This window comes from Telmatherina bonti (assembly GCF_933228915.1).
Source record: "Telmatherina bonti genome assembly, chromosome: 7".
NCBI classification, from domain to species: Eukaryota; Metazoa; Chordata; class Actinopteri; order Atheriniformes; family Telmatherinidae; genus Telmatherina; species Telmatherina bonti.
The window spans coordinates 19,583,526-19,689,285 of record NC_136625.1 but is presented as its reverse complement, the minus strand read 5'-3'; the positions used below and the strand labels follow the sequence as shown (position 1 = coordinate 19,689,285).

At 38.0% G+C, this 105,760-nt stretch overlaps 5 protein-coding genes across 23 annotated transcripts in view; 3 read left to right on the top strand and 2 right to left on the bottom strand.

The window, feature by feature from the left end:
- atg9b (autophagy related 9B) overlaps positions 1-6,742 on the top strand; it is a 13,283-nt gene extending 6,541 nt beyond the window's left edge. The window contains exons 6-14 of one of the 2 annotated variants that reach the window (XM_079243437.1): positions 1-52; positions 341-494; positions 657-836; positions 928-1,173; positions 1,426-1,664; positions 1,742-1,835; positions 2,069-2,147; positions 2,803-2,962; positions 3,140-6,742. The exon at positions 1-52 is cut by the window's left edge and continues 697 nt beyond it. In XM_079243437.1, coding sequence (XP_079099563.1) covers positions 1-52; positions 341-494; positions 657-836; positions 928-1,173; positions 1,426-1,664; positions 1,742-1,835; positions 2,069-2,147; positions 2,803-2,945 — 1,187 coding nt within the window. In that variant the 3' untranslated portion in view covers positions 2,946-2,962; positions 3,140-6,742. Of the gene's footprint in view, positions 53-340; positions 495-656; positions 837-927; positions 1,174-1,425; positions 1,665-1,741; positions 1,836-2,068; positions 2,148-2,802; positions 2,963-3,116 lie in introns of both variants that reach the window. The other variant, XM_079243436.1, reaches the window with a different exon arrangement.
- A 2,381-nt stretch (positions 6,743-9,123) lies between these two features.
- On the top strand, positions 9,124-69,843 carry obscnb (obscurin, cytoskeletal calmodulin and titin-interacting RhoGEF b). Of its 18 annotated transcripts, XM_079244029.1 has the most exons (85): positions 9,124-9,318; positions 11,321-12,416; positions 15,316-15,585; positions 15,823-15,933; positions 16,006-16,083; positions 16,584-16,889; positions 16,993-17,259; positions 17,365-17,471; positions 18,431-18,599; positions 18,770-19,045; positions 19,145-19,417; positions 21,012-21,287; positions 21,365-21,640; positions 21,775-22,056; positions 22,773-23,054; positions 23,210-23,485; positions 23,566-23,838; positions 23,934-24,200; positions 24,278-24,547; positions 24,635-24,901; positions 25,091-25,357; positions 25,436-25,548; positions 25,647-25,800; positions 25,895-26,056; positions 26,192-26,296; positions 27,068-27,334; positions 28,866-29,135; positions 29,300-29,566; positions 29,692-29,958; positions 30,153-30,419; positions 30,502-30,771; positions 30,856-31,125; positions 31,360-31,626; positions 32,507-32,773; positions 32,968-33,234; positions 33,429-33,695; positions 33,942-34,208; positions 34,404-34,670; positions 34,918-35,184; positions 35,380-35,646; positions 35,893-36,159; positions 36,355-36,621; positions 36,869-37,135; positions 37,490-37,756; positions 38,563-38,634; positions 40,305-40,352; positions 41,077-41,145; positions 44,261-44,530; positions 45,815-46,081; positions 46,549-46,827; positions 47,398-47,655; positions 47,923-48,189; positions 48,347-48,619; positions 52,125-52,391; positions 52,613-52,888; positions 53,022-53,294; positions 53,453-53,743; positions 55,030-56,358; positions 56,495-56,776; positions 56,914-56,995; positions 57,092-57,216; positions 57,299-57,496; positions 57,642-57,674; positions 57,782-57,880; positions 58,024-58,242; positions 58,383-58,416; positions 58,533-58,585; positions 58,732-58,830; positions 59,893-59,949; positions 60,751-60,890; positions 61,315-61,515; positions 61,606-61,682; positions 61,768-61,938; positions 62,580-62,739; positions 62,941-63,057; positions 63,194-63,358; positions 63,439-63,597; positions 63,696-63,873; positions 63,955-64,068; positions 64,181-64,348; positions 64,635-64,737; positions 64,830-64,959; positions 66,338-66,431; positions 66,624-66,666; positions 67,509-69,843. In XM_079244029.1, the coding sequence occupies exons 2-85, from the start codon at positions 11,330-11,332 to the stop codon at positions 68,623-68,625; spliced, it is 19,953 nt and encodes a 6,650-aa protein (XP_079100155.1). In that variant the 5' UTR covers positions 9,124-9,318; positions 11,321-11,329; the 3' UTR covers positions 68,626-69,843. The 18 variants fall into 18 exon arrangements, with proteins under 18 accessions (XP_079100155.1, XP_079100153.1, XP_079100143.1 ...); XM_079244027.1 differs by having other exon boundaries at positions 15,823-16,083; positions 57,095-57,216; XM_079244017.1 differs by having other exon boundaries at positions 15,823-16,083.
- Positions 69,844-70,021: 178 nt separating this feature from the next.
- On the bottom strand, positions 70,022-78,640 carry guk1a (guanylate kinase 1a). The gene is made up of 7 exons (XM_079244015.1): positions 78,548-78,640; positions 75,038-75,151; positions 73,089-73,130; positions 72,757-72,992; positions 72,557-72,641; positions 72,382-72,467; positions 70,022-71,195 (listed from the first exon to the last, which is right to left on the bottom strand). Exons 1-7 carry the CDS (start codon positions 78,567-78,569, stop codon positions 71,157-71,159), a joined length of 624 nt encoding a protein of 207 aa, XP_079100141.1. The 5' UTR covers positions 78,570-78,640; the 3' UTR covers positions 70,022-71,156.
- Positions 77,873-82,781, top strand: cUnh1orf35 (chromosome Un C1orf35 homolog). The gene is made up of 8 exons (XM_079244014.1): positions 77,873-78,427; positions 79,938-80,088; positions 80,179-80,224; positions 80,311-80,393; positions 80,914-80,986; positions 81,226-81,305; positions 81,428-81,550; positions 82,374-82,781. The coding sequence occupies exons 1-8, from the start codon at positions 78,331-78,333 to the stop codon at positions 82,627-82,629; spliced, it is 909 nt and encodes a 302-aa protein (XP_079100140.1). The 5' UTR covers positions 77,873-78,330; the 3' UTR covers positions 82,630-82,781.
- Positions 82,782-83,928: 1,147 nt separating this feature from the next.
- On the bottom strand, positions 83,929-87,528 carry arf1 (ADP-ribosylation factor 1). The gene is made up of 5 exons (XM_079243589.1): positions 87,480-87,528; positions 85,852-86,043; positions 85,663-85,773; positions 85,430-85,554; positions 83,929-85,285 (listed from the first exon to the last, which is right to left on the bottom strand). The coding sequence occupies exons 2-5, from the start codon at positions 85,994-85,996 to the stop codon at positions 85,127-85,129; spliced, it is 540 nt and encodes a 179-aa protein (XP_079099715.1). The 5' UTR covers positions 85,997-86,043; positions 87,480-87,528; the 3' UTR covers positions 83,929-85,126.
- Positions 87,529-105,760: the final 18,232 nt, after the last annotated feature.

Sequence of the window (105,760 nt, the reverse complement as noted above, 5' to 3'; positions counted from 1 at the left end):
AGCACATTCTGACCGCTATCACTGTGCTGGGGGTGGTTATAACTATTGCCAGGTGAGTCATAGCAGGCAATTTCTCTTTCTTTGTCTGTTTTCATGCTCCAGGCTTACTGTGATTAGGAATAAAACCTCTGTAATACTTGTAATTGGATATATGTGAAAGCAGGGGGTCCAGAGGTTGTACACTCCTACCTATTCATTTAGAAAATAAATGTGTTTTTATTTTAATATATAGACAAATTTTTTCATTCGGACATATTAGTTGTACAAGCAGCTGGTTTATCTCATATGTTCCGATGATGCATTGCAGTAATTCTGACATTTTATCTCTGTCTCGTGCCAGGTCTTTCATTCCAGACGAGCATATGGTGTGGTGTCCAGAGCAGCTGCTGCAGTGTGTGCTGGCACATATTCACTACATGCCGGACCACTGGAGGGGCAACGCTAATAAGAGTGAGACCAGGGATGAGGTGGCACAGCTGTTCCAGTACAAAGCGGTGAGGGAAACAGAAATTCAGTAGGAGGGAGAAAATTAGTCACATTTAAATGAAAATGATGGATATTATTCATTTATTTCTTTATTTTAGAAATGCAACTAAACATATATTTTTAAAAAAAAGTGAAAATATTATACTAAATGTTGTTTGTGCTGCATCCAGGTATTTATCCTGGAGGAGTTGCTTAGTCCTATCGTCACACCCTTCATTCTCATCTTCCTCTTGAGGAACAAGTCTCTGGAAATCATTGACTTCTTCAGGAACTTCACAGTGGAAGTGGTTGGAGTTGGGGATATCTGTTCTTTTGCACAGATGGACATCAGACGCCATGGAAACCCAACTGTAAGACTTCAGTTGTGTAACAGGATCCATAATATATATATATTTTTTTTTTGTTCATATAACAATACATATATTTTGGATGCGTTTGCAGTGGATGTCCGCAGGACAGACGGAGGCATCCATATACCAGCAGGCTGAGAATGGAAAGACGGAGCTGTCCCTCATGCATTTTACTATAAAGAACCCTCGCTGGCAGCCACCTCAGGAGAGCTCAGTGTTCATCAGCCACTTAAAGGAGAAGGTGCAGCATGATGCTCAGGGTGGTCCCTCCACACAACTGCTGCTCTCAGAGGCTCCTCTCTGCACTTCGCTGCAGTCCAACGAGTCTGGCACAGGGGTAAGGACACCATAACTCTGCAGGATCACACATAAACTAGACCTAAGTCCTTTATGTTAGTTCCTCTATAATTATTGCTCTTATTTAGAATAGTTCCTCATGTAAAGAATCTTTTAACAAATTTAACAATTGGTAGTAGTGATTATTTTCTGCTATTTTTAAATTGAAATATGCCCTGAATGTGTTTTTTCCATAAGCTATTAACATTTAAAGAGTAAATGTATTCACACCCTGGTGTTTTTCTTTTTCCAGCCTGAAAATCTTTTAGCTAGTGTCTTGGCCCACCCCATCCTAACCTCATCTGGACTACAGGGGAGAGACCATCGATTTATCCCACCAAGCACCGCTGCCTCTGCCGCAGCCAGCGTCCTAGCCTCCTTATCCTCCTCCCAGGTTGCACATACCAGTCGAGGCCGCTCGCACGGCCTCCTGCCCTCCTCCATCCTTCCTGAAACCACCATGTACCGCAGCGATCGCACTGTTATTGACAGGTATTTTGAGACATGTTGCATTGATTTCCTGTAGCGAGAAGAGATCATTGAAACTGATTGATAAATTTGTTTTCCAGCATGTCTAACAGTGATTCTCGCCTCCGGAGAAATACGCTGCAGTCAGAGTTTGCCTCAGCAGAGATGAGTCTCCATGCAATCTACATGCATGAGGTAGTTGCCTGACCACCAGCTGTATTATTTTCTTTATTTCTAAATGCGCCGCATAAGCTTTAAAGGTTTGTAACGCGGCTCCTCAGCTAACACAGCAGCTGCGGTACATGTTACAAATGTTCTTATCTTTTTTTCATGACTGTTTTTTTTACATTTTCTAATACTGGAAAGAGCAAAATCTGTCAGTGCATCCGTTTTTAGCATTTGTTATAATTCACTGTGTGTTTTCCCAGCTCCACCAGCAGAACTCCCACCCACAGCGGACATCAGGGCAATGGCAGAACCCTGTTCCAATGAGGGATCTGCACATGGGTAAATGGACATATTTCTCTCATGCATTTTACATTTTTACTGCATTTTAAAATGAGCAAATCTATGTGTTCTGCTCTATATGAGCATTTAACCATTAGATCCTCCATCTTGGTCCTTGTTGCAACACACCTGGTTCAGATCAGTGTGTATTTAGCAGCCGTGTGCAGAGCTTGTCTGAGTGTGAGTAAGGTCTGTTCCAGCGGGGAAACCTGGAAAACCTGCAGGACACTGCCTCTCAAGGACCAGGATTAAGGATTTAATTGATAGTTTATAGGGTCAATCTTTTTGCTGTTTAATACTGAATCAAATTATGAAAGAGTTGCAAGTTAATTACTTTTTTATATGTATATAAATATGTTTTGCTTTAATATTAGCAAGATTATTTTTTTTTTGTCCAAATATTTTCTGAATTTGAGCTCTTCTACATGTGGTCAGGAGAAGGAGCTCATGACACATTCAGCACACATCAGCAGGACCTAGAGAAGGCAGGACATGATGTAAAAGTTATGTTGCAGAGTCAGGATTTTGTTTACAACAGCGACGATGCGAAGGATTTCCAGATTAGACAGACCATTTATTTGTTATGATGATTGCTTTTGAACCATTCCTCTTTCATTATCCAATTGACTTAGAGCTTTCTCATTTATTTTTACAGGTTTGCAGGCTCATAGCAGCCATGGTTCCAGCATTTCCATGCCCACTCCCGTCCACCTTGGGGGCTGGAAAGAGGAAGAAGAGGAGGATGTGGATGATCAGGAGATTAACAGTGGATTGCAGGGCACTGGGAATAGATGCTGAAGTGCCTTTGTCATAAGGTATATATGCTATGTAAAAGCTCTGTAATTTGAACGATGTCCTTGCTGTGGTTCTTCACTCAATAACAATTTTTTTTAAACCTGAAAATAGCTTTTTACCCAACAGACGCATTGCTATGATCATTTCTCCTCTTTTTTTAAATTTTTTTTATAGTGTTTACATTTTCCTTTCGTCAGCGAACATTGTGGCCTTAGATGATCATCGTGGAAAGTTTAAGATGGACCTTTGAAGCAACATTCAGCATTTGTTGTAGGAGTGGCTCGTTGATGAATAACCACTGTCTCTGCACCTCTACGCCTCATCCTGTCATATCAGGCAGACTATGGCATCAGGGAAACCATAAGTCTTCCGTCCGTTTTCTCACAGTTCTGTCACTACCTTGTACAAGCTGCATATAAAGCATGAGGGACGGATAGCTTTGTGGCGTGTTCACAAGATCGCTGTGTGATGGGGAGTGTGGGCAGTTTTATTGTAGGATATAAAAGCTCATCACAACTGCTGCTTGTGCGTCTGTGTGCATCACCAGGTTCTTCAGTATGTTTTCCACTGAATGTTGTCGTGATCTGTGCTCCAACTAAAACACTGCACATTGTGTCTGAGCTGCCTGAACAGATTAGATCACATGAAAAGAAAACAAGAAAGAAAAAAAAACCCAATTTCCTCACATGTTGCTTGACCCATGTGATATGTAAATACACGTCTTGCATCTTATTGTCCTTTCAAAGGTCAGTTTTTCACTATGAGATCTAATCCTTGAAGAAGATACCAAGTATTGATATGATGAAAAGCTGAGTGTACAGTAGCCATAGTACTACAACGTCGTGGGTATGTGAACAAAGCCCTATTGGGGGGTGATAATAGGATGTTAAGATGTCTTTTTAACCAGACATACACATGCTCTGATGCTGCTATCTATGTGTAGTGCTCCTAAATATAGATTTTGTTCAGTGTTACCATTTTTACAGGTGTTTTATCAGACATTTGTTTTTGTTAACAAACATGATTAATATGAGCACCATGTTCTATACCTTCAAAATCCCCATGCAGACAGGAGATACCAGTTAAGTCAATTTAAGATTACTGCAAATTCAGTTTTATGCCTTAACACAGTTAAAAAAAAAAAAAAAAAAAAAAAAAAAAAAAAAAAAAAAAAAAAAAAAAGACATTTATTTAAATGTTAACAACTATTTAAATCCCAGTTCCACATTTTACCTCATTAGGGATGAAGAGCATCTAATACTCCAGGCAATACCTCTGCGTTGTAAATGTGTATGTGTGTGGATTATTTTTGCAGAGACCACATACATCTTTTAACTGCATTCTGACTTCATATGCAGCAGATAAATTGAATATTGACATGGTAGTTATTTTTATTCATTTTTGAAAAACAAAGAAGTGTTATTGCTTCATAGAAACTTTTTTTAAGTAACCCCCCCAGTCCCCAAAGATTCTGCAGAAAAATATAATTTTATTACAAGGGTTGAGTTCAGTGTGTTAATTGTTGCACCTTCAGACTGAAAGACTCCAAAGCCTTTTAGTTTAGGGGATATTTATTACTTGTTTTTCCCAACATATTTAACTGATAAAGAATATATCTATTTATTTGAAAGAAAAATTTTTTTTAGTTTTTGGACCAAATTATTTGATTTTAAACAAACTTATCTAATCAGCTGAACAAATCACATTCCCCAACTCTAAAAGAAGAGAAATTAAGTCGAGCAGCACGATACTAAATGCAATTCATACTTAGGCCAGAAGTAAATCGGCTTATGTCAGTATGCAAAATGTCATTCAACCCGATTTCTGTCGCATTCTGCAAACACTCAGTTTCAAATTTCAAATCCCATCCATGACTGCAAGACCTCATAGGCTGTGCATGGATCCTCACCTGTTTGTGTTTGGAAGCTGAGCATGCACGCGTCTGTGGATGATATGACTATGCTAAGATGAACTCAGACTGTTTGCACTGACAGTAAACTTTTTTTTTCCCCTAATGTGTGTGTGAGTGTGTTTACACAATTTGTGTTCTTTAGTAGACAGAGGTCGCACTGTCAATTTGCATCCTCGTTTTATTAATTGTATAGAAGCATCAACGTGTACCGTTGTCCACATCAGACCACAAGAAAAACTGATATTAAAACATGAAGTCCTTCTTACCTGTGGTCAGTCAAACTTCACCCTCCACAGGATAATTTGTGTTGCCAGCACACTCTTCAATGTACTTTTATTGGTTTTGTGGTCACATTGTATTTGTGCGTTATACATATGGTGATTTTTTTATGTTTCTATTAGAGACACTGCAGCTCTGCTTTGTGCTTAGAGTTTTGACAGTCTCCACATTTACATCCCATTGAAGTGTTAAATGTTAGAAATTTGACTATAAGCAGTGCCTTAGTGTCAAGGATTAGTATTTTCTCTTTTAGGAGCCATCTCATATAAACCACCAAATCTACTCTTGTAGATTTAGCAGCACATATACGATGTACAGTATTTCTGATCAGAGAGTCACTGTGTATACAGCATCAGTACATTGTGGATCATGGATGTGGCTTGTAAGATGAGTCGCTAACTGATGTTGAGAACTCGTCAGTCTTTTGTATCTGGCAATACATTGCTTTTTGTTGTGGTGCCTGGGATTGCACTATCATCTATGACTTAAAGAAGCCGGATTTTGCCTTGTAATTGGCAGCATCATCATGGCCAAACCTCTCATCATCCTATAGTTTTGTTTTTATCCACAACTAACCAGTCAGAGCAACACAGTGACTGGAACAAGGTGCTAAGTTTTCATCCTGAGATGGTCTACGTGTTTTTTGTTTGTTTTGTTTTTTTTTTCTGTGTATGTGTGTGTGTGTGTGTGTGTGTGTGTGTGTGTTTCTTTACAGTTTTGTTTGTGTAAAATATCGGGGGAAATGAGAAATGCCAAAAGAACTTGTTTTCAGCACAGCTTTATAATACATGTTCTTTTCCGCAAGTGAGTAGAGACACAAATAAATCTCATTTTGAGTGTATTTAATCAGTTTATGAGTGGTTGAGTATGTAATGTTTATTTGAAATAAAAAAAAAAAAAAAAAATATATATAAATTTTCCGTGTTTTGATTTGTTGTGGCCAATCAACAGTGTCAACTTGTAAAAGAAACATTTTCTCTTGGCAATGCTGCTCTTAGAAATGTTTAAACTTTCAAGGCAATAAATGTTTGGCATATTTTAATCCCAGCCTGTCCATTATCCTGACTCAAGGATATGGATAGCCTTGAACGGATCACACGCGATTTCCTGCTAATAATTATTGTCTCCAGAGTTAGAAATTTGAGTTGCTTGCTCAGCTAATAACTGTTTATTCAACCCTACTACCAACACAATATTTAAAACTGCATTTAAACTATTACTGTATTAATGGACACAGCTGACAAGTATAAAGTAGATTATCATTTATATTCCCAACAATGGAAATGTAAAACTGTGCCAAACATTTGTCGAAGGTCCCTTCTCAATATTGAAATTCTTACTGACAATCAGTAATTTCACATCACGTCAAGTCGTCAGTGTTTACATGGATAAGTTGCCAGTTTGTGTTTGTCATGATCATAAACATGATCCTTCACAAATTTCTGGTTTGTCACATGCAGATGAGAGATCTATTCTGCTGAGGTAAACATTTACCTTTTTACTCTGTCAGAATATTAAAATACCATTAGCTCAGGTGAGCTGATTCTTCTAACGGTTTTGTATGTCAATTCCTGGTTTAACACACTTAAAATGGACACTAAGACTGATTTTCAAAACTGGTCTTTTGGTTCTCTGTTGCAGCACCAAATGACTGTTTTTCTCTGTTATAATTGTCTGTATAATACTGTAAATTATGCACATATTGTAAATAAACTTGCTTTTTTGTCTCATCCGTCTTTGTTATCAGCTGGTCCCCTATATTCCCTGCACTTGTTTTTAAAGGCACGAGTGCCATCTGCTGTTCAGTCTTTGTACTCTGCCTTTGGTCTTTCTAACATTTGTCTTGCTTGTCGTCTGCTATGTAAATGTTCTTGAGGTGACACCCCTGTGTTTGGTGCTATGAACATGATACAACCATGACCTTCCTCTTGAAATGGCTTGGAGATCAGGTGGAAGGCAGTGAAGTTCAGTAGAGTATACATTGCATCCATTTTGTGAAAACGGTCTCATCACAAACAAATGTTTAATGTTGTGTTGTGCTCCAAGGGCCAGTAACTAAGACACAGCTTTGGTCTTTGAAAAAAAGATGATTTAGACATTTTGAAACTGATTGGACAAAAATAAATGCAGCCTAGTGGTAAAAAAAAACAACAAAAAACTATAAGAAACATTTTGAAGGAAATGTCAAATTTAAATAAGATCAACAAATCCCATCAAGATTTTACACATGAGTGCAAGAAAGTTTTGGGTGAGCATTACACAGCAAGAGAAGGTAGTTATATATTATTTCCTGCTGTTTTTCTGTATACTTTGAGCAGTATAGAAACCAAACACAGTAGCCAGGACAGGATGAAGCAGAGACAAGCAGTAATGGTGGATTACTGTCTGCTAGAGTTTCGGGGGAGTTTAAATCAGGGTCCAGGCGACCTGCTGCTGTCAGTCATTGGCACTGGGGGAATGCCCACACGGGAAGACTAAGAAAATACCACACAAGCCAGAGAATAAGAATGAAAGGAGGGTAATTCATTCAAACATTTCTTGTAATCATTACAAAGTGAATGACAAAAAATGTACACATTTTTAATCTGTCATGCAGAAAGACATAACAGGTAAAAAATTATGTAACAAACTTAAGTTTGGCAGATTATGCTTTATCAGTTTGCCAACATGTAGAAGATGTCACAGAGGATACATTAAAAAGTGATATTTGAATTTCAGGCATTTGTACGGTATGAAGTCATAACTTAAATATGTGCTTGACGCACAAAGTAAAGCAGCTGTCACAATGGCGGCTGCAAGATAGCATGCCACAACCTCCAGTGCAACTTCAGTCACTCTTTTAGCTCAATGAGAAGGTCTACAACTGTGTGACATTAACAAAACAGCACTTAAAAGTTGACGTGTCTAATTGATAGCTGGATGAAGAAACATTTGCTTTCTTCATGATTTATTGCACGTTCAGCACGTGCAATAAATCATAGCTTTTTCTTTTGCAGCTTCAAAGAAATGCCTACAATGCTTATGACCATGTTTTGTCCAAAATTACAGCCATTGTAAGTTTGTATTCATGCTTAGAACTGCATTTGGCCTTTGTGTCCAAGTATTGCTGGTCAAGAAGTCCTGGCTGCAAATTACCTTCACATTTAACCTTCTGAATTTTAGTCCCCCACCCCACACGCTGTGGTAAACTGAGACAAAATATCACTGGATACAACTAAAGGTGGCAAGAGATTGATTTGTAGGTCTGAATTGTGCACTTGCAATCCTGGACACAATGTAATGAGTATTTATTTTATTTGTTTATTTATTTGTAGCTTTGTCTCAAGTTGCCAATATTAGAATTAGACATGTTTACCTTTGAAAATATACGTTAAGTTTATACTTACTCCAGTTCAAATCATGAGATTTACTAGATTCATAAATATACTGTTGATATAATTAATATAACTGCATCAGTAAATAGGGCAATATATTCTGATAATTAATTTGTTTGATAATTTATTAGTAGTGGCTTTTCTAAAAGAAAAAAAAAAAGCCAAAACATTAAGTTGCAGGTTTAAGTGTTTAAAATGAAAGTGTTTTGCAGTGGGGGGAAAATAAGTTAAACATGTTTTTGGTTGCTGGAAGCTGTTATTATTGTCAAACTCAACCAAAATGGGGTCATATATTTAATTACTTTAGGATTTATCACACCATTAAATTTTATCTGAACATTATGAGAGGTTATGGAATTTCACTTAAAAGAAATCTCACTCGTAATATTCATTATGGAGTGATTTGTTTACTGTGCAGTTAATAAGTTGAAGCAGTGAGAAGCCCAGCAGAGGCCAGGCCTGTCTGCACTCTTACCTCTCCAACAGGCTATCTTCTATCTCCACTGCCAATGACAGGTCTATTTTGGAAAGGAGACTGCGCAAAAGCAGGCACGTCAGCTATTTGGCATCATGAGCCACCAAAGAAGAAAGGAAAAATAAGTCTAGTCAGCCGCCCACCACAGGAGACTGGGGGATGTTCCATCATCCTGGATTTACTGTCATTTTACGGATATTTGAGGACAAACGAGGCATTTTTGGTTGGATTTCTTTGCACTGATAGTGGACTGGTTCTGTCGTCTGGAAATCTTAAGGACCAAGTTACTGTCACGTGATTCAGAAGCCGTCATACCTGAGTGGCTGAAGAGTCAAGGTGGGTAAAGTGGTAGAAAAACCTGGGCTGAAAGTTTCAAACTTTACAGATATTTCTCTATAAAAATGTAAGCTATGGCGGTAGTTCACAGTCAAATTCGACCAAAAAAATTACCTTCGTAATTAGTCGCCTCACTTTTGACATATGTGACATTTATTAGTTAAAATAGCTTCTTTAAACAGCAGCTTGTCACAACGCTGTTATTTTTAGACTAATGTTATGTAAATTAACCGTCATTACAAACTTATTACCTGAATTTCTCTGGACTTTAGCAACGACTATCTGTTAACAAAATCCTATAATAATTTTCTACGAGTTTCTCTTGCATATGAAGTGGACAGTACCACAAATAATGTACGTTTCCGAAGAGGGAGCTTTATCAAAGGAGTCTTTGCTTCTACAAATGGCAATGGACAGAGATGAGGTCTGACAGCTGAGGTTATTTTTGGGACAGGCAGTTTGAGCGACAGAGGTGACAAAGCTGGCAAATGTCATCCTTTGAAAGGCACATATCTACTCTAAATGACCTTGTTCCAGGGGAATTCACTTGTTGTGCTATTAAACTCCCTTCCCATTGAACAGACCGCGTGGCATTATGTGCTTGACGTGGTGGACGTTTGCAGAGCCAACATGGGGGTGTGTGTGCTGCTGTTGCTCACTGCTAGCTATAAATATGCCAACCTGTACTCTTCTTTTCAGCCTGTTTTCATCGCATAACATATTTGTAAAGTACACACAACATACAGCCGAAAATGTATATTATTTGTGCACTTGACAAGGTTTAATTTAATGCCTTGAATGACTGTAATATGCAGAACATTTGCAGGTTATTTGTACGCAGACAAAAAGGCAATTTATGTTAGTTTGTTATTAAGGCCCTATTGTTTTTGTTATTGTTTTTATTATTATTATTATTATTATAAATATTATTATTATTGATAATAATAAATTAGTCTACAGCTTCTACAAGAACTATACCAAACTACTTTCTTTAAGTAGTGTAGATGTTTAAGACGAAGACAATCATTTATATATTTTATTATTATGATTAAAGAGAAAACATCACTTTTTCCCACTGCATGCATGTGCAATCCCCTGAAAAAAAAAAAGCATTATTGTAATAATACAAATAACACAAGAAAAAATAAAATAACCTATACCAGTGGTTCCCAAACCATCATATTAAGAAATGTGTCATGGGAAAGTCATTGTGCAGTGTAGTTCACTTTTGTTAAAACGGTGTCAGTGTCAGTATGATTCTATTTTTTTTTTTCTTCTATTTTGTGAAACGTTTTAATTCAGGAGTCTCTGCAAACTATTTCAGAAGCTGAGTTTTCAATCACATGGTGCTGCTTTAGTAAAAATAACTGCTATATATGATTGTTTTATTGATAAAGTAACTAACAGGCTTTTCTTGGTGTTCAGGATGAAAAGTCACTAAGTGGTGTAGTAACTTGTTTGGCTTCATACTAGCTAATATCAGAGGAAAAGGTTTTGATAAATACAGCACCCTGTGGTCTCTTCATTACCCACTGATTATTACTATAACTTGCCCGTTACCTGGTCAGGCAGGGGCAGATGTGCTCCATTTTTTCTTCTCTTGTTTTAGTACTTGAAGTCTCCTCTGGTACATTCTCAAACGTTATAGTGCTCACAATTTCTTTGTTACTTTCATCAGCCATCCAAGTTTTTAAAACCTTCCTTACCCATGTACTTTACTCCATGCCATCTTTCCCCATGCAGGGTCTAAAGTTTCCGCCATGCTCTCTCTCACCTCTTGAACTTTACAACAAGACTTTCAAAACATTTACTATATGTCTAACATCGGGAACTCCCTCCCATAGTTTAATCCAAGCTTTTGATTTCTATTCACAGGTCAAGTTTTCTTTAGCTTATTATATGAAATTCTTTACATGTCTGTTTTTTAGGTTTGCTTGAGTGTCTTGAATGATTTTTAAAAATGTATAATTTCTTTTATTATTTGCAATATCTTTGATCACAGGAACAAAAAATGGATCAAAACTTGTTTGGAGGAGCCCCCAGGTTTCTCACACGCCCAAAGGCCTTCTCAGTGTGTGTCAGCAAAGATGCCACACTCAGCTGCACCATTGTGGGCAATCCCACCCCACTGATCGCTTGGGAAAAAGACAAGCTCAAGCTGACATCCGGGGGCCGCTTCAAGACCGTGGAGGATGGAGATGTGTACCGCCTGACCATCTATGATTTAACGCTGGAGGACAGTGGACAGTACATGTGCCGAGCCAAAAACAGTGTTGGGGAAGCTTATGCTGCTGTTACCCTGAAAGTGGCCCTGCCAGCAGAGATGTCTCAGAGAGCCCCTGTTTTCATGGTGAAACCTACTTCCACACGTGTGGATTTGGGAGGGGATGTTATCTTCCAGTGCCGGGTTGCAGCTCACCCTGAGGCCAACTTTGAGTGGGAGAAGGATGGACGCTATCTGGGGGAGACTAACCGCATCAAGATTGTTTCTGACAGTGATAGCAGCACCTTAAAGATCCAAAGCGTGCGCAATTTGGACAGCGGCACCTACACCTGCAGGGCCCAGAACTCTGTAGGCCGTTCCCATGCTGCAGTGGCTCTTGTTGTAGATGCTCAGGATGCTCGCCACCAGAATAAAGACAAGAATACCTCTCTCCTCTCTCACCTGCAAAAGCGCAAAGAGGAAATGAAGAAAGACATCTCCATCTATCGCACTGAAGAAAGCAGTACCTCAGTTTCTTCTTCCTCCACTGTCAACATGACGGATACTTTGAGCTCCTATAGTCTGGAGCACCAGCTGAGAGCCTCTGCACTGGCGAAGCTTCCTAAAGGCGTATTTACCCGTACCTGCACTGTGACTGAAGGCAAACATGCAAAACTCAGTTGCTTTGTGACAGGTCACCCCAAGCCACACATTATCTGGAGGAAGGATGGGACAAACATCAGTGAGGGCCGCAGGCATGTAATATATGAGGACCAAGCTGAGAATTTCATCCTCAAGATCCTGTATTGCAAGCAGAGTGATAACGGTCTCTATACCTGCAATGCAACCAATATGGCTGGGCAGACCTACAGTGCTGTGTTGGTAACCGTCAAAGGTATGTTTTTTAAATTAGCACATTTATAACTGCTAAAAAGAGTTTTGTTGAGGATATATTAAATGCATCCTCAAGCATAAATGACTTCTTTTCCGGTGACAAACTAAACTGTTTCATATCCTCTATTCACAACATATTACTGTTACTGTCATGAAATCCCCTAAAATGTCCCATAAATGTAACTCTCTCACAAACTAATTTAATCTTATTATAGATATTTTAAAATGAAAATCATATATACACAATCTCAACATTTCCAGTGCCTTGATAATTTATTTATCTTAATTTACCTTAATCAAATGTTTATAATTTGGTAAACAAACTGCACTATTTATGTTTATTGCACTGATGGATCATTTTCCAGTACTGCAGCATGGTTTATGGATGCTATGTTAATAGTGCTTGGTGACAGCAGTACAGTAAGAATAACTATAATTATTATTATTATTAGTCTAATTTAAATCTCTCAAAATTTCTCAAAATATGTGTGTCTATTCATGACAAGGTTAAATTCAGGCTTACCCTCTGCAGGAAGGTGTTATGTTGCGTCTATTTTCTGCTGGTGATGAGTAGTTCACACTTGGCCAAGAAGGACGCTCACCTGCTGGACTATGTTGCCACAGTGCTAATGTGACTTCCCTGGAGAACAAGTTGGCTCAGAGCAGGATGCTGTAAAGTTCTACAGTTGTGTTGCTTATTAACCTTCATTCAGACTGATGAATGAGGGAAGAGCCACTATTCAGCAGTTCATTGTATAGACAGGGAGTGTGATTCTTTTGCTGCTTGCCTTGAGATTTTTTACAACTAGATAACTAGTTAACTAGATAAAAGTGTGTAATAGTCTGTTTGTAGTATATAAACTGAAATTAAAAAAGTACGTAGACTATCCTAGTGTTTCCTAGTAAGGTCACTTCCTTGTTATGAAATGTCAAAGAGCAGGATCCACATCAAAAGATAGTTAGTTTTTTTCTTCTTTCTCATTTGTCTTATTGAAAGACAGCAGACAAATATTTAGAAAAAAATGTACCTCTATCAATGCAAATAAAGATGGAATAGATTATATTACAGGACTCAAAACAGCAAAGGGAACGCTTAAAGAAAACGTCTAATATGGATGAGTGAAATATTCCAGTTAAAAATCTTTACATATTAAACAGTGGAGTGTGTTGAGAACAAATAACATAAGAAGGTGCAATGGAAATAAAAAAAAGTGGAAAGATCAGACTACAGGCTGAGCCAAATTCTGTGAAAGTTCTTCAAAACAATCAAAATGAGTCTCAGTTGGGTGCATGGCCTCCACATGCATGCTCCTGATGAGATGATGGCTGTTCCCCAGAGGGATCTCCTCTCACACCTGGATCAGGGCATTAGTCAACCCCTGGACAGTCTGTGCTTTGACTGAATGAGATGCAATGTCCCAGAGGTGCTGGATTGGATTCAGGTCTACTGAACAGGCAGTCCAGTCCATAACGTCAATGTCATCATTATGCATGAATTGCTGCAACACTGCAGCCAATACGGTTAAGCATTATCATGAATCAAAAGGAACCCAGGTCCCACTGCAGCAGCATGTGGTCTTAAAATGGGTCTGACTTTTCTGGTTCTTACTGGCAGTCTGGGTACTTCTGGCTTACACATGTGGATTTTTGCAGCCCTCAATGTTTATGCTTCCCTACACTGTCACTGACCCAATGCCAAATCAGTAATGCCAGAGGATGTTGCAGACAGCAGAACATTCTTCACTGAATCTCCAGACTCTCTCATGTCTGTCACATGTGCTCAATGTAAACTTCCTCTCATATGTGAAGACCACAAGGTGCCAATGGCCAATCTGCCAATCTTGGTGTTCTCTGGCAAATGCCAGTGGGGCTGCATGGTGTCAGGCTGTGAGCACAGGCCCCACTTGTGGACATTGCTCCCTACTTCCTCCCTCATAGAGTTTGCTTTTGACACTTTTAGCAAAAACAAAACATGTACATTAGTGGCCTGGCCTGCTGTAGGTCATTTTTTAGGACTCAAGCAGTGTCCCTCCGTTGTCTCGAGTGGTGACAAAAAACTGGTAAAATACAAACATGAACAAAAGTCAACCAGAAAGAATGAAGACAGAGTAATATTCTGTGGTCACCGTCTGAGGGCAGGACCTTTCCTTTCTAGAGGTCTTGCTAGTTGCATCTCATTTCCACTTGTTGTCTGGTCTACTTGTACAACAGCAGGTAAAATTCTTTCACAGTCACAATCCATCCACTCAGTTTTTCCATCTCTTCTGATGCTCTTGTACCAGTTTAAGAAACAATATCAAAAGAAATTGACAGAAGACTGGTTGTTCTTTAGTTTAATATCATTATGTTGTGTGGAGATAACATTCATTAGGATATAACTTATCATTATTAATATTATTTGAATACCAGCATGCAGGTCAGTGTTAGCAATTGTCTTGGCTAAATATGTTGACAATGAAGCCTAACTGTAACAGCCATGTTGTACATATACGCCCTCATATACTTGATTTGTAGCAACTGTTAATGCAACCTATATTAAAGTAATGGGTACAATATCCACAATGAAGATATGGGTTTGCATAAACCTTGGTTACATCAATGTAAACAATTATCAACATTATGTGGCATTTACTACTTTACATAGTTAATTTTCTACTTTTTGATTGGAAGAACTTCGAAAAATTGTTTAAACATAAAATCATTTAATATTTAACATTTCACTGATTAATATCCAAGTATTTTCATATCATGTTATATTTTTTGAATAGGTTTTATGACCAGGTGTTGCTATAATTTAGAACATATTAAAGTATTTCTGTCAGAACTCACTAATCTAAACTTTAGCAGCTTAATCCATAGTGTAACACATAATGACAATTCTTTTGGTTTTACCGTATCAGAGCCTAAGGTGCCATTCAAGAGAAAGCTGAGGGATGTGGAGGTGCAGGAGAAAACATCAGCCCTGCTCATGTGTGAGGTGCCCCTTATTGCCACACAAGCCAACTGGTTCATGGAGGAAACACAGCTGGAGCAAAGCACCAAATATCGCATGGAGGAAGAAGGCACCCTACGTCGTCTCACCATACATAACGTCACCACCAATGATGATGGTGTTTATATCTGTGAGATGCAAGAGGGAAGCCGGACTGTGGCTGAACTCACTGTACTGGGTATTTATATTTTTTCCTCCTTTCTATATAATTGCTTGAGAGTATCACAGAACTGTTATCGTGTAATGGTTACTGTTAATATGCAAATAGAATAATTTCTCAGTGATGTGACCGGTTAGTTATCTGCTGATTTTTTTTACTATATTTTGATTGAACAGCTACTGTTTTAGTGTGATGAATTTTGTTTTCATGGTTTAAAATATTCTTATGTGAATCGTCTTTACCCTTATATTTCAGGTAACATCACTAAAAAGCTTCCTCGAAGGACAATAGTTCCTGTCAGTGACACCGTCATCTTCTGTGTGGAGCTGGAGCATCCATGTCCAGATGCATACTGGACTCGCAATGGTGAGAAGTTGAAAGAAGATTCCCAGATTGCCATTGCCTGTGTGCTTAGACAATACACACTCACAATTAGAGACTGCCAGGCAGATGACTCAGGAGAGGTGGCCTTTGTGGCTGGAGACTGCAAGACTTCCACACGATTCTCTGTCACTGGTGAGTCAAGTGCCATTCTAAGTCATTTGTAAATGTATTTATTGTGTCATTTAATTTATTTTAACCATTAAATAACTGAACTGGAATATTGTTGAAGGCTTGCCAGCAGTGGAAGTTAAATCTATCATCTAAGTTGATTTGTTTAATTGATGATCACTTTATAATAGAGTGAAGACACTGATTTTTAAAAAATGATCTTGATTGATGATAATATATCAAAATGTATCATTTTGTGTAAAATGTGGAGAAATGAGAATCCTAATGTAGACATGATCAAACAGACAAGAACAGTTCAGTGCCCGTGAATGAATGAAACTGTAAAGCAGATGTAGATGATTGGTGAAGTAAGAAGACACCTAGTGGCAAGACACAATACAGGCGTGTGGCAGAGTATATCAGTAAAAAAAAAGTGAGGTCAAACAAAGCTAAGTGAAAATATTAACTGTGACCCAACATATTCCTCCTTTATTTATTTTTTTTAAATACTTTTCCAACTTAAGCTGCACGGAAGCATCCACCCGATCCCCCAGTTGATGCTGTGGTACAGAACAAGACCGACTCTTCCATCACCCTTCAATGGTCTCCTCCTGACAGTGATCGTCCAGTGCCTATCAAAGGTTACATTGTGGAAAGGAGGAAAGTTGGTACTTCTACATGGCAGAGGTGCAACGCTGGAGAAACTGTTCTTTCAACAGAGATCACCATCTCCAAATTTACTGAAGAAGCGAGCTACCAATTCCGCATCTCTGCTATGAATGACTTTGGACAGAGTCCTTATCTGGATGTACCTGGAAGCTTCTATCTGGGTGAGATTCTGATGGTTATTATTTTTGTTATTACTTTGTTGTTTTATTTATTGTATTTTAAATTGATATTATTATTCTTTGTGTTAAATATTTTTTTCTTCAGAACCCACTGCAGAAATCAGAAAAGGCCTGATGAGCACTACTGCCGTCTCTGGTGAGGAGTTCTCAATCTCTGTTGAGCTGTCTGCAGTTTGCTCAGGCTTTTGGTCCCTGAATGGGCGCCTCCTGCGCAGTGGCGCCGACTACCTCATCACCAGGTCCAAAAACGTGCATACACTACTCATCCGTGTTGTGACCATGGAAATGAATGGCGCTGAAGTGAAGTTTGTGGGTGGAGGCTCGGAGAGCAGTTGCATCCTGTCTGTGAAGGGTATACTTAAACTTAAACCTTTAAGTTATTTTAACTTACCAGAGTACATTTTGTGTGATCATTTTTTTTCTCAACATTATTTTAACCTTATAACTGCATTTTTAGCCCCTTGTGTTAGGTTCACTGGCAAGTCAGATCATCCAGAGATTGTGACCTGCAGTGTTGAAGAGACAGCTCATTTGACTGCTGAGGTCTCAGATTATGAAACAGAGGTTTGTGACAAAAGACTGTTTGTTTTGTGGCATGGAATTACTTTTTTTTTTTTTTTTTTTAACTTCGTGACTATGGACAAATTAGAGTGAGTATTTGTGACATTGACTGTGGAAAAAGCTTTTAAACATAATAATATATTTTTTTAAAGTTAATTCTACAGAAAGACATGATTCCAGTGTGGAAGTTCCTTAAAGTGCACTAAAGCTGACAACCATCTGGCACGAGCTCCAGAATACTTATGTCTCCAACATACTAATCTTAAAAAGTGTGAACTTCTGTTTTAAAATGCTCAGTTAGTTAATGTTTCCTATTAGTTATTATGGTCTCAATACGTGCGTTCTTTTTTTTTTTTTTTTTTTAGATCATAAATAATAAATGATAAATGATAATTCAAAGCTACTTTTTTTTTGTCCAATCAAATATAATAACATTTGGATCTTGTCCAGATATGGTTAAACAAGACCAAGATGGTGACAGCCAGATGTCAAATTCTAGATTTCAAAACTGGAGAAGCTGCTATCCCTATGATTTGAATTATATTTATTTACATGTTATGATTTGTGTAACAACCTTTGATCATACAGTTTATTAACTACTTGTTAAACAAGAGCAACCTTAGAATGTGTCTTAAGGCAGTCAGTATATTGAGCAAAAAGTAAGATAATAGAAAAGTTAAATTGGACTTTTCCCAAGTTAAGTTAAAATTCAGCTCAGTGGTCTCGCCGTGAGCTTGCTGAGAAACAAAAAAAAAAGGCAGCAATCACAATCCAGTACTTTGAATTTGGTCTTGGCAGAAGGATAACTATCACTTATTGTAAATTAATCTCACAGTGACATTCCATCTTACTAAACTATACTCCTTGGGTGTTTCTTATAAACAATATCTTAGTACTTGTTTACTTCTAACAATAACTATGTCGTGTCTACTTTGACAAACTGTTTTGTATTTGTTCTACAGGTGGTTTGGATGATGAATGGCCGTGAGATAAAAATGGGAAAGAAGTATGAATATGACATAAAAGGTCGCAAGAGGATCCTAATGGTGCACAATGTTACAGATGAAGATGTGGGCATTTATGAGTGTGTTTTGCCTGAAGACAGACTGCCCATTCAACTCACTCTTAAAGGTATATTCACTGAAACTGCAACTACTGAGTACAAGTTTCTACACTCGAATGTACAATGTTTTTCAAAGCAATAAATGTAAATATAAAAATGTATGACAAATGTTTTGGTACACAATGCATGATTTAAAATGGCAGCACTCAGTTTCCTATCTAATCTCGCTTTCTCCAAGATGAACCAGCTAAGTTTCTAAATAAAACAAGAGGTCCCATGGGATTGTCATCATCCCTAAAGGGAGATCTTGAGTTGAGCTGTGAGGTATCTCCTGCTAGCACCATTGTTGTGTGGAAAAAGGATCAAGTAGAGATCACTGAGGACCAAAGAACTACCCTCATCTCAAAAGGGACTCAAAGGAAACTCATCATTAAAAATGCCAAGAAAAGTGATGAAGGACATTACTCCTGTGAGACAGCAGCTGACAAAGTCACATTCCAAGTTAGGATTAAAGGTAAGACAGAATTATGCATTTGCAGGCTATATGATTTACCTTTGAGTTCTATTGTTGCAGAATCTTTGTAAATCTTGTTTTTTGTGTCTGAAACTTAAGCCCTAGCTACTTTCTCCAACAAGGAGTCAGTCCAGAAGGAGGTGAAAGCCACTCTCTCTCAGAAAGCAACTCTTAGCTGTGAGGTTTCTGACAGCAAGACAGAGGTGAAATGGTATAAAGATGGCAAGTTGTTGGTGTCCAGTGGGACGAAGTACTCAGAAGCAAAAGGCACCACCCGCTTACTGGTTATTGAAAAGGTGGAGAAAAGCGATGCTGGGGACTATACCTGTGAAGCTGGAGGAGATAAGCTGGTCTTCAGGATTCTGGTGTCAGGTAGGACTGCTTTATTGATTGGTTTATGTATGAAAGACTACTGTTTGAATTAGACTTTTAGTGAGAGTTTGGCGAACATAACATGCAAAACATTTGACCATGATTGGACAAAACATTTCTAAAACTGTTCATAAAAACAGATGTTACATTGTAAAATACAAATAAAAGCAGAATGTAGTGACGAGCAAATGATGAAAACTCTGTATTTGACAGAACATACAACTTTTTAAATATTAAAACCGTGTTTTTCTTGTTTGATGCATTTACATGTTTATATATAGGGTCTGATTTTTTTGTTGTCTTGTACTTTTGCTTTATTAGGTGCCAAATATGTACAACAACTACCACTGCTGGATTACAGGTGGTTCAGTTTAGTATCAAGACTTTATATAGCCAAATATGTGCTATTGTAATATGCACTGAAGCTGGTTCAGTGTTTTTTTTAATCTAAAATCATTATAGTTAATTATGAATTAGGGTTGTCCTGATTTTACATTTTCTTGGTATGAATATTATTGAAGAGATTATCACGGTTTTACAATTGTCCCACATGTTCTGTTAATTTCACAACACAATAAATGTGTAAATCACATGATTACTCCTTGTAGTGTAGGTCTTTATATTTTATTTATGTTTGTCTTTGATCACAACATAACAAAATAATATAGAAATAAAGTAAAGCAACCAGCAAGTCTCATTCCAACAGATCCCTTTTGTTATGTGAACAATAAATAAATACTACTGGTACTATCTAACGATTGATGTCATTCCAAAAAAACATTTGGAAAAGTCTACAGGACCTCTGCCTGGACTTGGAAGGGGTTTGTTAATAAAATACATAAAGATGTTTTTGGATAATTCTTTTGTAACTGAGTTGATCATTTAGAAACACAGGAAAAACATGTAACTAGCTTTTAACCTACATCTGGTCTGTAGCAGAATAGCTGCTGTTTGACACCCAACTAATCCTGGAACAGAAAAATAAACAAAAAGAGCCTTATATATTTAATTAAATCTTGTGTCTCCTTCAGCACAGCAGACTGACGCTGAAAGGCATTGACCTCACACTGAGTTGCTTATGTTTGAACAGCAAAACTATGTCAGAAAAGCCTGCAGCATAATGTAACATTTAGTGAATGCTGCTGAGCTCATTACATTGGACTATAGGTCCAGCCTCATGCATGTTTGTCTCTAAAATTCACAGTTTAAGAATAATTGTAAACTGTATTGCAAATTACACAAAAACCATTAAATTCTATTGTTACCTTTGATATTTCGCACCATTTAACCAAACTATGGAGCATTTACCTTTAGTTTAGCATGTAGAGCAGGTGGTGAAACATATTTAATGTAGTTCCTCCTTTCTTTGCAACTTTTTATGTCATTCTTTGCAAGCGGTGAGCTGTCCTTCACTGTGACACTATGGTCTTTATTGCTCTGTAACCAAAAAAATCTTATTGTGCCATAGTTAGCTAAGATGCCATTAAGATAGGAACATGTTTCTCCAAAACCAGTTTGTATCATTCTGTCAGTCACTGGTGGTCTTAATTGGTGCACATAAGAACTCATGGATGGTCATGGATTTTAATTTCAGAGCCTCAGTCAGCTTTCTGGAATAAGGAGTCGGTCCAGAAGGAGGTGAAAGCCACTTTGTCCCAAAAAGCCACCCTGAGCTGTGAGGTAGCTGAAGAAAAGACAGAGGTGAAATGGTACAAGGATGAAACCCTGCTGACTTCCAGTAAGACAATCCATACTGAATCAAAAGGAAAGAGTCGCTGCCTGGTGATTGACAGCGTGGAGAAGAAAGATGTTGGAGAGTACATCTGTGAAGCTGGAGCTGAAAAGATGGCCTTTAAAATCCATGTAGCAGGTAAGAGAATTGGATGCTCACCACTAATCTTTGAATAATCAGTGTCTGATATTTTCTGTTTGTGACTTCTCCATCAGAGGCCCAATCAGTCTTCTTCAACAAGGAGTCAGTCCAGAAGGAGGTGAAAGCCACTTTGTCCCAGAAAGCTACTCTTAGCTGTGAGGTTTCTGATTCCAAAACAGAGGTGAAATGGTACAAAGATGGCAAGCTTGTCACTTCAGATAAGACTATACATGTAGAGTCCAAGGGCAAAAGTCGTCAGCTGGTGTTAGCCAGCTTAGAGAAGAAGGATGCTGGAGAGTATGTCTGTGAGGCTGGCACTGAAAAGCTTGTCTTTAAACTTCTAGTGACAGGTAGGACAAAGCACTGGATTGGACTGTTTTTTCTTTCTTTTTTTATTGATTGATACACTAGATAGGCATCTCATGTACATGTCAAGCCTAAAGGGGAAAAAAAGCACACTCATCTATGTCCATCGCCTCCACAGACACACAGATTCAGTCAGCTTTCTACAAAAAGGAGTCTGTCCAGAAGGAGGTGAAAGCTACTCTCTCCCAAAAAGCTACCCTGAGCTGTGAGGTAGCTGACACCAAGACAGAGGTAAAGTGGTACAAGGATGGCAAGCTGCTGACATCCAGCAAGACAATCCATACTGAGTCAAAAGGCAAAAGTCGCCAACTGGTGATTGACAGCGTGGAGACAAAAGATGCTGGAGAGTACATCTGTGAGGCTGGTGCTGAGAAGTTGGCCTTTAAAATACAGGTTGAGGGTAAGGAGAATGCAGTTTGTTTATTTAGTAGCAAATTAAAATGAATAAATCCTGTGTGGGTTTTGTTTCTTATTGATTCATCTTACAGACTTTCAAGTGCTTATGTTGGTGGTTTTGCACACAAGCAGCCATCTGTAGCCTTGATTTGGTATAAATCAAGGTTTTACAGGCTACTTGAATGTTAAATTACAAAGAAAAGAAAAGAAATCTTATTAAGATTTTTGTTCGGTTGTTCGGTTTTGATTAATCCAATACAAATCTTTATAAATGCTTAATATTCCAAATCAATCAATAATACACATTTAATTCAGCATTCTCATACTACTTTATATAAACTGTATACTATGCCCACAGCTCCTTGTTTTGATCTCTTGCAGCATTAGTTGATTGTACAGTTATGTTGTGTCATGACTTTATTTAGTAAGCTGTTCTATAATTCTATATTTTATTCTATAAGTCTTTTTTTTTCATGATTGAATAGACATTTTATGTTATTTAATCTCTTTGTCAGCTTGCATGTCATTTAAGTTCTGCAGAGCTGTTTGTGTTTTGGCAACACAAAATATTTGCCTTCTTTATTCCCTCTCTGCTGATATGTAACTGTTAAATAATGTCCTGACTATATTCACCCTCCATCACACCTACATTGACTCTGTAATGTCATGCGTTAATATAAAGATTCTGCAGTTCTGTCACATTTTTCTTTATCTCTGCAGAGGTTCAACCCAAGTCTGCCTTTTTAAACAAAGAGTCTGTCCAAAAAGAGGTGAAAACCTCTCTCTCTCAAAAAGCTATCCTGTGCTGCGAAGTAGCTGATGCGAAGACAGAGGTGAAATGGTACAAAGATGGCAAGCAGCTGACTTCTAGCAAAACAATTCATGCAGAGTCAAAAGGCAAGAATCGCCAGCTGGTGATAGACAGTGCGGAGAAGAAAGATGCTGGAGAGTACACCTGTGAGGCTGGCAGTGAGAAACTGGCTTTTAAGATCCAGGTGGCAGGTAGGAGGGAGGAAATATTGCGAGTTGCTAATATTTTCTGCATTATATGAATACACTGAGTCATATCATGCCCCATTGTTAAACAAGATTCTGCATTTGTTCACACATCTCTTGTTTATTGATATATTGGCATCAAACTTTCACCTTCTCTGCAGAACCTCCAGCTGGCTTCTCGAATAAAGAGTCAGTCCAGAAGGAAGTGAAAGCTTCTCTGTCCCAGAAAGCAATTCTGAGTTGTGAGGTTTCAGATTCCAAAACAGAGGTGAAATGGCACAAAGATGGCAAGCTTCTGACTTCTAGCAAGGTGGTCCATACGGAATCAAAGGGCAAAAAGCGTGAGCTGGTCATAGAAAAAATGGAGAAAAAGGATGCTGGAGAGTACACTTGTGAGGCTGGAACAGAAAAGTTGGTGTTTAAGCTGCAGTTGACAGGTATCATATACTACAAATCCTTTTTTTTTTTTTTTTTTTACTTGTCTGATTATTTTCTTCATGAAGGATTTTCTTTCCAGATGAAGCTGTCAAGTTCCAGAAAAAGCCTGTCAAGGACACATTCATTTTTGAAGCAAGTGAAAGCATTGTTTTAGCTACAGAGCTGACCACAGAGAGTGGCAATGTCAAGTGGTTTAGAGACGGTGTTGAGCTCAAGGACAGTAGCAAGTATGTAATAAAAAAAGATGGCCTTTCTCGCACACTGACAGTGAAATCGACGGAGACCAAAGACAGTGGAACATACTCCTGCCAAACTGCAGATGACAAAGTGGAATTCAAAGTTCAGGTCAAAGGTAGGTCATAAAGGTTTGGAAGACAACTATTTCCGTGGAGACAAATGCAAATGACAGAATTTTCTTCTATGTTAAACCTCATGTTTTCATTTTAGATTCAGCTTTGAAGTTTGTTGTCCCTCTAAAACCTACTTCAGTGGAGCAGGGAGGCACGTTAAGCTTGATTTGTGAACTAAATCAGGCCTCAGGTAATGTTGTTTGGCATCACAATGGCCGTGAGATTAAACCTGGAAGCAGACACTCCATTAAAACAGATGGTGTTAAGCGAGTTCTCACTGTGACTGGCATGACTACGGACGATGAAGGAGAATACAGCTGTGAATGTAAAAACGATAAAACCTCTGCTAAAGTAACTTCTAAAGGTAATTAACTAATGTGATCAGAAAATTCACAGTTCAAGGTTAGAAACTTAATTAACTTAATGTTTAATTTCTTTCAGCACCAAGACAAGTGAGGTTTACCACCAAACTTAATAATGTTGCTGCAATGGAAAGAAAAGAGGCCATTTTCAAGTGTGCAGTCACTCCAGCAGATGTCAGTGTTAAGTGGTTCCACAACGGTATACCTGTCACTGCTGGGCCCAAGTACAAGATAGAGCATGGCGGTGGGAGTTACTCCCTTACCATCACCTCTGTCACACAGAAAGATGCCGGAGAGATTAGTGTTGATGCAGAGGGAAAGAGCTGCAAAGCTACACTTCAAGTTCAACGTAAGAATGTGAAATGTTAAATTATTTCTATCACAAACTAGCACTCCAGTTTCCAGATTCTTTTAACACTCAGTGTACCTCTTTCAGATGAACCTGTGACTTTCAAGAAAAAGCTGGAAAACTTGACCGTGGAGGAACAAAGTGAAATAAGACTGGAAGTGGAGCTCAGTAAGGCTTCTGACGAAGTAAAATGGATGAAGAACAGTATTGTGCTACAGCCTGCAGGAAGTATGGAGATTAAGGTTGTTGGTGCAAAGCAAACTCTGGTCTTTAAAAGTGTAACTCATGCTGACCGTGGCATCTATTCTTGTGAAACTCTGGATGACAAGACCCAGGCCAAGCTCACTGTGGAGAGTAAGACTGATCATTATTCACACTGACAAGATATTAGATGCGTACTCTAGTGACAATACATAGCATAAAAATAGCTTTTTATTCTCTATTAATATGTGTATATATAACATTTTTGAATTACAAGTCAAAGCATATAACCACTTACCCATGCTTTTGCATTTTAACTTGAACTTTCCCTTCCCCCTGCAGGGAAGAAGATTCAGGTACTGAAGGGTCTAACAGAAACAAAAGCACATGAAACGGAGACAGTAACACTTGAGGTAGAGCTCAGTCAGGCTGATGTTGAAGGCTTGTGGACCAGAGATGGGGCCAAATTAAAGTCAGAGACAAACTGCCGCATTACAGCCATGGGAAAGAAACATACCCTGACCCTGTCTAATTTAAAGAGGGAGGATGCTGGTACTATTGCCTTCCAAGCAGAGGGAGTTCATACTTCAGGGAAGCTGATTGTCTCAGGTAAGGTATGGTTTCCCTAAGTTTTACTGGGGTCTCCTTAGATGAGTCATAGTAATTTTGACAAAAATGCATTCACAGAACCTCCTGCTATGATATCTAAACCAATGGTGGATATCAGCGTTCCTGAAAAAGAGAAGGCTGCTTTTGAATGTGAAGTGTCCAGAACAAATGCGGATGTAAGATGGTTCAAGGTAAGAAGTGATCTCTGTCTGTGTCCCTCAAGCTATTAATTGTGAGTTGTAAGATGTTTTAAATGTATAACATTTTTTTACAAACAATAAATCTGTAGGATGATGTTGAACTGAAACCAGGGAAGAACTTTGGCATTCACTCCTTTGGCCGGAAGCGCACTTTGGTCATCAACAAATGCACACCTGAAGATGGAGGCACATACATCTGTCGCACCACTGATGATAACACCTCTGCCAAGCTCACTGTTCATGGTAATCATTATTTAATATAAAAAGTAACCAGTTAAATCAGCATCTACTTATGTGGGTACATAATAAGAATGTTTTATCTTTATTGTCACTGCAGCCAGAGAGATTAAGATTGTAAAGATGCTGAAGGATGTGGAGGTGATGGAGAAGGAGAGCGCCACATTTACTTGTGAAGTCTCACATGATGATGTGGAGTTCAGCTGGTACAAAGGCAGTACCAAACTAAAAGCCAGTGACAACGTCAAGATGAGACAGGAGGGTAGGATTTCTAGAAATCAGAAGAAAAAAAAGTGTACTTTTAAAAGCTGTGTTTTTATCCTGTGTAATAAGTTTTATTTTTGTAATTATTATGTAAATAATGACATGTCTTCATGTTAATTATTTCTTATTCCAGGAAGAACCTTTGTACTGCTGTTTAAGGTTGTAACACCTGAAGATATGGGTGAAATTAAATTTACAGCTGAGAAGGCAACTTCATCTGCTAAACTTAAAGTGAAAGGTAAGCAAGACTTTGTGTGGAAAATCCAAAGTGTTTTGCATGAAATGATATAACCACTACGGTGCAATGTTCAATGTGGTTGCAAATGGATTACTCCTTTTCATTGATTCAAATATGTTACGGTTGCAAAAGATTAAACCTAACCTGTATCGTAACAGATTTCCTTGAAATTGAAACACTTTGTTCTGTAGATAAAATAGATATTTTAAATAATGTTTTTAAAAAAATCCAAGTGCAACATACATTTACGTTGTTATTCCTCATTGAGGCTTGATGGCATAATAAACTCAGCAACTACATCAACTGCTGGTGTTTTGTACCGCGATTTAGGAATTTTTCACTGGAGCTTTGACACAGCTTGCTTTTTATTTATTTTGATCATATAAAACCTTTTTCAATGTTTAGGCTAATTGTGGTATATAGAATAAATCACCACTTATAACATCAAGATAAATTTTTACATGTTTTCTTTTGTCTTAGAATATTTCTTAGAGCAATAAAATCAAAACTGATATACAAAGAAAAATGGTGTTAGGTTTTTTTTTTTGTCAAAAATGACAGAAGATGAAGTCAAGATTCCAGAAAAATTATGATGCATCACAAAATTTTAGCACCATTTGCTTTGACTGTGGCATAATTCAGTGAGGGACAGTGCCTGCCCAATCTGTGCTCAAGCGAGTGCTTTAAGCAAGGCGTATGCATTAATATTCTCTCTTTTTTATATGCTTTACACATAATAGTATTAATTCACTCGTGTTATTGTTACTGTAGAGTTGCCTGTCAAATTTGTGAGGAAACTCAGGGATAAGATAGCGATGTATAAGCATCGTGGACATCTTGAATGCCAAGTGTCACGCGCCAGTGCAAAGGTCAAGTGGTTCAAAAACAAGATGGAGCTCAAACCAGGCAAAAAGTACGAGATCAAAAGTGAAGATGTGTACCGAAAGCTCACCATCAACGATGTGGACTCTGGTGATGAAGACACATACACCTGTGATGCTACCGATGACAAGACATCCTGTAAACTACTTGTAGAAGGTAACACAGTGGAAATTGACAAAGATCATTTGAAAACTCAGTGTAGTAGAAAAAAGATGATCTATTCTCTCAAAACAAGCCATCAGAATCATAGTCAATGAGGTATAGGTCTGTCTAAATTCTGTATGTGAAATAATGCACTAATGAGATACATTGGATTTTACATTTTGTAACAGACCTGACTTACTAAAATAATTAACAAGAAGCTAATTACTTTTCTTCCCAGCACATAGGTGACAGAATTAATTGCCATTGGAGGTGAATTAACCTTTGCAAGTATCTGGTTTATTAGACTTCAGCAGAGTTTGTTGGGAATGTTTACGGTTCATTACAGATAACAGTAACCAGTAAGTATACTACAGCTGTAGAAAGCCTAAAGAAGTCATCCAAGCAGGGGACTATAAATACATGCAGTGAATGGGAATCTTATTATTCCCACTTTAATCAGTTGAATAATGTTTGTGTTTAACTTTTTTTTTTTGGGCTCAGATTGTGTAATTTTAAGCAAATTTACCAACACAGGGATGTAATTACTTTTTCAGAATATACAGCATTACAAAACGAGAGCTTGATTTCGTTTTTGACAGAATTCTCAGTATCTTTAAATACCCTTAACAATCGGATATCAAACATACCAACAGTATGCAGTTGTATGGATATATGGAAATCTTATAAGGAAATCATATGTTTTTTATTTATTTTTTAAAATTTAGGTTTATTAAGTTTTTTTTATTAATTTATTTATATTTATATTTATAAATTATATTTATATTTATATATTTATATTATATATATATAAATATATATATAATATATATATATATATATATATATATATATATATATATATATATTATATATATATATATATATATATATATATATATATATATATATATATATAATATATATATTTATATATATATAAATATATATATAAATATATATATTTATATATATAAATTTATATTTATAAATTAATTATTATAAATATAAATTAAATATATTTATAAATAAATATAAATAAATTATTTATATTTATATTTATAAATTAATTTATTTATTAATAATTAAATATTAATTTAATATTAAATTTAATATTATTAAATTTATTAATAAATTTAATAAATTAAATTTATTAAATTTAATTTATTAAATTTATTTAATAATTAATTTATTAATAAATTAATAAATTAATTATTTATTAATTTATTAATTAACCTTATTATTAAATAAGGTTTATTAAGTTTATTAATAAACCTTAATTATTATTAAGGTTTATTAATAGCTTTCAATAGATATTTTGATATATTATTAATTGTAGAACAAGTGGGCTGATTGATTGATTGCTTTTCTTTGACAAGGTTATGTTTCCAACTAATATTTAAAATATACAGAAGTTTTTGAACCAATTTGAAGTTTGGTTTGTGTTTTTCAAAATTGTTAGCCATCGATATGACCGCTAGAATTTTTTTAATTAAATTTTATCACTGACTTCTAACAAGTTATTCTGTTTTCATGGTCCCAACAGAGCAGTCAATCAGCATTGTGCGGGAACTTTGTTCAGTAGAGGTGACAGAGCCCTTTGCAGCTGTTTTTGAAGTTGAAACCAGTATGGAATTGGTGAAACCTCCTGTATGGACTTTGAATGGAGTTGCAGTGCAGGAGGGGGCTGATGTTGAGTTGGAGAAAGAAGGCACAATGCATCGTCTCACTTTCAAAAAAACTAAAGCATCAATGACAGGAGCTGTACAGTTTACTGCTGGAAAAAGCAAATCCTTAGCTCAGCTGACAGTCAAAGGTAAACATTTTTAAACATTGAATGATTACACAGCATTTGGATATAATAATATTTCTTCTTCTTGGATATATATAATGTTTCTTCTTTACTGTCATATAAACAACATTGTCCTGTAAATGAGCACTGAAGTATCTACCTAATCATTTGCTGTTCTGCGTATTTAGAGCGTCCTCTTGAGATTGCAGAACCCATCAAAGATGTGAAGGCAAAGGAGAAAAGCTCGGCTATACTCACCTGCAAATTCTCAGCCCCACCCAAGGAAGTCAGTTGGTTCAAAGGTGAGGCGCCTCTGGCAGCATCAGCAAAGTACAACATGAAGCAAGATGCGACAAGGGCCCAACTGACCATTCACCGCTTGACTGAAGATGACAGTGGACAGTATCGCTGTCAGTCAGGACCTGCAGAAACCAAGGGCACCCTGACTGTTGAAGGTAAAGAGAACTAAACAATAACCCTGTAACTCTTTAAAAAAACAAAAAGAAAGCAAATAAGAAAAAAAAAAACATCAGATCAAGTATATGTATTCCACTACTGTTTTGTTCCCCCTGCTCCTTAGTGCGGGAAATTAAGATCACCAAGCACCTGTGTGACACAGAGGTTGATGAAGACAGTGATGCAGTGTTCATGTGTGATATTAACTATGATGATGAAGAGGTGCAGTGGCTTTTGAATGACAAGGTACTCTGCACCAATGAAGTCAACACCATCTCACATGAGGGGAAAACACACAAGCTCACACTGAAGAACTTAGCACCTCAGGATGGGGGGACCATCACCGTACAAGTCCGCAAAGTAAAAGAGTCTGTTACACTAAAGGTCAAAGGTGAGCCTTGCTATTCACTAAGTTTAGAGCACACTCTTAATTTGACATCTCAGAAATTATTTTGTTATCAAAAACCTTCACATAGTTACCAGTTTACACAAATGCTGTCAGCTTGACTTCAATTATTTGTCCTTATTAATGAGAATAAAATATATCCCTCCTTTCCACCCTTACCTTTTTCAAATGCCCTGCAGAGAAATGTGCTGTGTTCCTCAAGTCGCTGGATGATGTCATTGGAGAAGAGAAGGGCATGATAACGCTAGCATGCGAGGCATCCAAGCCAAGAGTTTCCCCAGTCTGGAGAAAAGAAAGCAAAGTCTTAAAAGCTGGACCAAAATATGAGCTCCTTCACACAGGCAAGTCTTTGGGACTGATCATCAAAGATGTCACCAAAGAAGATGCGGGAGAGTACAGTTGTGACCTCGGCACCGAGGTTTCTAAATCAAAGGTCACTGTTAGAGGTGGGCGTCTTTACAGTTTCATGCATTTATTATTGCTCTGATAAAAAAAAGTAAATAACTGACCGAATGCTTTCTCTTCTAGAAATTGGTATTGGCATTACAAAGTGGCTGAAATCTGCTGAGGTGAATGAGGGAGACTCATGTAGCTTTGAGTGCATTCTGTCTCGTGAGAGCACAGACGAGTGCTCGTGGACCATCAACGGCCAAACTGTTACAAATGGAGGTCGCTTTAAGATCTCCAGCCAAGGACGCAAATATACACTGACTATTAAAGATGTCACCCCTGCGGATTCTGGTGAAGTCGTGTTCAGCATTAAAGACCTGAGCTCCAAAACAACATTAACAGTTGAAGGTAAGCTAAATATTCAGTTTTAAGAAGCTCCGACACCAAAGATAAATGTCTTAAAATAAAACATGCTGTCATCCCTTGTGACAGGAAAAGCTTCATCGGTATCAAAAGGACTTCAGAATGTATCTGCTGTTCAAGGTGAAGATGCTGTTTTTACCTGTGAGGTGACACAGGCTACTTCTACTGTAAAATGGGCCAAGGATGGCAAAGTAATCAAAACAAGTCAGAAGTATGAGATCAGCCAAAAAGAGAAAGTGATGAAGCTAACCATCTGTAAGGTTTCAGCTAAAGACTCTGGAGAGTATAGTTGTGAAGTTGTTGGAGGTGCAACTACAAAAGCTAAGCTGGAAATAAAAGGTAACAATGTCAACTAAATAATTTTGTCAGTCTTAAAAACACTGAATTGTTGACTGCATGGAACAGCATAAAACAACGACAGCACGCAACTAATCTTCAGTATGTGAACAAGTACTGTACAAAGATGCTTCATAAAGCTTAGTGATATTCTTGTGAGATATAGAATGACTTTTGGGAGGATGTCAAAGACTTGCAAAATATTTGTGTTTTTTTTTTGTTTGTTTTTTTTAACAGACCCAATCCATAAATTCACTAAAGTGCTTGAGGACAGCCAAGCAGATGAGAAGAGCTGTGTGACCTTGCAGTGTGAGACAGCACAGACACCATCCACCGTGATATGGCTTAAAGGCCATACAGAACTGAAGGCTGGAGGCCGATATGCGATGTCACAGAAGGAGGGGGTCCTAACTCTCACCATCAAAGAGCTGGAGGAGACAGATACCGATATCTACACATGCGATGTGGGCACTGCCAAGAGCATGGCAAAGGTGACCGTCAATGGTAAGGATTTGCTGAAAGCATCTGTAACAGAAACTCACTTCCATCTTTCCTCTCGATAACACTGGAGTACATTTTCATGTGAGTTACAATAGCTGTTTTGCAATCTGGTAGTTGAACAAAATCACATGTTAGTGGAACACTCAGAACCCTGCATATCAGCCATCTGAAATTGAGTATATTGTTTACGTGATCTCTTCATTCCACTTTTTATGCATGTTGCTTGGAGTTTGTAGCCTATGCTGGATGTTTTAAAAATCCATGCTACTTTTTACATTGTTTTATGCCATACTTATAATATAGTGTTGGCTGGTTGAATGTTTTGCTTCAAATCCCAGTCTGTGGTTGTGGAAAAGCAATGGATGTGTATACGTTAATTTCTTTTTTGCTTTATTGCGTTCATTTCAATGCCTTATGTGTAAGGTCATATTAATTACACACCAGCTGCCCTCCTTTTTGGCTGTGAAAAGGTTGTTCCCTGTCTGAACATTAAAAGCTTGTTTTGTAGAATCTTAGGCACTATTTGTAATGTTTTGTTTGCATTGTTTGTGATAAGAAAGATATTCTTTTTTTGTTTGTTTGTTCAGTGCCTTGTCTTTTATTTTTGTCTCGGGATATATGTGCATAAGGAGTTGTTAGTACAGCAACTAACTGTACATGTGCAGGTTTTAATGTTTGTTTGTGATCTGCTACCGTATGCATTGTCTTGCTATTCGTTTTTTTAATTTATTTCATAAGGCAATGGAGATTATCTGTTGTAAGGAATTCTTCAGCAGGAGGAACATTTTGTTGTTTTATTTCTTATGCCTTGATCATGATAAGTCAAAACCCTTTGATGACTTATTACCTGATTTTTAAAAGTAATAAAAACTTGCTCATGCAGCATTACCACCAACCTTCAAACAGAAGCTGGAGAGCCAGGAGGCTGAAGAAGGAGCCAACATTGTCCTGAGCTGTGAGCTTTCTAAAGCTGGAGTCCCAGTGGAGTGGAAGAAGGGAACACTGGTCCTGAAGTCTGGAGAGAAGTATCAGATGAAGCAGAAGGCCTCCGTCAATGAGCTTGTTATCAACAAGGTTGTGCCAGAAGACAGTGGAGACTACAGCTGTGTGTGTGGAGACCAGAAGACCTCAGCTAGCCTGAATGTTAAGGGTAGGAGGAGGAAGATTTTCAGTCAGTTGTGTCTCTGTTTCTTTTGCCACTTAATGTACTTTGTTTTAAAGACTACATGTCATTGTCACTGGCACCGTCTCAGTGTTTATTTCTCTGCATGCAGTTTTCTTTTCTATTTTTTTTTAAAATGCCAATGCAAGCTTTTTGTTATTAACTAACAAAAAAATGTTCAGCCCGACCAGTGACCTTCAAACAGAAGCTGGAGAGCCAGGAGGCTGAAGAAGGAGCCAACATTGTCCTGAGCTGTGAGCTTTCTAAAGCTGGAGTCCCAGTGGAGTGGAAGAAGGGAACACTGGTCCTGAAGTCTGGAGAGAAGTATCAGATGAAGCAGAAGGCCTCCGTCAATGAGCTTGTTATCAACAAGGTTGTGCCAGAAGACAGTGGAGACTACAGCTGTGTGTGTGGAGACCAGAAGACCTCAGCTAGCCTGAATGTTAAGGGTAGGAGGAGGAAGATTTTCAGTCAGTTGTGTGTCTGTTTCTTTTGCCACTTAATGTACTTTGTTTTAAAGACTACATGTCATTGTCACTGGCACCGTCTCAGTGTTTATTTCTCTGCATGCAGTTTTCTTTTCTATTTTTTTTTAAAATGCCAATGCAAGCTTTTTGTTATTAACTAACAAAAAAATGTTCAGCCCGACCAGTGACCTTCAAACAGAAGCTGGAGAGCCAGGAGGCTGAAGAAGGAGCCAACATTGTCCTGAGCTGTGAGCTTTCTAAAGCTGGAGTCCCAGTGGAGTGGAAGAAGGGAACACTGGTCCTGAAGCCTGGAGAGAAGTATCAGATGAAGCAGAAGGCCTCCGTCAATGAGCTTGTTATCAACAAGGTTGTGCCAGAAGACAGTGGAGACTACAGCTGTGTGTGTGGAGACCAGAAAACCTCAGCTAGCCTCAAGATTAAGGGTAGGAAAATGTACTCTACAAAACTGGTTTGACTTAACTTTTCTGTTTTTATTTGTTAATTTATTTGTTTTATTTATCTAGACCAAGGCTGTATATTTATATATTTTGTCACATTGTTGTTCGTCTACATGTCATCACGATGTCCGAAATGTCAGTGTCTTTCTTTTTTATTGTACATTATGATTATTTGTGTATACTCTGTCCTGGCCCGGTTGTTGGTTTACTAACTGACTAATAAATGCTCAGCCCAACCAGTAACTTTCCAAAAGAAGCTGGAGAGCCAGGAGGCTGAAGAAGGAGCCAACATTGTCCTGAGGTGTGAGCTTTCTAAAGCTGGAGTCCCAGTGGAGTGGAAGAAGGGAACACTGGTCCTGAAGCCTGGAGAGAAGTACCAGATGAAGCAGAAGGCCTCCGTCAATGAGCTTGTTATCAACAAGGTTGTGCCAGAAGACAGTGGAGACTACAGCTGTGTGTGTGGAGACCAGAAGACCTCAGCTAGCCTGAATGTTAAGGGTAGGAGGAGGAAGATTTTCAGTCAGTTGTGTGTCTGTTTCTTTTGCCACTTAATGTACTTTGTTTTAAAGACTACATGTCATTGTCACTGGCACCGTCTCAGTGTTTATTTATCTGCATGCAGTTTTTCTCTTCTATTTTTTTTTTAAATGCCAATGCAAGCTTTTTGTTATTAACTAACAAAAAAATGTTCAGCCCGACCAGTGACCTTCAAACAGAAGCTGGAGAGCCAGGAGGCTGAAGAAGGAGCCAACATTGTCCTGAGCTGTGAGCTTTCTAAAGCTGGAGTCCCAGTGGAGTGGAAGAAGGGAACACTGGTCCTGAAGTCTGGAGAGAAGTATCAGATGAAGCAGAAGGCCTCCGTCAATGAGCTTGTTATCAACAAGGTTGTGTCAGAAGACAGTGGAGACTACAGCTGTGTGTGTGGAGACCAGAAAACCTCAGCTAGCCTCAAGATTAAGGGTAGGAAAAATGTACTCTACAAAACTGGTTTGACTTAACTTTTCTGTTTTTATTTGTTAATTTATTTGTTTTATTTATCTAGACCAAGGCTGTATATTTATATATTTTGTCACATTGTTGTTCGTCTACATGTCATCACGATGTCCGAAATGTCAGTGTCTTTCTTTTTTATTGTACATTATGATTATTTGTGTATACTCTGTCCTGGCCCGGTTGTTGGTTTACTAACTGACTAATAAATGCTCAGCCCAACCAGTAACTTTCCAAAAGAAGCTGGAGAGCCAGGAGGCTGAAGAAGGAGCCAACATTGTCCTGAGGTGTGAGCTTTCTAAAGCTGGAGTCCCAGTGGAGTGGAAGAAGGGAACACTGGTCCTGAAGTCTGGAGAGAAGTACCAGATGAAGCAGAAGGCCTCCGTCAATGAGCTTGTTATCAACAAGGTTGTGCCAGAAGACAGTGGAGACTACAGCTGTGTGTGTGGAGACCAGAAGACCTCAGCTAGCCTGAATGTTAAGGGTAGGAGGAGGAAGATTTTCAGTCAGTTGTGTCTCTGTTTCTTTTGCCACTTAATGTACTTTGTTTTAAAGACTACATGTCATTGTCACTGGCACCGTCTCAGTGTTTATTTATCTGCATGCAGTTTTTCTCTTCTATTTTTTTTTTAAATGCCAATGCAAGCTTTTTGTTATTAACTAACAAAAAAATGTTCAGCCCGACCAGTGACATTCAAACAGAAGCTGGAGAGCCAGGAGGCTGAAGAAGGAGCCAACATTGTCCTGAGCTGTGAGCTTTCTAAAGCTGGAGTCCCAGTGGAGTGGAAGAAGGGAACACTGGTCCTGAAGCCTGGAGAGAAGTACCAGATGAAGCAGAAGGCCTCCGTCAATGAGCTTGTTATCAACAAGGTTGTGTCAGAAGACAGTGGAGACTACAGCTGTGTGTGTGGAGACCAGAAAACCTCAGCTAGCCTCAAGATTAAGGGTAGGAAAATGTACTCTACAAAACTGGTTTGACTTAACTTTTCTGTTTTTATTTGTTAATTTATTTGTTTTATTTATCTAGACCAAGGCTGTATATTTATATATTTTGTCACATTGTTGTTCGTCTACATGTCATCACGATGTCCGAAATGTCAGTGTCTTTCTTTTTTATTGTACATTATGATTATTTGTGTATACTCTGTCCTGGCCCGGTTGTTGGTTTACTAACTGACTAATAAATGCTCAGCCCAACCAGTAACTTTCCAAAAGAAGCTGGAGAGCCAGGAGGCTGAAGAAGGAGCCAACATTGTCCTGAGCTGTGAGCTTTCTAAAGCTGGAGTCCCAGTGGAGTGGAAGAAGGGAACACTGGTCCTGAAGCCTGGAGAGAAGTACCAGATGAAGCAGAAGGCCTCCGTCAATGAGCTTGTTATCAACAAGGTTGTGCCAGAAGACAGTGGAGACTACAGCTGTGTGTGTGGAGACCAGAAGACCTCAGCTAGCCTGAATGTTAAGGGTAGGAGGAGGAAGATTTTCAGTCAGTTGTGTCTCTGTTTCTTTTGCCACTTAATGTACTTTGTTTTAAAGACTACATGTCATTGTCACTGGCACCGTCTCAGTGTTTATTTATCTGCATGCAGTTTTCTTTTCTATTTTTTTTTTTAAATGCCAATGCAAGCTTTTTGTTATTAACTAACAAAAAAATGTTCAGCCCGACCAGTGACATTCAAACAGAAGCTGGAGAGCCAGGAGGCTGAAGAAGGAGCCAACATTGTCCTGAGCTGTGAGCTTTCTAAAGCTGGAGTCCCAGTGGAGTGGAAGAAGGGAACACTGGTCCTGAAGTCTGGAGAGAAGTATCAGATGAAGCAGAAGGCCTCCGTCAATGAGCTTGTTATCAACAAGGTTGTGCCAGAAGACAGTGGAGACTACAGCTGTGTGTGTGGAGACCAGAAAACCTCAGCTAGCCTCAAGATTAAGGGTAGGAAAAATGTACTCTACAAAACTGGTTTGACTTAACTTTTCTGTTTTTATTTGTTAATTTATTTGTTTTATTTATCTAGACCAAGGCTGTATATTTATATATTTTGTCACATTGTTGTTCGTCTACATGTCATCACGATGTCCGAAATGTCAGTGTCTTTCTTTTTTATTGTACATTATGATTATTTGTGTATACTCTGTCCTGGCCCGGTTGTTGGTTTACTAACTGACTAATAAATGCTCAGCCCAACCAGTAACTTTCCAAAAGAAGCTGGAGAGCCAGGAGGCTGAAGAAGGAGCCAACATTGTCCTGAGGTGTGAGCTTTCTAAAGCTGGAGTCCCAGTGGAGTGGAAGAAGGGAACACTGGTCCTGAAGCCTGGAGAGAAGTATCAGATGAAGCAGAAGGCCTCCGTCAATGAGCTTGTTATCAACAAGGTTGTGCCAGAAGACAGTGGAGACTACAGCTGTGTGTGTGGAGACCAGAAGACCTCAGCTAGCCTGAATGTTAAGGGTAGGAAAATCACATTATGTTAACATTAAGTTAGGATACTTGTTTTTATAAAATAATATAAGTTAAGCCTGTCTTCACAAGATGTAAAGTATTAATATCTTTTACATTTTCATTTTTTCTTTTATCTATCAATCTATCGATCTATCAATCTGTCTATCTATCTATCTATCTATCTATCTATCTATCTATCTATCTATCTATCTATCTGTCTGTCTGTCTGTCTGTCTGTCTTTCTGTCTGTCTATCTGTCCATGTGCCTGTCCGTCTGGTCACACACTCATCTGTCTGTTCGTACATCTGTCTGTCACATGTGTTGGCATGGCATTGCCTACTGCTTGATAAATAAATGCTCAGCCCAACCAGTAACTTTCCAAAAGAAGCTGGAGAGCCAGGAGGCTGAAGAAGGAGCCAACATTGTCCTGAGCTGTGAGCTTTCTAAAGCTGGAGTCCCAGTGGAGTGGAAGAAGGGAACACTGGTCCTGAAGTCTGGAGAGAAGTATCAGATGAAGCAGAAGGCCTCCGTCAATGAGCTTGTTATCAACAAGGTTGTGCCAGAAGACAGTGGAGACTACAGCTGTGTGTGTGGAGACCAGAAGACCTCAGCTAGCCTCAAGATTAAGGGTACGAGGGTTTGTGATATAAATCCTGGCAGTATGTTAAGATATTTTTCTATGTTTAATTTCAGATTGTAATGTGGGGATTTGTCTCACATTTGTAAAGTTGTATTTCTCGTTATGACCAAGAAAATGTATTGTTTACATTTACTCATAATAATTTGAAAAAATTATGTTTAATTGGTTAAAAGAATGTTTTGAATATTTTAAACTCTAACATCCACTGTTAGTATGTAAGAGCAAATGCATTTGCAATGAAAGGTTTTGTTTTGTTTCTTATGTTGGCTTATGACCTGTTATTGATTTTAATGTGTAAGAAATTTCATGAGATGCTTCTTTTACTTTGTGGCAGATCAATTGGAAAAAAGTCTTTGCTTGGATTTTTTTTTCTGCAGCAAACCCTGTTTTGTGATATATGTTTGTCTTTTAGTTTTTAAAAGCTTTATTTAAGATTTAGTTTCACATTTTGGACTTTTTGTTTCAAACTATTTGAAATAATTTCTTCTGTCAGTTTAGCAGTCTTGCGTGTTGCTGCTTATATCTGTGTTCTGTTTGTGCAGCTGATGTAGTTGGTCACAGGTATTTGTATTTATATCCTTTAACTTCTAATTTGTACAGTATTTTATCAGACAGGCAAATTAATCTCCATTTATCTCGTGCTCAAGTATTTATGTGTGTTTTTATGTGTGTATACTTCCCTGAAAGTGCTTTTTCTGTCTTTTGGTAGGTGATATTTACTTTCAAGTTGATAAGAAGTCAAAAAAAAAAACAAACACATATTTTACAAGAAACTGAATTTACATTTTCTCCCAGCTTTGAAGCTGTTATCTGCTCCTTTGGCTGCTGAACCGGAATCCAAGAAGGAGACCAAAGAAAAAATTGAAGGTATGATAATGAGATTGTTATGTGAAGTTCCAGGTTTATCGTCTAAATTCATTTTGTTGAGAGCATTTTTGTTGTCATGTTTTGTCTTCACTTAAATTGTGTCTGCACTTTCTTGTCTTTACAGTTCATAAGAGATTTTTACTCAAATTCAGTTTTTTTCTTGAAATTTCAAGTGCTTCATTTTTGCCCTGAATCTAATGCTCCCTCTGTCTCCCAGCATATGCAGTGGTCACAGAGAGGAAATCGGCCAGTTTGTAGGCGTTTACAACTACTTATATGTTTGTAACCCCAGTCCAAAACAGCTACGTAAAATGTTGTGTGCAATGTAAATGAAAACAGAATGCAATGCATTAAAAAACTCAAATGATTTTTTCCAAAAAGCAGAAAAAATATGCTTATGAAAATCAGGCTTCATTCTTTTCTAGAGGTTTAGGGCTGAGTCTTAAAATTGTGGGGTGATTTTAGAATATTTCTCAACGAAAAATTTATAGATTTGTAATACCATCTGCAGTTTCTTATATCATCAAAAGACTGTCAAAATCTGAATACATCTCTTTGGGACATGACCATAAATCCATCCATGCCTGTGATCATCTGGCCACAAATTAGCACCACATTAGAAACAGAAATGATTCTGTCATGGAAATGACTTCACAGGCTCAAAAGTACTTCCAGTAATCATTTTCTGTGAACACAGTTCACTGTGTCATCCACAAATGCAGGTTAAAGTTCTGTCATCCTAATAAGTAGTATATGTCCATGAACCCCTGATTAAGAACCAGTGCAGTCTTCTCTGGATTGAAGCTCATTTAAAATGGACTGAGGCAAGATGGAAAGCTTTTTGCAGTCAGACATGTTGAAACAAAACATTCTTTTGAAAAATGAAATGTTGCTTCCTCTGAGTGAAAGTGGAAAGTGATCAACGTCAGTGCTCAGATGAAAAGCATCTCTGACGGTATGAGAGTGCATCATTTTCAGTGGAACTGTGAATTTGCACACCTGGACAGATATAATCACTGCTGAAAGACATTACAGGTTTAAGGCAACACAACCTCCCATCTAAATTATGTCTATTTTAAGAAAAGCCTTTTTCAGCAAGGACATGTTAAATCTAAAGCAAAATTTTCTACAACTGCAGTGCTTCATAGAAGAGTCCGGGTGCAGAACAGGCCTATTGGCAGACAACATTTTTTCAAATAGCACATCAGTAATTGCAAAATAAGACAAAGAAGACTCAAGAATGCTAAGCAGCTAAAACTATATAGAATGATACAATATTTCCCTCCTAAAGGTCCAGTAGCTGGTCACCTCCATTTCTAGATGTTTCTGGATTCTAGTATAAGAGGCAATGTTACAGACATTCTGGATGACATCAAATTCCCAATAAGCTCGTATTTTTCACAAAATAGAAAATAGTGTATTCCTTTTAGTTCATTGCTTTCTGTTTAATATACATTGCACATGCAGTGTCCAAACTTAACTAAAATTTGGATTGGAGACTGATACTTCTCGTTGGCTGGTGTTAAATACCTATTGTCGTTTCCTTTGAAATTTTGTGAAAACGTGTTTTTGTGTAATAAGGGTAGTCTGAGAGAAAGTAAATATGTAGTCGCATTTGCACTTCAAAATAGTATTTGCATTTCAGTCAAGATGTAACTCTTCTTCCGTAGCTGCTGAAGAGATTCAGAAGAAGCAGGAAGTAAATAAAACTGTTGAAGGTAATTTCTCAATTTGCACTTTTGCTTGTTTTTACATCTACTTAAAAGTTGATTTTGTGTGTGTGTGTGTGCTGGGTAGTGTTTTGTGAAAGAGAAAAGAAACACTACACTGCACACACTCCCAGTGTTGCAAACATGTCATCTTTGGCTAGCAGAAAAACACTGCAGAACTGGAAGGTTTGCAGTGGAATGACATGTCAGCTTGTTTTTTCTATCTAATAGTATGCTGCAAGGGGAATGGCTTAAGTACTACTATTTTTAGTGAAGGATGCTTTCTTCTGAGTTTAGCTTTGTGTTGCTGATTTTGTTTGTTGTCAAAAATTCTGTATGTGTCATTTCCTTTGAATGCTTTTTGCGACTTTGTGCTGCACATGAAATATTGTTGCCATGAGGTACCTCTGTATTGCTGTTGATTGTTTCTTGTTGTGGAATCACCAGTTTGATTTGAGAGAAGAGAAAGAGGATTTATTGTTAGTTATTTAATTAATTTTGAAAAATGTTGATTGCTTTATATCTTTACACGTCATTCTGATTCTTAACTTGTATGGAAAGTAGTGCCTTTATTTTAACACAATGGTGTTATTAGTAAGCAGACTTTTAATAGGTGACCTTAGAGTTTGCATCATTTGTGATGAGAGTGTCCTTAGTTTTGGCCGGCTGCAGTCTGTGGGTCATTGAAGTTATGATTGTAAAATTGTGAGATTAATGTTGTATCTTATCCCAGCTGAGAAGACTGTTGGAACAGCTATCAAACAAGATTCCCAAAGCCAGGGGACCAACGAGCCTGTACAAGGTAGCACTGGACTGATATCATAACACTTCACTGTTGATGCACGCTGTTAGTCTCTGCATAGCCAGTTACAGGTGTTCATGCTCTTTCTTTTTATGAGACATCATAAAATATAAAGTATGTGTTACAGTGTGGGATCTAGCTTGTCAAAATTGTTTTTATTATTTTTTATTGATTATTTTAATATAATTTTTTTTTTCTTAAGTTGAGTAGTTTTTTAAGACAGGGTTTGTTGAACAAATCTGAAAACTATTTACAAGTTGAAGAAAGTTAAAGTTTTACTAGCTGAATACATCATTTCCCAAATGTCAGAATTTTTTATACTAGATTATAGGAGCTTTTTTTTATCATTCAGTTTTGTAAGAATGATTGTAGATACATTACAGTTTTGCAGTAGAAATTATACAGGAGATATTTTGTGTGGCAAGACATGAAGTAGATCAGACCAGTGATCTTTTATTTGGGCCTGATTGTTCTGTGCAATTCTTTTAGAAACTGTTGTGTGTATTACATGGTTCATAGTAAGAATCATGGAGGAATACAACAACACTTTTGAATTATACATAGATGTACTTAACAAAAGTTGTTTTCAACTATATGATATGCGGCTATAGGTGCCATGTTTCTAATGTGCTGGTGTTGATTGTCATTGCTGCTGTTGAAAAAGCCTGTCCAGTGTAGTATTTTAGTATTTTGATTATGCAAAAGGATAGAAGATTTTCCACGACAGTGACACCCCGGAGATTGTCATTGTTTCTGATAGATGTGCCTTGCATGTTGATTTGGCTCGGTACAATTATTAGTCTAAGGTAAAGTTGAAGTTTTAATTTAGTAAAGATAAACTGTTGCGTCATCTTCACCTAAGACTGAACATTTGGTGGAATGTTCAGTCTGAGGTGAAGTTAGAGTTTTAGTTTATCTCCACTGAATTTAAAGCTATGGTTGTACATGTAAAAAAATAATGACAGTAACAGCAGAGAAGTCAGTACCTTTAGTAGAGACCTGCACACCTGAACCAAAGAAGCAGGAATCTATGAAGACAGTGGAAGGTGGACTATGTGCTGGTGGATATGAAAAGAGAATATTGCAGGTTTTGTGTGTGTTGTGCATTATGCAAAAACATTTCATCTAAGACCATTTTCTTTGTCATATTTTGAGGGTGTTAGTCAGGACTCTAAGTTGTTTTGACTAGTGTGAAGTTGCATCTTGGCAGCTAATTCCTCTCTGTTGTTTTCAGTGCCGAAACTGACCTATTATCCCTGCAACTTTTCTGTGTTGTGTTCATAAATGCTGATATTGAAGATCTAATTCAATTAGTTGTGCCTGCAGAAAAAACCCCCACAAAAAACATGTTTGTTCAGTTATCCTGATGGCAGAATGCAAGGTTGTCCCAGGTTTTTCCCCTCATCATTTTCTTTTCTCTTTAACTTGTGCAGCATGCAGTCAGTCGGATATGATGTTGCTTACTTGTTATTTAACTGTGAAGACCAGATCAAATCTGGAAAACTGAATCAGGACAACACGTAAGTGTCTTACTAAAAAATTTCATTCCCGGTTTTTCCAGTGGTGTGTGTTCGAGACTTGGAGAACCAAGTGTCTGAGGAAGGAAGTTGTGTCACTATGCTCTGTGAGCTTTCTAAACCTGGACTCCAAGTACAGTGGAAGAAAGGAACTGAAATTCTGACTTGTGGAGAGAAGTATCAGATGAGACAAAGAGGATCCAGATATGAGCTAGAGATTCTTGATTTGATACCTGGAGACACGGGAACTTATTCATGCTGTTCAGAGGACACACTAAGCTCTGCATCTCTTATAGTAAATGGTAGGATGGCGCCTATTCTCCTCCTATTTTCCTCTTCAGCTGAAACTGTCATCCATTTTCCAACTCATTTCATCTCAGTCGTTTCATCATCTCCTTTTCGTGTTTTCATAGTTAATTAGTTCTTTCTTTCGTTCTTCAGCTCTCCCAGTTATTTTTACAAGAGAGCTGCAAAACCAGAAAATCGAGGAGGGATGCAGTGTTTCCCTACAGTGTGAAATTTCTAAACCCCATGTTCCTTTAGAATGGAAGAAAGGAGAGCTCGGTCTTTGTCCTTGTGCCAAATATGACATTAAACAAAGAGGATGCCTGGCTACACTAGTTATTCATGACGTAGATCTGGAAGATTCTGGAAGTTACACATGTAATACTGGTGATCGTCAAAGCATGGCACAACTCTCTGTGGAGGGTATGCTTAATGCAATCTGTTATATGTAGTCTGAATTACCTGAGTGGCGTTTGGCTTTGACTTTGTAAGACTGACTCAGTGTCTGGATTATATCTCAGATACTGTTGCATAATAATTTTATGTGGGTGGAAGACCAAATTATGGGAAGATGTATTTGTTTTCAACATCGCGCCTTTTTTTCTAATTCCCTGCAGCCAAACCCGTCCTATTCAAAACCCAGCTGCAGAACATTAAAAAACAGGCAGGAGAGAGCGCCAGTTTCCGCTGTGAGACCACAAAGCCAGGAGCCAGTGTGGTCTGGAGGTGTGGTGACAGGGTACTGACAACCAGCAACAAGTATCATCTAAAACAGGAAGGAAATATAGTCGAGCTCGTCATCTATAAACTGCAGGGAACTGACTCAGGAGAATATTCCTGTGATACAGGCAGCCAGAAGACTTCAGCTGTCCTCTCTGTGAAGGGTAGGGTTGTATTTATTCAACTGTCCTTTTCATGCATCCTCTGGAGTCCCATCTTCACGTTCCTTTCCCCTTTGTCTTATTATCTTCTTGAATGGCAACATCTAAGCATGAAGCGCACCAACCTTTCAGCTTAAATCCTTTAAAAACTGCTTTTCAATGTTCAGAAATTCCTTCTTACATTGTGCACTCTACCTAACATATCACTGTTTTCAAAGGACACCTAGCCAGTCATACACTTGTTGAGCTTGATCACCATCCTCATTTGTGCTTGTCTCCTATTTCACTTCACCAACCCTAGCACAACAGACTCTTGTTTCTTGCACTTGGTACTTAAAATCACAGCACTGCAGAAATGTTTCTAGTTTGAACAGCATCTGCACATCTTGAACTTCATGACTTTCTGTGTGCTGATGTGTATTTACCAAACAGAAGTCGAGATTAACATACTGAAGTTTCTGGAGAGCTGCGTCGTATATGAGGGCGAAGATGTCTGCTTCGAGTGTCTTCTTTCTCATGAAAAGACCCCTCCAGTCCAGTGGAAGCTTCAGGATGTCCCACTACAGAATAATGAAATGAACTTGATAAAAGCCGAAGGCCGAGTGCACAGCCTCACACTTAAAGGTGTCACTAAAGCCGACTCTGGAACAATCACTTTCACTGTGGGAAACCACACTTCCACCGCTTCCCTTACAGTCAGAGGTAAGGGAGTCATTCATCGTTTCATCTCGGGATGAGAGTGGGTGTTTACTATTTTGTTTTGTTTTTACATTTACATTTCTACACTTCTCCTCATTTGTTCTCAGTTATTTTTCTTGTGAAGCACATTTCAGCTAAAACACAAATTAACTTTCTTTTCCCCATAAACAAAGTTCTTTTTTTTTCATTCATGTCACTTCCAATATTTACAAAAAATCAGCACAAGCCTGCTTGCATTTTTCTACAGTAAATCCATGTTCAGCCATTTTCCATTGAACTTTAATTATACACATCTGAACATTAAAAGAATGGATCATGAAGAATTTGACTGTTGGTTTTCTGCAGGGTTTTTTAAGTGCAATAATAGATTAATATGATACAGTTTGGCATCTTAGGACAATGTCATGCATGTGAAACAGTGTTTTGGGTTTTATTGATAATAGTGGTAGTTTTATGCTGTATGTTTTATAAATATACATATATGTTTTGATATAATCAAAACATACAATTGGGTGCAGCACCACAGCTAAATTATATTTAGTCTAAATAACTGGTGGTAGCAGATTGCTGCTCTTTATTTATATGCTGATTTGAAAATATGCTGTATTTTGGGCTGCTGAAATGATCACGATTATAGTTTCCACTAATGAAATTATTTGGTATAGAAGTATATTCCCAACATCTGGAACAGTGTTGTGGATTTTGAAAAAAAGTTTTAAAAAATCTGACTTATAGATTTCAGTTTAATGCTGAAATAAACAACATCTTAGTCCTGTTGGCATATATGGTTTCATGACTGCATTGTACACTGCCATGGGACTTTATTAGACTTTTTTTTTTATATTTGAATACAGCAATTTGGGGTGTAAAATACTGGAGTCCAGTGGAAAGTCCAGACGTGGTATTTATAGCAACATTTCTGAAATGTCCGCTCCAAAAACTCTGCTGCATGCCCTCTCCTCCGCTTCCTTATGTTCTGCTAATTCTCTCCTGTCGTCTGTCAAGAGAAAGATTTGCAGATCTAGAATAGGAAGCATAGATTAATTCGTTTCACTGTGCACACAAAGTTTTTATGATTGAGTATTTGTTCTCACACCTTGAAATTTGCTGCTTGCAAGTGTCTGTGTCAGTTCTTGTTCTGTTTAAATTGTCTTGGTGGCATGTTGCAATGTGTCAGTGTCCGTTTAAGTAATGTCACATGGAATTATATTTGATTTGGTGGAAGCCACATATATGTCTATAACTAATGAAATTAGAAAATCATTCATCAATTGGTCTTTCTGGTAGCATCACCAGTAGCATTCAAGAAGGAGCTCAAGAGTCAAGAGGTCACAGAAGGAGGTGAAGCCACACTGTCCTGTGAGACATCCAGCCCTGATTGTAAGGTGACCTGGCAGAAGGGCTCAATAGTACTCACCCAGGGGGAGAAGTACACCATGCATCAGAAAGCTACCACTCACAGCCTGGTTATTCACAAGCTAATCACAGAGGATAGTGGTGAATATACCTGTGATACAGGAGACAAGAAAAGCACTGCTACCCTGACTGTAAAAGGTAACAGAGCATTTCTTCTTTGTCCATTTATGTCTTTTGTCCTGTTAAGTCTTCATTCTTCATGGAGTTCTTTTCACAAACTTCCTCATGATGAAGCACAAGATTTATTATATTTCCTAGTCAGAATCAGATCTAGAGAGACTTTGTGAGAATTGAAAGATTGGGTTAAACTGTATCCATCAGACTTAATGCACAGGAATTGACCTGATTTGACTCTATTGGTGTGTGGTGGGAGTCTGCAGTTACACAAGTTCCCACACAAGAAAAATATTCTGATGAAGAATTAACATTTCTGTTATTATAAACAATAAAACATTTGTAGTGCCTTTGATATTCAGTTCTTGAAGAATGAGATGTAAAGTAAATATTAAAATTGGATTCTTGGTGATGGATGACCTTAATCTCCATAATGATGCCAACTGGAGGATCTTCTGAGATCTGATCTCTGACCTGCCCTTCAATCTCAGAGCATGTCTGCATCATCCGAGCGCTCTGCGACGTCACTGTGACCACTGGCCAGGACGCTGTCTTTGAGGTTGAGCTGTCACACTCAGGTGTTACCAACAGGGAGTGGTGGCTGGGAGATGACCTGCTTCAAAACAATGATCTGAATCTAATGAGCATTCATGGTAGAGTTCACCGTCTGGTTCTGAAGATGGTAACCCCAGATGATTCAGCGGATGTTGCCTTTGTGATGGGAGAAGAGAAGAGTGTAGCTTGTCTTCTGGTGGAAGACAAACCAAAAGGTAATGGAGATGGCATAGTACCTTCAGAGCTTTGTTCCTCAGACCCATCCCCACCAGGAATTAAATAGCTCTATTTGCTGCAAACTGACAATCATCCATCATCATCCATGTCGCCCTAGCTTTTATCCATTTCTCTTTTTTTTCATACCATATGCTATAAAAAGAAATGTTAATAAAACCCTGAAAAACACAGTGAAACCCCAACAGGTTTTCGATGTCTTCATGCTCCAACACAGTCTATCTTGTTCTGCACTCATTAATTTGAATCATGTTGGAGCAAGAAGACATCGGAAAACCATATTGAGGCCCCCCAATGTAAAAGATTAACCAAATACTGTGAACTAAATATCTAAAAGCAGATTCTTTTTTTATTTTATAATTAATTCAACAAATGTTATTTGCAGTGGGGTTTTTTTATTGCATCATGTCACATTATTTAATAGCATTGAATCTGTGACAGTATTTAGTAAACAGCTCATTATGTGTATAAAACTGATTGTATATTTATTTTACAAAAGTAAAAGGAAGGGAAAAGGCTGCGTATAAATGCTACTTTTCCCATATTTACAGTGTTAATATTAGAGAAGCCGCACAACACTGTGGCATTAGAGGGGGAAACGGTCACTATTGCCTGCTCCATCTCTAATCCCAATGCCACAGTCAACTGGATTAGGAACAATGTGGCCATCCGAGCAAGTCTCAAGTATGACCTGAAGAAGAATGGAGCATTCCACCAGCTTCGTATCCACAACCTGGTGCCTGAGGACTCAGGAACGTACACCTGTGACACCGGAGATGAACAGTGCGATGTCACGTTGACTGTGGAAGGTAAAGAAAGATTCCCACCTTGAAAAACTAAAAGAAAAAAAACTAAACAAAAACGAATCTACTTTCCTGACGGTCAAATTCAAGACTGGACCAAAATTGGATTGAAAAATCTCCTTGAACTTCCACTTTTCTCCAGCACACACCCAGTCTGCCTTCATAGCAACAGCTACATTTAAAATGCTCACGGAAATTTCTCTCACCATCTCCACCAGGTGAAGCCAGATGTTCCAGCTCATCTCAAATTTTCCCGTTTTAAACTCTCACCAGGTGCTCCGGCATTCTTCAGGAAAGAACTTAAGAACCAGGACGCCATAGAGGGCGATGATGTTTTTCTGCGCTGTGAGGTGTCTAAGCCAGGAGTTCGTGTTGAGTGGAGGAAAGGAGGCATTGTCCTCCAGCCCAATATTAAGTATGAAATGAGACAGGAGGGATGCATTCAAGAACTTTGCATACGGAACCTGGAACAAGAAGACAGTGGTTACTACACCTGTGATGCGGGAGACCAGCTCACTACAGCATCTTTGGCAGTGCAAGGTAGTCTTCCTGTAGGACTGTTGCGTCTTGTCCTTGTTTGTACACTGTCTGTCTGCTACACTGCCACGTTTTGTCACTGAAATTAGTTTATTGCTAATAATGTTTTATTTATTTATTCTTTAGAGACTTAGTGTGTGTGTATTTTTTCACTCAACAGTGAAAGAAGTCTTCATTGTTTCTGGTCTTAAGACCACTGATGTTTTTGTGGGGGAGTGGGCAACTTTCTCCTGCCAGCTATCTGGTAGGACTCCTGGTAAGGTACAGTGGTGGTTGGATGGCAATTTGCTGAAAAACAGCCCTTTTATTGAGACAGGGCTGCAGCAGGACCACATCCACACACTCACCTTTAAGAACCTGGCCACTGATGACTCTGGTACTGTCACCTTCAAAGCGGGCAGTTTAACCTCAGCAGCCAAGCTCTTAGTCAAAGGTATCTTATTAAACAGTATATCACTCTTTTTAGGCCCTGCAGAATCCAAACTCCAATAATTAGAATATACATTTTATTCATATTTTAATTAAAACCCTGTTTTGTGCTGCTTTCCTTTTTAAAAGATTAACTAAATACTGTTATCAATTTTAGTCCTGACAATGTTAATTGTAATTTTGAACATTAGAAGAATGGATCATGAAGTATTTGACTATTGGTTTTCTGCAGGGCTTTTTAAGTGCAATAATAGATTAACATGAAATAGTTTGGCATTTTAGGACAACGTCATGCATGTGAAACATTGTTTTGGGTTTTATTGATAATAGTGGTAGTTTCATGCTGTATGTTTCCATATAAATATGTTTTGATGTAATCAAAACATAGAATTGGGTGCAGCACCACAGCTAAATTTTTATCACTATCTGACTAAATAACTGGTGGTAGCAGATTGCTGCTCTTCATTTATATGCTGATTTGAAAATATGCTGTATTTTGGGCTGTTGAAATGAAAAATGATAATCACGATTATGGTTTCCACTTATGAAAATATTTGGTATGTAAGTATATACCCAACGTCTGGAACAGTGTTGTGGCTTTAGAAAAAAATATAAGCGAGTTTTACGGTAAGTTGCATTAAGAAAATAAAGGTAGATTTCTCCAAGTTTAAGTTTGTAAAAGTGAACTGAGGAAAAAAACGCTTTAGACATTGGTTCATTTGCGATCCATGCCATGTTTAAAGTTGGTTATATCTTATTCCGTACACTGACAACTAATTTATCACTCCTACATTATTGTATTAAAAAAACATTTATTATTGAAAGATATAACCAAATTTTTTAAGTGCTGAATTTGAAAAAAAAAAAAAAAAAATTGCAGATCAGATACTGATGCTTCATCTTGGTGGAGCAGTGATGTGTATGAAAGAGAGAGAGATGATAGGACCCCTTATGAAGTTTAGATGTTGGTTGTGAATGGGTAGGGATGTGGGAGAAGACGGGTTGTGTACAAGTCAGTCTGGAAAGTTGGATTGGAGAAACAAATATTAAGAACAGGGATCTGACTAGTTGGTTTGAATGTAGAATGCAAAAAAAATCCTTTGACCAGACACTTAAATAACAAAGCTGGATTTTCTCTTATCTAAGTAACTTCAGGGTTAAATGTTTTTTAAGTTCGTTCACTTCTTACCAGGTTAACTCATCATGGTAACACGCGGAACGGCTAACCGGCTCTAGAACAGGTTAAATGCTGGATCGGAGATTAACGAGCACCACCTCCTGACCAATCAGTTCTCTAGGAAAATGGTTAACCCTTTCTGATGATGTTGATGCACGTATCGTGTGACACACTTAGAAGAGAAAGAGTGTTCTGGGATGGATGCAACCCTTTTGAAGAAGAATTAAAGCCTGACGCCTGACCACTTTGAATTATGTTTTTGTACTTGTTCTTGATTTTGTCAAGTCCACTAAGCTCCATGATGGTTGCATCTGAAATAATGAAGTTAATGATAATGGTCACAAATGACATAATTACGGAACAATGAATTAATGTAAGTAATCTGCCATAACTGTGAGGTATTAATATTCCAAAAGAAAACAGAAAACACACAGGGTTTATTGTTTTTCATTTATTGTTTTTAACTGGATCGCCATTAGCTGCAGCAAAACTGCAGCTACTCTTCCTGGGGTACTGAGCGTACTGAGCTTAAAAAAAATTGAAGGGAATATATGAAAGAAAAGAAGGGCACTGAATAAGCACTCTGTCTGAATGTCTGTGCTGTAATGAAGTTAAATTGATTGATCAGACTTCTGTCTGTTTATTTATCGGATGAATAAAAGTAATATAATCTCAAGAATTTACACATTGATAGAGTGCAGTGCTCTGCCAATATCTCGGTTTTTGCTGCAGCAGCAGTGTTGCTTTTGGGCTGGGTGATGTGTTTGTATACTTTGTATTTTTGAATGATTGTGTTCTCCGTCATGGTAAAGTAGCTGCTCTGCAGGATTTCTCCACATCTCTGATTATACAGATGCTGCAAACACTACCCCTTTCATGTGAATGTGCACTGAACAAGATGGAAAAACCCCAGGCCAGAGTTGAATTACTTAGTTGATAACCAGTTTTGTTTTAACGCTTTTCAGGATTGTGAAGGTCTGTGTAAGTCAACCCAAGTGTCCAGGATACGTTAATCCCACTTCATAGTACCGGCCTCAGGACTTCTCATTACAAAGTTAAAGAATGAGGTGACTAGACAGTATGGGAAAACACTGAAGTGCAGCAAACAGAAGTTTTATAATGGACAACTATTAAGTGCAATGTACAGTGTATTTTACATTCAAATTAGTCATAATTTAGGCAGAACTGCTGTTTGTAAAAAAAAAAAAACTTATCTATACTGCAGGAAAAGTCACTTGGTTGATTTGGACCATCCCTGATCTGTCCCTGATGTATTTGTCAATCTTTCGGTAGGATTTATGGTGGCGATGCTGAATGGTGCTTTTGGTCTGAATACATTATATTACTGTTGGTACTGTTCCTTGTGGATGCAATAAGTAACTAACTTGTTAGCTCAAGTGTATTTGATGAATCTAAAGCCATTCATTTTATATTTTTACATGTTAAGCCATAATAGAAGTCCTGTTTGGCCTCTAGTCTACATAGTGTAATAATCCTTGGCTGTTCATGTTGATAGTTAATTTTATTACACAGTAAATATACACTTGATTGTGAATTCAAGAATGTTGAGCGCAATTAAAAGAAAGATGTTCAAAACAAGCATCTGCATTATGGGATAGATTGATTTGATGTTTTCAGGTAGGTACTCTCGTAGTGTGAACAGCCAAAAAGCATGATCGTGATTATTATATAGTTAACTCTGCAGCCCTAAATGTCTGTATCCCCCAAGGTAAAATAAATAATGATCAATTCTTATTTGGGATTCAGCTATAACAAAATAATATAATAGGGCTTCATTTGAATTCTGAAGAATTTTTTTTTTATAATGACAAAGTTATCCTCAAAGTCAACAAATGTGTGAAAGAAAGTGCTGCTCCACCCATCCATGCTGGCCAGCTGCTCTCAATGCTCACGCTCCTTTCACCTCCCTTGCTCCTAAGCATTAAAACTTCTAACTCTTCTCACCTACCACGAGTTTGACATTGACATTCTGTCCACTTATTACCCGTTCCTCTCATAAACACTGCAAGGACCACCTTGTTCTTGGTTGTGACCATTACTATGAAACCTGACTTTTGGACTTTTTAACCCTCTGAGAGCTCACACAATTCAGTGCACTGGTCACAAAAGATTGTATTTAGCCAGTTTTACACAATACAAAATGTGCACTGTAAAATCAGTAAAATGTTACACAGCAGTCGCACAAATTTTATTTATCACTTGCAGAAGTTTTGGGGGGTTATTAAGCCCATATGTCGTTTGGCATGTCAAAGTTGCACTTTCGTCTTTTCGTCAGTTTTTGACTGTATGACCCCCCCCGACCCGATCTCAGATCCGATAGTTGAAGTTGTGAGCGAAATGAAGGACCTTCGTGTCGTTGAAAATCAACCGGCTGAGTTCATCTGCCAGTACTCAAGGCCAGTCAAGGCTCAGTGGAGGAAAGATGGGCAGCCTTTGCAGCCTGATGGCCGAAGGATGGTAGTGGAGCAGGACTGGAATGTGGCACGATTGTACATTAACTGCGTTACTGCTGAGGACACGGGCTCATACTCCTGTGAGGCAGAAGGGACCTGCGTGGTTGCTTCACTTCATGTGGAAGGTGAGATATCCTCCACATGGAAAAAGCCCCAAGCTTGGAGAATATCCTCTCTTATCTCACAACAAACTGTTCGGTCAAATTAACTGGTGTTTTATTGATTATACCCAACTTTGCAGCCACTATTGACCAAAGCTTAAACTGTTTGACTTTTTGTTAAATTACTGTTTCAGTTCTTTTTAATGTTCCTCCCTTTTTTCTTTATTTTCCAACTCTTTCCATAGCCAAACCCATTCGCATTGTTCAAGGCCTGGAGAATGTTGAAACCTTTGATGGAGGTGACGCGCTATTTGAGTGTGCCCTTTCTCGTCCTGAGAGCAAAGATTGCTGCTGGCTTATTGACGAGAAACCAGTCAAAGAATCCCCGAAGACTGAGATTGTGTCATTTGAGAGTGGTCTTCGCCATTTGCTCTTGTTGAAAGAGCTCCGTGTTGAAGACAGTTGCAGAGTGACCTTTAAAGCTGGTACAGCTTCCACGTCTGCTCAGCTCAGTGTGAAAGGTGAGCAATCTAAATGCAAAACATAAGACCTTGAGGTTGCTTTCAGTGTGGTCTTGCTTCAGTGATGCATCACTATTTCATCCATTTCAAATGAAGCGTGTTGCTTGTCATGTTGTGAATTGTCTCTCATAAGCCTGGAAGTTGGACATTGTGAAGGGTTTGGAAGACAAAGTGGCTTCGGTGGGAGAGAAGGTTGAGTTTTGCGTTAAGCTGACAGAGCCAGTTCCTGCATCTGAAGTAGCCTGGTATGCTAATGGAGTCGAACTCAAGCCCAGTGACCTCTGGGCCATGAGAGCCGATGGCGGTTCTTATCACCTCGTCCTGAGACAGGCCCCCATCATGCCCCAGCAGGAAATTACATTTGCTGCTAGGGATGCTCTTTCTCTGGCTAAACTTTCCGTTATCAGTAAGTGTTTGATAAGCAGCTTGATTAGAATACAGAGCTATTTCTAACTTCTTTCTTTTTTCTTTTTTATTCTTTGAGTATTTTGATTTTACAATTTTGAATACAGTCTAGAAGTGTCCATAAGATCACTGCAGCATCTGTTGTGTTCATACCAACAGCTATACCTGATCCTCCTGAGGAACCAGAGGTGTTAAGTAAGACTACAGAATCTGTTACTCTCTCTTGGTTTACACCTCTTCACGATGGTGGAAGTCCCATTTTGGGCTACAGAGTGGAGATGCGACTAGTTGACAGCGCCTTATGGCTTCCATGCCATTCTGAACCTGTGTGCAACACAGAATTTGTGATTCAAAATCTCATCCCAGGGAATGGGTACAGGTTCAGAGTCGCTGCCATTAACCGAGCTGGGACTGGAGAGCCCGTTGAACTCCCTCTGACTGTGCAGCTTGGTGAGTGGGCTTGTAATTTAGTTGCATATTTGCATATTATTCATTCAGAGAATGTTGTTTTTTTGGGTTGTAGTTTCACATATTTTTTCAGCATTGACACCTTTGGGCTAACCATAGCCAAGAGGTACCAAACACTGGTCCTTGAGGGCCAGAGTAATGTTAGATTTTTTTCATGTCTAAACATACCTGACTAACATTTATGCATTATTGTGCAGAACTTAACAAGCAGTTAGAGCCATTTAATTCAAATCTGGTATGTTTGAGCAGGAAAACATCTAAAACCTCCAGGACAGCAGCTCTTTAGGACTGAAGTTTGACATTTTTACAGTATTTCCCCTACCATTATATTCTCCCAAGAAGGCCAAGTTTATTCTATCCTTCCTTATCTATCATCTATCTATCATTTTCCACTTTAATGCCAGCAACCAAGGACTGGTTATTCCAGCTTGTTATATGTTAACAAAATTGAAAAATTTTTACAACTATAAGTACCTTGTTTTCTTATTAAATATGTAGCCACAAATTAGTCAAAGATTTTTTTTTTTGTTTGTTTTTAATTTTTAGTTTTGTCTGTGTTTTAGTTATCAAGATTACAGATTAAACCAAACCCAAATTGTTTGGGCCACACAACATTTGCATTGGTAGGAAAATTCTTTGTTTTTCCTGGTTGTGAACCGAAGAGGTACTGTCAAAAGATGTGTTAATGTTTACATTGTTGTGCTCATGGAACAAAAAATAAACAGGTTTGAGCTCCAGTTGAAAAGATTACACTGCAAAAACTCAGTCTTAAAAAACAAGAAAAAATATACAAAAATTAGGTAAATGTTGCTTAAAATAAGACCCATTATCTTCCAACAGAACAAGGAAATTTGGCTTGTCAAGACTTCCCAAAGCAAGTAAAAAATACTCTTAAAACAAGAAGAATTCTCTACCATAAAAACTAAGAATTATCTTACCTTTAAAAAAATAAGCATATGTGTACTCAATTCAAGATTTTTAATCTTACTTAGATTTCAGTTTTTGCAGTGATAGGTAATGCAGCAAGTGATGCAGTATGCCTTTACAAACTGAAAAGAAAGTTTGCTAATTTTATTAGAAATAGTTCATTTATCATTTAATTTGCACAGCGAGCTGAGATGTAATTAGCCTTCTTACGTTACCAAAATCTAAGACTTCTCCTTACAAACTGCATGGACAAATCTAATCTGTAGAGTTCCTGAACAATTACAATCTTAGTTTAGATCATTGACCAGCTGAGCATAACTTTTATCCCATCATATTTATAGATTTAAAACAGGCAGAGGTACTTGGACAGCCCAGTCTGCCTCCTGAAGCTGCTGAAGAAGGTGATCTCCATGAGCTCTGGGAGGCATCAGCCAAGAAGCGGCGTATGAGTCGAGAGCCTACTCTGGACTCCATCTCTGAAACAACTGAAGAAGATAAAGGTGGCCAAAACAAAAAAGGACAGAATGAGCTTATATTATCAGAGAAAGTGGAAATGACATCAGCTGAGAATGAGAACGTCACTGTGTCTAAGAAGCAGACAGAATCCAAGCAGTCCATCAGCTTGGAAGATAAGACTGTTTCTGGGGGATCAACACTTGTGTCCTACCTCAAAGCGAGTAGTGAGACTGCTGTCACAGAAACCAATGCGACAGAGACTCTCACCACTGACAAGTTCTTTGCACATTTCCAGATGTCAGAGCAGAAAATAGTGCAGCAGACTGAAGTAAAAACAACTGTACTTGAACAAGTGGAAGAAAAGCAAAAATCCACACAGGAAAGCAGTGTTATGGAGATCAGTAAAGAGGATGAACCTGAGCTTAGGGATGCTGCCATTAAGATTCAAGCTGCCTTCAAAGGTTATAAGGCTCGGAAGGACATGTGCCCTGTCTTCAAAGAGGCCTTCAAAGACCAGACCACAGAACCTAATGGCACCATACATCTGGAATGTGTGACAGAGAGCAAACCTGATAAAGTATGTTGGATGAAAGATGGGGAGCCACTGACGGATGGCAAGCATCATCATATTGATATTTACAATGATGGAACCTGCTCTCTTGTTATTACTTCCATCACCACCAAAGACACAGGGGTTTATACTTGTGAGGTCACCAACAAGTTTGGCGTAGCTTCTCACAGTGCCAAAGTGACAGTGGGAACAGTGAGAGAATCGTCAGGGCGACGGCCACTGACAGTGGGTTACAGTGCAGACAGTGAGCCTGAGAGCTCATCTGGTAGTGAGATGGATGAGTCACTGAGGCAGGCAAGCAAGCGCCTGAGGCGGCTTCTGCGTACACGTCTCCCACCAGATGTTGAGGAAGAATCATTTGTCAGTGCAGATGAAGGTGACTTGCACTATCCAGATCCACATTCTTACCGTGAGGATGACAATTACATCTACATTCGCTTCGATTCACGGAGCGAGGCTGAGGTTGCCTCAAAGAGATTCCAGGAGATGTTTACAATCCATGGAGTCCCTGTAGAGACGGCCATAATACCAGCTGGCCTTCCGAAAGTGGAGCTACGAATTAAAAAGATGGGCTACATCCAAGATGGCACGCAGACCCCCACACAAGACAGACAGCCTCCTGCTTTTATGACTGGAGCTCCTGGTATGAAACAAATGGGAATAGCAGTTCTAATCATTATATTTCATTTGTGTAATTATGCTAAGTCAGTATCCAAGCATATTTGGTCATTAATATATCTATATATTTTATTATTAAACGATTTGTTCTTTGTGCCCAGCTGCACCAGTCTTCTTGACAGAGCTGCAAAATCAGGATGTTCCAGACGGTTATCCCGTCAGCTTCGACTGTGTTGTGATTGGGAAGCCTCCTCCAACTGTTCGCTGGTATAAGGATGGCAAACTGCTGGAGGAGAATGACCATTACATGATTAATGAGGACCAAGAAGGCTGCCATCAACTCATCATCACCTCAGTGTTGCCCACTGACATGGGTGTCTATCGCTGCACAGCTGAAAACAATAGTGGCATTGCTGCCACTAAAGCTGAACTCAGAGTTGATAGTAAGTGAACATGAATTATTTGCACAAATTTGTGTTTGAGCGGTGGAACAAACTTAATATCCAAAGGTACAAGAGTACACAAACATATGCTTGATTTCATTTAGCATTCTAATAATATACACAAAACCTTTCATCAGTGTCTTGCAGCTCAGATTATGACACTGCGGCCGATGCCACTGAGACGTCCTCCTATGTCAGTGCCAAGGGCTATGCATCCAGGTGAATTAGCTTTAGTGAATTATATATTTCATAGTTACACAGTAGTTGCAGATATTAACTTTTGATTTTTTTTATCCACTCTTCTCATTAAAAAAGTAGGGAAACTGAGACCTTTGAGTCTGTGGCTGAGGATGATCAACTCCCGCAGGTTGTGGACGAGCTTCACGATGTTCACGTTAGTCCAGGTTCTCCTATTGCTAAGATGCAACTCAAAGTTAAGGGTAAGTTTATCAGTTAAACGTGCCATGCCAAGATCAAGCAATATACCACATGATGTATGTTTATCTTTTTTTGGCTTTTTAGGTTTTCCCAAACCCAGAGTGTACTGGTTCAAAGATGGCCAACCTCTACGACCATCAGACAGGATTCTGTTATCAGCAAAGAGAGATGTTCATGGGGTGGAAATCTTGGAAGTGACAAGAGAGGATATGGGGGAGTACTCTGCTTACATCAGTAATGCAGCTGGTTCAGCTTACTCCTCTGCTCGGCTGATAGTACTGAGTAGGTATTCAGCAGCCTGGATGCAAAAATAACTTAATGACTATCTATAAAATAATGTTACTGTCCTTATGGTACCATCTGTAAAATAATTAAAAACTGAAGATGATATGGTTAAAAATTAAGAAATGACCATGTTTTCTGACAGATCCAGGCGAGATTATTCCACAAGACAAAAAAGGTAACTTCACATTTATTTATCAACTTGATATTACAGTATATGTGGTTTAGTAAATGTCATGTATGCTGTAATTATCTCTGGTCTTATGTCGCTCTCTGTTTAAACAGACACCAAGGAACCACTAGTGCCACCTCGCTTCCTGGAGAGGTTCAGCAACAGGAAGGTGAAACAAGGAGCAAGCATCACTCTGTCTGTTAAAGTAGAAGGTATGTTAAAATCTCTCGCTGTAATAATCCTAAACCACCAAACTCCTGTTAAATTTTGTATTCTGACAAGTCCAGAGCCGACTTCCTACACGTCAGCCGTTGTTTAGTACAAGTACAATTTTTTTTTTTTTTAACTTTTTTAGGATCTCCAACTCCTATGGTGTCTTGGCTAAAGGAGAAATCATTGGAGGATGTCTTGTGGATCAAGCCTGATACTAAGGGCTACAAAATGGCAAGCTCTGGGCGCCAACACAGCCTCATCCTGATGGATGTGGGTGCAGAGTACACTGGCACCTACACTTGTATTGCTGCAAACAGAGCGGGGCAGTCCATTTGCACTGCCCGCCTCGAGGTGGATGACTGTAAGCTTAACATTCATATATCAAGTTTGTGTCTGAATTTAATTGTTAAATACTCGAGCCCTTAACTAGAAAAGCTTTGAAGAATGTCACCTAGTTTGAGCACAACTGTATTAATGTGCTCCTTCCCACCTTCTCCACAGCACCACAACCAAAGAAAGAGACCATGCCATCAGAGTAAGTCTGAACATGAAATATATATTTCAAATCACATTATATTGCATGTATACATCATGGAAAAGTAACTGCATGCAAGTAATTTCTACTAAATTTCAACATTTAATTCTTCTCAGGGTTCTTGGGATTACAGTCAGTCCTCCAGAAGAAGAGGCTGGCAGAGGAAAAGGTAAAAAACCAAACAAACAAACAAAAACAACATATGTCTATTCTTATGTGTTTAAGTTTCATGGTCTGCCATTTATTGGATTTCATTACTAAAAACAAATGCTGTCATATGTGTGGTTTTCTTTCCTTTATTTTTCATATCTGAAGAGAGTAAAATCCCCTATTTGGGTGAAGTAGGTACAGAAGAATTCCTGATGAAACTCACGTCTCAGATCACTGAAATGGTATCGGCAAAAATCACCCAAGGTAAGAATGCCAAGGATGGTTCTTCTAATATGAAAAAAAAAAAAACAGCAACAGCAAAAAACCTTCTAATTACATTCAACTATCTACTTAAGAAATGTTAAAAGCTATGCAGTATGTATTTCAGAGTGAAAGTTGCTAAATCAAGACAATGTTTATATCAATGTAAAACAATACTACTTTTGTAACGTCCGGGCTAAAGAGTGGACCTGGATATTAGCCGCACCTGAATGTAATCCACACATTTGCCAAGTGTGCAGCAGTTTTTTTTCCTTCTTCAACAGCCACATTGATCGCCTTGAACCTAAAGGCTGCATTTTTTACGTGTTTTCCATGGTGAGGGTGTGTGCATGAAGCTCCAAATGACTCGTTAGCCAGTAAAAATCCATAAACTAGCCACATCATTGTTTAAGCCGCAGGGTTCAAATAATGTGGAATAAAATACAGGTTTATAACCCTGAAATTACAGTACTTTGTCTTAGTTTGGTGACATTGTTTTGGTGTATTATTGTCTAGTTTTACCAACAGAATAACTTCAAACCATTGAAGATAAATAAGACAAAGAAATTCTGAAAACTCTACATTTTTTGTTCAGATGATCCAGCTGTGGTGTGTAGGTGTGATTCAGATTTATTACAAATGTTTTGCAATGTAAAATATTATGTATCATTGTCATCATGTATGCTACTATCGAACTAACATGATGACACATTTTGAATCAGACACAGTCATTAAAGTCAACTGACCTTTAAAATATATTATATTTTAATATAATATATATTAATGTTCATTCAGAACAAACAATAACAGTACCCGGTGTTTCCAGTGTTGACACCTTTACCCAGTTTTTTAAACCATTTGTGGTTGCATGTGGTTGGACTAAAGATCTGCCGGCCTTGTGTCCCCATCCCCTCTGCTAAGGCTTTGCTTTGTTCTGTTAATAAGTGAATGAATGAAAAACCTCTCATTTCTTCACACAGACATAATTTCCTAACCACTTTTACACCCATCATTTTATCAGTCCCAACAATTAAATTCTCATCCAAATATTAATTTGTTATTCAGACAGTTTACAGAATCATGAAGTGCTCCAGTGGATGAAATCTTGGCCCAAAACTACCAGTATGTATCCCAAGTGCATCAGCATCACAGTTATGATAGATTTTTTACACATTTTTCTAGCAGTGGTTTCATAAAACAATGTTGCCTCACATGATTAAAACACATATCTCACATTTAGGTTGATTCATATTTGTTTACCTTTGTTTTCCCATATAAATGTAATATTTAAAATCATTTTCATCATGTTGGTTCTCCTCTATATGTCGTATGAGTGTTCCTGCAACTTTTTAGTGGGTTTTCAAATTGCTTTTGCAGTGACATATCAAGTCTTCCTGGCTTACAGCTAGAACACATGCTCTCTGTATGTATGCTGTATGTTGACAGCTAAAAAAAAGCACTATCTACTTGCATGTTGCCACTAATGTTAAATGTATACAAGCATAGGTATTAAATTATTGCAGATTTTGTGAGTGTTTGTGTGTGTGTGTGTGTGTGTGTGTGTTTCTTTTATCTCAAAAGTACCTAATACCTTAGAGCAAAACTCTTAAATTATGTCACCAGGCAATTATGACATTACCAGACTACAATCAACTGCTTGAGATGTGAATTTAAGCCATCTTGTGCTGCTTTGCCAAATGGAATTTAGCAAACTGAATGGAGAGATGCTAAAAACTGCTCCAAGGATTTCAGCCAAAAAAATTATTCTTTCAATTATTCTTTTATTTTATATTGACCTTGCTGTTGTTTTGTACCGTGTAACAGTGATGAAGCTTTTTAAATTTCAACAGATTGCATAAACATAAAATTGTCTGGGACTTTGCATGAGCAAACTGTCCTAACTTTATGTCTTTGCTGCCTCAGCTTCATTACGTGTCCCAGGAGCTGACAGCGATGACGAGACCAAAACCCCCTCCGCATCACCTCATCATGGCCGCTCTCGCCCTCCCTCCCTCATTGCTGACTCCTCCTCAGAGTCTGATGAAGGGGATGCCAGAGGAGAGGTGAGACATATAGAACTGATAAGTGTAGTTTGGTGTGCTCAAGAATATGCAGATCGTAAGTTGTCATAAACTAATCATTATAAAAAAAAAAAGGTTTAGTGATAAAAGCCTAAGTGAATCATGGATATGCTGGACAAAAAAACTAACCGAGATTGTTTAATTTAGTTAATTACAGTCAACAACATTTTATTTTTCTGTAGTTGTTTGTTGTCTCAATTCTATAGTTGATCTTATGTTTGTGTGTTCATGTTTGTTCATATATATTTAGGAATAAATCTTGAGCACAACTTAAAAATAAAAACAGTGACAGTTAAGCTGGAGTATAATTATATGAAAACAAAAGATAGTGCTAGGAAGAACAGTTTAAAGTAACTAAAATTTATCATTTATTATTATGTCATTAATGTGTTTTACATCTTTTTAGATGTTTGACATTTATGTGGCAACAGCTGATTACAACCCCACCATTGCAAGCAAAGATTCCATCTCTCTGAAAGAAGGGCAGTATGTTGAGGTTTTGGACTCAGCTCATCCACTCAAGTGGTTAGTTCGGACCAAACCTACTAAAATGACACCATCCCGGCAAGGCTGGGTATCGCCTGCTTACCTGGACAAAAAAATCAAGGTATGTCTTAAGACTGTAACATAAGCAGGATGCACACATTTTGATATGCAACTTTGTTTCTTGATGTCTCTTTAAAAATGCACGTTGTAGCTTTCTGCTGAGACGGGGGACCTACCAGAAACAAGTGTAGAGGAGATGTCAGAGGGAGAATACAAGAGGAAATTATTGTAAGTACTGCACATCTGCAGTCAAAAAAATATGCACCATAACCAAAAAGTCCCATCATAACAAATGAATATTTCATGCCTCTAGCCAACTGATCCAGGACTTGATAAATGGAGAATCAGAGTTTGTTAAGGAGGTAAATTTCTTCACCTCCCACCACCTGAAGCATGCTGACAGCCCTGATGCACCACCTGATGTCTCTGGCCAGAAGGAAGTGATTTTTAGGAACATTGATGATATAAAGACCTTCCATAGCAAGTAAGTCCACATCTTAATTATAAGCCATTTATGCCAGATGTTTTCATCCAGAAATTACAAAGCACATTTGCATAGTTCCTCAATGAAATAGTGATATTAATTAGTACTATTAGTGGGACTATTCAAGCTGGGGTAGGTAATGTTGGGGAGCTAGCAAGATTTGAAAGTGGCACCCTGTCTTGGTTCCTCCCCCTCTGGTTTTGCTCCTTGCGTGATCCAAAGCTTTTTTCTTACCAGGAGGTTATGTTTTTACTGGTGTTTATCTGTTTGTGTTCAAGATAACTCATAAGGTTATGGATGGATTTTAATTAAATTTTCAGGAATTGTTGGAAATGTGAAAAGAACTGATTTAATTTTGGTGGCGATCCGGATCATCGTTTGGGTCCAGGAACTTTTTAAAGGCCTTGAGGGAGTTTTGCGCTCTCCGAGTGCTTTTCTAGTTTGCAGCCTTTTCCAACAACAATTTTCTCATTCTCAGCTGTTTAGCGGGAGGGGGCAAATAAACCAAGATTACAAAATATATAGAATACTATCAGGACGAGGAACCACTTCACCCAGAGTAAAAAAAAAAGGCCCTGTGGAAGACTACATACTCCAGCTTTCATTGTTATTCATCAGTTTCTTCCTATTTTGTTACGTAGGGCTTTCCTTCCAAAGCTGAATGAGTGCGACACCGATGATGACATTGCCATGTGCTTCCTGAGGAACAAAGAGGGCTTTGAGAAATACCTCCAGTATCTTGTAGGTCAAAGTCAGGCGGAATCAGCTGTCAGTGACAAGACTGTCCACCATTTCTTTAAGGTAACACCACAACTATTACTGCTCTATTATTGGCCAGAAATTACATGGAATTTATTTTCAAATGCCCCAAATTTCTATATTTATCCTATTTACATGCCTTGTCTCTGTCTTTGTTTAGGTAGTTGCTTCAATGTAAATACATAAACATTTGTGTGAGTAACAGATTCACCACTAGCTACTCTTCTTCTAATCTTTTTACAGGAGTACAGTGAGAAAGAGCAGACAAATGGAGATCCTGCAGATCCCCCCGTACGAAGTGTAAATGCTTACATCCAACAGCCACAGGAGAGGATTCAGAAGTATAAAGCTCTACTCAAGGTGACACATACAACAAGCAAAACTCACCAGTCTTGTTAGATCAGTTCTTTACATAACAAATGGAAATGTGTGAAACTCACAAGCTTAAGGCATCTGATTTTAGATTTGCTCAAATTTCTGTTTTTAACGTGTTCAGGAGCTCATTCGAAACAAGGCAAGAAATGGCCAGAATTGCTGCCTTCTGGAAGAGGCGTATGCAATGGTGTCTGCTCTCCCTCAGCGCTCTGAGAATACCCATCATGTCTCACTGATTGAGAACTATCCTGCTACCCTGGAAGTTCTTGGAGAACCAATTAGACAGGTAATAATAACTAGAATATGTAGTGATCAGACACTTTGTAGGCTGTCTGTGATTTATATGTTCTATTTTTCCTCCATCAGGGACCTTTCCAAATCTGGGAGGGAGCTCCTGGAATTAGAACGTCCTCTAGAGGTCACCACCGCCATGTCTTCCTCTTTAAGAACTACTGTATCATCTGCAAACCCAAGAGAGACAGCAACACTGACACACAGTCATATGTTTTCAAGAACATGATGAAGGTGTTTGTCTATAATCACTTCTTTATGACTGTTGTCTTCTATATTTTACACACTCAGCAGCCTGAAGAATGCTTGTGTTACTCTTCATTCAATTGCAGCTGAATAACATTGACGTGAATGAAACGGTGGAGGGAGATGACCGTGCGTTTGAGATCTGGCATGAACGAGAGGACTCTGTGAGAAAATACACTTTACAGGCTCGAACTGTTACCATCAAGAACTCATGGCTGAGAGACCTCAGAGAACTGCAGCAACGATTCAGCATGCCTGCATGGAGTGAGTCGAAGACACCATCTTTTCTATCTCTTCAACCTCACATTTTTAAACATTGTTGATATATATTTGTTTTTTGAATAGGTCCCCCTGATTTTGAAGAAATTTTGGCAAACTGCACCGCCGAGTTAGGCCAGACTGTTAAACTGGCCTGTAGAGCCACTGGAGTGCCCAAACCTGTGGTCACATGGTATAAGGGTAAGTCGTTTGCTCAGTGCTTTTTATTAAACTGTACTCTCTTGCAATACACAGAGAAATTAGCCTCAGAACGATCGTTTTATTCATTCATTTCCGTACTTGTTGGATGAAGATGGACGTGCCGTAGAGGCAGATCCTCATCACATCATTATTGAGGACCCTGATGGCTCCTGCACGCTGATCCTGGACAACATGACTGCAGATGACTCTGGCCAGTACATGTGCTTTGCCACGAGCTCAGCTGGCAATGCCAGCACTCTTGGAAAAGTGACAGTTCAAGGTAAGTGAACTTTAATGTCTGTTCAACAGTTCAGTTGTCACTTGCACACTCAGACTCGCACCATTGGTTGCAAAGCTGCCATGCTAGTGGCTTACCTGCCATTGGGAGCATCTTAGAGTTCAGTGTCACTTAAAACATTGTCATTTGTTTTTGCAAACAACCACCTGAGCAACAGCTAGTGTTGATCTATGCAAGTTTCACTAATTTAATGATTGATCAAAAACATATTTCTAATTAAAGTTGTTGTGGAAAACAGCAGTCAATTGTTTTGAAATGTTTGTTGCAGTTCCTCCTCGTTTTGTAAATAAAATGAAGAATGCCGTCTTTGTTGCCGGTGATGATGCGCAGTTCACCTGTATAATGCAAAGTGCCCCCAGCCCCAAGATAAGGTGCGAATGTTTTACTATCATTTGCTGCTGTTGCTTTTTTGGTTTTGTCTTTGAAAATTCATTCTTGCTCTTTAACTGTGGATGTGTTGAAGGTGGTTTAAAGATGGCAGGCTGCTGACAGACCAGGAAAAGTATCAGACTTACAGTGAGGTCCGCAGTGGGGTTCTGGTTCTGGTCATAAAAAACCTGACAGAGCGAGACCTTGGACACTACGAGTGTGAGGTTTGTCAAGACTACTCAGTGCCATATCTATATTGTATCTAAGTATATAGACAGTAAATCATAGGTATTGTGTGTTTCACTGGAAACTTTGCAGCTAATATTATAGTCAATTTAATTTAAAATTAGTCAAATTTTTCAAATTAGTCATCACTGAAAACCCACATTAAAAAAAAAAAAAGCATTTTCTGATTTATTTAACATGAACATGTATTGATTTTATTTTATTTTTCATGTCATTTGCATAAGTATTCTGATCCTTTTAGTACTCAATGGGCTGCTTTGAGAAACTGATCCCAGTTACTCTTTTAGATCTTATCATGCTTGGTTAAAATGATTTGTACATGTATTGAAACTGGCGTCTTTTGGTATGTGCCATCTTTAGAAACCAATAAACCTAGGACTATTTTTTTTACTGTAAGCTTTGCCTTTCTAAAAAGTGAATTTTTGCTTCAGTCAGTTTTCTTTGTTGAGCTCTCCACTGTTTTTCCCCTTATTTGCAACCAGTCAATCAGTCCCTGCCAGTGGTGCCATGGCTGTGGGATTATATGCACCAGATCCTGGGTGCTACTTGAGTCCTTTAATACTCCCTGGAAAACTCTATTATGTCCTTTATTTTGCTGCTGCTTTATTTTGCTGCTTCTATAAGCATCGCTATAAGTCATACTGACTTACAGCGATGTTACATAGAAACAGCAAAATAATGGAGTCATACTGACCTATAGCAACGTTATGGAGTACTGCTGAAACGGTCACCTGCCTATCCTTCTGCTGAACCCTCCATAGGGGATTTCTTAAAGTTTGATGAAGTAGCAACTTGTTAGTTGCATTAGTTTCCTCAGTTTGACCTACTATTCCATTTTATGAAAAACCCAGATGTTTTCAAACTTCTGCATTTTTGAAGCCACTGCTCTTCCAGAGACAAGAAACAACAAAAGACTTTAGAATTGGCTTATATCATTGCCCTTATTTATGCCTCTCTGTGGTTTTATTGTCTGCAGAGTTCCCTTGATTTCTTGGCTGACATGTAGAGGAAAATCAAATATGACCAATGTTATCTTACTACCACTGGTAAGATGATAAAACTATTTTAGGTTCTTAAATTTTATCATGGAATCAAAACATTAAGAGTGAATATGTCCCCGATTTGCAGCCCCACAGTAAAAGGTCTGAATACTTTTGTAAATGTGCAGTTTAAGATTTTTTCTGTTTTTTTTTCTTTTAAAGGTTTAATCTATTTTTGCTTTATGACTGTAGGTCATTAAGGGGAGATTTGATTTTGGTCATTGTTTTTGTGACTTGGACTTGATAGATATTTGATATCAATTAGCAGCAGATAGTCATATTTAGTAGTCTAAAAATATAACCCTGCTTTTGCCAGTTGTCTAACCGCCTGGGCAGTGCCAAGTGTGCAGCTGATTTAGTCCTCCCCTCCGCTGTGGCTCGTACTGGTGAGCAAGCCATCACTATTGAAGGTAAGGAAACAGACTTTATCCTTGCAAGGTATTTCTCATTATAGTTTTTGTATAAGATTGGCATATACAGATCATTTTGTCTGTTTATTTAATTGTTTTTTATTGATTGATTGATTGAATTATCATAATAATGCAATGTTATTAATGAAATGCATTTTTGTGTTTTTTTTAACTTATTCTGTTTTTTTGTAGTTACTGAACAAGAGACTAAAATACCAAGAAAAACCATCATCATGTAAGTGTGATCCTAAATTACACCCTGCATAAAGCATGTCTGTCTCCTCTTGTCTCATCCCCTAAACAATTTATGAATATTTATTTAACTATTTGTTAATCATCAAGATAGTGAATCCTTATCTTTTTTTTGTGTGCCTCTGTAGTTGTGGACTTTATGTAGCTGTTAGTACATAACATCAGCTAAAATTGAATTTGGAGTACATTTCTGTGCGTGGTAGTTCTATTTGCATTGTGCAGTATTTAAAGCCTGAATGCTAAGAGAGCTTTATCACGAAGATGATATAAGGAGGGGCTGTTTCCATTAGGGTGCTGTCTTTACTGACAACTTTATCTGTGCAGCTTATCACAGGGCTCTGACATTTGCATCCAAGACTTCAAGTGAAGTCCCTCGTATTTATATTTCCCACATCAAAAGCAATCAAATAAATTAAATATGTACCTTCAGGAAAGTAAACAGAAACATCAGGCAGTGGAACAGATGAGAAATCATCTTTTCATCGTGGCTAGACATGGGAAAATATCTGTAAAATTTTCTTAAAGAGAAAAAATGCAATATAAAACATAAAAAAAAAACTATATGCAGAGATCATAACTTTACAAACAATGCACAGAACACGGAGCTGTATGTCTGGATGCTTGTTTCAGTCCGTATACATTGCAGGTTTTGGAAAGTCACCTTTTCCTCTTTAGATCCATTGCTGAGTCAGTTTGATTGTTAATTTATGAGTGTTAATTTAAGTGTTCCATCTTCAGTGATATGTGTGAAATCTGCATCCAGTATAATATTTTTGACAGATCTTTGTTGTACTAGTAGTGACAGCAGTCTTCCATTTATTTCAGTGAGGAGACTATTACCACTGTGGTGAAGAACCCACGTATGAGGAGGCACAGATCCCCTGGCTTGTCTGTTATTGGTGCTCACCGCTCTGAGACTTCCACTCCTGAGCCCCCGGCAACCAGGCCAAGGAGGATGCCTACCCCAAGAAAGACCACCATCCCAACCCTTTATGTTACTGAACCCGAAGGGGCGGAGGCCAGGGCAGTGGAGAGCAGGCCCAGGTGGGTTGAAGTCGAGGAAGTCATTGAGTATAAGGTCAATAAGTCTCCCAGGCTGTCCAGGAGAAGAGGAATCTCACCTGCAGGGTCTGATCGAGCAGCCACTCCTTCAAGATCCAAGAGGTCTCCCATGGAAAACCCAAATGCCAACAATTCCAACAACAAGATGGTGGAGCAAACACAGGCACAGCTGCAGGGAGACGTCAGCAGCCAGCCATTGTCCTGGGAGGAAGATGAAACTCATTCTGCCTCTGCCTCTGGTTCTGCTTCTGGAGAGCCACAAGAGCTCTCGTCTGTCCTCACGCCGACTGGACAAGACACTGAAGACCTGGATGATCAAGAAACGGTTATCTTTGAACCCGATGAAGTTGATGAATATAATCCATTCAGACAGCAGGAAGCCATGATCCTGAAACAAGGAGATCGGGTTTTAACCCTGGAGGACTTGGAGGATTACATCCCAGAGGAAGGAGAGACTTATGGCTCCTCCAACACCCACCATGTTGCTGATGAAAAGCCCTGTGAGATCTCTGTGCTCCAAAGGGAGATTGGCGGCTCCGCAGTGGGACAGCCAGTGCTTCTCAACGTGGGGCAACCTGACGTAGTGCCGAGACAGAGGAGTGGATTCTTTGGTCGCTTCAAGGAGCATCTTTCCAGCAACTTTTTCCCATCTGCTTTCCCACAGACTGGTGAAGCTCGTCCCAGGACTGAGAGGCAAATCCCAATCCAAGTGAGCCACGTAAAGGTGGAGGTGAAGCCTTCATACTGTTCCGAAGTGCAAAGAGTCGAAGGCGGGCAGCAGAGCTTTAAAACTAAAGTGTCCACTCAGACCTACGGTTACACATCAGTTGGCAACCCTGTCACTCTTCAAATTAGAGACAAGCACCAACAGAACCAGTAAACATTTTTAATTTGGTAATACAAACCCACTTAGTCTTAAATAGTTACTTTACTATTTAAATCATTTAAAAAACAAGGTAACTCCTAATATCTGAGGTACATAGATGCTACATTTGACAAATCATTCCATTTTTAAGCAGCCAATCAGAAAAAGTGAGTTGTTTTACAGACAAAATGGCTGGACACAACATAGTTTTCAGTCAAAATTGTTTAAAACAATAAATTATGGAAATAATCATGTCACATTACTCAGAATCCAATCTAATTCACTTCTTTCAGCTGCTATGTGATGTTTGCTTTATGGAGTTTAGGCAGAAAAAAAAATCAAGGAAATTAATTTGTGACAATTTATGACTGATCAGTTATTGCCCGTTTTTGTTGCATATGTACCATCATAAAACCACGAACCTGCCAAAATCAACTAATCAAGACATTATCCTTACTGAAGAAATAACAAAACCCTTGCTGTATTTCTAAACAAATAATTACTATAACGTTGTGTTTTATTGTATCAGCTGTACTTTTGTACCTTTAAGAAATGTAGAGTTTCACAGTGCCTTGGATTCCTTTTAACAGGAAATATAACCGTAAAGAAGATGCTGACATCATGTGTCAGATTACTCAGTGTAGTTGAAGGACTGATGTGTAATCAGATCATATATTTAGCTAATATTGGTGTTTGAATGATTCCTCTAACACTTCTATTGATAGATTGTTTGTTAGGTGAATTAATAAGCTGCTTTACAAATAAATCTTAGATGCAGCAGATGTTCTCGCCACAAATTGTCTGAATTTTCTTCGTTTTTTAGACATGATGTTGTCAGTGTAATGCAGATACCTGATGACTCACAGGCGATCACAGGGGTGCATTAAGTGGCAGTTATTTAGATGAGTGACTGCATGTATTTGCTCTTCTAAAGCAGATGTGTTTATCCACAATGACCTGAACTATCACCTCCTACACAAGTACAAATATGTGTGAAATGTATTGAAACCCAGAACTTACTACCTTCTAATTAGCTGTTAGAAGTAAATAGAATAACTTCCTCCTTAAAGGTATGTGGTGTTTGTGTTGTTGAAAGATGCCATTTATGAGGAGAATGTTATGTAATGATATTAAAACACAAACTGACTGTAATTGCTTGTACTTTACATGTGTAGTTTTGGACTAAATTAGGTTGAATACAAAGTGTTGAATTAAATAAATGTATTGTAAAGACTCGATTCAACCTGCCTTTATAGTTTCTTTCTATAGTACAGAAATGACAGTCTTGCACTGTAAGCCTTTTTTTTTATTATTAAAGTTTCAATGCATACATATTACTATTAAACATTAAATCCACTTGAGATACACACAATAGATTTTCCACAAGCACATTTCACAAGAGCTGGTTAAGTTATAAATGGCAAATCAGAGGACTGCAGGCATTTGTTATTAGCTGCTATATTAAACTGGACAACTTAAATAATAACGTAGTAGCAGCACATTTCTGCACAAAGGAATGAATGTTACAAGGTGTCTGAAAACTATATTTCCAGCTGTTTTAATGTGGATAACTGAACATCTTATGAGGAAACAATGACAACTTACACATAAATTGTGTATATAAATCAATTTTTTGCTTGTGAATTTAGATATACTGTGCTTTATTTTAGTAATAGATAAACATAATCTAATTCTGGGGAGGAAGCAGTCCACTGAATGTCATTTTACTGTATAGGTTAAGCTGCAAAGTGAGCATGTTAAACAATATAAAAGTTATACAACTGTAAAATAGATAGTTTAATTGTTTGCTATACCACACCCACATCCAAGTGAGATTATTGTAGTAATGGTTTTGTTCAAAAGAAAATGCCTACCATAATGGAGGAATTGTGCACAACAGAATCCAGAAAGCAAAAGTGTACTATACATGTACTTAATATGGTTATTATGTTACCTGAAATCTTACAAAAGTCTTTAAAACAAAAGGATTTACCGGCGCTGTAATGTAAAGTACAGCAGACTTGCATGTATTCCCTGAAAGATAGGAGCCAACAGATTGTCCAAAGGTGACTTTTGGTTTCAAATTCAAAAGAAGAATAGCACAGTTTGGTGCCACAAACAAACATTTCCGCCGTGCTTTTTTTTATACCCTTGAAAGACCAGTTTGTCCACATGATGGAATGAATCGTATTACTGTCTCTTTGTGCCACTCTGGGAGAGGAGAGCGAGTGTGCGTGAACTCTGTCCAACAGAGTTTCCAGCACACTAAACCAGTCAAGTTTCAAGTAAGAATTAGGAGTATCTTTTCTTAATACATGTCAAAATAAAAATATCTAAAAACAATTTCTACGAGTTAAAAAAAAAAAAATCTGACTTCAGTAATAACTACTTCTACACAGTGTAAAACTTTCTGTTGACACAATACGGTACGTTTTGTGAGCTTCGCTGACCAGCGTCTGAGGGAATGTACATGACTGGAATGGAGGTCGGTCATTTTGTTAGGTGTGGCTGAACGGGCTTAAAAGCTTCCAGGATGTTGCTGCCTTCTATGAAGACGCATTGAGTTTCTTCACCTTGTTAATTTCCTACAAAAGGAGAAAAAAAAGAAAGAATATTCTACAAGGTTCCACACAAAACTTTTGAAGAAAATGCCGAAAAAACTGGGCATGGCGACGTTTTGTGTGATACGAAATTAAAAAGTGATGTCCCACTCGTACACGTAACTATATACATCTGGAGTAATCTAAATGTGGTCACATCACATCATACCATCAAACTAACTGAACTTTAAAGATACATAAGCCTCATTATCAGGTGTAATACTCTTCACGTTGTGCATCTCTAATAATTTCATGGTGAGGCTTCATAACTATGCCATTGTAGAGTCTAAATGTAAATATTTTCTGATTATTCTTAACAAATTAACTGATCAATTCCTCATATACACACCAACTTTCTCTGTTGCACCTGTGATAATTATCTCTGCTTATTTAGCAGTTTACACCAGCCAAGTGTGCGAAAGCAACAACTTGTCTGAACATGCCTGTATCAAAGTTGTAAATGAAGGCAGGTTAATGCTGAGACCATTCATTAAAGCCTTTCTTTTTTGCAAAGCAACGCGCTTTGATGTGTTTGTTATGGCTTATGATTCACAGCATCTGTCTTCGTTTTGTCACCTTGAATCCTAAAGAGCACCTGCTTTCTGACACTGGCATTAAAAAATTAGCATTATTTTATTTAAAAAAAGAAAAAAAAGAAAAAAGGAAGCTTCTTGTATTAACTTAGTCATTATAAAGCTATTAAGTTAATATTAGGCAGCAGTTTGGCTTGATTATAAATAGTTTCAAGTAGGTAATGACCCAAACAGAAAGTATAGAGCAGCTAACCTCTGCTAAGCTAGGATAATGTAACAAAAATGTTTTCATACTTTTAAAATAATAAAAATTTGGTTTGGTACAAAAAAAGGAAACCATACCTGCTGACAATAACTTCTTTTTGTTTCTAGTCAGCTGATGAGTCAAACTCCAGAGTTTAATTGCAGTGTGAAACTTCATGGTGGTTTATAGAAGGATATTTTATTATAGGATCAAAATAAATCTTTATACTGAGCTATGATTGCACAAGCTCTGTTTGAGGGAGGAATTAAACTGATCTCTTATGTGGCCCTACCACAGCTGAATCTTGTTTATGTGAAGACATTTGTTTACAGCACACACAACGTCACATGTTTAATATCTCATACAAGAACTGTGCTCTGCTAAACTAACTTACCTCCAGAAGAGCCTGTTTTAATTTACCATATGCATCCTCCAAGCTATTGTTGACGATTATGACATCAAACACACCAGCTTCTTTGCCTAGAGGGAAATAAAATCACGCCGTTATTCTTTAAATACCTCTCTAGGTCTCAGCTCTGCACTGATGACAGCAAGCCACGACTACTTACTAAACTCCATGTCCACCATGGCTGCATGTAAACGCTTTTGGAGGCTTTCCTCCGACTCAGTCTTTCTCTCTCTTAAACGTTTTTCCTGAAATGATAAAACCACAGAAACCACTGAGGCATATTTCCAGAATCATTAACAGGACCTCATTGCAAACTCTTGCTTGGTGGACTCAGTGACAAACATTCTCCTCTATGCTCACCAGAACTTCCATAGACGGTGGCTGAATTGAGATGTATATGGGGTTGAGGTCTGTCTTTTTGATATTCTTCACGCCCTGCATGTCAATATCAAGTATACAGATGAGGTTCTTGGCTTGGACAGCTTGCACAGCGGCTTTGCTTGTCCCGTACATGTTTCCAGAAAACTCTGCATTCTCGATGAAATCGCCATTGTCGATGCCTGCCTGCATCTCCTCTCGTGTAACATAATGGTAGTCTGGAAGTAAAATAACGAGTCAGTATCCATATAACTCGACTCAGCTGCTGCAACAGGATGAGATGTGAACGAACAAAGTGAAGTTGCACGATGTACCTCTGCCATTTTCTTCTCCAGGTCGAGGATTTCTTGTTGTATCTGAAAAAGGCAAAAAGAGTCTGCATTACTTTATTTAAATGTAAAGCTGCACCAGTTTGTTCATCTATTTATCACTGACAGAAAACTGCATCATTGTGGATAGGTTATGCACTGGATCAGTAAATATATGATATTGTGCCACCCTCACACTCATTACACTCTTCCAGAAAAAAGGAAATTTGCACAACATTTACTGAAGCATGTGCAAACATAAAACGATATTAGCTTAAAAGGTCAATATTTGGTTTGACCAACTCAACATCCTGACTCTTATGGCCCTTTTCTTATGGCCCACTTGGCTTTTTTTTACCCGTTTCCCGGTACTTTTTTTGTAACTCCTCAGCTGAGGTTCTACGCGAGCTGAGTTGGGTTGTGTGTGATGTAACCAGACTGCATGCCGCTATAACTCAGGGGCCAATCAGAGGTCAGGGTCAGGGAGTGACATCACTGGAAGAGCGACTCAAACACGCAAGTCGTGTACATTACGTGACGAGTAATGGCGCAACAAAGATCTGTGCTGTGGTCCAACACTGAGGTGGAGATGTTTCTTTGTTTGGTTGCTGAGGAAAGGATACAATGGAACTAGATGGAGCGACACGAAATGATAAAAATCTATCAAGAGCTTTCCGACTCAATGGCTACGGGTAGCAAAGCAGTTTTCAGCAGTGTCGAGAGAAGCTGAAAAAGCTCAAAAGTGACTATCGGCAGGTCAAGGATCACATTGGTCAGAGTGGATCCAACAAACGGATACAATTTATGGTCATCAAACGGCGCGCTGCAGATCAAGTAGCAGATTCCCTCTAGGTCGTGTTGTTATAGAGCTTGTCGTGCGAAACACTGACGTCACGGTGATTTCACACAAACCCTCCCATTTTATACCTGGTACTAAATTGTAATAGAAAAGAAACAGGACCAAGCTGAGACCAATTGAGGTGAGGTAAGTTGAGACAAATGATACTAATGGAAAAGAGGCATCAGACAAGCTCTCCTGTCATTTGTTTAAGGAGTCTCGGGGATTGGACATTTCAAAGCTCTTCTTTAGAGGCTGACTTGTTTCCGTTCTGTCGAGATGATCCCATTCTCCTTCAGTAATAATGTGGTCAAAGTTCTGTGAAGGAATCACCTTTCAATCAGACACCCATTATCAATCCACTTCCTGTCTCATTTGGCATCCTGCTGTTTTTCTTCAGTTTCTCGTTGTTTTAACGAACTTCTCAAAACAACCAGACACTGTTCAGCTGCTGTAGATTGTTTTATCAGCCTGCCACTGGTTCTTTTAGCCCCCTCTTATCAACTTTCCTCTTAAAGAACTTTTCAACAAATAGCTCTTTGGAAATTATCCTGTTTGTGCAAAAATACTATTTGTCAGACTGTTATTTTGGATACAACCAAAGTAATGGAAACAGATTATGTGTCTTTGCCACAGTGTACTCACAACAGAGACTAAAGATGTTCTTTGCCATTGTTACTGGTATGTGTTGACATACCATTTCATCCTTTGACTTAGTTGCCCTTTTATGCTTGAATGACTCATAGGTATGTGTTAATTGGCTTGACATAAAACCACATTCTTTTGAAAATTGCCAAGCACAATGCTGAAACTGAAAATGAGTGGGAAAGCACTAAGAAAATCTTAAATGGACTGTCAGAGAGACTGGGGACTAACAGGTAAGACCACCAGTTACAAGCGGCTTGGATGTCAACACAGAACTAAATATACATCTTACAAACTATTGGTATTTTAAATGTTATTTTAAAAAAAACATTTTACAGATTAACTGTTTCATCAAGGCAAAGTAAAAAATTAATAATAAATTATGAAACTTTAAAATTTATGATAATAAATACTGACAAAAGAGGTCATAATTTATCTATATATTGTAGAGGATATAGTGTGGCACACTTACGAGACACGCTGAAACCAAAGACACTGTTGTATTCTTCCAGAAGCCTCTTGAGCAGGGTGCTTTTTCCTGCCCCCGACGGGCCACTGAATACCACAGGCCTGGGTCCAGCCATAGCTGAAAGAGAAATATCATAGTTCACTATATGAAACAAGTGGCTGAGGTAGGAGGAATGCCACATCATCACTGGAATCTTACACAAGTTACCACAGAAGCAAAGAATAGAGTAGATGTAAACATGACAATAAAAAAATGGCCGTTTTAACAACACAAACAAGTAATACTCCAGATGAAGAAGCAGCAAAAGGAGAAAACCCAGCAGTTCATCTCTCATGCGCACAAGCTGCAAAGTCACCATGGAGCTGTTGTGGAACAAATTCAGTCACTAATTACAGTCTTACTCTTCCTGTAGTAGCAGAAAGGAGTAGAACTACAGGATGCTAAGAGCAAAACACATTTTTCTTTAAAAAAAACAACAAAAAAAAACTAAATACATTCAAGTACACAAAATACACTTTCAAGTAAAATACAGCTGACAACTCCCTAAAGCTAAATTAAACAACCATAAATACTTGAAAAGGTTCTGTGTCATCTTTCTAATTCTGCTTTCAACATTTATTTTACTCACAGAAAATGTGAACTAGGCTGCTCAAGCAGACAGAAAGTCAGGATGGTGGTGTTTCACTTTATCCTTCTTCAAAACACACCGAGCTCAGACGACACAAGGAAATAAAGTGAACAGGGAGGGTATGAATGTGTGTTAAAAAGCTCGAGTGGATATGAAAGCAGTTGGTCTGGGGAGTGGAGAGAGTCAGAAGGCGGGGTTACTTCTACTCTCCAGTCACTGTTTGTTTGTTTTGCTTTTGGTTTGGTTTAGCTACAGGGAAGAGCTAAAACAGACCCTTATCATAGCTAAGAATCCCATTTGGTAAACCACAATTATGTATCTAACCAGTTGGCAAGTCCAAACATGAAAACCAATAAGTAATCCATTAGACATAGTGACATGCAACAGATTACAAAGAAAGAAAATTAGTAATTGAACTATGTTGAAATGTCCCGAAGCAAGTGACAGAACTCCACTTGTTCCAATACAGTCGTTAGGAAGTGTGTGATAAAGAAAAACACCATGTAGCCTTTAGTACTGTAGAGAAGGAATTAGGTAAATGGGTGTGTGAATGGGTGACCAGGAATACTCTGAAGTGCCAACAACACTACAGAAGTGCTATGTAAATTATATCTGTTGACAATTTATGTAAAACTGCTTCGGGTTTGTGAAACAAAAGGACTCCAACTGAGACTTTCAACTCTCCACACCCCCACACTGAATAACTAAGTCCAAAACAATGCTTCTTGCATAGTTACAAACCAGACATATAGAAAACTATTTATGAGTATTACTAGTACTGAAAATAATCAAAGATAAAAAAAAAAAGATAAAAAAAAAATCAAATAAACAAACATGCTGTTCTTCTGGAATTTCTTGAAAAACAAGTTACAAATCACAAACCAAAAACTCCAGAAACTTTCAGACAATCAGAAAGGATCCACCTTTCCTGCTGAAGAGTGAGCTGCATGCCAGGAAATGAGAGCCATGTGAGATAACAAGAATCGTGGGCTGACACTCATTGAAAGCCACATGCTTGAATTCAACCATGCACACTAAACCTCATGTGATCGATATTTGACTGAAGAAAATTTTGTGTCATGTGAAATCTATCAAAATTTATAAGACAGGTCAGGGCTGAAACAGTGATTCAATGAAAGAGAAAGAAAAAAATAGCTGCTAGTATTTTGGTTCAAGGTGTTTTTTTTCACCTTAGTGTCATTACTGTTTTAAGACTGAATGTAACAACAAATCAGTGACATTGTTAACTCAAATTACCCTGAAAACCAAGGCGACATAATGGTCACGGGATATTCAATTAGCTCCCATCTTTTCCAGGCAAACCGTGTGAGCTACACATTCACACTCATGTAACTCATCTCGATCCAACACGTTATACATGAAATATTGTTCATTTTCATAAGTGTAGATAATATTTTAGTAGATTTATCAGACTAATGCAGATTGTGCGTCGCAAAGTGCCCTTTGACTTAGAGTTAGGAGCAATAAAGTGCCATGATTTGCACAAATATGCTGACTTAAATGTTTTGAAGGTATAAGCAGAACTGGCAGAGGACAGAAATGTAAAGATTTTAAGGAAGACATCTTATATCCACATTGGATTTTTGGGAATCGGCGAGTAAAATAAAGATTCTAAATGTTTCTATTTAAATCATTTAACTATGGTACAGATTTTTGTCGTGAATAGTTATAAATATTTGATTGTTATATACAAAAAAACCTTATATTTTCTTATTTATACAGGTGCAGTGTAAATAACAGTGTAACAGCAAGCATTAATATCATTAGATACTACTTGGTGCTCTATACATATTGCCTATGTCGAATGCCATAGCTCCCATCCACAAGAAACCTCGATCAAAAAGTTAGATTGCATGAACGCAACACCATCTTTTGCTGCAGGGCAGGGGCAACAATCTGACTCCAGAAATGAATGGCAGCCCCAGAACACCGTGATACAACAAACATTTACAAGTGAAAGAAGGTAAAGACACACATCCTCATTCCTACCTGAAAAAAGCCTGGCAAAAATTCTCATGTACATCAGAAGTGAGGTTAATCCAATCCTTTTAGACCGTCTCCGGGGGATTTTCTCCCTCCACTGCTCTGCGTTTTTGCTGTGAGAGCCATTAGAGAAAACTGTCCTGCCTACGTCATCACTGCGGGCCAAAACAACGACACGTTACGTTCAAGACTGTGGAGAATGCGCGCGACAAAACACCGACAAAAGGAAGTCTTATTAGCATTAGCTAACTGAATTGTCAACAAAACTGGGGCACACTTATTATTTTTTATAATAACTGCCTAGTAGATACAGCATATTTCTTTCTTGGGACAAATACATGTACACGACGAGGCACATTTATAGATTTAATGCTACTACTAGAAATTCAGCTAAACAAGATAGCCTAGCTTGAACTCATTGCTGTCATTACCAACAAAGTCTCTTATCGATACATCGATAAATAGCCGGCAACATTACTATCTAAAGCAGACAGCACCACCAGGAAAAACGTTGTTTTTGTCAACACTGGGAAGTTAGACTTGCAGCAGAACTCCCCGGATGAACGTGTGTTCAAGGCCTGGCCAATCACGCTGCTCGCGTGGCTGAAGTTAGCTGCATGCGCTAACAGTGCGTCGATTTAGCCTTATCTCCAACTTAACAAACATGTTTGGGTCTTCGAGATCTGGGGGCGTGCGAGGGGGCCAAGATCAGTTCAACTGGAATGACGTGAAAGTCGATAAGCACAGAGAAAATTATCTTGGTAAGTGAAAGCACTTGAAGTAATGTCCGCTATCAGAGCTAATCAGAGTGAGCAAGCAGCAAAACCAGTTCCTCGGAACGGCTATCTAATCAAACTTCGACCCGTGCACCTGTTTCATACCTTTTGATGTGGAGTTCCTCATCACACAAATTATGGATGGTTTTATTGGCTTATTATTTGTTACGTTTCCCACCCTTCCTTCTGCTGGTTCCCACTTTCATTGCCTCTTCTCTAGACAGACACGCGTAGCCTCTCTGCTATTCGTGCCCCACTCCTGCCAGCAAGTCAGCATGCCAAACCAGTAGAAGCTACGTAGCAGCCAGTACAGATGTGACATAGGTTAAAAATTAGCATGACACAATTTACTAGGTCCGTTATATTTTGGGGATTCGTTTGAGTAAAGAGGTGTTGTGGTATACATTATAGATAGGAGAACCAGTTGTTTATGTTCCTGCAGCAGCAAAGTTTAAAATGTCAAGTTTGATCATCACGTGACTCAAGCTACCAAAAGTAATCCAAGCTACCCAGAAGTCCCTGGTGCAAGTAATTTGCAAAGCTATCTATTGCAATACAATAGATTTTTATGTTTTAGAATCCAAACAACACATTTTCTTATTAAATTAGTAGTAATTTGCATTCATTATATGAGGAGGAATCTGGAGACTGGATTAAGCTAGGCTGACACTTAAATACGAATAAAATACGACTTAGATCAAATAAGACACTTTGATAAAATAAGACTTAATCTGAGAAATTTAAATGTCTAAGTAACCTATGTTTTGGCACAAATGTTTATAGAACATATTTATTAATTAGAAAACAGTCACTAGTCAGAGCAAATAAAATACTTATACCATTAAACAAATTATGATTAATTAATAGCTTGCCCTCACAATGTTAGTAGAAAAAAAAAACCCTGTTTTTTAGCATTTGAAATGAAAGATTTCTGGGTTTTGTTTTTTTTTTTGTTTTTGTTTTGTTGCATTTGGCTAAAATTTTCTTTTCTTTCACAGAAAACTGCTAAATACAGGACTTAGATTGTAAAACATACTTTTATTTATTTATTTATTTTATTGAAAACGCAACTGTTACCAGATGAACTCTATTAACTTATTGTTTTTGCCTCAGATCGTAACTAATATGTTTGCTGACAAAGTTTTTTACTGGCTGGTGGTTTCAACAAAACCTAAAAACTGTATCGTTCTTGGCAAAACCATAACCTGGGAAAATGTCGGAACACACTTTCTTTGTTTTAATTAATGCTTAAGTAATTAAAATTTAACTATCGACATGTCAATTAAAAGCTGTAAAGAACCACAATGGGTTTTTTTTCTCAAATATTTATTATACAGCAAAAAGAATGGACTGGTTGTAATCGATAAGACATTGTATTCAGAAAATAACGTTCAGGAAGAAACTTTTAAAGATGTACATCTCTTTAAAGTCATAACGTTTTTTTGTTAGGCTTTAGTCTTTCTTGACCAACACATTTTGTCTGTGTTGTTTTCAGGAAACTCTTTGATGGCACCAGTAGGACGTTGGCAGAAAGGAAAGGATCTCACCTGGTATGCGAAAGACAAAAAAGGTGGCGCTGCTTTTACAAAAAATGATGAACTCGCTGCCGTTAAGGCAGCAGAAGAAGAGGCAATGATGGCTGCCCTGTATGTACACCTTCCCATAAGTGTATTTTTTATGGCATTACAAGATTAAGGCATCAAATAATCTCTTTACCTTCCCTATTCTTGATATAGAGGACACAAAAATATAAAGAGACAGCCAACTGGTCTGACCAAGGAGGTATGTAACTTAGCTGGTAAATATCTTTGAAAATCTCCCACTATTAAAATTGCAGAATGATTTGACTTTTTTTTTTAATTTGTCAGGACCTTGTAGAGGTTTGCAGAAGGGAAGAAGCTGATGGTGAAGAGAGAAATGTGGATCGTATATCAGGCTTGGGCAGCTCCAGGTTATTAAACTAATGTCTTATATAATATATTTCAACTTTGACTCAAAACAACCTAAATCAACAGATTAAAATGAAGTCGACCTGGAAAAATAATTGAACTTGAACTCTAAAGCACCTATACTGTTAATGGACATAATTTATAAATTAAAATATTTATAAAAATCATTGTAAAAATATTCCTTTCACTCTGTCATTTTAACACTGATATATGTTAACATAGTCATCTAAATGAAGTGAAGCAACCATATCTGGTACTCCTGAATGCTGGTTTTTACATTTTAGTTTAGTCATTCAGTAATGTAACGTTTTAGAAATAAGAATATCCACCAATTAAAAAATTTCAGTTTATTAAGGTCTTGTGAATGATTTTTGTGAGGGTAACCCGGTTTCAGGGTAACAGCATCTGAAAATTCATGTGAAAGCAGTGAAGTGAAAAGAAATTGTGCAGACATTGATGCAAGAGCTTCTAATCTTAATTCACTGATTGTTAAGTGCTTCTTTTTAATCTTTCCATTTTCAGTGTAGGATCAAGACGGATTATTCTATCCCAGAAAGAAAAAGAGGTGGCTAAAATGGGACTGCCTGTTTTTACTGTAAGTTTTGTGCCTTATCAGCTGTTAGATATTGTAGATTTAAGAGTATGTTTAATGCGGATATTAATAATACAGATGCACAGTATTTTTTGTGTGTAAATAGCAGATCATGCAAACTTGTGCTTTAAAAAAAGCAGGACTGTCTGTTTGATTGTGACCAAATATTTAATTGGATCTCTTAACTCAATGCAAATATTAAAGTATAATATTAATATAAGTAAATATTGCTTTCTATTCAGCACCATAAGACAGAGGGTCGTCCAGAAACATCTGCAACTTTACCATCTGAGAGTGTTGAAAAACAAGAGGGGGAGCAAAGGTGATCATGCATGACCTTAGTTGTATTCTGCGTGATGCTTCTAACAGATAAACATTCACGTGAGATGATATCTTTCTTTTGCTGACTTATAACTTTTGCTGCTTTTGCATTTTTCTCTTTAGGCACGAAACCAAAAAGGAAAAGAAAGAGAAAAAGAGCAAAAAGGAGAAAAAGAAGAACGAAAAAAAGAAGAAAAGGAAGAGGAGAGATTCATCCTCCTCTGAGTCAGATGACGACATAAAGAAGTTAGCTTTCTTATTAACCTGAAAACTTTTTTTTTCCCCCCCAAAAGCATTTACCTAAACTTATTGAAGTGGTTGTGGAAGAAAATGGTTTTAAAGCCAAAGTTTTAACATTCAAATTGGAGAAAGTGTTGAGGAACTGAGCTTTTTCATTTCCAGGGCTTAACTTTCAATCAACCAGACAAGCAGTTGTGGGTTATTATTATTATTTCATAGTTTCTCTTATCTGTTCAACATGTAAAAGATTTACAGTCGGCTCCAGCTGCATGTAAGCAGAAGGTGATGCTGTGAAGTCGAAATGGTGTCAACCGAGTTCACAAAACAAATTAAACAAGTCATATTTAGGCTGCAGACATAAGACAAAATCATCAAGATGCAGGAACATTGGGAGTATCTACAGTTTGTAGAAAAAAAAGGAACAATAAACATGGCAGCATAAATGCAAATCAGTGTGTCACCACTAGAGGGTGCTAAGACACAATTTTACACACAACTCCAGATAAATTACTGTGTCAATGTGATGTACTTAAATAATTTGGGATTTGTCCTGCGTATATGAGAAGAATGAGAGACAGACTGGATAATGTGCTGTTGTTTGGTTTTGAAAGAAGGAAGATTGAAAAATGTATTTTAAGCCCACTTAGCACACAGCTTGATGGCTATACACAGGTGTACTCGTAAGGTTTTGAAACAAAACTTTATAAAGTTACATGCCCATACAGCAACCTGTTAGTATTTACTGCATATGTCACCATAAAGTTCATGGTGGCAGCTTCTCTCAGCTCCACCACACCCCACTTATTGACTGCTTCCTTTTACTTTTCAGACACAAAAAGGAGCACCATCATCATAATCCATCATACCATAGTCAGAGTGGAGCCAGACCCCATGACAGCCATTCAAGGGGGGGAGCAAAGGCCGAGCGGCAGCCTTCCCGCCCCCATCAACGAGAGCAAAGGCATGACAGAGACTCCTCTGATGGGGGGTCTCCTGCTCGTAGTAACCCCGCCATCCACAAGAAGGCCCCTGCTGGTGCCACACAAAGCCGCAGGCGGCGCCACGACACAGATTCGGACGACTAATGCTCCCCCCATCAATTCAGACCTGCATAAAGCAGACAGAGGACTCCACTGCGGCCTGACCAGCCACGATGGCCTCAAGTGCCCAGGACAGCCAGGCAGACTGCAGATGGAGAGAAGGCAGTGGGACAGATTTTAGGGTCACATTTCAACTGACTCACTCAATAAATGTGATTTGATAGTAACACTGGTGTATTTTGTCTTGTTGTATGATTAAATCTAAAACTGTCACCTTCATCATGTGAAATATTTTAGCAAATGGATGGCTTTTATTAATCTGACACTAACAGCCTTCTTAAGAGTTTGTCAGAAAAAAAATGTTTGAGTTTTTATTGAAAAACACCCCGAAGATGCTACTTGGATCCTTTTTTCATCTTTGCACATACTCAATCCCACTGTGCCCCTTGCACTTCCCACCACCTCAGGTCATTTTCTTTTCTCAGTCACGCTAGCTCTCCTTAATCCCTCATCAGTCTAGGTTCAGCTCCCTGACTGCCATGATACCATTGGAATGCTCTCCACTGGTCGTAATAAGGGTGCAGTGTTTGCATTTGCCTTGAATTGGTCTGAAAGAGGGGATTCCCCAGGCTGGCACCTGGGGGGTAACACAGAAAAGCGCAAACCATTCAGAAGAGCGCAAAACACCAGACTGCTGCTTTTTTTATATGGCCGGGTACTATTAGACTGCCACACACAAACCAAGCTGATGAAGCAGCAGGGGTGGAGGTCAGACAAAGCCACTTTATGAGGTGCCCAAGACTTAAACTACTTCAGCATCTGCCACTACCATACTCTCCTGCCATGTTTTATAGGCTTGGCTGCATTAACCATAGTACCCTAATCAACCTGAAGGAATGCTGTCCTTACCACCCTTACACAAAGTGAAGCAGAGAGCACTCCACACATAACTGCTTTGACCTCTGTACTGGATGGTTTCACCACCTTAGAGTATCATTTCCACCTGGGTCACTGAGAATGTTTAGTCACACTGAAAAGGGTTTATTTCTGTGCTTTCTTCTAATCACTCCTCCCAAATGATGCAATTTCTGGGGATTATCAATTTCTTTCTGAAAAGCTAAACATTTTTTGATGAACCATATTAACCAATATTTTTCAAATTGTGGTAAAGTTGGACCAATCAGCCAAACAAAAATAACTGGTTTTAGACTTAAAGACTTTGAAATGTCACATAAAACTTTAAAGTGGAGGGAAGAAGTTTGCAACTTGGGGAAAAAAAAAAAAAAAACAGAAAAACAATTGTAATGCAGTGAACACAAAAACTAGATCTCAAAACATTTTGTATCCAATCACTTTAATTGCAGTGTCATTCCCCCCCGAAAACACACAAATCAAAAAACTTTACACAAAACAATGGCAAACGTAAGTTTAATGCAACATACAGGCAACTCTAAATCAAAAATGTTTAAATTCACCAGCAACAAATAACACCCACACCTTTTAGGCATAAATCTTGGAAAAGTAGAGGCAACGTAGTTTGGATACAAAGGCATTAGAATGGCCTGATGCTGATACCATAGATGATGGCACTTAAAGATGCATAAATTTTGGTATTGCTATCAAGATGCTATTTCCCACATTGAGTTGAATAAAGTAAGTTAGATATTGCTTAGAGCTTTGAGCTAAATTAATAGACAGCTCCTTACAGTTACCTCTCACAGTACACACACAAAGAAAACAGTGTAAAGCTACAGAAATAAGTACTCAGTGGGGTAATGGTTCCTCTGCTGCCTAATCATGTGAAAACCCAGAAGATACATGCCCACAAAGACCAACAGACCACACCATGGGAGTATTGCCAAGGCAACAAATGATCAACCTGAGGCTTGAAAACACAGGAAACAAAAAAATCCAATTCACTGCCCTCCCAACTGCAGTAGACCAGGTAAGTGTGCGATCACTGCGGCATTTCTATTCATGGCAACATATTTTATAACAAAGGCTGATAAAGTGTTTACAGACAGGAGTGATGTCAGTACAGACAATTAAACCCAGTGCTTTAAATAGACATTTTAGGGTTGTTACATGTAGTTAATGGTAAGTCACTCTAGTAGTGCATCAGTGTATAATTCAGTTTATTTTTTAAAGAAAAGCCCCTCAAATATCAATCTCTAAGGTACATGACCAGAAAAGTCATTGGATTGGAGGTCCTGGGGCAAAAACGTGCTGGTAAATTGTGTTCCTCCCTTTTCTTTACTCAATGCACACATGGCTGTTGGACAGCCAGGAAGAGAAGAATCATGACAGAATTTGACAGAGTGCAATAAAAAAAAGCCCAATTACCAAATTTATTTACAGTTACATAAAAAAAGAAAGCATAATAAGAAAAGCTTTACAAGTATAGGTTACCCCAACTACTGGCCTGTATCTGTGTGATCAAAACTAAGGTGAGGGCAGCTTCTGGTATGGGGTAACTCGATTTACCTTAAGTGTAAGAGCAAGATTTGGGTGCAGCAGATTAGTTTTTGAAATGTTCTGATTATTAATGGTTTTTGAGCTGATTAGACAGCCAATCAAGTCCTTCATAGAGACCATCTCCAGTGGTGGCACAGGTTGCTTGGATGTACCAGTTTCTGTTACGCAGTGAGTGAAGATTCATCTTGTCTGTAAGTTCTGCTGCATTCATAGCATTTGGGAGGTCCTACAAAGAAGAAGAAATAATTAGAATTTAGACACAGCTTTAGGAAAAATTTACAGGATACTGAGAAGAAAAAAAAAAAGAAAAGACAAACTGGCATAAACTTTTTTTTTTTTTAAATCCATTTTTAAGATTTGAATCACTCACTTGTTTGTTGGCAAACACTAATAGCACAGCGTCACGCAGCTCGTCCTCTGCCAGCATTCTCAAGAGCTCCTCACGGGCCTCAGCACATCGCTCTCTGTCATTGCTGTCCACAACAAAGATAAGACCTGGAGCAAGTGACAAAGAAATACATGAATACAAAACGAAAATAGAATGCATTGGAAATATCTGAAGGCTTATTTAGTTTCATGAAAATGTAAAGAGAGAAAAATTACCCTGTGTGTTCTGAAAGTAGTGACGCCACAGTGGTCGGATTTTGTCTTGACCACCAACATCCCACACCGTGAAACTGATGTTCTTGTACTCTACAGTCTCTACATTAAAGCCTGAGGGGAAAACATTGATAAATAAACTTTAAATTCAACATAATATGGACTAAAAAGGATGATGTTTAAATAACTCACCTATTGTGGGAATGGTAGTCACAATCTCTCCAAGTTTAAGCTTGTACAAAATGGTGGTCTTTCCTGCAGCATCCAGACCTACCATGAGTATCCTCATCTCCTTTTTCCCAAACATTTTAAAGAGCCCTGCAAACATATTCCCCATGATGGCTGGTGATGGAACCCCTTTTAGACAAGAAAAGTAGAATAAACCTGTGGAGAAACCAAAACTGTTAATGTCAAAACTAAAATGTATTACTTGATATAAGTGGAGCTAAAAGGACTAATCGATTTGTTCATGGACCCCCCAAAAAAGTTGCTGTTTTAAGTAATTCTTAAAAAATCCAATCTAATGAAATCAACCAAATAAAGTACTTGTTTGTCTTCATTTCAAACACAATACACACAAAAGAAACTCAGGGTTGCAGGGGCGGTGGAGCTTGTACCAGCCACTACTAGACAAAAAGTGGGGTATACTAAGGATGGACTGCCATAGCGTGGCATGGCACTATGCATATACAAAAAGTGATTAAAGTGTCACATGCTAGCTGAATATCTAATCACTACAAAAATATCCTCTAGGCCCTTGAACAAAAGAAAAAATACACGCATTCACTTAATTTCATGCCTCAATAGTTTAGTTTTCTCATCTGTAGTCCAGAAGAAACTATCAGCTGGAGTTATTTTCTTTTAAAAACTTTCTATACAAAAGAAACATGTGCACAGATCCAGACATTTGAAAAAGTACAATTTATATGGTCATACCTAAATATTCAGACGAATGGCAAAAGGTTCGAAAGAAAAAGAAAAAAACATGATGGTTATAGTCAAAGTTATGTTCAAACATACGTTTCTCCTGACCAGGTTTACTGAGAAGATAGCTTAGCCTTTATCTACGGTGAAAGATTAGCCTAAGAAAAACTTCATGACTACAATGCATTTCCACCAGTGTTTTTTCATTATCTCTATTTGTTTGATATATTTCTTCTATTTAATGTAAGTGTATTGCAGACCATACAAACTGCATTGCTATTAAAATACATCAAACGGAAAGGTGAGTAACATAGCTGAGAACCAGCTTAAGTAAGGTGAACACAAATTCACATAATATCGACGCAATGCCAACAACACATACTATGAACCTTAAAATATCTTTACCTTTAACATTTTTTATTAAATGATTTCACAGATGAATATGCAAAGTGGTTGCTGGTCTAAAGGAATATGACACTGCTTACTGGGTTGCTCACAGTTGCTCAAGTAAAGTAAACAAACCTACGTTAGCTTGATGTTTTGCAATGCTACTAATCGCAAGACGAAGTTAAACTTTGAAAACATTTAAACAAATGGTTTTACATTTAGCGCACAAATCAAAACATTGATGATTTCATGAAATAAAACTTAAAAGGCGTGTAAACTAAAAGAATAGGGAAATGAAATACTGGGAAAGTAAAGCTTCGCCAGTAGAGACAGGCTGGCTTACAGCTAAATATTAGCAAAGAAAAACCATCCTCTTTATCGCATCATGTGACTGCAGCCACGCACACAAAGCGAATTTGCTGGTTGAATAGACGAGTTTTTGTTTGACTATAACACATTACAGAAGCTAGCAAAAATAAAAGCCTACTTTGTTAAAGTTTCCCACTTACTAGGTCGGTGTTTCTCTCCGTCAAGGCGTTTCCTTCTCCACAGGAAAATGGCGACAATTTGACACGTCAGAGCTTCCAGTATAACTTCCGCGAACACAAACCTTGATGAGTCGCCCCCTGTGGTTGAATGAAGAATTACATGCACTACCGATATTCTTGCTATTCATAATTCATTCATTCATTCATTCATTCATTGTCCTAACCGCTTTGTCCTGGGAAGCTGGAGTCTGTCCCAGCAGTCTTTGGGCGAGACACCCTGGACAGATCGCCAGTCCATCGCAGGGTGTTATTTATAATACTTTATAAACAAACATAAGTAGGCTATTGTAGCCTTTTCATATTGTTTTATCGTTGATGATGAAATAATATCTTAAACCTTTACCATACATGACTTTGCACATTTGAATGCCACATATATCTAATGAAACAGCACATTTTACCTATTTAGAATATGTTCTGTACTAATAATGCAAACCAGAATTTGTTGGGATATTTGAAAATTTGTCCACATTGTTCACATTGTTCATATTTCACTAATTTTCTAAATGTCCTTAGATAATAAATGAAAGACGGACAGATAAATTTTCCCAAGTTTTCCAAATGAGTTAAGACCTGGGTTATCAAGATATTCATAACAGATTGAATGATTTGCAAATGCTTTTTTCTTGATATCTAAAATTATACAGTGTGACAAAAGTTGTAACAGTGCTAATTTTCTAACTATTTAAAACTGGGCTTAAAAAGCACAAGTAAAAATCTGGTGGAATGATAATGAATAATTTTTTCAAGAACAAAAACTCAATAAAATGACTAGCTGTAAAACCATTATCCTAGAGAGGTTGAATCTTTTGGAAGAAAAGCTAGAGTTTCTGTCTGTTTTTGCATTATTCTCTTAAGACTGTTGTTAACACTAATTTACAATTTGAAAAAAACAAAAGAACCCACAGACTTACAGTGTGCTCTAATATTTAAGGCTCCATGCAGCCTACAGGCTACACGAAGACCTAGAAACTGCATAGTTTCAAAAACACTCATAAAAGCTATAGTTAATGATCACAGTTTGTTGTTGTTGTTTGTTGTTGTCCACTAAAACAGTTAAAACTCAGCAATGCCAAACCAGATTTTGCAAAAGCCTTGAGTTACAGAATTGCTCTTTGATAAAAGTCCATAATAAAATGGTTTGTCTTCAGTCTGTGATGAACCTTTACTGGAATATTTTAGTCCAAAGTAAAATAAAAGATACAACTAATGGGCATCTAAACTTTTCAGCTGAATCCTAAGAAAAGAAGAAAAAATTATTTACATCTCATCTTCTACCATTTCTAACCTGATAGTGTGTAGACTATCATTGTGAACTTTTTTCTGTTTTCACACTCAGAAACTTCCACGTTGTTTTAATCCACAACTAAAATTTAGAGGAAAAGTCTAAATATGTAATTGTTTGAACAGCTGAATTTCAGCAAGGGTCAACTATGCCTGATAACCCCAGCAGAGGGGGCAACAGGAGGACACAAGACTAGAGTAGAAGAGGTTGGGGGGGGGGGGGGGGGGGGGGGGGGGTGAAGGACCATACAGTGAGGGCTGATGATGCCATCTCACTCCACTACCATAATCTGTGTTTTTTTCCGCATGGTAGCAAGTACTTGTTTCTTTCGGATTCACACATTTGACTTATTCTGCAAAGTTATATTGTCTTTTGAAATAAAATTTCAGTGTTTTATGAGAAATGATTGAATGTTTTCAATCAAAGCTGCAATCACAAAAATGCTACTTTAAATGCATGTTAATTTCTCCTTTTTCCATTTAGACACACAGCATGTTGTGAAAAAGTTCTCAATTAAACTGTGTGATTTAGAAAATTTGCTGCTGAATGGAAGAAAGTAGAATAGCATGAATCAAGATTGCATTGCTTTAAATACACAAATACTCACATGTCAGTTTGGTTATCTCTTTTAACTTAGATTATTTTAGTTGGTGTGCAGTTATGCGCCGAAATATTTCAAATTTGTAGTTTTTGTAATACTGTGAATTTACAGCTGTATTATAATTAGAGAATTAAAGCTGACTTCCAGCTTTAATTTTGGGATATTCACATCCAAACCTGAAGGAAGAGTAAAATCTCACTGAAATATGATTAGACTGGCACAACCATTTGTAATTTCTTTTTCTTTTTATTACGCTATGACGACAACAAATAGCAATACACTCTGTAATTCACCATGAAGCCTTTTTAGCACATCATTTGTTTTCCCCCTTCTCTTTGTATGCAACAGTATCAAGAATGTGCATCTCTAATGTTTTTTTTTTAATTAAGTCTTTTTTTTTTGTTGTTTGATTCATATTTAAACCTTTTTTGAGGTTCCAAGCGAAAACTTTAAATTCCTGCCACACTTTCAATTTCCAGACAGCTTTCAATTAAAATAAATAAATAAATAAATACATCAGCCCCACAGATTCTTACATTGGCTTTGGTTTCATTGTGGAAAAAAAACCCATTATATCCATTTGTCATGTTAACATATCTTAAAGTAAGCAGCATTTCAAGGCCATTGTTGCATTCTTTGTTATAAAACATTCCACACATCCTCCATTGGGGACAGACAACTTCAGCACATTTCTATCAGGATCCACCCAAGATGCCTTTGAGTGCAGAGAAGTCATTGCAACTTGTAAGCAAGATTCAAGTTTATTTTTATTTGCACTTTTCATGAAGAGGATTTTATTTGTAAATGTAACTCTTTTTGTTGTGCCTGATGAAGGTTTCCAACATTAATTCCTTGTCTGTGGGGATTTTTTTTCTTTTCCAATTGATAAATGATGATTTTTTTCCAGATTCTTTGAATTACTTAGTGATATCATGCACTGAATAATAAGAAATATACAAATCCCTTCCAATCTTAATGACAGCCATCACAATATGTGGCACTTTTTGTTTCCTTTGTTGTGAGACCTCATCACAGCCATAAATGGCCCCTGTTTCAGGTTATTCTATGTTTATTTTCATGTTTGGGAGAACTGAAATGCAAAAATGACAACTAAAATTTTTTAACAAGAGAAAACATGAAGGCTACTGATGTATTTGCAATTACAATATATGAAAATTTAAGAAATATTTTTCAGTTCTTATTTAGTCACAACCTTTTGCGATGTAGTCATTGTACTTTAATCTGCTAAAGTAAGGAACCAGCTGTCTAACTACACCGGGAATATTGCTGACTTTCACTCCTGCATAAATGAGTTCCAGATGAAATTTTTTTTAGTTTTTTCCCATTTTGGTTTTTAAAATATTTAAACTACAATTAAAACTCTTCACTTTAAATATCCATAAACCGTATAACCAGTAACGCACTTTGATTCAATTTGTTTTAGACTAGAATGCTAAGGCAGTAAAACAGAGAAATTTTGCTGTGTTTTGGCCTTTCATTTAAGCGGCTACAGAGGTTTGGGTGGATAGATTTTACAAGGGCCTCCACATTGAAATAGTCTTGCAATGCTAGGTGACTCCTGTATAAATTGGAAATGTAATCTTTGGATGACAGCGACGTCTTTCACATCATTTTGCGCTTGTACACTCAGATCCTGTTTTACTTGCAAAAAACACAATAATAATGGCAGATCTCTGTTTCATGTTTTTGCAGCTGCATGTTTTTGATTTAATTAATTTAGTTTGATGAAGCAAAACCTGCTAGAATAGTTTTGCCATCAGTAATGATGCATAAGTTTCATGAGCAAGATAACTATCGGTTGCATGAAACGCTTCTGTTGTGTTTATGAGGATGCAGAAGACACCTGGGTGTGTCATTACAGTTTTGCTGTAGCGAACACAAACACATACGCAAAGCAACGCCACTGTCCATACTCATGTCTCCCAATGGATTTGTTATGGTGTAGTGGTTTGGTGGGTCGTCTTAGTTCTGGTTTGCCATCTTATTTTGTAGTTTTTCTTGTGTTTCCTGTTCAGCCTTTTGGTTCATTAGTTCTCCTGGGTTTAGTTTGCTCATCCATTTCACCAGTGTCTTGTTATGTTTTCTGTGCATTTATGCCTCTCGGTTTCAGTTAGTACTTACTGGTTCATTGTGTTTGAGTGTTAGTTGCTTTTCCCTGTGGTCTGTTTCGTTCATTAAAATAACTGTCTTGGCACCTCTTCTGCCTTCCTGCCTTTTAATTCTGCATTTGGGTCCACACCTCCATGATCCATTACAGGATTGCAGGACCTATCATGAAAAAGGCACCATTTCACAACACCCAGCTGACACAGTGAGCCTGGACATTACCAGAACATGAGGACACAAACATCCAAGCTGAAGCTCCAACTAGCAACTCTCCATGAGACAACAGTGCATCGCTACAATGCAACAGGCCTAACTGTGAAAGGTGAAGGCGTGTTGTCACAGCCGAGAAAAGACGTCCTCTTAAAGCTTTTTGAGCAAATTAATGATCAGAAAATAAACAGTTAATAAATAAAGTTCATGCAAACTATTTCAAGGCATTTTAGAAGAAACCAACTTATGAGAAACCATTTTGTTCTACATGCGTAAAATTTAACAGCAAGTGAAGTCCAAGCGTGTAACAGGAAAGTCTTGTATAAATAGTAAAATATTTTTTTTCCTTTAACATACTTTATTATTTCACATTTTACCCCATGATGTTATTTGATACCCATGCCCATTTCTAAAATTTTTATAAACCTTTCCGGTCTCTGTTTTAAAATAATAATTACGCTTTATTCATATGGAGTTGAATATCCCCATAATGACGAGTTAGTGTGATACCTGCAGCAGACAAAATTCAAAATGCAATCATCAAATTTTGCCCAAAAGTTACAAACTGTTCTTACTTAGGCCATAAAAAAGACAATATCTGAGAAGCAATAAAAAAACAGTCTGTGCATAAATACATCCTTTGGCATATGAAAATTTTCAACAAAACCAATTATATTTGAAAAAGACTGAAAGATAGAAAATAAAGGATAAAAAATAAACCAATGAACTGATTTTTTTAGGCCAACAGAATGTTTAGTTGGTGTGGTTATTGCTATTCACAGGGTTTAAACTCAAGCTGTCCATGTGTTTTTCAGTTAATGAACAAACTTACTTTCTGTTTTGATCTCCTTGATGCAAAATAGCAAATAAATCCAGTTTGTTAATTTCAGTCCCTCCACTGTTTTAACATTCGGATCATCTGAGGAACATGTATCTCTGTCATCTCAAAAACAAGTGTATGGAAGCAATTCCTCTTGCAGAAAATGAAATCAGCTATAAACAACCTTTAAGCACTATGGTGCTTTTTTCTGCTGTTTCTCACGGGTAAAAATTGCAAGTCAGACCAAAAAGGCTGACTTTAAAAAAGGAGAGTTAATAAAACTAATAGTAAAACATAGTATTAAATTTCAATCAGAAAACAAAAAGCTAATTCTTGTCTTTGCTGAGTGTCGGCATATAGTCGCAGGTGTTCTGTTCATCAAATCAAATAAATGACACCCCTGAAAGTCATGCTCTCCAACTTGCATACATGCTTCAGGCTTGACCCTTTTCCGAAAAATGATTTTTTTCAGGTCAAAAATAATATTTTCTAAAAGTTTCTGCAGTCAGCTGTCAGCTTCTTTTCTTCTCAGATCAAGATTTTGATTCAAATAAGAAAAATAAGGCAAAGTTGAAACAAAATGATTCGTATTCCAAAGTTCTTTAGCTCGACATTCCCTTTGAGGATTTTAGTTACAAATTGCTTATGCATTTTCACGTACCATGTAGTGAGGCAAAGGTACAGTACAAATCCTGGAGATAATGCTAAATCCATCATACTCCATAGGGAAACCCAGCAGTATTATCCATTTAATGGGAATCCTCATCTTCCTCCTTTTCGGCTTCATATCTCACCAGATACTGACAGTTGTGATGTGTGGATAGACGACTAGAGATAGGACAGTAGGGGGGTGTATATATCATGCTCACCCCCTCTCTATTAGCACACACACAAACACACAAACTCAAATTTTTATGGCACCGCTGGTGTACACGCCTAACAACTTTCTCCCACCATACGCAATACGCAGGCGCACATATACACTGTTCCCCCCCCCTTGGGTTAAATATTTTAAGAAAATCCCTTCTTTATTCATTTTAAATGTGTCCCTAGAACTCTTATGCCCACCTGGGGGGCCACAGCCTCATAGGAAACAGCTACAGTAGAGATTTAGAGAACTCTGTCAAACAAGTGGCACCCTCTTGGAAGAAAAATATACTTTGCACTTTTTTAAAGATGGGAATATGGAGTACATAATCTCTTATAAGGCATGATCAACATTTCTGACTCAGATCTGGTAAAATCAAAGTATATTTATGGTTTATAAACTGAGAGCAAATTTATGAATGGAAGAGGGCTGCCAAGGGGCAACGCAGGCTTTGCAGTAGGAAGTGGGTAAGGTCTCAGTAGGGGCCTGACTCCCCTCTGAGACAAGGCCTAGCAAGGATAAAAACGCTCAGTAAGGGGCTTGGGAACGCTGGTGTGTAAGTGTGTGTATGTGTGTGTGTGAAACAGTTACATAGAGAAAGAGTATGTGTCTATGCATATGTTTTAATGGATTGGGAACATTTTGTCCAGAGTTTTAGATGCCTTCTCTTTATGTTAACAGCTTACTTTAGAAGTGGGTGTCGTGTTATGAGGTTTTCAGTAATCATAATTATTGTGATAATAGATGCAAATTATGAAATGGCCCTGGGGGAACCAATAGAGCGCTATGTGAGTCATACAAAGGAGCTGGTTTGGGCTAAGCAGGGCTGGAACTTGGATGGACAGGCATGGGATGCCTCCCTCTGCGTCTCATGTACTGGATTATAGGGCGGGCCAAATCCCGAAGGTGGTGTGAAGCAGAAAACAAACCAAACATTATTACAACGACCTGCATCGTTGCCATGAGAGGGTCCATGCTGGTTTCTTCCATTGGCAACAAGTGCCACTGGGCACCCTACCCCACGCCTCTCACAGTAGGGGGCGCTATAGAGAAAGACAGGCAGGGGCAAAAGGATAAATGTGCACCAGTGTCGCCTGCCAGTCACCTTTGTATGGTGATTGTTGGCGCCCTGAAAAGGTCGCTAAGGGGATTTACATAACATTTTGCACTCCGCCCTGGGTATGTACGAAAATGACCAATTCTGTATTACTACATGAAGATTTTACAGTGTTTTAACTGCACAGAAAACAGATAGAATGAAAGAAGCCATTTAATCGCCTGGTTCTTAGCAATATGAAAGGTAAATGTAAGATTCGGTTTGTAAAAATGTCAGATCTGGCTGCAAACCTTCATGTATTTGATTGATTTCTGCAACTGCGACAAATGATTCTTGCTGTTTATTAGTTTTATTCAAAGGCAGATATGTCCTGTCGATGTAACTCAAATAGTTTTTTTCATTTATGACTCTTTTTTTCAATCAATTGAATCCCAATTGGAACAGTATGTGTGGGAGCCACTGGTGTTGATGGTAGATGTTCTGGAACATCCGTGACAGATGGATGAGACAAGCTCCTCAAAGACGTACTTCCTCAGAATGAACATGGGGCCCTCTGGTATGGGAGGGGCACTGTATTAGGAGTGGGAAATGTCTGCTTGAAGGATGTGGGTATACTGGCAAGGTGTATGGGTACACATGGAACACAATGTCCGTGCCAGGGAACTGGATTTCCTGAAGGATGACTTGGTTGGACGTGAGGTTACCATAGTCCATTTCTCAACAAGTTCGAGGCACCCTCTCATGACCTGCATTGAAAAGGATATTTCGTCATCACCTGCAGTAGCTTCCAAAAGTATTCCTACCCCTTGAATGCTTGCACATTTTGTCACATTATGACCACAAACAAATGATTTTATTGGAATTTTGTGTGAAAGATTAATGCAAAGTGACACACAATTATAAAGTGCAAAGAAAATTCTGCATTTTTTTCAAACAAAAAACTGAAGTGTGCAAAAGTATTTTGCCCCTCAAGTTAGCACACACCCCAGTGGACTCGGTAAGTCTTCAGTGGTGTGCATATATCAGGTTTGCAAATCATGAGACTGAAAGTTTTGCCCATTCTTCTTCATAACAACTCAAGCTCAGTGAGATCAGACAGAGCGTTTATGAATGGCAGGTTTCATCCCTTGCCACAGATTCGATTTAATTTAGGTCTAGACTTTGACTGGGTAATTCTATCACATGAATGTTTTTTGTTTTAAAACCACTCAATTGTAGCCCTGGCTTTATGTTCAACAGATTTTCTTCCAAGAATGCCCTGTATTTGACTCCATCTTTCCATCCACTGACTATTTTCCATGTCCCTAGTGAAGAAAAGCACCCACAGAGCATGATGCTGCCATCACCATGTTTGACAGTGGGAATAGTGTTTTCACAGTGACATGCAGCATTAGCTCTCTGCCATTTTCCATTCAAGCCAAAATGTTCTATTATTTGACTGGTGCATCCTCTCCCACATATTTGCTGTTTCCCCCACATGACTTCTGGCAAACTGGAAACAGGACTTTTTGTGGCTTTCTCGTTGCAACTGTTCCCTAAAAGCCAGATTTCTAATAGTTGTAATAGTTGTCCTGTGGACAGATTTGCCCACCTGAGCCGAAGATGTCTGCAGTTTGTCCAGAGTCCCTAATGGGCTCCTTCGCTGCATCTCTGATCAGTGCTCTCTTTGTTCAGTCTATAAGTTTCAGTAGACGGCCATGTCTCAGTAGGTTTGCAGATACACCATTTTCTTTCCATTTCTGGATGATGGGTTGAACAGTGCTGAGTGAGATGTTCAAAGCGGGGGGAAAACTTTTTAGATCCTAACCCTGCTTTAAACTTCCACAACTTTATCCCACACCTGTTTGGTCTGTTGCTTGGACTTCATGATGCTGTTTGTTTAACAATATTCTCTTAAACCTCTGAGGCTGTCACAGAACAGCTGTATTTATACTAAGATTAGATTACACACAGGTGAACTCTAGTGATTAGGTCAACATTCAATCATTTAGGAATCATCAGGCAACTCCTAAAATCATTTGGACACACTTAGAGAGAAAAGGGGCTGAAAGTTTTTTGTACATAACATTTTTCAGGTTTCTTGTTGTAGAATAAATACATAAATAACATATAATTTTCATTGTACTACACAATTGTGCCACTTAGTGTTGATCCTTCACATAAAATTCCAATAAACTACATTTATGTTTGTGACCATAATGTGATAAAATGTGGAAAAGTTCAAGGAGTATGAATACTTTTGCAATCCACTATGTGAACAAAAATAGTTTTATTGGTAATTTATATGAAGCTACATTTGCTGCTCGCTTTGAAACTTACATCAGGCGTCCACATGAGTTGTGATGATGAGCTATTTCAAGATGAAACAATAGTGAGGATAAAGGTATGTCTTTGAAAGACTTTCTTGTCTCTCCCAGTGGCTTGGTTTGAAGTTGATTCATGTTTGCTGTGTATACAGTTTTTTAAGGTTTGGCCCACCCTTGTTCCCTGTTTTAATCCAACTATATCCCATTATTAGGCATCAAAGATTAAAGTGTGAACTTGTTGCACCTGTAGATGACTGCTTGGAAAGCTGAAACTAAAACACGTAGCATCGTGTTTTGGAATAAATGTTTTCACACTTATTGGTGTTGATACTAAATCATTTGCAAGACAGTTTCATTTTATTTCTCCAGCATTCAGATTTATTGTATGTGCCCCTGCAGGGTCCTTGCGAGAAGCCCGACGGTGACAAGTCATGGATGAGACCAAGTTTGTCAAAGCAGTGTTTTGTTTTTTTTTATTACAGTTGTGCAAGAAGATCCTTAAATAACTGAAAAATGAATTTGGTGATATTTTCAGCATTACATTTAAGCACGGACACCACGATGTAAGATCATACATACATGATGGTCCTTCCTCCTTCATCTTTACAGATACTTATTTATTCTTATAAAAAGGTAATAAAACAAGCATAAAAAGTATATGTATTTTTCAGAAGTAAGCACTGATATGAATGCACTATTACTGTGGTTGTTGTTTTGATGAAAAGGTGCTTTCATCTTTGCGTGTGTGTGTGTGTGTGTGTGTGTGTGTGTGTGTGTGTGTGTCTCATCTGACAGCGCACCTGTCTGCCTCAAGGCTGGAAAGATGCAGCCAGTTATTTCTGGCTGGCACTCGTGTAGTAATGTATTAGAGGGCTTGTCACTGCACTTTACTGAAGATCTCTGACAACCTATTTGACACTCTTGATGGGGTCAGAGGTGTCAGCCTGCTCAGACTGACATGGAGATGGACACACAACGGCACGGGCGAATTAGGTTGCTGCTTGAGTCAATTGCAGGCGGTAGCCTCAGGACATTTTACTGCTCCGCCAAGTTCGGATGCAGTCACACTTGATGCATAGACAGAGAGCAAGATGAAAGTGGACAACTTTTTGACATTTAAACTTTTTGGTGTGCTTTGATTATTTTTGTTATCTGTATCCGAGCAGGACACAAGTTGAGTTGGCAATGCTATTCGAATATTTATCAAAAGCATCATGTTGCATCTTTAAAATGCAAACATGTCAAGATAAAACAAACAGCTACCAGCCAAAGAGATAATTATTAGCTACACAGAAGAAAGAAAGTGATTCTAAATATTGAGTTCACTTGGAAAGATGTGGCAAACTATTGGCTTTTAAGAGCCACAAAATGGCAAACAATTTAGCAGAATCTTCACAGAAAGGGAATAATGGCACAATGCATTCTAAAGTCTCAAATCCTTGTTAAGACCCTCCATCTTTCAAACTAAACTGGATCTCACACTCCTGTTTAGATCCTCTAATCCCTCGGCCGTTTTCCATTCTTTCTCTTTTTCTCATTTCAAATGGCAACTGTTTGGTTGTCCGGCGTTGGAACGTTGAGAATTTGTCCTCTCAGTGAAAAGAAAGTAACTATATTGAAGAAAGGAAGAACAGCTTGACAGAGCCAAGAATGCTACGGATCTCTTTAAGTCCCATAATGAGATGTTTTCTCTGCTCGGAGCTTGTATTGACATGGAGACTAATTTTTTCCACAAGGTAATAGAATGAGAAAGTAATGCATAGGGGTGGGAAAGACAACATGAGGTGATTTAAGTAGAGTAGCCAAAATGCTCTGCCCCTCAATTTGTAGGATGGGAAATAATGTGACTTCTATGGGGAACTCAAAACCATTATGACAACATCTATATGCATCTTGAGGGCAAATGTTAAATTAATCAACTTCGAATTTTAAAAGATTAATGACAAAGAAACTAATCTGACACAGAAAGCTTGTCCTTATATATACATCCAATAAATGACAAGACATCTTAAAAGTGATGAGAGGTGCATGAAACTTTCTGGAGGTTTGAGACCTTCCAATTAGGGGCTAATGTCATCTATATTAACCCCTCACCCCCTCCCTAACTTGCCTTTATTGAGGCAAGGACGAGGGGGTTAGGGTCGCCTCAATAAAAACAGCACTAAAAAGCAATTACAGTGCTGTGAAGAATGGGACTTGTCAGTAATTTGCTGTCTAAAACCAAGGAGATTGCAGGTCTGGGGCCGACAGGAATTCTGAGCCTGCAGTGCAGTGTGGGAAAAGCAGTGGGAAGGCAAGCACCACCCTTTGTGAGGTAATTACTGGAACTACCAGAGGCCAGCAGCAGTCCCTGCTAATGATAACCCCTCTCCTCTCCCCTGCTAGTCACCTTGTAATTCATATACACCATTTCACTTATTCTGAACATGTCCACGATACTGCAGATGGATGTCGACATACTGGACATTAAATTTGATTTATTAAGAAATTAAGGCAGAAATCATGCAATGACTCTACAACCTATTGAATTAATCAAACTATGTAATCAAGTTTTTTTTTTTGGAAAGTTTATTTCAATATATGTCCAATAAAATAAAACATACAAAAAACAAAAGTAACTTAAAAAAGAGAAACAACAAAACCAGACATACTCGTAAAGGAGTGGAGCTACTGCATAGAAAGATGCAAACAATCCAACAGAAAAATGGGAAGACATGATGTTTGTGAGATGTCTTTGGTTTGAATTAAGGAACGTACAATTTGTTACAATGTTGCTTAATAAACACGGAGTTCTTTAAAAATCTTTGTTAACCATTAATGGTTTCTTTTTCTGAAAACAACGCAAAACAGACAAAACAGGTAAATATGGGTACGTATTTGAACAAATTTGAAGCATAACACTTGCCATTAAAAAGCTTGCTATGCTATCAGAATTACGAAGTATTAGTGGTATTACTGCTGCCTGACTTAAAAAGCTGTTTACTTTTGTAATGTCCACAAGATTTCCATAATTTAGATGAAAATGCGGTGTAATTATCTGGGTTTGTTTTCTCAATGTGATCATTTTAAACCACAATGTCATTTAACAAAAATAAAAGTAAAACTACTACAACAACATCACAGCTGACGTCTGCCTGAGTTTATATAAGCTAAATTGATGGTTTAAAAAAAAAAAGAAACATTTGGAGGAAAAAAAAAAAACCCGGTCCCAAACAGTGTTGTTTATTTATTTTAGAAATGACAAGATTTTACAGGTACTGGTTCAACATACACGCCACACTGAGACAGAAATACCACACAATAAAAAAAAAAATTGTCTGAAAATAACTTCTGCTTTGAAAAGGAACGCAAGTATCTTCACCTCCTGTGACCTCACGTAGTTTCATTCTCAACGATTACAAAATACATAAAAACTGGTTTAGGTATGAACATAAGTCCTACAAAGCTCACTCGTGTCACCGCCTGTGAAAACACTGTCTCTGGAGCCAAAGGCACCTGAAAATGAAACGATTACTGCTGTTTTTTCAGATCAACCTTCCAACTGAAGAAAAAGAAGATTAAACTCTGATGCTCACAACTCCTCAGCAAGAAATGCTGGAGATGCATGCAGGCTCAGCCTTCCTGGACCGCTTTGAGCTCCCCAGAGGTGAAAGGGTGACTAATGAGTGATCACGTCTGCCTCCTCCTCCTCCATATCTCCAACCTCTGCCCACATTAATCTGGGGGATGACCCCTTGTCAACCTTCCAGGCTCGACACCCCTTTGTCATCACCACCACCATCACTACCAGACCACATCTTAGAGCAACATACCTGAATGCATGGGACTCGCTCTGCAAACTACCGTGCAGAGACAGAACAGTGAATGCTGCTTTCAAATGCATTCACACACACCTGTAGAGTGTGTAGTGCATTAGTACCCCCACCCCCACCCACCCACTCCCCATCCCTTGTTATCTCCCCAGCTTGACTAATGCTCTTTTATAAGTACAGAGGTGGCAAAACTCCTTTGTTGGCCTCAACAATACAAACAGGCACTTCAAAAGGGGATGAGGCTGTCTTTCAGGTGTCACATCTCTACTCGTGATGGTTGTCCTCTTTAGAAATCTTTCTGATAACCTTCATCCTCATTCAAGGCAGGTGACCTACGTGACACATTCCACAATGTAAAAGAGAAAATGTGATGTAATTGTAACAAACGTTTGGATGTTTAAACGCTGATGCAAAGAGAGAAAGATTTGATGAGTAGATTTTTTTGCGTGTGCCTCAAATGCATAAATATGGATCCATGTTAATTCTACATGTGGACGCAATGGTTTGTTGAGTGTATCGCTGAGGGGTGCATTGAATCCAAAGGGAGTACTCTGACTCCAGACAGAGGAACACACAGACATCAAAAGGCTGGCTTCAAAGTCAGTTACATAATGAAGTGCCCACACACTCTGTGGTTCAGTTTTGTCCTGACACCTTTGGAGTATATGGCCTACAAAGAAGAGCTTTGAGAATTAGCCTACATCCTTTAAAGCCACTGTCAGGCTAAAAAATGTTTGGGGTTGTCGCAGCATCTGAATTTCTCAGGTCTTTTTGTTTGGTTTAAATTCAGCCTTTCAACTTATTTAGCAGGAGAAAACAAGCAGGCTGTGACCAGTATGTTACTTCTGTGAGATTATTTGCATAGCGTCACATCAGCGTGAGCCTTTGCATCACTCGACTGTATTGCTGTCTCTCCACAGCATAGCTTTATTGAAATGCATGTGAGGGTCTCTGCTGAATGTCAGGGTGAAACTCAGGGCATAAAACGAAAAGGGGACACTAATCGCAATTAGGTCCATTGTCTCCCATTTATATGGTTATTGGGTGGTGCCATTTTTCAGTCTGGTCGCGTCAAAGTTCTCACAGTCAGGATGCCACCTATCTCACTGGTGCCTCTGTAGCCTCTTCTGGCAACTATCTGCTAACAATTCTCATCTCACTAGGGTGACAAAACTGCAACGGGAGGGTCAGGCTCAAGAGAAGGACCCATTTCCTTCAGCTAAAGCACAGTGTTGCTGCAGGGGCCAGAGTTTCTGTCCATCCTGTGACCTGTTTCATGTTTTACACTTGTTTTCACCCATTCAGATGGTGTGTAAAATGTCAAAGGTCAAGGTGTGGAATGAGTTGCCGCAACCCTTCCGGTCACTAAACTTAACCTGACTCTGGTTGGTTCCCAGCAGTTGATACACAAAAGTAGTTTTCAATGCCACTTTATTTGTTTCCAATCACGAGGCACATTTTAAATAGTTTTTATGAATGTCTGGGAGAAGAGGTGCATCAATGTGAGGAGTTCTACTCGTAGGATAAACTGTGGCAGACAGCATTAAATATAGTTTGATGTGGGGGCGAGCAGACTAATGAATCCACATGAATGAAAAGGGAAGGGTATCACTTTATGTGGTGCTTCCACCCTGGAGGGGTTGTGTATCAATCTCTCTGAGTAATAATAGGGTTAGATAGCAGTGAGACCTGGCCTCTGGTGGTGGTATTGTTGTAGATCTCAAAAACTATCAGGGGTTCAGAGGCTGAGCCAGAGCATGGGTGGGCCCTATTCAAACCGAGCCCCTAATCTATTTTGAGGTTGGGTATTTCTCTTCGACAAATCTCTATTTTTCCGCCCTAAACTCTAATCACAAGGATCTTTCTTTCTGTTATTATTTTTTTCCTCAAAAAGCACAGCTGGCTGCTGGAGTTTTTCAAAGGAATTCAATTATTAGTCCAGCTGACAAACCAAAGCCCATGTTGATGCTTTGTGGCATATATGGACATGACTGGCAGAGGATCTATATGCCAAGAGGGATAGTTTACTTTCCTGTTACAGAAAATTAAAGGGATGCAAATTTTATGAAGTAACCCTCATTCAACAGATGAACAATTTCTTACTCAGTATCTTTTGAAACTATCATGTCACGTCAGAGATCTTACTATGAAAACACATTTGTTTTTTGATTTACCTTTGATATACAGTGTTTAAATTTTTATTAGTCTCCAAACATCCACTTTCAGGTTGATCAAAATTTGAGCACTTGTGATAAGAATCCCAGAAGGATATCCAACCCAGTTGGTGTTGTCGTTACTCCTTACCGACTTGCCTTTTTAAAAAAATTTACAGTCTTTCAGCCATTTGTTTGTTTTAATGCTGTTTTATTCTGATGTTACAGAGTTAATTTTTTAGAAATCTAAGTAGGTCAAACATTACCTCTGTATAGGCCATGAAAAAACCCCAAAACAAAACAACAAAAAAACCCCCCCAAAAAAACCAAAACCAAACAGAGATGAGGTAAAAAAAAAAAAAAAGAAAAAAGAAAAAAAAGGGTACAGTGTTACAAGTCATAACACTGCTTCAAATCGAATTTCTGCAAATATATACTTTGACTCACTAATATATACACGCCATGAAATAAATAATTATAAAAAAAACACAACATTTTAGAAATTCATAAAAAGACAACAACTAGTTTGTACAAAACTTTGGATTTAAAACAAAAACAACAACAACAACAAAATAAAATAAAATAAAATTAGAACAGAGCCACATTGTCCATAAGCAGTCACTCACATTTAAAGTGTACAATAATGAAGGCAGGATAACAGATCTTTTACAGCTGGGTAGTTTTGGTGCACAGTTTATTAAAGTTGACTTAGAACTGGTTATGGATGATTATTAATATTCTCAGTCATTTTGTAATATTTTCAGAGGTGGGCAGCAGAGGCTATACATGCCTGAGACACACAGCAGCATCACACTGGCTGTAAACACAAACTCGTGATAAATTTTACATCAACAGAAGAAGGTTAACTGAAACAGCATGCACATTTTCTGTCTCTATTTTCAGTAGTTTTTCCCAAATAAATAAAAATCATCACACATTTATTTTCATATTATGGGAAAAAACTAATCATTTTTGCGTTTTAATGGTCCTGAGGTGCAAAATACAACAGAATTGGACAAAATGTAACAAGAACTTGTAAAAACAAGATAACAGAAAAATCTTGACATTTTACTGTGAAAAAAAAAAAAAACATCTAGAAATTTAGACTATCCCAACCACATTTAACTACAGATTTCAACAAAACAAATGTCAATAACAAAACACACATGACAAAACTAAAAACACAAAATTGACTAAACTCAACTCTGAAAAAAATTTCAGAAGAATAAAATAAAACAGAAAACATGTTGAAATTAAACAAAACACATTTTAGACAACTCAAGATCAGACAAACGCAACACAAAACCAACGCCACATCAAAAGTAAACATTTCGTAAGACTCAACAAAACATATTAAAAACACACGACAAACATCTTGTACAAGATAAACAGTAAACGCAAATATTAAGAATGCACAACATTTCTTAAACAAAGGTTATCTGTTGACATGTCAAACGCACAACAAAAGCTTGCTGCATTTATTTTTCTGTGTGTGTTTTCTGTTGTTGTCATAATTTGTCCAGCTGTGCCAGGTTTTGTCCCCTCTGGGCTACTATACCACCCTCATGTTGAGCATAACTGCAAAATGTTTTATTTTTCAACTCGAAAAACAAAGATAAGAAATGATTTAACTCTAGTTTGTCTATTTAGTTAAATGGTTACTTTATGCAAAATTAGTCAAACTTCACTTTCTTTTTTTTTTAACTACTACATTTTACAGATGTCTTTCACAGAAAGAATCAATACATGCAAAGAATATACATATGACACAGGATCTAAACAGACACACATGCAGATATTGTCTTAGCAGCATTTAAATAAGGAGACTTTTGATAATTTCAGTGATGCTGCTCTGTTTAGCTGGAGGCACGACAAACCACAAATAAGAATCATTACATACACAGGTTTTGGTCCTCTTTTATGACAAATGATTCTGCACTATATCGAGCTTATAGCCTTATGGGTTGCCAGTCTTTCTGTATTTGTCTTTCCTCAGCAGGGAGTTTACCTCTATTGAATCAAATATTTGAACAATATCGTGAGTCTTCCACATATAAAATATAGCTGAAAAACCTCTTTATAAGAAAAGAGTTTGCTCCACATTGAGTCATATGACACATTTTAATACTGTTAAAAACAAGGAGAGCATGCTTCATATTTCTCAGCAGGACAATACAGTGCAGACCTCCCAGACTTAGTTACAACTCTTTGACCATGAGATGCTGTTTTCCATTTCTCGTCTTTGGTCCTAAATCTCAGTGTTGTTCAAAGTGTGGTTGCTCTTTCAGGAAAGCTTTGGATTTTTCTATAGAATATATGTGTGTGTATATATATGTATATATATATGTATATATATATATATATATATATATATATATATATATATATATATATATATATATATATATATATATATATATGTGTGTGTGTGCGTGTGTGTGTGTGTGTGTGTGTGTGTGTGTGGGGGGGGGGGGGGGGGGTGTTCAGCAGGGGGTGGCTCATGTCAACTCTCGGAGAAAGTTAGTCATTTAAAGCAAATATTAGCTCATTAGCTTAACAATGTGAGAATATGTAAACACATTACAAAAACAGCAACAAAAACTACATTCACTCAGGTGCAAGTGCATTCTTACCCAAACATAAGTAATAGTATGAAATACAAACTCACTCACACGCTGATCATGTTAGTTCAGAAATGCAGAAACACGTTAATAATATTGAGAAGGCAACTGTATGCTGTCGAGTGTCTGATCATGTAATGATTAAATGTCAAAATGTTGTTTACTCCACAGACTTGAAAGCATCAGCAGTGCTGCCTTATTCCCAACAAAATAATGACTTAAAACGCAGGAAGAACACAAAATCACCAATATGGTGTTCGTCTGTCAGCCAGCAGTTATTCTCTCCTACTGTACACGAACAGATGAAAATCTTTCTCCATCATTTCATTTTTTTTTTTTTATTATTATTGTTATTGCCATCATCACGACCATCACAGTTCAT

What these genes read in the sequence shown, in the direction of transcription:
- cUnh1orf35 (XM_079244014.1), top strand. Translation starts at nt 78,331, where the DNA reads ATGTTTGGGTCTTCGAGATCTGGGGGCGTGCGAGGGGGCCAAGATCAG. An exon ending in GCACAGAGAAAATTATCTTG is followed by an intron (nt 78,428 to 79,937) that starts GTAAGTGAAAGC and finishes TGTTGTTTTCAG; the next exon opens with GAAACTCTTTGATGGCACCA. An exon ending in TCAGATGACGACATAAAGAA is followed by an intron (nt 81,551 to 82,373) that starts GTTAGCTTTCTT and finishes TTTACTTTTCAG; the next exon opens with ACACAAAAAGGAGCACCATC.
- obscnb (XM_079244017.1), top strand. Translation starts at nt 11,330, where the DNA reads ATGGATCAAAACTTGTTTGGAGGAGCCCCCAGGTTTCTCACACGCCCA. An exon ending in AGCTAGCCTGAATGTTAAGG is followed by an intron (nt 35,185 to 35,379) that starts GTAGGAGGAGGA and finishes AAAAATGTTCAG; the next exon opens with CCCGACCAGTGACATTCAAA. An exon ending in AGCATCTTTGGCAGTGCAAG is followed by an intron (nt 48,190 to 48,346) that starts GTAGTCTTCCTG and finishes TTCACTCAACAG; the next exon opens with TGAAAGAAGTCTTCATTGTT.
- arf1 (XM_079243589.1), bottom strand. Translation starts at nt 85,996, where the DNA reads ATGGGGAATATGTTTGCAGGGCTCTTTAAAATGTTTGGGAAAAAGGAG. An exon ending in CTACTTTCAGAACACACAGG is followed by an intron (nt 85,555 to 85,662) that starts GTAATTTTTCTC and finishes CACTTGCTCCAG; the next exon opens with GTCTTATCTTTGTTGTGGAC. An exon ending in TAGTGTTTGCCAACAAACAA is followed by an intron (nt 85,286 to 85,429) that starts GTGAGTGATTCA and finishes TCTTCTTTGTAG; the next exon opens with GACCTCCCAAATGCTATGAA.
- guk1a (XM_079244015.1), bottom strand. Translation starts at nt 78,569, where the DNA reads ATGAGGAACTCCACATCAAAAG. An exon ending in CTTTGGTTTCAGCGTGTCTC is followed by an intron (nt 73,131 to 75,037) that starts GTAAGTGTGCCA and finishes TGCCTTTTTCAG; the next exon opens with ATACAACAAGAAATCCTCGA. An exon ending in CATGGTGGACATGGAGTTTA is followed by an intron (nt 72,468 to 72,556) that starts GTAAGTAGTCGT and finishes ATTTCCCTCTAG; the next exon opens with GCAAAGAAGCTGGTGTGTTT.